This window comes from Polypterus senegalus, chromosome 1 (assembly GCF_016835505.1).
Source record: "Polypterus senegalus isolate Bchr_013 chromosome 1, ASM1683550v1, whole genome shotgun sequence".
In the NCBI taxonomy this organism is placed as follows: Eukaryota; Metazoa; Chordata; class Cladistia; order Polypteriformes; family Polypteridae; genus Polypterus; species Polypterus senegalus.
In genome coordinates this window covers 248,767,103-248,911,281 of record NC_053154.1, presented here as the reverse complement: position 1 = coordinate 248,911,281, position 144,179 = coordinate 248,767,103, and the positions used below count along the sequence as shown (strand labels likewise).

Genomic DNA, 144,179 nt, shown 5'->3' with positions numbered 1-144,179 from the left:
ATTTGTTAAAATGTCTTCTCTTCTCTTAAATGTTGGCCACTGTATTTCAATAAAGATTTGATTTTAAAAAATCTACTTCTGCCACGTCTATGCACATTTGAACATTTTTTTAACATATGCCTTTTTCAAACAAGTTTACGTCTGTATAACCTGTGTTTAAATTCTGAACAAATATCATCTAAATTATAATTATTAAATGACACAATGCTTTTCCACTTTTCCAATACAGCATTTGCTTAATATTTTAGAATCACTGTATCTGCTACTGTATAATCAAGCACAAATACATTTTCCATGTGAAGAGTTCAAGACTTAAAGCACAATGAGTTATTTGTTACCACAAAGTATTTTAACTATTCTCAAATGAAGCACTAATTGATGAACCTGCTGTTTGTCCATGCTCTGGTATTTCTCTGCTCCTTAGTTGTAAGTTCTTAACAAGCTCTTGAGCCAATTGCAAATAGGCATATTCCTATTAAAAGATAAAGGAGGAGATGTTCTTTGTGAAGAACCAAATACTGCTCTTGACTCTCAGCAACTGGCAGTGATCTAATTCTGCAGCTTTTCTTTTTTCTTTTTTTTAAAGAAGAAAAGGATTGAAATGGGACCAATGTACTATACTAATACATATTTAAAATATATTGTATGAAGGACACTGACTAAAATTACGTATTTATAAATTTATAGCACATCATGGGTGCTGACTTCTTATGAAAACCGATGGGGCAAAAATTATATTGTTCAGTTAAAATAATCTATATATATATATAAAAGTCAATATGTGTATGTATGTTTCAGCATCACATCCGAATGGATGGAGCGATTTTCATGAAACTTGGTACACATGTTCCTCATTGGTCGACTAAAAATACTGTAGGGTGAAATCAGCCGTAACCCACACCCTTCTGGGGGCATACTATCTTGTATGCATGTTATCATCCAGTTGACACTTAGAACGACCACCAGAGGGTGAACCGGAGCCGACTGCCAGCATTCTTTATGTTTGAGCGCCAGCACGCCCCTGTTGCTTTTGAAATTAAATAGAGTTCTACGCGTGGAAGTGTGTGTGTCTGTCAAGCCCAGAATTGAGCCGTATAGTCGGGGTGAGGGCTCCAGCTCTGAGGATACACAAGTGAGGCCAGTACACTGGCAAAAGGAAACCTCCTAAGAAAGACAGTTGATTAGCTGCTAATGCACAAACGATGCAAGCACTTCGGCAACATGAATCCTTCTAGCACAGGGATGCCAAGAATAGTTCTGAATATTTAAATACTTCCTACGAGGTTTACACAGTTAGTATATACAAAGCGATTGCCAGCATTCTTTATTTTTGAGCTTCACCGCATCCCTGTTGCTTTTTAAATTAAATAGAGTTGGCCGGTTCTGAGTGTCAACTAGATGATAACATACATACAGGACCTTATGACAAGGACATTAGTGAGTCTTTGTTTCTTAATTTATTTTTATTTTAACATTGGTTTTTTATTTAAGTTTTTCTCAAACAATTAAAAAAAACACGAGGGCGAACTGGAGGTGACTGCCAGCATTCTTTATGTTTGAGCACCACTGTGCCCCTGTTGCTTTTCAAATTAAATACAGTTGGCCGGTTCCGAGCATCAACTGGATGATAACATACACACAACACCACAAGACAAGCACATTAGTAAGTCTTTATCCATCCATTATCCAACCTGCTATATCCTAACTACAGGGTCACTGGGGTCTACTGGAGCCAATCCTAGCCAACACATGGCGCAAGGCAGGAAACAAACCCCAGGCAGGGCACCAGCCCACCACAGAAAACCCATGCAGACACGCGGAGAACATGCAAACTCCACACAGGGAGGACCTGGGAAGTGTACTGGGAAAAGGGAAAGACACAGCAGAGATCTGGGATAAAGAGTTTCTGCCTGAGATGGCATTTCTCTGTGACATCACGAGCCAACTCGATGTGCTGAACCTGTAGCTTCAGGAGTGGGGCCGTGTCATCACAGACATGTACGCTGCAGTGATGGCTTTTAAAACAAAATTGTGCCTGTGGGAGACTCAGATTCTGCAAGGAAACCTGGGCCATTTTCCTTGCTGCCAAACCATAAAAATGCAGATCTCTACCGCCATGTTCCCAAGTACACAGTTTGCTGAAAAACTTGGCTTACTCAGCGCCGAGTTTACCTGCCGATTTGCTGACTTTGTTTGAACTGGTTAGTAATCTGTTTGCAGTTGACATGGAAAGCACACCAACTAACCTCCAAATACAGCTGATTGAACACCAGTGTAGTGACATGCTGAAGTCAAAGTATGACGCTGTGGGCGCTGCACAGTTTCCACGTTACATCCCTGATAAAATGCCCCAGCTCCATACCCAAGCTGCTCAAATGCTCTCTATGTTCTGCAGCACATACCTGTATGAGCAACTATTCTCCTTGATGAAGATGAACAAAACATCACACAGGAGTCATCTCACTGATGAACACCTTTACTCAATCCTGAGGATTTCCTCAGCTCAGAGCCTGACCCCAAACATTAATGAACTAGCATCCAAGAAGAGATGGCAGGTATCTGGCTTGGACCAATCTGCATCAGTGTAGCAAACTGAACTTGAATGAATGTTTTCTTTATGCACTTTTCCTTGCTACTCCAAGGCATGGACTTGAATGGTTGGATTTTCATTGAAGGAAATTATTGTTATTATTGTTAGCCTGTGAAAAAAGGTTACCATTGAAATTTAACTTAGAAGGCTACAAATAGAGACAGGGAAAAAGTTTTTTTTTTTTTTTATTTTATTTAAGAAATGAATGCCACCGTTGTGTCTTTTATTTGACAATTGATTTCACATGTGTTTATAATATTAAGCTTTGCTTGTTCAATGTTTAAGCAAAACATAAGTTTGTTTCCATATGAAACGTTTCATCATTATACCTGATGAGAAGGAAAAACTTCCTCAATTGTAGACATTTTTTCAATAAATATCAAGGTTGGCCCGCGACTTTGTCCAAGTTTTTAATTTTGGCCCACTGTGTATTTGAGTTTGACACCCCTGGCTTAGGGTATTCAAATGCTCCCTGTATTTTTTGTTGTTTTAACAAATGAGCCCAGATAAAGGCAAGATTTGTTTAGTATGTTATAGGGCACGTTGCTATATTACGCACACCCTGCTCCCCCTAAAAATCCAAGTCTTTTGTTTTTTAAACATTCATTTTATTATTTCTGATTAAGCTGGTAGTAAATTCTTGACTAGGCAAGTGCAACACTAAAGCAGTCTGCATATGCATGAAGTTAAAAGAAATGGGTTGACTTAACAGTTGCTGAAGAAAAATCCAGTCTGAAAAGGAAGCATAATTAGCATAATTACATGTCAGTTGCCATTAAATGCTTTCCATCATGTGGATACATTTTAAAGGGCACAAAAGTTTCTTTGCTGCAACCGTGCCACCAAATAGATATGTTAAAAAATTAACTCTAACTGTATAATATAGATGGCATTTTCTGTTTAAAAATGAAACATATATTAATAGTAATAATATAAAAAAATTACAAGGGAAACACTAAATTGAAACACTTTTTAAAAAAATTAAGTTATTAAAGCAATATTAGTAAACTATTATATACAGAAAGTTACATAGCAATATGTATTTTACAATTAACCATAGTCAGCTCCTTTTGATGGGACTAACATTGTTCCCCACAACTGGCAAATGATAAAAAATTGTTCATTTTTATGATAAATATTGCAACATGATGATGTACAGTTGACATTGAGGGTATCAGCATCAGTAAAATAAAATCTTAAAATTATATAGTTTATCTGCCATTCTACAATGCACATCTACACAGGAAACAACTATAAATTGTAAACTTATTATGGTAATAAAATGAATAACATTAGAAATTAAGAAAAATAAGATAATGAGCATTTTATACGATAAAAGCAAAAGTTAAACAGAGGCATAATACCTTACTACCATTTGTTGTTATCTTTAATACTGATATTTGTTCTTTCTTGGTGTCTTGGTAACAGAAATAGACCCAAGCTGTCATTACCTTTTCCATGCCTTTCAGTTTCAGTCAAATCAGTTTAAAATGCCACTTACATATGTGCAGTTCTAAAGACAAAGTGACTGAGAGAAAAACTGTGAACAAAATGCAATGGCAATTAGAAGCAGTGCTTTAGGAAAGTATCAAAGTTAGTTTAAAGCTTTTATTTTCATTAAACGTTTGGATCCTGGTACCCTTAATCTCTATTACAAATACAAGAGCAGGGTAGACGTTTATAAAATATTAAAAAATGCTTCACTTTAGAATGCAATTTCATATGGCAAATTAATATATATTATAATTGTGACAAAATAACTTGAAATATGCCATATTTAATCTTTAAAGATGCGTTTGTTAGGTCAACTGCTGATTATCCGCTATTCCTTGACTACGCCTTACCGTTTCTCCATGTTTAATATTTATTTTCTAGTTTTTCCACGAAAACAAATGCCTAAGTACCTTTTTAAGACAGAATCAATACACTGCCTGTATGCCTTGGCCTTTCATGAGCAAGTGCATGTGTATACTGCAGTGTGTTCTGTGATCGACTGGTACATTGGCCATGGCTATTTTCTACTTTATACTGGCTGATACTCAGAAAAGACCCACCATAATTTGATGAATAATTGTAAAATGAGTGACTGCTTATTATAGAACACACAGATGCAACTTTCTTTTTATATTGTAAATTTATCTGTATAGATAGTCCATGCATAAGGTAATATTTTAGAAATATTAATGTCTTTGTGATACTAAGCCTCATCTAAAGATTGTACAATCATGCCCCATTGATCCATCTTCAGTTTATGAAATGATTCAAGGCCAGATTTTAATCAGTAATCCACAGCTTGTTTTCTCAACAAAGTTGGTCCTCTAGAACAGAATTTATTACTGTTTTATTACTATTCATTTTACTAATTTAGAGAAAAGGCTGTTGTGACAACCTTCAAGTCCAAGAGTAACATATAGTTAATCAAAATGCTGGAGGTTTGTAAGCACATTGACGTCTTTTTTTAGATATTTTAGGCTTTAAGTTTGATACTTTGTTTACGTTTTTCTCTTATAACGTGATACCATTGTGGTTATTCTGTATTTAAGAATGTATTTACCAAAAAAGAGTGTTACTTCTTTAAAAATTATAGTTATTGACATTTTACAGATGAAGTGAGCTTTTAGATCAATCGAGATCTTTCAGGAAATCCAGAGATGTGTGCCCTGTATTTTTGCAGGGCCCTGCTGAAATATAAATAAATTATGTGAAATTTCATGTAACCATGGAAAGCAATGTTAAATAGAATCAATGCAAGTAATCACATTAATATTAATGATCTAAATATTAAATTCTGTTGTGAGGAGGTGTGATTGTCAAGAAAACAAACTACCCTGGCCCATTAGCAAAATCTCATCATAAGAACCAATTTGAGTCAGAAATGGACTAGCAACAAAAATCAAAGTTAGCATTTTTATACAGTTTGGAAATAGCTGGGCAGACAAAATTGGAATGACCTCTATTGACATTTCAAGCAAATCTGTAAAACCACAGGGATAAGTTCCTCTTTTGTGGGTTGTAGGTTAAGTGAACTTTTGAACTAAGCTGTGTCATAACCAGAATTCTCTGATCTGAATTATTTAACTATAAGCTTGAGGTTTTCAGCTGGGTTTCTGTCCAGATTGCCTTAGTCAGACAGCTGGCTCATATATGCAGCAAATATTGCAGATAAAGAAGACAGAAATTTTGGGGTAAAGTAACAAAAGCGCACCTCTCATTGTGTCAGATAGTGACAGCATGTTGCATGTTGATTAGCACATGCAAGTAACAATTTCACTGTACTCTGTACAAGACAATAAGCCTATAAACCTATTGTTTGCAATTTTATTTTTTATTAATATTTAAGTTATAATGGTGTAGCAGAAAAGATCTGATTAACATTTCTTCAGCCTTTAAATCTGTCAAAAATCTAAATTGTTTTTTTTTTCTATAAGCACTAGTAGCAATAGACAGCTAGGACTTATGGCTCCAAGAACACTGGTCACCTTAAGAGCAGTTTTGGGGCACATCTTTATTAATTGTGCAGGCCATCTCAAGTCAAAAAAAAAAACCATTTTCCATTATTAGACTCCACTTACTCAAACTAATGACAGATGTATCCAGTTCCATTGGTGGTCAGGTTTTTACTTTATGTTTTGGCACATACTGCATACTCTTAATGGCCTCTTTTCAGAAATTCTATTCTAAATTTTACATTCCACTAATATAATGGGTTGGATAATGGATGGATGGATAATAACCTCTATTTAAGTTTCCTCTACATTATTGCTATTCATCATTTACTTCTTTTTAAAGACCATTTCTGAAGGCCTGAAATTAGTATTTTGCTGTTGTTCTAGCTGTGTCAGAGCAAATTAATCAGCCCAAATTAATTTAATATTCATTTATCAATTTATCACTTTGTCATAAATTAAGCAACATGCTAGTTTCTATTTCTTTCAGTATGAAATACTGAACAAAAGAACTGCAGTAACCAGACACACAAAATGGCTGTACCCATGAAAACTAATCTTAGAAAATGATGACAAAATACCAACACTGAAATTAAACTAAAAATAATAATTATATCATAAAAATGGCACAGGAGCTTGTGACGCTGATGTTACTCCATTTGAAGCAGCAGCAGCTCAGGCTTTACCCTAGGGTTTGTTTGTTGATTTTAGAACTCAAATTTAATTCCGTTTCTAATTTAACTTTATTTCTCAATTTAATAATGATAAATTTTATTTTAAAGCAACTTTTAGAAAACTCATGGATACTACACAAAAATCAAAGAGGCAACAACAAACCGAGAAATATAAATTATGCATACATATAGAGCAAATAATTTCAGCATATCTTATATATAAACGTCTACGCGTTGAAGTGTGTGTGTCTGTCTGGCCGGCCCGGAAGTGAGAGGTGGAGTTGGGGTAAGGGCTCCACCTCAGAGGAAACAGAAAGCTTGCTTAGCCGTGAATTACACAAACGGGGCCAGCACGTCAGCTAAGCGAAACCACAGAAGAAAGACAAAAAGCTGCTAATATTGGCAAAACGGTATCCGTTTTACTTTTCCTCCTGCTGCTAGAGAAAGGCAAGCACAGTGGCAAAATGAATCCTCCTAGGAGAGATACCCAGAGTAGTTCCTTTTAATTACCTGACAGCTCTACATTTCAGGTTTTTTTTCTGATGATTTCAATAGTTTCTCGGACCCTGGGCTTTTTACAGCATGGGCTTAAACGGCTAGTCAAATATAATTATGTAATGGAAGCATGAAAATGAAATATAAAACTATAACAGAAAAAAGCTACTTCTTTTAAAGGGTATATATAAAGGGAGATAAGTTTGTACCAACATGGTCAGGATTTTATTGAGTGCCCAGACAGGAAAAGGCAAAACATTAGAAAAAACCTTGTATTCACTAATTCAGGGGTAGGCAATGTTGGTCCTAGAGGGTTGTAGTGGCTTCAGGTTTTCATTCCAACCCAATTGCTTATTTTGAATCCAATCCTTGCCAATCTCAGACCGTATTTAATTTATGGTTTGTTAATCTGCAATATTAGGATCTTAAATCATAGATTTTTTCTTTCCAATGATAATATCTAAGTGATTTGAAGCCTAAAACAGATTGTTTTCAGTCTGTCACAATAAAAGTTTTATTAAACCAAACAGTACATGATGGAGCCACTCAGGTGTAAATGGGAAAAGAGTAGATGGAGAACTGCTGGCTCCTTTGTCATTTGCACCTTATTCTAATAAGGAGCTATTAAAAACAGTAAACACAGGTCTTTAAGATTGAAATAAGCAATTAAAGCTGGAGAACCTTAACAAGTGAGACCACTAAAATGATGCGTCAAAATGTCACTTGACTAATTAGTGCATCATCAGCAGTAATTGACCTCTCCTTAAGAAACTGGGCTGGAACAAAAACCTCCACCACTGATATTTGCCTACCCCTGCTCTAATTATTCACACATGAAAATAAAATTTAAATAATGATTTATTAAGACAAATTTGGATGACACTAACACAGGAAAAATGCTATAACATCAGGGTAAAGTGAACAGGATACCCAGAAATGAATTAACCCCCAAAATCTAGTAAAAAATGAAGAAAGGGAGACTGTGAAGCAAACAATAAAAAAGGAAGGGGAGAGCACTAAACTTTAAATAAATAAACTACCCCATAAACCCCAGAACTAGAAAAACAAGAGAGAAAAAAATAATAAAAAAAAATCTTAAGTAACAGAAAAAAATTTAAAAACCTAAACTCAAAATCAAAACAGTAAGAACCAAATCCCAAATGAAAGTTGTAAAACACAAAACTGGAATACAGAGAGCAAATGAAATGAGGCAGCTTGACATGGCACACAAGGTGGTGCCTCTAGAACCAAATGAGGCAGCAATCCTCTCTTTTATTTGCCCCAGGTGGCTGTGCTGGATTAGTACTAGTACCTACAAATTAGTCTGTATTGGAGTTCCTGCTCCCATTGGCTTTAAACTTATATGGATGAAGGGGAACAATTAACTAAAAGGAATGTAATTGTGAAATTAAATGAGGAAAAAAGGAAGAAAAGGTGAAGCCAGAAGAGGAGCTCTAACAAAGCCATGACAGACATACAGTAAAAGGTAATGCATTTTATAGCTAACATTTCATAGATAGGTAGATCAACCTTAATATATCTACTTGTCCACTTAATCATAGGTTGCAATATATAGAACATCAATAAAACAAAACAGTTTACAGTAAAAAAAAAAAAAAATTGAAATTTCTTAACAGTAGTGGGAACTACAGTACAGTAGTTCTGTTTAGTTGTCATCTCATTTATTTTGAGAAAGTTTTTACAGAATCGTTTAATAAAATTGATGCTTTACTGTTAAAATATTCTTAGAAAATGGACATCTGTGCAGTAAAAAAACATGTCAGTCAAAATTTAAACTTATTTATTTATTTATAAACACCAAATGTATAGTTTTGGGGAAATTAAGTCAACAGATTAGGGCTGAGGTTTTATTAAATAGTATTAAATGTTATTGGAGGATATTAAATTTGAAGAAATACTGCAATCAAGGAAGAAATATATACAAAACAAAGATAAAGGAGTGTTTTAAATATTTAGCATTCCAAAAAAGAAACTACATTTTAAATGCTTTTATCAAAAGCAGAACATTAAAAAGTTAAAAATAAATATTCAGAAAAAGTTGTAAAGGAGAGTGATTAGGGAGAAGATTGGAAAAAAAAGATAAGTTACAAAAAGACGAGGACAACTTCTTATAAATAAAAAGAAACAAAGAGTGTTTACTCAAAAGTAAATAAAAAAGATTGGCAAACCATGTAATATTAAATACTCTGGTTAAAGAAAAGTATGACTGAAACTTTAAACTGTTAAGGCAGTGTCACTGAATTCAATTCACAGTTTTACTGAACAAAAATATGTGATGCAAGTTATGAAAAACAGTACTAATAGCCAGAAAAATAAGTACAGATATGTTATTTGTAATAGTAAGTTCAAAGTCATTTGCTATTTTAACTAAACCGGTCTCAGTGCTACAATCAGTTGTATAACTTAACTGGTGCTTTTCGAGAACAGAATTTTCATTTAAATGAACATTTAGCAGTTTATATTAAAAAAAAACAGAAAAAAACACACTTTTTCAGAATGTTACATAAAAAGGTATACATTTAAAATTGATAAAACGGAGCAGTCAGATTATTTTTCTTAAGAAGAGATTGCTTTTGATGGGCTTAAAATGTCTAGTACGCTGTAAATTTAAGAGTCACGTATTTCTTTAAAAAGAGGCTGTTAGGATTGGTTTAAGGATGTGTGCAAATGGTGTGTAATGAATAGCAGAAAGGTGATTTTCTATATCCACAGTATACCAGATCAGATATCATCAATTCTTTGTGTGAAAAACTTTGCAAAGGTTTCATTTTTATGTGAATTGATATTTTTGAATTTCTTGCATTGCAATATATGATTAGGAAGAAATGTATTTATCTTTTAGCTCAAGCTACAGTGTTATATTTAGCTATATGAGGTGTGATAATTTAATTCAATTTAGTATTGCTCATGCTATAAAGTGCCACTGAAACATTGGAGTTGTTGAAAAGGGCATATATGGTGAGGATGTTATTAAAAAGTCAAATGTCTTAGAGACGCATAGGAGGTTCAAGGAGGGGCAAGAAAATGTGAGCAACAATGCCAGTGGATCATCCATTATGACAATGTCCAAAGCCATGATGCTCCTAGTTTTTGCAACTACTGTACCTAAGAGATCAATTACCAAATTGGATCATCCTTCCTATACTCCTGACTTGTGAATAGCCTATTGTAATTTCTGTCTCTTCCCAAAAATAAAAACTGCCATGAAAGGACAAAGATTTTCAGACAATTCTGACATCCAGCATAACATGACAAAGGAACTTAAGGTTATTCCAGAAACCAGAGTTCCTCTAAATGCATAGCTGTGGAAGGAGATTGCTTCAAAGGTGACAGTAGCCACTAGTACAGAGATACACACATTTTTTTTACAGGATCATTCTGGGAAATAAATTATTACACCTTGTATGAGTTCTAAGAATTTCACAGTCTTCTGTAGGCTTGGTTTTAATCCGTTTACCTTTGTGTCAGTTATTTTGAGTTTTCAAAAAGCCTGAGCTTTCTATGGCACAATAGTATTCGACTATATCTTTTTAAGTTTTACTGTTACTACAATATCAGTGTCAGCTTTTAGTGTAACATTAAAATGATCAACATTGTAATAAATATTACAAAAACTATTAATAGGAGTACTGGCTTCTAGCTGTTATAAACGAAAACATAGAACGGTATTCTCCATCACAATACTATTTATTAATAATGTATTCCTCCTCATTTTTTTAATTATATTAAAACACAATTGGTGAATGACAAGTTGACAGAAGAGATTAGACAGGAGTCCCCGTGGACTATTATGTTTGTGGATCATATTTTGATCTGTAACCAGAGTAAGGAGCAGTTTAAGCACACCCTGAATAGGTGGAGATATGCTCTAGAGAGGACAGCAATGAATGTCAGTAGGACCAATACAGAAAACAGGTGTGTGAATGAGAGGAAGGTCAGAGGAATGGTGAGGATCCAAAGAGTAGAGCTGGCAAAGCCAGAAAGGTGAGATTGCGTTGGTTTGGACATGTTCAGAGGAGAGATGGTGGGTATATTGTGAGAAGGATGCTAAAGATGGAGTTGCCAGGCAAGAGGAAAAGAGAAATTCCTATGAGGATGTTTATGGATGTTGTGAGAGAGGACAGAGCAAGATGCTGAGAACATGAAGACATGGAAAAAGATGATCCACTGTGGCGACCCCTAATGGGAGCAGTTGATAGAAGAAGAAGAAGAGGAAAACATAATAGTGATCCTAGACATACAGTATGCACCCATAACCTGTGTTACATCAAAATTAATTCTCCTCAGTATGCCTTGATCTGGCATAGGCTCTAATGTTTCATCAAACCAATGCAATTCTTTTACTTTTGAGTTATAATTCTTTTCTGCAGGAAAAATAAAAATTCCATCCATGATAATTCCATCATAATTAGAAATTACAATTGGAATTGAATTTACAGAGAGTTAAGTTTTTACAACTAAACAATCTTTAGAAAGATAACTGCTAAGACCCCACCTTTGCTTTATTGTCATATGGAATTAAATTATATTTGCAGTGACATTTCAATAAGCACAGCCATTTTTCTATGTAAAGACGGGTATCAATCTGAATTAGAAAACCTGGCATTCCGTCCCTGATAAAATAATTTAAATAAAATGTTTTGCTAATCCACTCATAGTGTCATCCTTATAGTTTTAGAATGGTTGATATTCAGATAGTATTTCACACAACAGAATATGATAATTAAATTATGCATAATTAATTTTTTATGATTTTCATTCTCTACTGTATATCTAGTTACTAGAGATTATCTTTTTTATTTTGTTTTTTTTTTCATTATTTTGAAGCAATATGTTTTTTCATATTCAGGGTAAAACAGACAAACATGTTTTTGTATTTAAGTATGTAGTTCAAAGAAAAATGAAAAACAAAGCAATGGATGGCTTAGATTACATACATCCAGCAAAGCATGACCTATCAGCCCTCAAGACTGGCCTCTATTTATTAAAAATATTGTCTCCCAAAATGGACTTTGTCCTTGGCATTTAAGCACATAATAATTATGCTGACACAGATTTAAGGTCAACAGTTTGCTTTCTCCTCCTGTCCTTGAGAAAGAGCTCAAAATGTTGGAAATGAAAACAGAGTGCATGTTTTAAGGCTACAAACTCATATTAAATTTAACATACACAACAGAAAGCTATAAAGCTATGTGACTTAATAAGCATAAGCACTGCAGATTTTTTAAACTTTGTAATGCCAATCTGCACTATAAGGAACTGAACATGAGAAATGACCTGTAATTAAGTGGTTTTTGGAATTTACTTTGAGCATATAGACAATGACCAGCAGTTTTTTAAATTAAATTTATAGAAGCAGACAACAGACAGTCTAACTCAAATAAGGAAAAAGTCTTCAGAACTCACTACTTGAGTGACCGTAAACAAAGATGCTAGACACGTTGTGGTTGTTAATGTATGCAAAGAGACATAAGCTAGCAAGTCCAGGTACAAGACTACCAGAGATAATAAAGTGTAAATTAAAGCCAGCTATTACTAGAAAAACAAATCTTTAGTGTGTGAACATTTCATGTTTTCATGGTTTATCTACAGCCATTTGTTCCCATCCCTATTAAAGTGCAACACTGAGTTGTCCACAGCAGTAAATATGGAAAGTTTCAGCTCTTTGCTACTTATATAATCTGCAAACTGAGAATCATAATGTTCTATACAATCCATACGCACTATTGGGAACCTGAGCAGTGAACTAAGCACAATAACATGAATTTGACCTCCAGTTACATAAACAGAAAAACATAGCGGGGTTCACAAACCAGTACTCTTGACGTCTGAAGTGAGGAACACAAAAACAAGCATTGCTTGGCTATCAAACCAATTCAACTCATGAGATATTTTTGATGCCTAAAAATATAAGAATTACTTTTCACCTTAAGTTTGATATATCACCATGTGTGTCAATTTGTATAACCAACCTAGCTACATTAAATCTTGAAATGCTTGTTTAAGTCAAGGCATTGGAGAACCAAGCTCAAAAACAAATATCAAGATCAAAAGTCCTGAAATATTTCCTTCCTTTATTTTACCATAAACCCTAAGCTTGATTTCTGACTTCGGTTTCTCTACAACTGACATTCTTTTCTTGTCTAAACACAACATTTTGTCTTTGCTCTTTTTCTCACTTATTACCAAGCCTCACTTTGTTAGTTTCACCAGCAATAACACTAAACTAACTTCCTTAATGTCTTATTAGCCTTTCCCTAAATGAAACAATACATTTTTCCTTCTTCTTTTGATTATTTTGATCTTATAAACGAGGCATCTAATTACTTTTCTTCTGCTGCAGATGAGCATCTGTGCTTGCCATGTGCTTGTACAGCACCACTTGCAGTGCACCTAATTATATCATCTGTGTGCAATGCTGCTAGTGCTTAAAAATAAATCAAGAAATATAAACCAAAACAACACTGACCAGAAAAACAAGTGACGCACTGAAGTACCCCTAGATACTGAGAGGAGTCATCTATGAAATATGTTTATTATTATAAAACAGAACTCAATGTAACACTCACAAAGAATTAGGACAATTTTTTACTCAGCGTGATATCATAATTGTAAATGCATTAACAACAAAGTAAGAAATCACCAACATTTTCTTTTCATCATCTGTATACCAAGATGGCTCTGCTTTCAGTCCCACTTTGTACCAGTAATTCAAAGATAAGCCAAAGTGCAATAGTTTCTTTTGTTAAAACAGTTGGACTTTCAATAACTAACAGAAAATATTATATTTTTGGGTTATAGGTGTTTCTCACATACTGACTTTTAATTCTTTTTTTAAAAGCCTAACATACTATAAGAAGCTTTTTGTCTTGGACCATCTACGGAGATTAAACATAAATATCCTATGTTTAACCATTGACATAAATTTAGGAAGTGGAATGACATCTTGTTTCTCCTCAGAAGTAGTAGTGTTACGCTGTGGGTCGGCTCCTTGCTCCCTCTTCGCTTTTGGGAACCTCTTGAACACAACACCGTCAGTACCGTAACTGAGATGAGTGTGGCAGATTAGGACAAAACACACCAAGCAAGGGGATGGTGAAAAGTGCAAGAGCTTTTATTAAAGACAAATCAAAATCCAAATGTTCCAGTACTCAGAACTGTCAATAGATAAATAAGTGTTCTTGTTCAAGGTTAAAATCAATAAATGGATAAATCTGTTACAATAAGGTTAAAACAATGCAGTGCAGGAAATTCATTAACATCTGCAAGCCCTGGTGCCTTTTTTTAAAACTGACGCCTCTCCGGCTTATCCTATTTGGACCTTGCAGCCCAGTGAGACGTCAAGCAGCAGGTGCAGACTCCCATCTCATCCGGTCGGTGTCCCCCTGTGCCAATCCCACACTGTCCATGGGCAACACTGAACCCTGCTCCGCCCAAACTTCTGCCAATCTAGGCTCCACCCGGCGCGGGCGCTCTGTACTTCCACTGCTGCCGTCTCAAAGGCTCCTCCCAGAACCTCCAGAGCATAATGGTTGCTCCTGCTCCAAAAACTGCCCAACAGGAGCGACCCATAGCCTCCTCCTGAATGATCGCCACATGCTCCTCTTAGGGCTTCACTCCCATCCACCTGCTTCCATTCTGTTCATCAGCTTATGTCCTCTCTTTTTCTCCTGCCTGCTTCTCCAATCCTTTAACCTCCGCTTTAACAGTTTGTTTTTCTTTCTTGACTCTTTTTTCCTTTCTTTTGATCTTGTGGTCCCCTTTATAGGTTGGGGAGCTATTGCAAGTGTGATCTCCTGATTGCTGCCCTGGGCTGATAATAAAGCAATTAGAATGCCCGCACATGCCGGCAAGACAATGCATGGACGGCTGACCACCTCACACTAACCCGGACACAGGGGGATCTTCATGGCAGATTGCTCACACCTGGTTCACTCCCCAGCATGAGTGTGTTAATTATTCATTTATTAAAATGGCCACTTTTTTTGAGCCGCTGACTTGCTATACCGCATACCTCCCGCCTTAAGCTACCAGTTGCATGTGAAGGCTCCATGCCTCTAACCAACCCAGTGCAACCGGTTGCCCAGGTCTACAGCTTAGCCCTGTCACTACACTAAAAGTAAATTAATAAAAGCACAAAAACAACCCCATACTAAAACCAACTCAATCCCCCTTTTTTAAAAAAGACATAAAACTTTCAAATAATCTGTCCATTAAAAAGTTCAGTCCTTAAAATGTTTTCTTCCAGCTTGGGTTCCATGGTCTGTCTCTTGTTCTTCAGTCCCCATTGCCCGCTCATTCACCACTGCCACCATTTGTGATGGCATTGGATTTAACAGGCTCCCAAAAAAGAAGAAAGACCAAGGAGCTTACCTGCATCATCACAAGAAGTTTAAATGGTATGCCATCAGCAATAATATTAGTATTACTGTCACATGTAATGCCTACTTGAATGTCTGAACAACATGCAACATGCTAAAAAAAATGTACAAAAGTCTATGTATATTTGAAAGCGCAGATGATGCACACAGTATAAATTTGGCTCCGGTATCAATAAACCTCTAGCATATATTCAGTTGTATATTAATGCACAGGCTGGCCTAGGCTGCAGCCTAGGGGCCCCACGTGTGCAGGGGCCTGGGATGGCCAAACTATTTTTAATTATTTTTTAAATTTACTAAAAGAAAACCGCCTCACTGATGCCCATTGGCCAATAAGAAATATTTTAAACAGTTGATTGGGTAGATGTGACCCAGTTAAAGTTAATTTTGTTTTGAGTTCATACCACACCACTGTGTTTTTCTGGGTAACTGGACAGTATATCGGCAAAATGCCCGAAAGAAAATATGATAGCGGAGCACAAAAACGAAAAGCACAACGACTGAAAGGACAGTGTAACCAACAACTGCTAAAGAAAATCCCTAAATTTACTGGATATTTCAAGGCTGTCAACAAAATGCTGATCCACAGGATAGAGGCTTTGAAAGGCTTTTCAGACACTAGATGGTCGGCACACATACTAGCAATAAAAGTACTGCATCAGAACTATGGTAGTCACCGCAAAAGTTAGCTGATGACCCGAACCAAACTCTTACTGCTCAGGATGAAGCCAGGACACTCTTGGCCAGCGTTTCTCAACCTTTAAGTATTTGCAACTCGAGTTTTCATAACAGTTTTAATCACGCACCCTAACATTTTTTTGAAAGGAGCCCACTAATACCAATTTGTTCTTTTTTTAATTAATGATATATCATCGATGCATATTTTTTTTATATCTGCTTAACTTTTATTGACATTTATCTAATTCTAAATTTATTTTTCTTGTATCAGAATATAGTTTAAGTTAATTTGTTTTGGTTTCAATAGATGTATTTTTCATATTTTTGATTCTTGTTTTCTTTTTTTCACATCTTCGCACCCCCCTTTTTGTTACTTCACGCCCCCCAGGCATATAAAAGTCACCGTGAAAAGGCAAGTTGTAGCCCACTGTCTGAGTGTCTTACGAAAGCTTATTAAGGTACAGAGGAAAAAAAAAGGCATACAGTGGGAAAAAAGCGTGAAATGTAAACTTTAATCTCTAAATTTCCACTTCAACATGTAGTTTATTTTGTCATTAAAGTAGAACATTATAAACTTCATCTTAAAATCATTTAATTTACTAGTTTCTCAAATCCCATCGTAACTAAAGTAGCACATTAAATCCTTTGTTTTGTATTTGATCTTTTATGTACTCTATGTGTGTGAATCACCTCGTTTTTCTGGTCTTTCTCTTCATTGAAAGGACACAGAATCCATTACATTTGTAATATTACAGCTCTCTGAATAATTATAATACTGAGATGTATATGTGATATCATTTTCATGATGATAGGAGTTAAAGCATGTTATTAAAGATGGGAACACAGTGGCGCAGTGATTGTTCATGTCTCACGCAAGATGCTTGCTGCACCATGCGTGACCTTCGATGAAATACTTTATTGTAGCAGTACTGTCTCTTTCAAACGTACTAACCCCATATTCCTGTCCTTAATTTTCTTTCTCCAAATAATTGCCACACAATCAGCTCTGTAATAGACGTTAAGCCATCTGTAAGGTTAGAACGGCGATTCTTCAAAACTTTTAAGGAACAATGAAATATCTTCAAAGTACATGTTTAATTATTCTATCCAACTATCCTTCCAGTGTCGCGCCAGCAACAGCAAGAATACAGCACGAGGCAGGAACAATCCATCTCGCTAGCACTTCAGCACCATGTCCTTGCATGTTTAATTATTAACAATATAGATTATTTAAATGAAGTTAAAGTTTTATCTGTATAATGTAATCAACATATTTTGCTGCATTTCATCTTAAAAATGATATCGCCATCACATGTAAATACGTGCTTTATAAAGTGGCTCAGGTTGTGCAATATTATAAAAGTATCGCAAGTTTACAGTGAGGTAATTGTACTTATAAGTACAAACAGTTCTACATGGAGCACTGGACGGACTGATTGATTGCATTTATAGTTCTTGGGATAAAACTGTTTCTGAACCGAGAGGTCCGTACAGGAAAGGCTCTGAAGCATTTGCCATGTGAGAGCAGTTCAATAGACAGCATGGCAGAGACAGTGTGTGCTTGATGCTGTATACAGATAATTCTCGCTCTGATCAGCTGCCGTACAACTGTGATTCCCTACTCAGATACAGTGATATAAATGGTGCAGTGAGAGTAATATGGAAAAAGATGACCCTCTGCGGCAACCCCTAATGGGTGCAGCTGAAAGAAGAAGAAGAAGGTGCAGTGACAGTAACAACGCTAAAGCAGCTATTGTATTTAAAATAGTTTGACCATTCTGTGGACAATTATATTGGTACAGGTTAATTACAATCAGACGCATTAAACTAATAAACGATATGCGGTTCATTTCAGTGCATTTATAAAGCTGCATCAGGGATGTGGATCTAAAAGCAGAAAGGGTAACCTAACAGGAACAGTAGCAATGCTTTGACGCTGGGTGCCGCCAGTCTGCAAAACTGAGCGCAGACCTTACGTACGACAGGGTATGGGCTACCGTGGAAATGTGTGTGGCTTTATGCCAAGTTTAGATTTTATACATTGCGATTTGAACGTGGAAATGTTCTTATGCCACATTTTTGTGCGTACGCACCTTTATACATGAGGCCCCAGAAGTTTAAGCTGTGAAAAAAAAATCTCTAAACATATAAGGAGCAGAAAAAAATCATTTGAAAGCTAAGCATTGAACATAATGGCTACTGTTTTTTTGGATGCACAATGGGTCATCCTTGTAGAAGTTATGCTACATGCTGAAACTTTCAACTCAGGTATGTATGTATAGTTGCAGAAGATATTAAGGAGAGATTGACTTCATGGAAAAACTGCATGGCCACAAACAAGTTTTAAAACATTGGATGAAACCGAAAACTCCAGTGGACTGTTCTTCCCCATCCACCCCTACATAACAGATCATACTACTTTAGATTTGAATTTGAATTTTCAAAGTTGCCATCCATTGGAAACGTTTTAAAAGTCATAAGCGAAGTGAGGATTTAGTGCAATAGTCACAGTACTTAAACTGGTACAAGGAGGTGCTCTTGTTTCTTTTTTGGTACAAAGCTGTTGAAGTTGACAGAGATCATTTAGGAAAAATTGTGAAGGTACAATGAATTTGAATTTTGATGTAGTTTCTTTTTCATTTTTTTGACTTTTTCAACTTATTTTTCATGTTCATTGGTTTATCGTTCTTCTGATGATGGCATTTTTTTTCTTGTTTGCTATGAATATTGCCACTTTCTGCTGATATTGTTTATGGTTACCAGTTAAATGATGTGGAAGTCATATGATATGACATAACATATCACCCTGTCCATCCTATATAAAATTGGCAGTGCACAGCTTCTGGCATCCAAGCATTTAAATTCAAAATGAAAACAAATATCTTTATTAGAGTCAGTTAGGGTCAATTAAAGGTTCGTGTTAAAGACCTTTATGTTATGATAATTTTGATTTAGATTTGACAATTGTAACTTTCTTACTGTTTTGGTATTGTTACATTATAGCCAAATTTTCATCCCTGGCTCAATTGTGTTTGCTTTATGGTTACGCCTTTTGTTGTAAATATTTTATTGATTATGTTTGTTTTTACATTTATTTCTTTATTGTGTTAATAAATACTGTTATTATTACTATTATTGTTTTGGTTATTTGCCTTTTACATTGTGTCCAAATCCCAGGAGGATGGGGACCATTGGCATTGGAGATGGGGGATTGTACACAGTGCTATATAAGAGACCAGAAGTCTTACGATAGCTGCTATGGCATTACCTTCAAACTTAAGCTGACTAGCTGTTTGTAAGATTTCAGATTTTCTTATTTTCTGTTTTTTCATATTTTAGTTTCAGACACTAGGATTAAGATTTTTCAGATCATGAACTGGTTTTTGCTTTTGCTTTGGTTAGATATTTAAGAATACACTTTTTGGTTACTTTTTCTGGCTATCTCTCTTAAAAATGAAGGTGTCAGTGTGGTTCTTCAGAGCGATGCCACAGAGGACAGATTTTTGGTTCCCAACAAACCCATCCAACTGAAAGTTTCAGAAATAACCTTTATTTATTTAGATCCCTGAAAGGCTCTATAAAGTGAACAACCATGAATGAATGGATGGTAACAGATTTGTAAAATACCAGTGGGTCATGATTTTAAAATGAGTCATGCCGCATTCATTCAGTAGCACAAGTTAATTCCAGGATTTCTTAATCCTACAGATTGCCTTAAATGAAAAATTTTGGTTTCGTTTCTACATATTAGGAAGTTCTTCAAAGCACAAAGAACCAACTCCATATGCAAAGAACCCATCTGAGAATGAAATGGTACTTTGTGAAGCAATGGAGATACAAGGAACCACACAGCCCAGTAAAGAACCATAAGATGCCATTAAAGAACAATAGTTTTTGAGAGTATACATCTGAAAGTACCTGTATCTTTTTGAACAGTAAAAGACTGTCCGAGCCTTAACAGATATTCTGACCCATGCTTATTTATTAGACTTCAATTTGTTCCGTTTCTGTCTCCTGGGGCCTCATGTGTAAATGGTGCATACACTCAGAAATGTTGCATAAGAACGTTTCCACATTCAAATCGCAATATATAAAACCTACATTTGCCGTAAAGCCACGCACATTTCCACGGTACCTCATACCCTGTCATATGCAAGTTCTGTGCTCGGTTTTGCAGACTGGCGGTACCCAGCATCAAAGCAGTGCTACTGTTCCTGTGTAGTTATCCTTTCTTTTTTAGATCAACATTCCTGACGCGGCTATATAAATACACTGAAATTAACCGCATATTGTTTGTTAGTTTAATGCATCTGATTGTAATTAACCTGTAACATTATAATGGTCCACGGAATGGTCAAACTATTCTAAATACAATAGCTGCTTTAGCGTTGTTACTCTCACGGCACCTTCTTCTTCTATTAGCTGCTTCCATTAGGGGTTGCCACAGAGGATTGTCTTTTTCCATACTGCTCTCACTGCACCACTCAGAGTATTTATATCACTGTATCTGAGTGGGGAATCAAAGATCTACAGAAGCTGAGAAAGAGAATTATTGGTATACAGCATCAAGCAGATGCTGCCTCAGCCATGCTGTCTATTGAACTGCTTTCACACAGCAAACGTTTCAAAGCCTTTCCTGTACTGACCTTGCAGTTCAGAAAGAGTTTCATCCCAAGAACTATAAACACACTCAATCAAGTGCTCCTTGTAGAACTGTTTGTACTTATAAGTAGAATTACCTCACTGTAAACTTGCGATACAGTTATAATATTGCACAACCTGAGGCACTTCATAAAGCGCATATTTATATATGATGACAATATCATTTTTAAGATGAAATGCAGCAAAATATGTTTATTATATTATACAGATAAAACTTTAACTTCATTTAAATAATCTATATTGTCAATAATTAAACATGCCAGGACACGGTGCCGCAGCGCTAGCTATTATCACAAATTGTTCCTGCCTCACGCTGTATTCTTACTGGGACTGGCGTGACACCGGAAGGATAGATAGAATAATTAAACATATCACAAAGATATTTCAAAGTTCCTTAAAGGTTTTGCAGAATCGGCGTTCTAAGCTTACAGATGGCTTAACATCTATTACAGAGCTGATTGTGTGTCGATTGGGTATGTGGAGAAAGAAAAGTAAGGACAGGAATTGGAGGTTAGTATGTTTGAAAGAGACAGTACTTCTGTACTGAAGCATTTCATTGAAGGTCGGGCATGGCGCAGCAAGCATCTGAGACATGAACAATCACTGCACCACCGTGTTCCCATCTTTAATAACATTATTTAACTCATATCATCATGAAAATTATATCACGTACTAGCAAAATACCCGCGCTTCGCAGCGGAGAAGTAGTGTGTTAAAGAAGCAATGAAAAAGAAAAGGAAACATTTTGAAAATAACGTAACATGATTGTCAATGTAATTGTTTTGTCACTGTTGTGAGTGATGAGTGTTGCTGTCATATATATATATATATATATATATATAAATATATATATATATATATATATATATAAATATATATATATATATATATTTACACACACACACACATAAACATATATATATACATATCTATACATATACACATATATACACATATATATATCTACATATATACACATACATATACATACACACATACATACATACACACACATATATACACACACATATATATATATACATACACACACACATATATAAACATATATACATATACATACATATCTACATATATACACACACAGCTATTTCGTATCAGTGCAATACGCTGCTTGTTAAAACGAATAACTTCCGCTCTTAAGTCTGCGTGGATATTATGAACTATCGTATTTGTTCAAGTTCTATTTAAATTTTAAATAGAAGGAATTTTTATTTAGTCGACAGAAATATCTTTGGTAGGAATGGTAAAAACAGACAGGAATATTATTCGTGAATAAATCAACTCAAACCTTAAATAACTTAAAAGAACAAACATTCAAATTTCTTTACTCTTATGTAAATTTATATAAAAAATAAACTTAGATTTTAAATATCCCAAAAGATTTTGCTCTCCATAAAAATATATCCTTTCAAAATTATACAAATTCAAATATGAACATGCTGCATAACAAAACCTGGAAATATAAATAAAATGTGTTCCTTTCAGCAATAACAAATCAAATCATTCAGTTGTCTTTGCTCATATGTCATTTTAGAGCTGGACGCCTGGCATCTTTTTTGGCAACAGGTTCGTTTATGTTTGGTGTGAGGTTCTGTGTTGTGGAGATTCTCAGGATGGATTGCAGGTGCTCATCAGTGAGGCGACTCCTGTGTGCTGTTTTGTTAGTCTTTATCACTGAGAAGAGCTTCTCACACAGATATGTGCTACCAAACATGCACAAGGTTCGAGCCGCATGTAGACGGACTTTTTTTGTTCTTCAAAGTCACCAAAGCGCCGTGCAAACTCAGTGCGCTCGGTTTATCAGCAAAGTGCGTATTTGGGAACACCGTAGTGACGACTTGGTTCAACATTACTTGGCAACAGGGAAAGTTGCACTGGTGCATTTGTGTCTCCCATAAAAGCAACTTCACTTGAAATCACTTTGTGATTGTGCACGGTAAAACGTCCGCTGAAGTGTCAGATTCTTATTTAATTCTTCTGCTTTCTGTATCTTCTGCATTGCATTCAGGTTACCCTGATGTTTTGTCTCATAGTGCCGTCTTAGATTAAATTCTGTAATTACAGCCACATTAGCTCCACAAATGAGACACACGGGTTCAGTAAACATATACTCAGCCTCCCATCGGTTTTTAAAGGCTCTATTTTCAGAATCAACTTTTCTCTTCAGCATCATGTGAGCTAGCTTCGCAATAACTTGCAGCATCATAAGCTAGACTTGATTAACGCGGTAAGTGTTCGGCAAGGCAGCTGAAGCGCTGCATTATGGGATCTGTAGTTTATTGTGTTACCAGCGCTTCATATACCCGGGCTTTAATAACAATAATACAATATATAAAATGATCTCGCCGGATGTGGCCCGCGGCCCTTGAGTTTGACACATATGGACTAAATAGAACTTGAAAAGATATAATTTTTCAAATGTGATCGCGCAATTCAGATAGAGTTGACGCACACTACAGCCTGCATGCCTCAATAAGTCATCCTCCCTCGCTCTTACTTTTTTACCGTTCATCTAATGAGTAATGATTGATGGCGAATAAAGTATCCATTATTCGAGTATGTAGATCGGGATATATATATATACATATATATATATACCCGCGTATTGCAGCGGAGAAGTAGTGTGTTAAAAAGCTAGAAAAAGAAAAGGGAACATTTTAAAAATAACGTAACATGACTGTCAATATACAGTATTTGTTTTGTGAGTGTTACTGAGTGTTGCTGTCATCAAGGATTTGATTATCATTATTTCTTTCAATCAGGTTCGTATTTGTAGGATGTGTTGTGTTCAAGTTACATTCCGTGTTTGTCAATCATTGTAAAGATGACAGGTTTCATTCATCGATTTGTTTCTTACTGCATCAATAAACAGCTCGTCTTCTTCTTTATCTGAGACCTGACACACTGCATGCACGGGTTTTTTACACTGTCTTCCTTTAGCGGGACATTGACTTTTTCCAACGTGTGCTTTGTTTCCGCAGTAGTTGGATTTATGAATATGCTTGTATGTATCAAACGCTTCATATTTTTTGCTGCCTTTTCAATTGTGTAATTCGGTTTTTGTTCAGCGCTCTTTGGAACTGTTGCTTTTTATCTGTGCACTGTGTCAGTTCACGTGAGCCACTCGGTGTACATGCATCAAAGGTTCCCAGCTGTGCTGGTGCCATCTCGTGCTATGTCCATGGCTGTATTTAATGTTACCTTAGTCCTGGCACTTAAAACTTTCTCTCGCAGTTTCGCTGAGTTTGTGTCAAACACCACCCTGACCATCTCATCTTCCTCTCCATAAGCACAGTCCTTCACCCGTGAATATTTACCCGTGGCAGTTTGCTATTGGATTGCCGCTGACGGACGGCCTTATATGGGTGGGCACTAAATTACAAACGCCAGCGGCAGCCTGTCTATGAACTTAATTTAAAGTGTAGGTTTACATCGTGCTTTGTTTCGAGTAGCAGAACTCATGAATATGGTTGTATATGTCACTCGCTCGCTTCTTATTGTTTCGCTGCCTTCTCAATTATATAATGCATGTTTTCTTAAGCGCTTTTTTGAGGTCTTCCTGGTTTTCTATGTACTGCGTGATTACGTGGGAGGCGTGATGATGTCACACGAAACTCCGCCCCCACGGCGTTGAAGCTCATCTCCATTACAGTAAATGGAGAAAAACTGCTTCCAGTTATGACCATTACACGTAGAATTTCGATATAAAACCTGCCCAACTTTTGTAAGGAAGCTGTAAGGAATGAACCTGCCAAATTTCAGCCTTCCACCCACACGGGAAGTTGGAGAATTAGTGATGAGTCAGTGAGTGAGTGAGTGAGTGAGTCAGTGAGTGAGTGAGTGAGGGCTTTGCCTTTTATTAGTATAGATACATCTCAGTATTTTAATTATTCAGAGAGCTGTAATATCATTAATTGATTCTGTGTCATGTCGGAGGAAGAGAACACCGGTTTAAGAAGCATGTGGTGATTCACACACATAAAGCACATAGAAGATCAAATACAAAACAAAGCATTTAACTTGCTACTTTAGTTACAATGGGATTTAAGAAACTAATAAATTAAACAATTTTAAGATGAAGTTTATGATGTTCTACTTTAATGGCAAAATAAACTACGTGATTAAAGTGGAAATTTCGAGATTAAAGTTGACATTTTGTGCTTTTTTCCCACCATGTGCCTATTTTTTTTTATTTACTCTGTACCCTAATAAGCTTTCATATGACACTCAGCCGGTGGGCTACGACTCGCCTTTTCATGGAGACTTTTATATGTGCCAACTTCTTTTTTATATTTCGGGCACTGTGCGACTTTGTGAACTTGAGTTTTGGAGTTTCTCCAATACGTTATGTCACTCGATCAGCTTCCTTTTCTTGTTTATACCACTGTTTAAACCAACAAATAGTACGTTTTTCTTTGCCTTCACTTGGTATTCGCTGGTATTCTTATATTTTCCCCCGTGCTTTTCCCATTGTCTTTTCACAGAAGGCTGAGCGTAAGGGCGATTTATATTGATTTGCATATTCAAAGAGGTGTAATTCTGGGAGGAGTTGGGGCGTTACATAAAGCGCGTGCACGAGAGTTACTTTTCACGCTGACCGGGATTTATGTAGCGGAAGAATGTGGAAGTTGGCAAATGCACAGATTCCTGCATCTGGATTTTTTTGTGCATAAGCACATTTCGCTTTTGTGCTTACGTCATGTTATATTGCGAATTCTATGCACGCCGTTATGCATGAGGCCCCGATCATTTTCTTTCTCTGTCTATCCAGGACATCTTTCTGTTTCACAAGATGATAGAAGGTTGCAAACATATTAAGATAATCTAATGAATGTTTTCAAAAAATTCTATAATCATTTTCTAGCACTCTATTAATTGTGTTCCAAAATGATCTGTTTAAAAGCTACTACTGTTGTCAAGGAAATTCTAGCAATAAAAAAGAGTAAGTTAAAAAATTGATTAAAAGTTTCACTGCATAAATATACCACAGATAGATGAGCTCCAAAACACTCCTTCACAATTAACCTCCTAAACATGAGATAAGACACATTAGTAGCAAGACTCTGAACTATAAAGAACATAATGTTAAGTTGACATAGGTATACAATCCTATCTGAAGCAAGATAGTCGCCCGAGAGAAAGACAGGTCTGAAGAAAATATGTAAATGTTGGGGTCCAAACCTGCCGTCCCCATTTACTTCATCTGAAATTAAAGAAAACAAATGCACAATGAAGTCAAAAGTACAACAAATGATAGCCTCCTGGAAGTTCAGCAGTAAAGTAATCTTTCTCTTTTTAAGTAATAGGGGAGCTGTGTCTTTTCAGTTGTTTGGTCATGAAGTGACACCTCCTTTAAGGAGGTCATGCTTTTATATCCTATGGACCGAAACCGGCAGAGTCAGCTGCTCTCATTGACCACTTTCTCAGCACAGTGGGAGAAAAGGAAGATAATATAGTTAGTGGCAGTGCCCCCTCTCAACCCAGAGTGGCACTACATACCTGGAAGGAACTTGGAGGGTGACATGCATGACACTGTGAAGGATGGCAAATAGGCGATCTTGGAAACGTGGGGATGGAACATGTGACAGTCTGTAGCTGAAGAAGGCTATAGTTTTAAAGTTAAACAGAGTGTACAGTGACAGTAAAAGCCTGGTTTACATGATGAGGCAGTGGTGCTGAATAAGGAATCAGGGAGCCGGAACCTCAGGAGGCTTTGGAAGTTTGGCAGCAGGTAGTAAGTGAGACAATTCTGCTGGGAAAAAAAGAACCAGCTGTTGTGGAAGCTATAGCCAGATGCAACATATGGTATATTTGAATGTCCTCTGTAGGTTTACAAAAACGCAGTCTTTTAGAATATTTCTTTATGAAAGTTAGCTACCACCCTAGAAGAATGCACCTGAAGCATAGTAGGGTAAGGGTATTGAAGTTGAGTAGGATAAGGTTATTTATATACAGCAGATAAAGTTTCCTTGTAGTAGAAACATTTGATTTACTGATCCATAATATGTGCATTTTAATGAATAAAAATTAATCATAGATTTTTATACAGTGAGGGCGTTCTCCTTTTGAAGAAGATGTAGAATATACTGATAAGACTAAATATAACACCTACCAAAAATAATCATTATCTTCCAAAAATCTGCCATTATCCAAATATTATAGGCACATCTTACACGTAAACACAGCATAATATTTTTTGCATCACTTTCTGATGTAAGTTTAGATGTATAATGCATAATTTTCTTTCTCTGGCTTAAATATTTGCAGAAATACAATGCAGGTTATTTTATAATCATTTCGTGTGGTTTTTTGCGAGAACAGTTCACCATATTAAGGTATAAAAAATGCAGAACAATTGCAAATATGAAAGCTTTGACTGGTACTTAAGAGTATACCCTTGTCTATAGGTAACTTTGGTAGCTCAGTATCCCTAGCATCTGACTTAAAATAACCTGCAGGCTATTAAAAGAATAGAAGTTTAATGAAATAAATGTGCTGTTTGCATTTAATGTAGAAATAAATAAAGATATTGCAATTTATATCCACCAGGATTTTCTTTGAAAGTTGTGTCCTTTTTGTCATTGGCATGTGATACACTCAGTGTGTAACATACCATACATGAGGTTGTGTATGCAGTGCGGAGCTGAAGAAATATGATTTATTTTAGAAAATATAAATAAATTATGTCAATATTTTAATGTATAATATTTATAAAATAAATGATGAGGATAAAATTGTTCTTGAGTGTGTTTTACATGTTTCAAAACTTCAGGGCTTGATTTCTGGAATTATTTTTACATTCATGACTAATGGTCAGTATTGCATGGATCCTGTTATTACTTTCATGCATAATTTATCCTCCTTTTATATCTGTAAGGTGTTTTAAAATACGACAGTTACAAAAATTAAAATTGATAATTTTAAATTAAAATGAAAATTAAAATCTACCCCAAGTAATATACCAAGTTTTTCCAGGAAATACCTTAAATACAGTATTACTTTGTGCTCATTTTTCTCCACAGTCAAAAATCTGCCAGTGTTGTCAGTGCCCTTCTGGTCAGAACTGAGGCTTTATCCAAAACCTGATATTCTATTGACAATGTATTTCAGATTTTTTTTAATTAAATAGGACTGATGGCAACGGGCATGTTCAGAAATGTACTGGTTCAGGACAAAAAGTATAAAGTGAATATTAGCACATTTGTTTTTAGTCTTATACAAACAAAATATTTTGTTTTCAGTTTAATTGAGAAGTATATATACAAGCCTCAACATATATTCTTTTTAATACTTCAGTTTGGTTGTGACATACAATCTCAGTGTAGCAGGGTAGTGTAGCATAAAGATTCCCCTGCACAAAGTTGATGAGTAATAAGTGTTGTTACTTGTTTAAGTAAAGGTTAGTGTCATGTTCAGCTTCAAAATATCACAACATAATGTGAACATGTGATGATTATACAATGATAAACAATATTACAGTAAAAAATAGATAGCACCTTTCCAATCACCACCTCTTTGTTACACTAGGTTACAAGTTCAACTGTTTTTTTCAAAGCTTGATCTTAACGATTTAAATAAATCTATATAAAGGAAGGTGATGGGTAGAAAACCACATTTAACCCATGTACAAGACATTATGATTATAGGGCAATCCTATATGGATTAGCTAATACACTAAAAGTTTTATAGATGTGACGTGTGAATCACTGTCTTGCACCCCAAAACACTAGGCTGAGTCTCAGTAGTTTAACAAAACCAACTTTATTCAGCTTGAATCATGGTTATTTATTGTAGTGGGATCTACCACTCTCCTATACACAGAAACAGCAGTCAGGGAGGGTTGTGGCCAGGATAGTGGATACGCAATAATGTTCATTGCATCACCCATTGATGACAAGTGCTTATAGTGATACCACATTCAGCTCGTAATTGCTTCTGTGGTGCTCCGCTGCAGTACTGTGAGCCTGTGGTTGCCCCGGCAATGGATAAGCAGTCTTCCCCCATACACTGCAAAAGCGGGAATCGCTCAAGATGCATTTTAGCATGGGGGTCCCAAAAGAGTTTAGAAACCTCACAAGACATTTATATATCCTTTGTGATGTTTTGGGAGTCTACACAATGTTTTATATATGAAGATAGTATTTTCATTTTTTAAATGCATTAAGTGAGAGACCTGTTGTAGAGACTATCCGAATATGTAATAAATATTGTGGTAAACCAGCCTGGACACGAATGTTCCAAAAGCGCACACGTTTTAATTATAGTTCCAGCACAGTGACAGTGCACCAAACACCCTTAATAAGTCAGTCTCCAGAAGTCTGGACTTCTCCTTATGCTGCCTTTATTCCTTTCCACCCAAGCTTTGTCTTCTTCCTCCCGACTCTGGCTCTCTGGCTGAAGGGAGGCGGCCCCTTTTATAAACACCCAGATGTGCTCCAGGTGCTCTGTGATGATCTTCTGGCGGCACTTCCTGGTGAGACCCAGGAGCACTCAAGGGTTTCCCTGGAATTCCTTCCGACAGCACTTCTGGGTGTGGTGGAAGTGCTGACATCCAGGGGTCCACAATCCTCTGGGCACCCCTCGGAGCTTCCATGCTCGGTTCCCGTGGCCCCCATATAGACCAGGGATGCTGCCTTCTTGTGTGGGATGTATAGTCCCTCTCCCGGTCTTTCCAGGCATCTGCCACCGTATGTTGATGTTGTTTTTTTTTTTTTTTTTTGAGCACACTGATTTAGAAATTAAATACTGGGTCAATGCCAGTTAAATAGCTATGGAAACAAAGGTTCTACAGGTATCTATAGGTCAAAGCCTACACAAAAGTCTTGCCAATAGATTATTTTAATACTATTTTTTTGTAAATTATCTAAAATGAATAGTGGTTAATCACATAATTGTCTAATCGCAGACAATCACAACAATAACAATATGTGCAAAATTCAATAATGAACCCAAAAGTAGTGTATTTGGTTTGCAAACACTTTAAACAGATAAGATGCTTTTTAACAGCAGTATTCCCTTTACATAGTAGCAGTTAAAATATTTATTGTAAATTTCAACTTAAACATTAATGGAATTAAATCAAATATAAAAACAAAGCTATTTGCCACTGCCAGGGCATTAACATTTTATCTAGTTTGTTATAGAAAAACAAGTTACCCTCGGAGTCCAGAGCCATGATCACAACATTATAACAGGCACCTTCTGAGCAACAGCAAGTTAACATTTCTAAATCTGTTTTCTTTTTTATCTGAACAGATACCAGCAGAAACATTTTCTTTTATCAGGGAGCAGAATAAACAGTCTATGTTCAGTAGCAACTCTTTGATGGGTAATATTTTTTCCAAAAAACTCAATTTTCTGAAAAGCACACAAAGCAATAGTTTCACACATAAATCACCGTAAAACGTTCCTGTTTGCAGGGGCGGCTTAATGTACAGCAGGAATGCACGGTGTGCTGGCTGCCTGGCTGTGTTTATGAGACAGGTGCAAAGGGGTGGCAGTTGCAGTGAGACGCAATATGATTTGTACCTCCTGTCATTGTAAGTGTCTGTCTTTCCAGGCGAATGTTGCCATAGGTGCATTAGCTACACGAATGTGTTCAGCACCATAATCATCTGGGGACCGATCAGATGATGCCGGTACCTCACTTTCATTTTCGATCTACAACTCCAGATCACTTGCATCAAAATCGGAGTCTGACAAATCAGAGACTGATTTAGCAATAATACGAAAAAGGTCGCCCACGGATTATTTTGCTTTGGGCTTTCACTTTGGTATCTCTCCACATGCCATTTTAGAAGCTGTTTGCTCTTTGCCACTCATGCAGTTAAAGTCAAATAAATAAAACTAACTTTCCTTCTAGCAAATACGTATCGAAAAGAGCTGTAACAAGAAGTTCACTGATCTCTATCGATGAATAGTGAGACTGAGGCTTTCAAAATAATAATAACAAAAACTGTGTTAACGTGTGATAAAATAATTGTCAGCGTTAATTAATTAATGTGTTAAAACGATAATAACACGTTAACTTACCCAGCCCTAAAATTATCACCTAAATGTGTACTTTATAGAATGCAATAACAAAAGTGGAAACATTTGCTAACCACTATAGTGTGTGATTTTATAACAGTCTCAATGGGTAGCACTGTAGCACAGTAGTTAGTGTTGCTGCCTCATTAATACAGTAGCCTGGGTTCAGATTCCATGTCCAGTTTTTGCCCCACGTCCTACATTAATAAGATATTTCAGAACTGGCAAAGTTTGAGTATGGGTGTTTCATTGAGTAGGACCTACTAAACACAGTTGCCCCATTCAAGCCTGTCCATGTCTAGTGCTCCTGCCTTCTGTGATTCTGAAGAAGATTAAGTTGGTTTGAGAGTTTTATATAAAACTGGGACTGTAGCTTGGATGTATAAGAACATCCTAATAAATTCAGTTGTACCTTGTTTTAAGAATGTATCATAATGTATGGTTAAGAATGCAAATTGCTTGCTGCTTTAAGTTCCATTGGTTGGTTTTATTAAAGCCACTCAACTCTGGGTGCCACAGCAAAGAGCCTTCCATTATAAGGAACAGTAGTTTTAATAGTTTATCTATCACATATGTTGAACATTAGAAGCATTTGGTTATTTTATAAAGAATAAAACTGCAGCAATAGAATAATGTAAATAATTTCATTTTCAACATAGTAATCTTTAAATCGTTCTCAAGCTATATTAAAAATTATTCAAACTAAAAATCATTAGGATTCAAATTCCAATACAGGAACACTTACATGGTGGCTTAATGTCAAAGTGCTATGTAATAATTTTTACTTCATTCTAATGCCTACTTTATACTTGATTCTTTTACAAAGCACTAAAATAAAAGATGCATTTCAGATAGTACTGCAGAAATTATTAAACCAGCATCCACCTGAGTCTCAATAAATTATTCCTGGATTCACTTAGGTGGAAGATTTTATACATATCAGCATTTAAATTCCCAGATTATTTTAGCTTATTTTGCAGTTTTGTCATAAGGTTTAAGAATCAAATACATCAGGCTTGGATTAACAGTAAATCAGCCCTGTAAAAATAATTTTGGAGTTATTCTTCATTCAGAGTGCAAAAATGTATAATGGATGTGCGAATTGCTTTAGCATTACATTTGTCAGCTGAAAGCTCATTGAGCATATTAAATAATTGTTAAAAATGTAGCTCACGGACATCACAGTGCCATTCAGAACGTTAGTTCAGTAACTTAATTGTTGAAATGTGTAACCATGCAGAATGCATTTTGCTATTATCTGTCATTTTCATTTAGGCTTTTAGAACTTAATATTCCGACATATTTTAGTGGAAAAGTGATTTATATTTTCATGCATTATGTGATAATTATTCCAAGGTCAACTATGATTGTTTTTTGCTCTTAATCTAGCACGCTTTGTGGATCTTTCTTCCAGGAAAATTTTTATTAAAAAATACTTCTTTCAGGATGAAGAACATCTACCAAAACATTCTATATGAGTGCCATCAGGTATATTTTATTTTTAATGGTATTTATCTCTTCAAGATATTGGGCAAGGGAGTTGTCCAGTGTGGCATAATGAAGCAGAAGGAAGATTTTAACCCACAAGCTTAGGTTTTATGGCCAGCAAGGCTAATAAGATCTTTTTATGACAATGAACATCCAAAAATATATATATTTGTGTGACTCTGTATACCTCCTTCTGAAAAAAGATTATTGGCCATCTATGTAATACCCAGGATACATGCCCCAACCACTACTGTATTTATGGAAAAGAAGAAATACTGTGGTAGAGAAAAGGAATATTTTTTTAATACATTTTACAGCCGTCAACATGAGTTACTCAAGGTAATATTCTATATCTATCATCAGACATAGTTAGAACAGAATAAAAAGCCATGAAAATACCTTTATATGTGTTCTAAATATTGAAGAAGGCCATGTCCAACATTCCAAAAACATCACTTTATTTACATTACAAACAGTAAGAATTGTTTTAAACAACATTCTGGAAAAGAAGTTCTTTAATACATTTATTATACATTTATTATATTTTTTTATTCTTATTACCTGAAACATTTTTATTTATGTAATATGGCTGCTAAAACATCACATTTTTAGATTTACTTGCAGAAATTATCATTCCGGTTGAAATAAGATACTATATAATAGTTTTAATGTCTCAGTTTAAATTTGAGCATGAGATAAACAGATGAAGCCTTTTAAAAAGTTATTTTGTAGTGGTGATGAATGAGATTGTACTGATTCAGAAATTTTCAGTAGTGTGACTGCACTAGCTTGAAAAATCTCCAGGTGGAGCAGTTAAAGCTTAAAATGGAGTGTAGGACACTCAACAAAAAAACCTGTATTTGAATCTTAATGATGGCTTAGTGGCAATTGTGGAACGGGACCCGGACACAGACAGACGGACATCGTTGTTTCACCACACACACTTTTATTCTGTACAATATTTACAGTTCAAAGTCATTGCACATCCCAGTGCCTTCAGCACCGATCCCCCAAAAGTCCAGGCCTCACAGTCCTTTGTGCCTCTTCTTCTGGCCACCGCCAGTCCTCTCTCCAGCTCCATCCTTCTCCCACCTGACTTCCGCTCTCGAATGTAAGGAGGCGGCCCCTTTTATACCACCCCGGATAGGCTCCAGCTGCTTCCCGGCACTCCTCCTTGGACACGCCCCTGTGTGGCGGAAGTGCCGGCTGCACACCATTCCATGTCCATTCTTCTTCCCCCCAGCACTAACTGGTGTGGCTGAAGTGCTGAGGTCCAAGGTTCTTCAGGCACTGGGGCACTGCCTGGCGGTGGCCACGGGCCCCTACAGGGTTGGGCTACGACTCACTTTGATATGTGACAACTTCTTTTTATTTCAGGCACTGTGTGACTTTGTGAACTTGAGCTTTTGAGTTTCTCTGACACTCTGTCACTCGATCAACTTCCTTTTGTTGATTATACTACTGTTTAAACCAACAAATAGTATGTTTTTCTTTTCCTCCACTTGGTATTCGCTGATATTCTTATATTTTTCCCCGTGCTTTTCTCATTGTCTTTTCACAGAAGGCTGAGCTTAAAGGCTATTTATATTGATTTGCATATTCAAAGAGGCGTAATTCTGGGAGGAGTTGGGATGGGACAGCAGGCGCGTGCACGAGCATTACTTTTCACGCTGATCGGGATTTATGTGGCGGAAGAACGTGGAAGTTTGTGTACGCACAAATTCCTACATCTGTATTTTTCTGTGCATACGCACATTCCCACTTTTGTATTTATGCCATTCTACGCATGGCGTTATACATGAGGCCCCAGGTGATTTTAAGAGTCTTGGATTGAGTATAAGACAAAATTTTATTTATGAAAGGAATTTTAGGCATCTTGTTTTGTGATGTGTTTTATTCTCAGCACTGTAGGCTTGTCATTTATACATATGATAAAAAATATTTACAATCAGGTATGCTCACAAAAAAAATGTAAAGTCTGTGAATAAATATAACAAATACAACTTTGGAAAATTTGCATTGTGTTGTGTAAATTCACATTGTTTTTATAGTTACAATGAATTTATTATTTGGCCATCAGAGATGGATGCATTGAAGCAGAAGGCCAAGGTCCCCATCTCACAGGACTGAAATGTGGCAGACAATCTCGCAAATTTGTTAAACTTACTAGGGTGGACATCTTTTGTAAATTTCAATGGTTCCCTTGGAAAAGGGCCGGTTCTTGGAATCTCAGGGAAAACATTATAAGCACATACATTATATACAGTAACTAAAAAACAAATATGTGATTGGATGCATCAAAGAAAGAGACACTCTTTTTTACAATTTAACATTCTTTTAAATAATTAAGTGATCCGTTTAAAAAAAGAGAATGTGATTTTTTTTTCTTCTCAATTAAAGTAAAAAAAGTCATTTCGTGTTTGCTTGAGTGTCCATCTCTCAATTGGAAAGCAAAATTAGCGTGAAATGATTCAGAGGTCATTTGTGTGTATTAATTTTCTGTTATTATTGAATTGATTTATTCTGGAAATGTTTTGCCATGTTAATTATATCTATGCTGCTGCAAACAACAAAACACTCACGAGTCTGTAATGTACACTGTAGTGCTATAAATCAGTTACATTTAGGGCACGGTACAATACCTTCAGTATCCCAAGATAAATAACACCTGAAAATTCAAAAATCAGGCTCAATGACAACATAGCAATTCCCTTATGTAAAAAATGATGGACACAATTAAAAAAGTGCACCTGTTGCAAAGAAAATGTCTCCCATCTCACACACACAAACAAGTATTTTTACTCCCCATAGAATAACAAAAACAGCAGGTTGCAACTCTCAGCATTTGTGACAACAGTTTAAGTGTTCCAGCTCCAAGAAAATGAGTCTATCTCCGATAGAAAGAGCTACAGAAAACTGCCTATAAGATTTTGGATATGTTTTGCTCAGTTGAAATCACCAAGTTTCTTCTGTGTGTCTACAAGCATTATCATTTGTTTTAATTCATTTTTATTTCTGTGTTGATGACATTTCATTACAGAATTTAATTCATTTCTAAAAGAACACAGTATGCACTAAACTGCATGCAGGTCAAACTAAATGATTTCTGGAAGATGGCATTTTTTGACGCTTCTGTCACCTTTCAAAGAGACAGCACATCATTAAGACAAAAATAACACATAACACACCTGTGGACTAACAATTCAGACTTAATGTTGGAGATATATAGGAGAAACAAATACTGCAAGCAGCTACATGTGCACTTCAAGAACCAGTTTGACTATATTTAGAGTAGTGCATGTGTTAGGGTTTTTATTTCCATGAACACTGTAACTGTGTCCTTGATGCAGTTCCAACAGGATTTTTCAAAGAAATCTAAGATGTGCTAATTGATAGTGTAACTGACATAGTTAACTCATCATTAGACAGGAGGGGTCTTCCCAGATTGTCTGAAGACTTCAGTAGTTCAGCACATACTCAAGAAACTCCTCTGTGCTTGACAACTTTAATGCTACTTCTAAATTGCCTTTTTAAAAGTCAGATTCTAGAAACAGCAGTTGTTCAGCAGTTAGAAGACTATTTATACAAGTACTCAATTCTTGATAAGTTTTAGTCAGGTTTTAGAAAAGATCATAGTGCAGAAGCTGCACTGGTAAAAGTAGCAAATGACTTATGGGGTAATGCTGATAGAGGCTGCATATCTGTTCTTGTTCTACTGGACCTGAGCGCAGCATTTAACACCAAAGACCACAGTGTTCATACTGTATATATCACATTAGCAAATGGGTTATTTAACAGGTATAAAATTCTTTGCTAGAGAAGATATTTACAGTTCAGGGATATATGATATTACATCTGTTCTTGGCCTAATGTTACTTTCAGTGCTCCTGTGCTATGCAGATGACATACAGCTTTATTTACAGAGGGGGTTAGAGCGTACTTTACTGTTATGTTTTCCAAGCCAGTCCCACACAGCTACAGACCACTGGCACTCACGTATGGGAGAGTGTCACACACGCACAAGACAGTGTCCAGGACAGTAATGCGGACCCACAGGCCAGTATCTTGGTCCTATAGGCCAATGCCTTGCCTTGACTTACAGGTTATTGAGAGGCCTTCACACACTCTCTATAGCATGCTTTGCTGAGGAGCAGTATGGACCCCTACTCACACAGGATTCTCATTACAATAGTTAGGAGCCATTATGCAAGTGCAGTTGCCATTGTAACACATATTTTTTCTTCTTCTGAATTTAAACAGCATTACACCACAGTACATAATGTTTGCAATTAAGCAATACCAAGTGTTGCATGTTAGTTCTGAATGACAAATAATTAAATTGTAATTTTTACCCTAAAACTTTCTTTTTTACCTATTTTTGTAACTATTTCTCCCCTTTTAAAAATGTTTCTTCATTTTTTCAGTTTGTGTGCAAGTAAAGGTGAATACACTTAAAGACTGCAGAAAAAATGGGTTTGAAGTTTGAGTATACAGTATTTTACTGTTATGTTTGAATCTCATGGGCCAGTGCCAACCCCCAATCCATCCACTCTTACTGACCAATGGCTCAACATCACACACCAATGACCCACCTTTTGCTGCAGATGACTTGCCTGCCTTCACTGGTCCACCTCTACAGAACAATAGTCCATCCTTCAGGCTTGTGTTGCAACACCGAGCATAACAAAAGAAACTTTAGTAAGTCAACCATGTGATTTTCTTATGCTATCTATTTACTCCATGTTCTAGGACGTTTTTAACCGTTTAATGACTAAAAAGAATTTCAATCAAAGCTATCTTTTGAAAATGTACTAGGTTATACAATTTTTTTATTTTTCAGACAGTTTTTTTCTTCTGTTTTTCAAGTATTTTGAAATGCAAATTTAGTTTTACAGACAGATTAAATGCCTCCATTTTTGGAGTATTTCAGTATTCCAGTATACTGGAGTATAATTCCAGTATTGTCCATGCTGTCGCAACCTGACTGAAGCATCACTGGATCAAAAACATGTTAAACACGCAATTGATTAGAGTGTCAGCAGTACAGGTCTTCTTGTTTATGCATTTCCAATAATGTAAAGAAATCTCACATTTCCATGGTTCAATGGAGTTTGCGTATAATTCCTGAAATGTATATTTGTGGAGGGTGGGTTGTGGGTAGTTAATCTTTTAAAACTCATGCGAATATGGGGAGAACATGCAAATGTAAAAAAAAAACCATTTTTTTAGCTACACATTGAACCTAAGATTCCAGAAGTGTGACCCAGCAGCACTAGCCACCATTAGCCACATTGTAATGGTCAAACAGTTCATGATCTTTTTATTCCTTGCTTACTTTAAACTTGAAAAACCAATGCATTTTGAAACTAATATGCTTGGCCAACAGAAAACATTTTGATTCCTTGCTCCTGCCAAGAGGCCAAAGAGCAGAAAAGAGCTCACTGGCATTGTCCTAAGTTTGGGAAGCTATTGTTAAGAGAATTCAACTTTAAGGCCCATCTGGGAAAACATGGTAATGTACGAGGTGTGATCAAAAAATATGGTGAATGTTTAAATTAAAAAAAAAATTACAGTAAAAGACATATTGTCATGAATCCTCCTCAAAATATTCCCTGTTGCTTTGAACACACTTATCCCATTGTTTTGCCACTTTCTGAAGTAGTTCTAGAAGTCCAAAGGCAGTTCCTGTTGAGGCCACACAGTCTATGCTGGAGCAAGGGCTAATTTCTAGGCCCAGAAAAAGTGAGTGTATTGAGTTAATAATCCAGGGAAGGAGCATGTACAGTGAACCCTGTTTTCTATGAGAAATATGGCTGTTCTGGGAGACATGTTTACTTCTCAGTATTTGCAGGAAAAAGGAAGCCTGGGGTAATTTTGGGCAAACAAAGGTTGTAGTTGACACAAAGACAGAGAAGTGGTAATGTCTTTGTAAATGTTAAAAATTTGTTTTTCAATGTGGTGGCTTTTCCAAGAGAGACAGGATCTTCTTCTAGTGGATAATCAAAATGATAGTGAGGATATTCAGGAGGAAGAGGATGATCTAGAGCAGGGGTCTCCAACCTTTTTTCCCCAGAGTGCTACTTTTACAAAATGAAAATGGCCGAGAGCTACTCATGTTTTCTAACATTTATTCTCATATCTTATTTCAACCCACACAAACCAAATAAGCTTATTTTGCCAGAACATTTACAAAATGTTGGTGTCCATAACTCACATTTTGCAATAAAACATCACAAAAAACATTTAGTTCACCTGCAAGTGTATTTTGTATGTCTGTATGCATTTTCTAGTGTATCTCACACTACTGAATTAAAACATGAATGCTGTCAAAACAAAACAATGCAATTAAAAATATACAGATATTACTTACTCATTTGTCATTTTGTTACATGTCACTGTTTCAATTCACAAGTGTATTCACATGTCCAGTTGCATGTGTGATGTGATTTTTAATTAATCAGATGACTGGCACTGCATGGAGTCAACAAGAGAGGCAGGTGTATGGTGGAGTGTAGCCACTTAGGTTCACTCTTATGGAGTCATTTAAATGTTCATCTGTCAGTCTTGTTCTGAACTTTGATTTCCTGACATTCATGTCAGAAAAGGCAGACTCACAGAGGTATGTAGACCCAAACAAAGCAGCCATTTTCAGAGCTGCTTGTGAAGATTCTTATAGTTATCTGGCTCTACTAAGCTCCAGAAATGCTGAGAATGCTGTTGAGACTTTAACTGCACATTATTTTGAAAGTTTACTAATATATAATATATAAAATCCAATGTCTCTCTGTCTGTATGTCTGTCCGTTTTTCACGAGAGAACTACTTAACAGATTTACATCTGGTGTTTTCTATAATTTGCTTGAACATTCCGGCTGATTTTGTGACTTCTCTCATTTTGCTATGTATCAGAGTTCTCTTGCCTTACCGATTTATTTGAGCAAATCCTGCCTTCCTCACTCACTCGCCGACTTTCTTAACTCTGTTTAGCTAGTGAACGAGAGAACAATTGAATTCAACTTTGTTTGATATTTAAAATAGAAGGCTTAACGCGTGGCTCAAATCTTGGTGCAGGGTAGAAGGGTATAGGTTTATGGGGCATTGGGACTCCTTTTGGAACAGATGGGACCTGTTCCGCCGTGACGGGTTACATCTGAACCGGAGGGGCACCAATGTATTGGGGAGGCGTATGTGTAGGCTAGTCGAGGATTGTTTAAACTAGGGAATGGGGGGGCAGGGAGTTTAGGACAGGCCAGATTTAGATCTATACATGGAAGAACAAACAATGGTGTAGAAATAAAAATGCATAGTAATGTAAATTTTAAGCAAACACGTAAAGATAGAAGGATTAACACATTAAAAATAGCTTGCCTTAATGCTAGAAGTATCAAAAATAAGGTAAGTGAGTTGGAGTTGTATGTAGCAGAGCACAATTATGATATTATAGCAATAACGGAAACCTGGCTAAATAACAAAGATGGGGATGAGTGTAACATAGAGGGATACACATTTTTAGGAAGGATAGACAGAACAGAAAAGGAGGTGGGGTTGCTGTTTATGCCAAACAGGAATTAAATGTAAGTCATCTTCAGTTGGATGATGAGCCCCATCTTAGTGAGGACATGTGGCTTCGCCTGGAAAATATTAGGGAAAAAGGTCTCATTTTAGGAGTGTGTTATAGACCACCCAATTCAGACAGTAATTTCAACACACATCTTTTAGTAATATCAAAAAGGCAAGTTTACAGGGGATATTATAGTCATGGGGACTTTAATTATCCAAATATTAACTGGGATAACCTTACAGATGGAGGAGCACAAGAGCAGGAGTTTTAGAAGTAATCGCGACTGTTTTTAACACAGCATGTTAAAGCACCAACAAGGGGTGAAGCCTATCTGGATTTAGTATTCTGTAATAATCAGGATAGAATTGAGGGTGTAGAGGTGATTGAACCACTAGGGTCAAGTGACCATAATGTAATACAATTCTCAGTATTTTGTAAGAGTACAGATGCAAAGACTAAAATTGTTAAGTTGAACTTTAGTAGGGCTAATTTTGAGCAGATGCGACAAAGTCTAAGTAGGATAGACTGGGATAAGCTTTTAAATGTGGAGACAGTCGAGGAGCAGTGGAACAGGTTTAAAATGTTTTACATGTAATGCAGGACAGATACATACCTAAATTTGGAAGTAATAGGAAACTAAAAAATCTCCACGATGGATTAATAAAGATTTAAAAAGAAGTTGCAAAGGAAAAACTGCTGTATAAGGCATATAAGACTAATGACTGCAAAGAGAACCGTATCGCGTATGAGAAAATGAGGGCAACCATTAAGAAGGATATCAGAGAGGCTAAAAGACAGTTGGAGAGGAATATAGCAGATAAGGCGAAAGAAGACCCCAAGAGATTCTTTCAGTATTTTAGTAGTAAAAGAACAGTTAAGGAGGAGGTCAAGTTCATCAGGAATAGTAAAGGGAATTAAAAGATACAGACAATGAAATAGCAGATGCCCTAAACTTACATTTTTCTGAGGTGTTTACAAGTGAGCAAGTGGATAACCTGCCAGAGGTAAACACAACTACTAAGGAGGTACTGAGGGATTTGGAAATTGTAGAGGGAGAAGTGCTGCTCAGATTAAATAAGATGAAATCAAACAAATCACCAGGCCCAGATAATATTTATCCTCGTGTTCTTAAGGAGGCTAGTGAGTACATATATAAACCCTTGACACATTTTTAGGAAGTCACTGTGCACTGGAGAGATTCCAAAGGACTGGAAAATGGCAAATATCATCCCATTATATAAAAAGGGTGACAGGGCAGATCCAAGCAACTATAGGCCAGTAAGCTTAACAAGCATCACAGGAAAATTAATGGAAGGAATTATTAAGGATAAGATTGAGCAACACATGACAAGGACAGGAGTTATTCTGAACAGTCAGCATGGGTTCAGAAGAGGGAGGTCGTGTTTTACTAACATGTTGGAATTCTATGAGGAGGCAACAAAAGGATACGATCAAAGTGGAGCTTATGATATTATTTATCTGGACTTTCAGAAAGCATTTGATAAGGTGCCACATGAGAGGTTGGGCATCAAGTTAAAAGAAGTGGGAATTCAGGGTGATGTTTTTAGATGGGTGCAGAATTGGCTCAGACACAGGAAGCAGAGGGTGATGGTGCGAGGAACCTCATCAGAACTGGCGATGTTAAGAGTGGTGTTCCACAGGGGTCAGTGCTAGGGCCGCTGCTATTTTTAATATATATAAATGATTTAGATAGGAATATAAGTAACAAGCTGGTTAAGTTTGCAGATGATACCAAGATAGGTGGATTAGCAGATAATTTGGAATCCGTTATATCATTACAGAAGGACTTGGATAGCATACAGGCTTGGGCAGATTTGTGGCAGATGAAATTTAATGTCAGTAAATGTAAAGTATTACACATAGGAAGTAAAAATATTAGGTTTGAATACACAATGGGCGGTCGAAAAATCGAGAGTACACCTTATGAGAAGGATTTAGGAGTCATAGTGGACTCCAAGCTATCAACTTCCAAACAGTGTTCAGAAGCCATTAAGAAGGCTAACAGAATGTTAGGTTATATAGCACGATCTGTGGAGTACAAGTCCAAGGAGGTTATGCTCAACCTTTATAATGCACTGGTGAGGCCTCATCTTGAGTACTGTGTGCAGTTTTGGTCTCCAGGCTACAAAAAGGACATAGCAGCACTAGAAAAGGTCCAGAGAAGAGCGACTAGGCTGATTCCAGGTCTACAGGGGTTGAATTATGAGGAAAGATTAAAAGAGCTGGGCCTTTACAGTTTAAGCAAAAGAAGATTAAGAGGTGACATGATTGAAGTGTTTAAAATTATGAAGGGAATTAGTACAGTGGATCGAGACTTGTATTTTAAAATGAGCTCATCAAGAACACGGGGACACGGTTGGAAACTTGATAAGGGTAAATTTCGCACAAACATTAGGAAGTTTTTCTTTACACAAAGAACGATAGACACTTGGAATAAGTTACCAAGTAGTGTGGTAGACAGTAAGACGTTAGGGACTTTCAAAACTCGACTTGATGTTTTCTTGGAGGAAGCAAGTGGATAGGACTGGCGAGCTTTGTTGGGCTGAATGGCCTGTTCTCGTCTAGATTGTTCTAATTCTAATTCTAATAAAGTGTTACTTAGGTCTTGATGAGTTTGAGTCCAGATATTCTCATAAGTGTATGTCACATTGAAAAAAATAGGTTGCAATTCAGATTTTGGATTGTGATTTTGTGTTAAAAGGATCATGATCTGATTTTTTGGAAAGATCGCCCATCCCTAATTTGACTAATCAAGTTTTCAAATTTGTGTAGGATTCATTAACCCTCTGGCGAGCTACTTGGAAAGGGGTTGTGAGCTACCGGTAGCTCGCGAGCGATGTGTTGGAGACCCCTGATCTATAGGTTTTTTGATGATCAGGAACAAGATGTCTTTTCCTCTGTCCACATTAAAAGGATGACCACATATCTTTTTGAACACAAAAAAATTCTGGAGGTTTTAATTCCCCATCATTAAACACAAATGAAGATTGTACCACCCAAACTTGTGCCGGATGAGAAAGTTTGTCATTATCATACCAGGACTAACACCACCTGATCTTTCCGAGGGTAATGTGTGACCCAAAATATCACTGTTTATGACCTGTTCTTGATGATCAAAGGTTTGTGAAATGCTCATAATTCCATATTTTATTGCATATAAACTATATCCATCAAACTTTCAATACAACTCGGAGTCCTGCCATGTGCAAAAGTTCACTGACGACACTGCTATCGTGTGCTGCATCAGGAGTGGGCAGGAGGAGTATAGGAAGTTAATCAAGGACTTTGTTAAATGGTGCGACTCAAACCACTTACCCCTGAACACCAGCAAGACCAAGGAACTGGTGGTGGATTTTAGGAGGCCCAGGCCCCTCATGGACCCTGTGATCATCAGAGGAGACTGTGTGCAGAGGGTACAGACCTATAAATACCTGGGAGTACAGCTGGATGATAAATTGGACTGGACTGCCAATACTGACGCTCTGTGTAAGAAAGGTCAGAGCCGACTATTCTTCCTTAAAAGGCTGGCACCCTTCAACATCTGCAATAAGATGCTGCAAATGTTCTACCAGACGATTGTGGCGAGTGCCCTCTTCTATGCGGTGGTGTGCTGGGGAGGCAGCATAAAGAAGAAGGACGCCTCACACATGGACAAACTTGTGAGGAAGGCAGGCTCAATTGTAGGCACGGAGCTGGACAGTTTGACATCTGTGGCAGAGCGACGAGCGCTGAGCAGGCTCCTGTCAATCATGGAAAATCCACCTGATCCACTGAACAGTGTCATCTCCAGGCAGAGGAGCAACTTCAGTGACAGACTGCTGTCACTGTCCTGCTCCACTGACAGACTGAGGAGATCGTTCCTCCCCCACACTATGTGACTATTCAATTCCACCCGGGAGGGTAAACGTTAACATTATTCAAAGTTATTGTCTATTTTTACCTGCATTTTTATTACTCTTTAATTTAATATTGTTTTTTGTATCAGTATGCTGCTGCGGGATTATGTGAATTTATCTATCTATCTATCTATCTATCTATCTATCTATCTATCTATCTATCTATCTATCTATCTATCATATATGTGACCTTTAACCTATATATTAATTATTTATTCCTAAACATTTTATATATATTTTATTAAATAGTCATCCATGTGTCAGTGAAGACTTGCTTAGGCTGTAATACTCAGGTGTGGATCCAGAAAAACACTTCTGGCTTCCACAACTTCCCACTATGTTCTATGCTGACAACAGCAGTAAAGCAAGTATGCCAGTTTAGGAACAGGACTTTTTGTTCTATATGTATGCACTTATGACATTACGAATAGCATTTGTTATTTTTATCTTTTTAACAGAACACTGCAATTGGTCAGTTCCTATCAATGATGGAGGACCATCTTGATATCATTCTTTCCCACAATACAATACAATACAATATACTGTATTTTTGTGTAGCCCAAAATCACACAAGAAGTGCTGCAATGGGCTTTAACAGTCCCTGCCTCTTGACAGTCTCCCAGCCTTGACATTCTAAGAAGACAAGGAAAAACTCCCAAAAAACCATTGTAGGGAAAAAATGGAATCCTTGGGAAAGGCAGTTCAAAAATAGACCCCTTTCCAGGTAGATGGGGCATGCAGTGGGTGTCAAAAAGAAGGGGGTCAATACAATACAATACACAGAACAGAACAAATCCTCAATACAGTATAAAAATTTTGCAAATATGGAGCAGAATTTAACAGTAGATGATATCACATAATATGAGTTGGATTTGTTTAGAGTCCTGGAGACCTCAGCCATCAAGCTGCCTCCCCCATTTGGCCATTCCACAGCTGAAACAGTGCTGGGCCAGCCAATCCGATGAAAGGACCCCTCTACCCCATGATTCCTGCAATCCTCCATCAGGGATGACTTTACCTTAGGCAGGCAAAACAACTTGGCAGGTGGGCCGTGGCATTGTTAAAACAGAAACATTTTCATATTTTAGTAATAAATGTTACAAAATGTATGCAGAAACTATAAAATGTGTGACGCCTGAAGTCCAAAGATCAAATAAACACATTCACAAAAGGTTCAAAGATGATACATCAGCTTCTGTGGCGTAGCAGTAAGATTTGCCAACTTATAATCAAGTGTCCCCGGTTCGATCCTGACTGTCTCCTGTATTTGCTGTTTTCAGTAGTGAGCTGCTCTTATTGTTAATATTATAAGGTACACACATACATTTGGTTTGCGTCTGTAACAGACCGTGTACATTTATAGTATTGTACTTGTAAAAGTTACCTTTTTTTCACTTTTATTCTCTCAGTCACGATCACCATACATACACCGCCCTAGGGATCTGACGCTGTTAGTTTTTATTTGAAACTGGGAATAACTGTAGATGCAAGTAGTATTTTGAGGCAGTGGAACTGGACATTCTCTGATCTGATAAAAGTTTTGTTACACCCCCTCTTTATTTGAAAACCGTGTCAGATCTTGTGCGCGAACGAGACTGGGAAAACTGTGGACGTATGTGTTGTGCGTGACTGAGAATGACTGTTGATGTCAATTTTTTTTCAGTTTTATCTTGAGTGTTCCTGCTCACGCTGAATTAGTATGCACCTTCTGATCCATGATGTCAAAGCCGCACTAACAAAAAAAAGAGAGACTTAGGTGTATATATAACATTTGGAATAGTTCATTTTATGACGTGTATTGTACATTTCGAAAAATGTTGTTGCACTAATGCAACATTATATTCATTTGCATACCTTCATGCAGTTGTAATCATGACGTGACTGTATAATGTGTGAAGCCTGAAGTCTAAATATCAAATAAACCCTTTCACAAAATCTACAAGTATAACAAAACAAGTGCACTTTTATTCAAGAATATAAACACAGAAAAAAGAAAGCAGGTTACAGTAGGCGGTTGATACGACAGCTTGCATGGTGCAATGCTAAGAACTGCTGATTCCCAATCAAGAGCTTCTGGGATGGATGCCGGCAGCTTCTCAAGTTTACCGTTTTTAGTAGACAGCTGCTCTTATTGTTAATATTATACAATAAAAACATACATTTTATTTGCGTCTGTAACAGCCGCTGTAAATGTATAGTACTTGTCAAAGTTAGCCTCTTTTTTTTTAGTTTTATTCTGAATAATGTTCAAGCTCCCACAACACCTCCCTGCCCCCCCAACCCCTGATCTGACACTGTTTTACAGGGAATTCTCAAATTTCATACATACCTAAGTCTCTCTTTTTTTGTCAGTACAGCTTTGATATCATGGATCAGAAGGCACATACTAATTCAGCGTGAGCGGGAATACTCAAGAATAAAACTGAATAAAAAAAATTCACATCCACAGTCATTCTCAGTCATGCATAACACTCACATCCACGTCCACAGTTTTCCCAGTCTCGTTCGCGCACAAGATCTGACACGGTTTCCAAATAAAGAGGGGGTGTAACAAAAGTTTGTATCACGTCTTTATCTGAAAACGGCATCGGATCTGAAGGGGGGTGTGTGTGTCTGGAAGCTTGAATGTGAGTCAGACAATAAAACTGGGGGGCTACACTGAATAAGCTCCAGTTTTATTGTCTTAATCATGATCACGCTCTAACACCCTGCCCCGTCTCTCCTGATCTGACTCTAAGTAACAGCACCAGCGTAAACTCACACCCGATCTGACGCTGTTTGTTTTCAAATAATATTGCATTAGTGCAATGATGTTTTCTGATTCATTTTATACCCAATGTCCCATATATTTGTCTCTTTCTTTTTTTCTCTGTGCTGTGTCAACATCAGGCACCAGAAGGCGTGAGCTTATTCAGTGCAGCAGGAACTCTCAATAAAACTGAATAAAAAAAAAAGTGATGGTGAGATACGAAGAAGGCAGATTCACCAGCGTTTGTATGTCAGCTTTTATCCCTCCAGATCAGAGAATGTCCAGTTCCATTGCCTCAAAACACCACTCGCATCTACAGTTATTCCCAGTTTCAAATAAAAACTAACAGTGTCAGATCTCTAGGGCGGTGTATGTATGGTGATCGTGACTGAGAGAATAAAAGTGAAAAAAAAAGATAACTTTTACAAGTACAGTACTATAAATGTACACGGTCTGTTACAGACGCAAACCAAATGTATGTGTGTACTGTATAATATTAACAATAACAGCAGCTCACTACTGAAAACAGCAAATACAGGAGACAGTCAGGATCGAACCAGGGACTCTTGATTACAAGTGGACAAATCTTACCGCTATGCCACAGAAACTGTTGTATTGTCCTTGAACCTTTTGTGAAAGTTTTTATTTGATCTTTGGACTTCAGGCTCCACACATTCTATAGTGTATGCCTACATTTTGTAACATTTATTACTAAAACATGAAAAAGTTTCTGTTTTAACAATGTGTTACACAGATTACTGTAGAAATGGAACACACATGAAATGCATGTGTTCCAAATAACAATCTATTATTTCCACTCTAAAACTCCAGCAGTTCACTCACTCCCAGATAATCAAACAAGGCATGAGCTGGGAGAATTTTGTGAACTTTCTGCGACGGTGGGGGGATGGAATAGCAGGCTGTTTATACTAATCGGCACATTTACAGGACAAAAGACGCTGATGGAGAGATGCGAACGGATTTAAGGTGATTTACGGGTTTTCTTGTAGGCTCTGGTAATTCTAGTGTTAAAAGCTGAGACCGAAGGGGCATCTCTTATAGTAGCAGTCAGACCATTTCACAGTTTAGGGTCTCTGTAACTAAAAGCTTGACCGCCCTCTGTTATTTTATTAATTCTTGGAATCATAAGCAGACCGGCATCCTGTGGTCTTAATGTGCACTCTGGATTGTAATTCATGATAAGTTCAGACAAGTAAGCCGGACCTTGGCCATTTAATGCTTTATATGTTAAAAGGAGGATTTTGAAATATGCGCTAAACTTAACTGAGAGGCAGCGTAAGGATTTAAGAACTGGAGTGATGTGTTTGCATTTTCTTGTTCTTGTAATAATTCTTGCAGCAGCATTTTGGATTAACTGGAGGTTGTATAAAGAACAGTTTGAACATCCAGTGAACACAGAATTGCAGTAGTCAATCCTACTAGAAATAAATGCATGAATTAATTTCTTAGAATACCACTTATTTTGAAAATGCCTTAATTTCCAAACATTTTTAAGATGGAAGAAACATGATTTGGACAACTTTGTAATATGTGCTTTAAATGACATGCTAGAGTCAAAGATAACTCCTAGATTGCAGGCTGATTCAGTAAATTAGTTTTTCCATTGTTCTGCCATGACCAAGTGCAGTTATGAGTTTGTCAGTAATTGCTTTGGCAAGCAGCCACCAGTGTTTATTGCTAATGTGAACTGGAAAGTAACTTTTCATTTACCAGGTTAGTGTTTTGCAAAACATATCACAAATGAATGTATTCTTCTTAGCAGTTCCCATTTTTACATGGGGTCACTATAAAAAATATATATTTTTTTAATTCTAAAAATCTTCCTTTTCTCTTAAAACACAAAGTGAATCCCCTGAAAAGACCACATGCTGAAGATATTCAGCCAAGTGATTTGTCAGTAAACATTGAAAACAGATGGACACATCTAGAAAAATAACTAATTGCTTTTGGCTTCCGTGTTGGTATTGTTTTTGTCAGAATATTACATGCCATTTTAATAATTCACTATGTTCTGTAAACAATTTGTATTTTTTTTGACCTCCAATACAATTTCAAAAGCAAGAAGAGAAAAGTGTGACTTGATATTACATTGCTAAATTCAGAATGGCTGCCTTTCAACACAGTGGTTAGGCACCATATGTAATAGGATGAAAATGAGGTGCATTTTTGCCCTAATTTAAAAAGAAACAAGCATCTACATATAAAATTAGAGTAAAATCAGAAAAGCTTTGGCACTCTTGTCTTTTCTTAAGAATTCATAACCCCACATTTGCATTTGTTTCTGGGGTTCTCAACCTGTATTAATTTAAATATGTCTATATGAAAGGAGAGTTGCTCCCTTTTAAATTTATTTTTTATTTTATTTGACCAGTGCTAAAATCCTTAGAGCAGCATTTTTTCATATTCTGCAGTTGCTCTTTGGATTAGATCATTGACCAGAATTGGATGAGCTGTTACAAAAACTGAAGTCGCCAAAGACCATCAGACAGTGAGTTAATTAAACTATAAACACTTAAAACATATAATTCTAGCGCTGTTGTCCTAGTTTTTTTGCTGTCTTTTATTTTAGAGTAACATTCTTCCTAGTATGTATTTGTTTGTTTTGGGCGGAGATTGAATGGCAGTTGTGCTAATGTTGTCACAAAGACCCGACTACCTGGATAAGAAGATAAAGATGTTTATTTGTTTATTTTTTAATATAATCACTAACCTGTTTTTTAATTTCAATTCTTTACAGTAAATGTCAGGAATCAATGAAAACAACAGTGCATGACGGCTGATTGAAATGTGTGCATTTTTCAGAAATTTAGACAGAACAGGTAACAACATCTTAGAAAATTTTAAAAACTGAAAATATATATTGTATTGTTTCTTTCTTTATGATCATTATTTTTCACTATCAGCTCTCTCTATCCAGTCTTCACCAAACTCAATTGGCCAGTGTGACAATTGTAAAGGAGAATGTCCTCACAGGCCATAGATTTAGTTGTCCATTTACATTTGACAGGTATGCCGTTAGTGACAGGTATATACTCAAACTCTCTCTAGTCATGTTGATATACAGATCTAAATAATAATTTAAAATAATGGGGTCTACTTTATTCATTAATAGGACCAGGGCAGTCCTTTAGCACAGTGCAGTGGAAAGACTTATTGATGAACAAGATATTATGGTAAGCTAGTCATATAAGATAATGACATTTTTGTGTCAATCATTGAAAATGGGTCAATGTATAATCTGCAGTTTGTCAGCTTAGGGTCTGTATGAAGACTTGTTGTTTGGAGCGCAAAAGTCAAGTAGGATGTATATCTGGCAGCATGCACAAACTTCACCAAAGCCTTAACAGCTTCTGAAGGCAAAAAGAAGTCATTTCAGTGAACAGCATGTAAGCTTTATTATTATAGTCTCACTTCCACTTGTATGTGATCTTGTCTTGCCATAAGACATATCTTGATGCCATTCAGTGTCTGTTTTTGTCATATTTTATTCAACTAGACAGTTTAACTAATTGAAAAACTAGAGAAGAGTTGGACTTCATATTTGATGTCATGATCCCATAGGTAAAACATTGCAAGCCTATCTTACCTTAACTTTAACTTTTAAAAATATAGCTTGAAAATGTAAACTGTACTTTGCTGTATTGTCACTGTCTTCTATTGGATGTCTGTTTTTATAGTATATTTTTATAAATCACAATTTACATCTGGGGCTTTGCCGATGTGCAGTGGAACTTGCAATAACTCTAGGGATGTTATAATGTAAAAAGCATTTGAACATTGCAGAAGTTTATTCTCAAAATCTCTTTTTTGTATTGTTTTATATTGTTTTGTTTGTTTGTTGTGGGAGTGGTATTTACTTTATCATTCTTAACGTGGGTGTGTGTATATGGGGCGTGAGAAGGGGCAGATAATAGAATTTTGAACTTAATAATCTTGTGGTAACCCTGATTACAAAATCAGCAAATTACATTTATAAATGTTTAGCACATTCTTAATAGTTTTAGCTCTGTAATGACATTAACAGCTATCACTTTTATAAAAAGTGTAGTTTTCAGTTAAGTTGTTTCAGTATTAGGTATACATGGGTCGATGAATCATTTTATAAATGTCAGACAGCTGGACCTTGTTTTAAGAAATCTATGACACCAAAACATTAGATTTTAACATGGTTTGCTTTAATATTAAGTTGCAGAGTTTTAAAGCTAGATATCAGTTAAAAAAATATTCATGTTCATGGTACATATCCTTTAAATTTGTTTTAGCATAAAATGTAAAAGATCAAAAATCAAAATATAGACCAATTCAGCAGATTTTGAAAGAAGCAGAAATGGCAGACTCACATCAGATAAAATAATTTATTCCAGCCAAACGATGCAGCTTTTAATATACACTGCTATTAAAATGTGTTGTATTGATATAGTGGTAATCCTGTAATTTAGATAACAAAAAACATTGTAATGCTTATTCACCAAGGAAGTAACAGTCCTCACAACGAAAGCATTCTTCATTTTTACAGATAAAGAGTCTCATTACAAACGCTAAAAAGATTCTGATGGGAGCCCAACAAAGCTTGAAAGTTATTTCCACCTGAATTCTCTGATGTAACTTTTAGTTGAGTTTGGAAGGCCCCAGAAGTCCTACTCTCAACCATCTAGTTGGTCTGTTATTCTATGTGTCTATTATTATTTATGTGAAGTAAAACTTTAAGATATTGGTGCACAATCTACCCTTAATGGTTTTTCTTATGACTATTTATTGATGAATCTGCTGTACTAATTCCCTTCATAATTTAAAAAGGGGATGTCTAAAAGTAAAAGAAAGTGCTAAAGTTCAATACCTGATAAAGTGTGGTAAGTGTATGGGATTTGAGGCATTCTATTAAATTCTACACAATTAAAGAGTACAAAAGGGGAAAGCAAAGTCACATAGCACTCTATCAAAACAAAACGAGTACTTTCGAATTAACACCTCAAAAAAGGACTGGAACTCAGCCACACATAGAATATTATCTTTATATGCACAAAGCACTCATTAATTCAACTTATAATCTGTCAACGGTCACATTTATCTTGTTTAGAACTGCCCAAAATTTGTCCAGGGCAAGATCTAATCTGTGAGCTTTACCTAGCTTCAGCATCATCAGTAATATTTGGATGACTCCCAGATGGACTTATAGTGGATGGGACATATGGATTGTACCAGGGAATACCACACGACTAGCATTTAAAATTATCTTGTTTAACTGGAAGACTCCCAACTCACCTTGTATTACTGAGAAAAAATCAAAAAGTCTAACTTAGAGGATCTGTCCAAATCTTTAAAACACAACAAGACTTAATTTATTATTAATTCTTAGAACAAGCATATATATATGGAAAAATATGTTTTCTATCATCTGCTCTAGGCTATCCTTTCTTTCTCTTGGTGTTGGGGGATGAATTTTTGTTTTTGTTTTGTTAGGTTTTGTTTTTATCTCTGCCTTCTTTTATATTTAAAAATTTCAGTTCATTTTTCAAAATTAATTTTGAAATTGTTCATTTTTCAAGATTAATTTTGAAATTATTTGGTGTATAAATTCTATGTGTTTGACTGTAAACTATGTTTTTTGAAATTTATAAAATCAATTAATAAAATAAAAAAATATATTATTCATACACTACCATACCTTCTCAATAAGGAAACATGCCTTTTATTATTAGTCCTCAGGAGAAAGTTTTTGTTTCTTGCTGTCCCAAACACTCTTCCATGTGTCCGACACATTGCAAAATTTGAATCCAATACCTTTTTCAGGATAAAGGTGTAAAAAAAATGCATTGGTCCTGACAAAGGAAACAACACAAAAGGCTACAGCAACCCTCTTAATTTTCTTTGGTATTGTCTCGCATCTAGTTTAATTATGTAGATTACATTATGTATTGTAGTGTAATGCTGTTTACATTCAGAAGAAGAACAAGAAAAAAGGTTAGGTGTTACAAAGTCAACAGCACTTGTGTAATGGCTCCTAACTACTGTAATGAGCTTTCCGAGCCAGTAGAGGGTCCATACTGCTTTTCAACCCGATGTGTTACAGAGCGTGCATAGGCACCTCAGTAACCTGTAATTTAAAGCAAGGCATTGTTTTGTGTCTGTGTGCCACTCTTCCGTGACACTCTTAGTGCATATGTGCCACTTTCCTGTACGTCTGAGACCCTGGTTCAGGCATAACATGCCAGTGGCAACTGTTCTGTGGCACTGTCTTGTGTATGCATCCTACGATCCTGTGACACAGTTAGTCTGAGACACTGGCTCAGCACAATGTAACTGTACGGTACACCCTGCTGCTGTTTATTCATCTAGAACACCACATGACCCTAGCACTCTGGAATCTCTGATCCTATGCATGTCTTGTATTTCTAAATGAGTAAGAAGTCTTTAATAAAAATGAAAATAGTGAGGCTATTAGAAATAAACAACATCTTAGCAGTAAATGTCAAGGCAGAAGTAAAGAATTTAGGTATAATCTTGGACTCTGACCTAAACTTTAAATTATATACTAACCATATTACTAGGACATGATTTTCCCATTTAAAGACATGGCAAAAGTTAGACTCTTATAATACTTAAAGATGCTGAGAAATGAACTTACGCTTTTGATTTTAGTTGGCTAGGTTTCTGTAATACACTTCTAACAGTACAAAGTAAGAACGACACCACATGGTTAGTTCAGAATGTAGCAGCAGGAATTTTAACCAGAAAAAGAAAATCTGAGCAAACCTCAACAGTTTTAGCTTTGTTAAATTGGTTATCCATGTCCTTTTGAATTGACTTTAAAATACTATCAATAGTGTATAAAACCTTAAATAATCTTGCTCCTTCTTATATCTTGGAGTGACTGTCCACCTACACTTCCAAGAACCAAGCTTAAAAGAAATGGTGAGGAGGCATTTTGAAATTATGCACCAAAAATGTGGTTAACACTCAAGATGCGCTCCTCAAAAACAAAGTGATAAACAAAACAGCTTTAAATAGGGTAATTTTAACAAATAGTAATTAGGAATACAGAAGTTTAATGTTTTCTGTGGCATCCATGATATTACAGTTCTTCCAAAATTACTTAACTGATTGTTTATTTTCAGCCTCTGTTTTTTCAATAAGTTGCTGAAATGTGCAATGAAGATAATATGCCTTAAAATTTGATATGGCTCCCTGATCCAAGGGCTAGATTAACAAAGTAGTATTGGGTGGTAGATAAATTACTTCAAACGGAATGCAAAATTTTACTTGGATAAATCATTGGGATGACTTTGTGTATTATCAATCAGTAGCAACACTTTCTGCTCCATTTTTTTAAACTCAAAGTAACACTTTACAGATGAACAAAAATTTATGATAAACCAACTTTGGAAAATGTTCATCGTGATCCAAGATTTCCTACTAACTTCCGAAATTACAGGTAAACTAGATTTTAAAATTCCTTTTATTGCTCTTGGAGCTTTGGAGTGATCAAGCACCAGCTTTAATTTGAAGTCTCCTGTAGTGCTTCCACCCAAAAGAAGGGTTAAGAGGTCATTTGCAGCTTTGAATCCTGGTGCTTGCTTTTCTTTGCGTGATATAAAAGTCCGGTGTGGCATTCTCTTCCAAAATAAACCTGTTTTATCAACATTAAACACCAATTCAGGATGATAATTCCCTTGCTAAATTATAGTTTTTAAAATTGTTGGAAATGCCTTAGAAGCTTCTATATCCGCACTTCCCACTTCTCCAGTATTTCGTATGTTGTGGAGGTTGCTACGTTTTTAAATCTTTTAAACCAGCCTCTGCTAGCTGCAAAATTTTCACTCATGGGAGGGGTGAGATATTCTATGTTTTGTTGGCGAGGGTAGAATCTGTGGTTTCACTCCGTTCAAAAATCAGTGCTTTTCACGGATTCATTTGGGTTTTGTTCGAACGTAATAGCATTATAACAAATCATCATAAATTTAAAGCCTTTTTTAGGGTTTGGACAAACTATGTTATACCAAATCAGTGTTAATTTAGTGCAGCATTAAGCAGGATCTTTTTGTACTTTACCAAAAGACATACTTCAGGCTAATACTGTGGAACATTTTAAGAAATTCCTAAAATTCCACTTTTTTAATTTAGCTTTTTTGTTGCTTCAGCTTACTTCTACTCTTAATATCCTAAATATTCATAGAATTATTATTCTCTTTAGCGAATCTGCGATCATTATTGATCTTTATTTTTCTATTTTCTTTTTCAGTTCTTCTGTGGCATTCTATTCTACCACTATCTGATCAAAGTTCTGTGCAGTCGTCTGTGATATCTGAATGAAAGTGGATACTCCCAACTTGTCACAAAACCCACTGCTTGAAATCCTCCAAGATGATGCCTAAAATGAACCAATTAAGAACTACATTTATGTTAGGTAAAATGCCCAGTGGGGACCAGGTAGTCTTTTGGCCTGGAACCCCTACAGAATGTGTTGTTTCTCCTGCTTAAATGAAGTTTTTTATTTTTCTGTCCAATCTGGCCATCTGACCTAAAAATTGGACAGCTGTTTAGAAACTTTGTATACTATATTTTGTATACTATTTTTTCATTATTATTCTTGACTAAATTTAGTTTGCTTTTCTTTGTATGTAAATACTTCCATGATGTGTTGTAAATCCCTTTGAGCTGCATTCATCCATTATCCAACCCGCTACATCCGAACTACAGGGTCATGGGGGTCTGCTGGAGCCAATCCCAGCCAACACAGGGGCGCAAGGCAGGAAACAAACCCCGGGCAGGGCGCCAGCCCACCACAGGGCACACACACCAAGCACGCATAGGGACAATTTAGAATCACCAATGCACCTAACCTTCATGTCTTTGGACTGTGGGAGGAAACCGGAGTACCCGGAGGAAACCCACGCAGACACGGAGAGAGCATGCAAACTCCACGCAGGGAGGACCTGGGAAGTGAACCCGGGTCTCCTAACTGTGAGGCGGTAATGTGCTATAGAAATAAATGTTGTTGTGTACCACTGGATCATCAAGATTCTGGCTTCCAGGAACACATTAGTTGGGAAGGTTTGGGGCAAGATGTGAACTGTAATTGATCCTGAGGTGAAGAATTCTTGTTGAACAATTGAATTAGTTGTCATAGATTTTAGGGAAATAGTATTCATATGGATTGGTTGGGTTAATTTGAGAGCATGCGCTGATAACACATTGCCGAACCCAACACACAACGAACCACCCTCATTGTCACCTCAGTGCAGCAGATGATATAGGTTAGAACTTAATTCCACTGTGACAAAGAATGCTGTGAAGACTTTGTCTATTGTCATTATGGTCATGATAGGTACTTCTTTTTAATTTATTTTTTTCTACTTGAATTCTGGTTGCTGCCTTATATTTATGTGGTGTTTCCATATGGAAACAGAACCTCAAACTGCTTTGCCGTACATTGAAAACTTGAGAGTTTTGTCTTTATCTTTATAAGATGAACTTGACTAGGTATAGTGGACTCTTACTTTGGGTAAGCTCTTCATAATTGCGTGTCTGTTTTTGAACATACTGTATCATGGTGTTGCTTTTGTTTATAATTGTGTCTATTTCATCCAAACCTTTGGTAGATGTTGCATGTTACTTAGCTGTGAAATTCATTTGGCAGTCCACTGTGAAATAAAGGCTCTATAATATAGAATACTGCTATTGTAACAGTGAACATGAATTTAAGTAAATCATTCTTAAATATCCATCCATTTTCTAACCCGCTGAATCCGAACACAGGGTCACGGGGGTCTGCTGGAGCCAATCCCAGCCAACACAGGGCACAAGGCAGAAACCAATCCTGGGCAGGGAGCCAACCCACCACAGGACACACACAAACACACACCAAGCACACTCTAGGGCCAATTTAGAATCGCCAATCCACCTAACCTGCATGTCTTTGGATTGTGGGAGGAAACCCTCGCAGACACGGGGAGAACATGCAAACTCCACGCAGGGAGGACCCGGGAAGCGAACCCGGGTCTCCTAACTGCGAGGCAGCAGCGCTACTAATGCGCCACCGTGCCGCCCTCATTCTTAAATATTCCCACTGTAATATACCTTTCAGAAGTCCACATCAGTCTGTTGTGTTAAACCTCTTCAATCTCAAGATAAAAATGCTGTGATGTTATTTTTCAAGGACGCTGCATATATAGTTATAATGCTGTATAGTTATAATGGAAATATGCACACTACATTTTATTGGATATTCACATAGTGATTGTTTGCAATGAAAATCGCTGTATGCTGTTAATCTTTTGACTTATCATGACAAAAAAATATTTGGCAAGATAAGATATAAAAAAGCTTAGTGCCTTTTATGTTTTTTTTTGATTAATTCAGCAGATGCTGAATTCAGAATGTCATTTTTAAACAAAACTGATGACAAAATAGCTGAGCTGCAAAAAAATAACATTCTTGCTATAATATTCTTTCAATTATTAGCCAAGGTGAACTGAAAGCTAATACTTAAAAATTATTTATCCTTCCATATACCAAGTTTATTATATTTATTGCAAGACTGTCATTGCCACAGTCATGTCAATAATTTTAGCATTCATGAATCGTTACTTTAAAAATTACACTTAACACTTCAGAAGAAACTACTTTATCAAGTGAATTTGAAGAGTGAATTTAATTAAAACTAACTAAAACTTGGTGGTAAATATATGTTTGATTATAGACTGTTTGTTCCATTTAATCATTTAGGTAATGCATTTTGGATGCTGATTTAGATTTTGATTTTAGCTGAAACAATTTCAGCTGTCAATCTGACTTATGAATCAATATTTATTGTGGCTTCCAGCAAAGGAAACATATTTGGGAATTATGCTTACAATATGGAGAAATGTTATATTCTTTCCAATTTCCCAGTGTATGTCAGTATGAAGCACCTCCAGGATTTCCCAGCCCTTCTATTTTCCTTTTCCCACCTTTCGTTTTTTTCTTGCTCTTACTCTTTAAATGTAAAAGACATCTGAGCAAATGGCTGACACCCCCAAAGGTTTTTAGTGTGCAATTTAATAGTCTTATACAGCTGTAGAAAAAAGCGATTTAAATGTAAATTTATGACAATAAAGAACTGCAATATAAAGACTACTGCAAAGATTAGCCCATGGAGAGCTTGTAATTGCTGCAGTGCCTCTGTTTAAATGTTGCAACAATTCTGTAACATTTAAATGATGTTTAAAAATTTTTAAAAATACAATATATTGTTCAAACCTGTAAATTATTTATTGCAATAAGTCCAGTTGTTGATGAAGGATAAACAACAGAGGGAAAAGAATAACACATTAAAATGCTTGCAGGCAACTAAAATTTATTATAATTTTTACTTATTTTTGTAATAACTTTTCATTTTTTCCATAGCAGAGTATGTGAAAAGACATGGCTCTCAATGATACCTAAACTTTATGAAGTAATTATGCATTAGAAAACATTAAGTGCAGTTTCTGCTGAAGACTATATCTGGCATTTCTGCAGGAAGCAGAGACCAATGTCCCACTGCTCAGTCTATTCAAAGCACCCTATAGAAGACTGTGAGGACAGTCACATTTTGTTTTTTAGAACTCCAACAGCAGGCATATATCGTCTGCAGTATACAGATGATTAGTTACTTTGCTGCAGATTATTCATTTAGGAAAGGGTTCACATTGGAATGTAGTTTTTGTGGTATTCCAAAAGGGGGTATGACACCCACTGCTGTATACCATGTTATTGTTATCCCAGTAGCTGTTTACAACAGCAGTGAAGAATGGGGCAAACATTGGTAAAGATTAATTATTTGCCTTCAGACCAGACCATTGTACTTGCATAATGTAAAAAGTCATTTTTGACAACCATGCCATTCTGGAAGTGGCATTAGCTCTCTTTCTGTCTGTGCTCCCTTATGTCCCTGTGTTCCCTCTGCATAAAAGCACATAAAAGAAATATCTTTTTCATCAAATGAGCCATTACTGTTTTGATCCAGTTTTCAAGTAAAGAGTGGTTTATTTCTCTTTCTTCTTGGAAGAACTAATAAAGAGACTTTATAATTTTGCCTGGCCCATTTTAAAAAAGTTTACACAACAATGCATTGCTCTGTTCTCTTTTATTGAAATCACATTGCCAGGCTTGGTTAAGGATGTGCCATTTCCTAAGTATGTGCAAATTCAGTCCTTTGTCACATGCAGGACTAGAGCTATTGAGAGATATCAATCACATTTGGCAATCATTTTAAAAACTATAATCACTTGTGAGAACTATTTTAAAGAAAACTATGTTTGAGAGCTTATGTTAGCATTAATGCAAATACCACAGGATAACTCTGACTCACTTGCTGAGACTTCTCAGTAGTTTTGAAGTATTAAAAACAATTGGATTTATATTTAGGGCCAGGCTTCTTTGATTAATGACTGCTTTAAAAGACAAGTTGAAGAACCTCAGCATCTGCCTCCTTTACACAGATTAAAGTAAGAATTGTTTTGAAAATATGTTAAATATGTTCTTATATGGAATTAGTGTGAACTGTTTACATTTGCTGTAGTTTTTGCATAACATTATTTTCATAACAAGAAAGATTTTTGATCGTTTCTTATTTTATGTTCTTCTGCAAAGCTATTTTATCTTTGCCACGGTCAATGTCATTTTTGCTCTGTTCTTTAATGTTGCACCGATTTAGTCATTACCATGCTGGTATTAATGCCAGAGTTGGACTGACAGTTACTGTCCAATATTATGGATATGCAATCAATGTACTTCATGTTGATTTTGTGGTGTTCTGGTTAATTAGGGTTTAGACTTTACCCTTGGCATTTTAGAATATGATTTTTGGAAAACATTTCTATCTTAGGTTTTTTGTTTCTTTTCTTTCTTTTTTTACTCCAACACTGACGTTTGGTGGTCCCATATACTGATCTTTTCCTTATATTTTACTTTCTGCCTACTCGGGCTGTACACAGCCAGAGGCAACATATGTCATCTGATGTGCATGGTTTTTCATCATTGTCTCCACATATTGGTGTTGGAGGTACTTAAGCAAAAAGTTTGAGAAGTGTTGATATAATAGTTGCTACTCTATATAACAGAAGCTTCTCCTAGGATTGTAGTTGTACAAGAAGAATTTATTCGGTTAATTCCCAACATCCTACAAAACAACATGCGGCATCATTAATCAAAATCAGAAACTGATCATTTACAGAATCTCAGACTTCTTAATTAATCAAAACTCTTTGACTGCTGGCTATTAATCAAAGAAGCACTGTAGTAGCTTTGTAATGATTTGATCTTAAAAGTGTTAGAGATTATCTTGCCTCTGATCACAAAAAGCATAAATGTCTTAGTGTTGGGCTCTGAATGGGTAAATATATATGAGAGGAATTCTAAAAATCCATTAGCTTTAATAGAAATAAAACAGATAACCACCAAAATTTTAGGGAAGAGCCAGAAATCACAAATGGCCAGGGGCCTCATGCACAACTCCGTGCGTCAAATTCACACTAAAACATGGCATACGGACAAAAGCGGAAATGTGCATACACACAAAAAAATCCAGGTGCATAAATCAGTGCATATGCCAACTTCCACGTTCTTCCGCTACATAAATCCCAGTCAGCATGAAAAGTAACACACGTTACGCACCTGCCGCCACTCCCCAACTCCTCCCAGAATTACACCTTTTTGAATATGCAAATCAATATAAATAACCCTTAAGCTCAGCGTTCTGTGAAAAGGCAATGGCAACAGCACGGGGGAAAATGAATTTCAGAGACTACCAAATGGACACAAGGAAAAACGTACTATTTGTTGGTTTAAACAGTGGTATAAACAACAAAAGGAAGTTGATTGAGTGAAATAGAGTGTCGGAGAAACTCGAAAATTCAAGTTCACAAAGTTCCACAGTGCCCAAAATAAAAAAGAAGTTGCCAGATATCAAAGTTGCTGTGAAAAGGTGAGTCATAGCCCACCGTCTGAGAGTCATATGGAAGGTTATTAGGGTACAGAGAAAAGTAAAAAAAATAGGCACACAGGAGGAAAAAAGCACTGAACTTTAATCTCGAAATTTCCACTTTAGTCACGTAGTTTATTTTGTCATTAAAGTAGAACATCATAAACTTCATCTTAAAATCTTTAATTTACAGTTTCTCAAATTCCATCGTAACTAAAGTAGCACGTTGAATGCTTTGTATTGTGTGTGTTCTTATATGTGCTCTATGTTTATGAATCACTATGTGATTCTTAAATGGGCTTTCTCTTCCTCCAACAGGACACAGAATCCATTATATTCATGATATTACAGCTCTCTGAATAATTTAAGTACTGAGATATACACTTGATATCATTTTCATGATGATAAGAATTAAAGCATGTTATTAAACATTGGAACAGGGTGGTGCAGTGATAGTGACAATCTGGCGGCCCGTCCAGTGATTGTTACTGCCTCCTAAAAGATGCTTGCTGCACAGTGCGCGGCCTTTGATGAATTAATTTATTGCAGCAGTACTGTCTCTTTCAAACGTACTAGCACCCAATTCCTGTCCTTCCTTTTCTTTCTCCAAGTACCCAATCGCCACACAATCAGTTCTGTAACAGATGTCAAGCCATCTGTAAACTCAGAATGCCGATTCTTCATAACTTTTAAGGAACACTGAAATTTCTTCATAGTACATGGTTAATTATTCTATCCATCTATCCATCCAGGGTCGTTCCAGTCCCAGCAAGAATACAGCGAGAGTCAAGAACAATCCCTGAATGGGGCGCCAGCTTGTCACTAGCCCTACGATACTGTGTCTTCGCATGTTTAATTATTAACAATATAGATTATTTAAATGATGTTAACATTTTATCTGTATAATGTAATAAACATATTTTGCTGCATTTCATCTTAAAAATGATATCAAACATCGTATGTAAATATGTGCTTTATAAAATGGCTCAGGTTGTGCAATATTATAACTGTATCACAATTTTACAGTGAGGTAATTCTACTTATAAGTACAAACAGTTCTACATGGAGCACTTGATGGACTGATTGAGTGCGTTTATAGTTCTGGGGGTGAAACTGTTTTTAAACCGCGATGTCCCTACAGGAAAGGTTCTGAAGTGTTTGCCTTATGAGAGCAGTTCAATAGACTGTGCGCATGGTTGAGGCAGCGTGTGCTTGATTCTGTATACCAATAATTCTCTTTCCGATCAGCTGCTTTAGAGCTGTGATTCCACACTCAGATACAGTGGGATAAATGCTTGAGAGTAACAATGCTAAAGCAGCTGTGGTATTTGGAATAGTTTGGCCATTCAGTGAACCATTATATTGTTACAGGTTAATTACAATCAGATGCCTTAAACTTATAATAAACATGGGGTTAATTTCAGTGTATTTGATAAAGCCATGTCAGGTATGTGGATCTAAAAAAGAAAGGAAAATCACACAGGAACAAAAGAATTACTTTGATGCTGGGTGCCGCAAAACTGAGAGGAGAACTTGCATACGGCAGGGACTGAGCTAATATGAAAATGTGCATGGCTTTATGTCAAGTTTAGTTTTTATACATGGCTATGAGAGCGTAGAAATGGGCATACGCAACATTTTTGTGTGTACACACCGTTTATACATGAGGCCCCAGGCTACGCAAGTAATGTGTGATATCCAAATGGTTGATCCCAGATGCACCAATAAAGAGGATGGTCATGGTAGTTCAATGTAAAGGTATGTATCTATAGTGAAGGACGCAGTTGATCAACTTGCACTTGGGGCAGCCTCTCTTAAGATATTGCAAAACTTCAGCCAAACATTTCTTTGTGTATATGTTTAAAACTGAGCAAAACACCTCTGGGCAGTTCTCTGAGCATGTGCTTGGTGTCAATGGTGGGTTCCCGCCTTCTTGAAGCTTTCTGCCACCAATACACTACAATGAAAATGTGGTAGAGCATCAGCACCTATTTGTTTTCATCAGAGAAAGTCACTTGCAGGCATGTACCACATTCAGTTCTACCTTCATTTCTTGTCTCAGTGATGACCTACAAACCTAAAAATATCAGGATGTTTTTGTGAATAGTTAAATGAGACTTCCTGTAACAATTCATCAAGTCTGTGTGAATGAACTTTTGGAACTCCCCTTTGTAATGTTAAAAGAAATGTGAATAGGTCCTTGATACTAAAAGAGCTGTTAAATGTTATTCATACACATAGTGTAAGAACTATAACTATAACTAAAATATTTGGTTTTTGAGGATTTTAATATTTTTTGCAAATAGCTGTTTATTTTTTATTAGCTACTAGCTGTCCCCTGTGGCTACACCCATGTAGTACTGAAACAGGACAGACTTTAAAAATCAATAAACAAACAGGTATCGCTGGCTAAGCAGAGGCAAGGTCCGCTCTAAAATGCAGATGTACACCAACTCGAAGGGAGGCTGGTGTGTGAGTGAGGAGGGCCCTGCCTGGCTCTCCACTCTAGACGTCATGTTTCCCCTTCCCCTCGGCCCATAGCCTCTGTCCCGGATTAGCGTGAATATATTGCTCCTGCAAATGATGAGAGAAGTCACAAAATCAACCAGAATGTTCAAACAAGTTATAGAAAAAAACCCGATCTAATTTCATTAAGTAGTTCTCTCATGAAAAGCAGACAGACATACAATACAGACAGACAGACATTGAATTTTATATATATACTAGCAAAATACCCGCACTTCGCAGCGATGTCATGTGTTAAAGAATTTATGAAAAAGAAAAGGAAACATTTTAAAAATAATGTAACATGATTGTCAAAGTAATTGTTTTGTGTATTTGGCGGCAGCGTCACGAAGTTGTTTTCGGTAGCTGCATCAGAAAATGTACAACGACCTCTGACACGCCTCCTTTTTACTGTTTTCTCACAGCTTGGATTGCTGCTGTCATATATATATATATATACACACGCACACACACACACACACATACATACATACATACATACATACATACATATATATATATATATATATATATATATACACATACATATCTTCATATCTACATATCTATATACATATCTACATATACACATATATATATATACATACCTATCTACATCATATATACACACACATACATACACACACACAAATTATATATATGTATGTATGTGTGTGTGTGTGTGTGTATATATATATATACACATACATACATATATATACACATACCTATACTTGTGTGTATGTTTGTATGTGTCTATATGTGTGTGTATAGCTTTGGTCACTGAATGCAAGGGAAAAATAATAAAATATAGTCTATAAGTTATTAAACACTAAAACATTAACGTTTCAAGAAGTACAGGTACATTGAGCACTACTGGAGTGGTTATGGTAAACTACATTTTAAAGACTGTGTAACACAACAGGTAAGTAACTAACAGCAGCTAAAATGTATATGGATCAACTCTCGGTAGTAGATCCCTTTTGAAAGGCGCTACACGACGGCTGTGGTATAGAAATTACATTTTCTATGTGAACGTTCAAATTTGTGCCTCTGGTAATGTACCTTACCGGCAATTAAAGAAAATTAGTTTTGTGTCCTCTGCAGTGTTAAGAGAGAAAGGCGTTGGTTTGGCATAAGAGGAAAAAAGGTGTAAAGAAAGGGAAGTTGCCTTTTTCTTTTATATAGTATAGAGAGATGTGTTCGCTGACGTTATAATCGCCTTTTGGGGACAGTCGCGGTGGGTCTTGTGTAGACTGGTGAGACGTCCCTGCCATTAATCGGCTGTGATGGCACTGTCAGTCCTCCACTCCTGTGTGTGTCTTCATAATCCAAGCTGAGGACCTCATAATCGTATACGTGCAAAAGAAAGTGTGAATCGCCTTAATATTATTTTGCCGTGGTGTAGAAAAGGGTCCCGTGTTTGCACTTGTCTGGGCTATAGCGCAGGGGGAGGATGAAAAAAATTAAAAGTGCTCACTTTGACTTAAAGGAGAAGCGCAGTCAGCGTCTCAAAGGCCGGCACAGCTATGCACGCGCGCTGGCTGCTCGACTTTTGCTGGGCAGGAGACCCCTTTTGTACACACGTTCATGATATCAAAAGTCTCAGTGCTCTTTGGAGGTAATTCATATATTATATATATAGCAAAATACCCGCGCCTTGAAGCGGAGAAGTAGTGTGTTAAAGAAGTAATGAAAAAGAAAAGGAAACATTTTAATAATAACGTAACATGATTGACATTGTCATGAGTGTTGCTGTCATATATATGCCTGCCTAAATAAGTCACCCTCGCTTTGCTCTTACTTTTTACCGTTCATTTAATCATGGCTAGTGGCGGAAAAATTATAAAATGGAAGGAGGATGGCTTTACCAAAACAATTATTGATGGCGAATCGATTATTCATAAAGCTTGAATTGGTGATCTGTTTTTCTGTGTTAACCTCATATTTTTCATACTTCTTCTCAAACTAAGGTGGTGCGAGGGTAAAATGAATCGGGATGCTGATCAATGTAATCGGTGTACCAGGAAATCATGCATTGACAAAAGCTCCCTTTGCTTGTAATGCAAAGTGTGATTAAATGCATTATTTTTTAACGCGTTATGGAGCACATGCATCGAAGCTTCTCAGCTGTGCTTGTGCTAAGAAAAGGAAAGATTTTAAAAATAACGTAACACGATTGTCAATGTGACCTTTTGTAAGTAGTGCCTGGAGGATTCAGTGTGTAGAAACTCTAGAGACAGTGTGTGTATTAACTTGTGGATTTTTCTGTGAGTATTTGGTGGCAGTCTGACGAAGTTGCTTTGGAAGACGGTGTTAGCCGCGGAGCTCAGCTCAGAGCAAAATTAGATGAATGGGAGGGGAGATGATGACGTGACTCCCCACCGCCTTTAACTGTCAATCCCCACAAACACAGTCTCGGAATTTGCATAAGCACACCCTTCACCTACAATTTTAACTTAGTTACAAAGTGATCAAAACTCTCGTTTATATCCTGCGTCCTCTCATTAAACTTGTATCCCGCATTACCTGTGGGCATGTGAATCGCCAGCGGTAGCCTGTCTATGAACTTAATTTAAAGTTTAGGTTTCCACCTTGCTTTCTTTCCGAGGTAGCAGCACTCATGAATATGGTATTATATGTCACTCGCTCGCTTCTTATTGTTTCGCTGCCTTCTCAATTATATAATGCATGTTTTCTTAAGCGCTTTTTGGAGGTCTTCCTGGTTTTCTACGCACTGCGTTGACAGTCAGTTCACGTGATTACGTGGGAGGCGTGATGATGTCACACGAAACTCCGCCCCCACGTCATTGCAGCTCAACTCCATTACAGTTAATGGAGAAAAATACCTTCCAGTTATGACCATTAGGCATAGAATTTCGAAATGAAACCTGCTTAACTTTTGTAAGTAAGCTGTAAGGAATGAGCCTGCCAAATTTCAGCCTTCTACCTACACGGGAAGTTGGAGAATTAGTGATGAGTGAGTGAGTGAGTGAGTGAGTGAGTGAGGGCTTTGCCTTTTATTAGTATAGATATATATATATAGCTAGATATTTATTTACAATGTTGAAGAAATTAATGCAAATTATATGAACAAAGTTTGTGTGGTTACTTGGTAGACTGGCATTTTCAAAGTACTGAACAAACCACTCTTCAGCATATGCATTGATTTTTTATGTTTTACCATAATTCTAAACATACTCAACTATATGTGTATTAATAATTACATTTTGAATCTAATAAATACTTACAGGCCTTTCATAAAAAGAGATATAATTGTGACGATCATCAGAACGACCTAACACAATTGTTAACAAGACATTTGCTTAGCAGCTTTTTAATAACTGAATCAGTACATCTTGTGCTTATCTGTAATGCCCTCACATATCATCATTATGTGATTTGTTAATTATTGTTTTATGATTGTAATTCAATTTCTTATTCATTTCATTCCAGTATTGCTATTTTGTTATACTTTTATATTTTGTTATACAGGTGGAGTGGTGGCTCTGAGGCTAGGGATCTGCATTGGCAATCGGAAGGTTGCCGGTTTAAATCCTATAAATGCCAAAAGGGACTCTGTTCTGTTGGGCCCTTGAGCAAGGCCCTTAACCTGCAATTGCTGAGCACTTTGAGTAGTGATAAAAGCGCTATATAAATGCAAAGAATTATTATTATTATTTTTTGTGTTTAAACAGGAAATATGTTTATTAAATTCCTACATCTTTACGTACCATGAATGCACTGCAAAAACAATCAAGTTGAAATTATCTTGACAGTTTTACAGTCAGGACTCCCAGAAACCAATAACACTTAATTACTCAGAGCACTTCAACAAAGAATTGCTAAAGAATGTAAGACACTTTATGCCTAATATTGTATATAACAAACTTTTCAAGTATGTACTGTACAAGTGAGAGAGCATGAGCAGGCTACTGTAAACTATCTTTAAACCCTTAATGCAGTATAGTCTCCCGCTGCATTTTTTCCGGCTATTGCTTCACATATAAACCTTTCAAAAGGATGGATATTTTTTCTTTTCAGCACAATAGATTCCATTAGTTTTCATTTCAACAGTGATGCATCTTGTCAGCACTCTGTTAAAACCTAGAAGTCGCAAATGATATATTACTCTAAGCAAGTGACAAGACATTGCTTGGACTAGCTGGACAAGAAGCCAATATATTTTAAAGGAGATGGGGTGGGGGGCACAGAACATAGTAATCTAAAAGCATTTTCTGTTGCCACCATTAGCCAAAAGGTCAATACGGCGCAAGGGTGGGTTAACAAACACTCAAAGTTCTCTTCTGAAGTATTTCTGTTATATGCTCTGAACCTTCCCACAATGTACAATAAGCAAGTAATTACAGAGTTTCTATTAAAGCCAAAAGCATACATTTATGAAATAGAAAAAAAAAAACTTTTGATCAGACTAAGCTATTCATAATCGTGTAAAATATGTAAATATCTATCTATCTATCTATCTATCTATCTATCTATCTATCTATCTATCTATCTATCTATCTATCTATCTATCTAATTTAGTCAGTATTTCAGTGTCCTTTATTTCAACTACATTACATGGAAACTGTTTCTTTGTAACTATTGCTCTTTGTGGGAAAAATATTTTCAAACACCTGTTAAGTTTTGTCATTAATAGCTGCCAACATCTCTAAAAAAACACTTTTCTTTAGGAAAAGACTTGTCTTCATCATTATTTATTTTGTTCATAACTTCACTTTTGTATATCAAGGCTGGTTTAAACATTTGTTTGCATAGACTAAAATAATTCAATTTTCTCTCTTTCTTGTTAGGTCATTTGTTTATTAATTGTTCTCTGTGCCTTGTTCCAAACAATCATAAAAAACATTGTATTAAAATATAAAATGCTCATAATTTTATGAAACAAAAATTTTAAAAACGTTTTACACGTTTTAATTATATACTAGCAATCTATTGATGATCACCCTAATTTGTTAAATACTCATTCCATTATTTTATAAAACAATTCTCAATACATTTAAAGTGGCTTAGAGTGTCTATGTTTTAATAAACTATGACTTCCTTTTAAGTTCAATTCAGTTTTGTTATTTACAGAATATATGGTGCAGAATGGTATTTCCAAATTTCATTATTAGAGAGACAGGCGCTAAATACTTTTATTTAGATATTTCCTATTACTCCCGTAGCTTCTGAAACAATGTAAACATGATTTAATTGTAAGCATTTTGCAGTAAGAAAATATGAAATAATGATGACTAGAAATAATGTTTATACACCCTAATAAATCATAATAACAAAAATCCTAATGCAGAAACATTAGTAGTGTTAATAAAACATGCTATACTTTTGATAACTACAGTAAAAGAATAATAAAATGCTATCATGACACAATATAGCAACTGAAAACACATACAATTTAAACTCTAATTACTCTAATTGTCATTATGTAGTTTCACTTCAACCACTACTCTCTGCTGTTTATTTATTTTATTCTTCTATTAATATCTTATTGCATCTGCTGGTACTTATGGTATGCTACTAGTTTTGGTTGTTTTTTTCCATTTGTAGTCAGAGCAGAAAAGAGACGGAACTGCCACCAATACAAAAAGCCACATTATGGAAGATAGAAATGTATTTATGCTAGAGTGGACAGATGTCAAACTGGTTTTCAACCTTCTGCTCTGAAGTGATGCAATTATGGGACCTAAATTCAGAGAATGTGCCTTTTATTTCCTTTTCTTCCTTGAAATTGCAGAACTGGATTTAGGAGATACCATATAGAGGAAATATCAAAAATATTTTTATATTCTACTTACCCCTTGTGCTGTGTAGTGATAACTGAGAAAAAAATATTCTATTTTTTTGGAGAATGGAGATAAAAAAAATATAGTATAACAAATGCCAATAGCAAACAATGCTCTACTATGGCAAACAATGTGAAAAATGTCCTTAAGAAAAAATTCTCATGTTACTTGTGTCTCATAATTTTTGAATTTGCAAACTTTTGAATTGATGACAGGACACTTAACTAACAAATAAGAGTTAGAAAGCTAAATCCCACATTAATTGCATTTCCTTTTGATGAGTTTCCAAATGCATATATTTAATAGTATTGTAGCAAAAAAAAGTATGTGTTTTGTATGTTGTGAGCATACTACAAGTGGATAACTGACATATAGATTATGCAACACAAGTAAAGTGAGTCCCCCACACATTGATTGTTTTTCAAATTGTCATTGTACAACATTGTTCACCATTAGCTTATACTATATCAAACTTTTTAATCTTCATTTTTGTTTTGTCTTAGTAGAGTGGCATATTACTCTACTTTCCTCTTTTGTATTATTAATGTGTAGCCCTTCAGGAATTGCCCCTGTCTCGCGCTGTATGCTTGCTGGGATTGGTGCGAACCTGGATGGATAAATGGATGGAGTAATTAAACATGTACTATGAAGGTATTTCAATGTTTCATAAAAGTTTTGAAGAATCGGTGGTCTAAGCTTACATCTATTACTATCTATTCTATTACAGAGCTGATCATGTGGCGATTGGTTACTTGGAGAAAGAAAAGGAAGGACAGAAATTCTATGTTAGTACGTTTGAAAGAGACACTACTGCTGCAGTAAGTTATGTCATCAAAGGTCGTGCACAGCGCAGCAAGCATCTTGTATATTATTATTAACACTAGAATTACCAAAGCTTATGAGAAAACTCAAAAAACTGTGAAAAAATTCCAGCCCACCTTAAATCCACTTGCACGTCTCCATTCAGCGTCTTTTGTCTTGTAAATGTGACGATAATCCCAAGCAGCAAGCTGCCTGCTATACCATCCCCCCCACCGCTGGAGAAACTGCAAAAACCTCTCCCAAATGAAGCCTTGTTTATCAGTGAGTCAGGTACCTAGGCTAAAAAATATATCGTTATTCGGAACACATGCATTTCACGTGTGTTCCGTGTCCACAAAGATCTGTGTAAGTGTAGGATGACAGAAATGTTGAACACATACGTAAAAGACAAACTTTTTCCATGTTTTAGTATTAACTACAAAATGTAGTGTCACAGACGGCTGGGGTTCTTACCCGGCCGGGACGCCTAGAAGGTCCGGAAGGTGGCAGTAAAAGCTTCCGGGTCAGGAGGACACAACCATCCTGGAGCAGGAGAGGAACACGGGAGAGGAGGAGAGACTTTCCAACTCGTTGGGACCCGTGGCCACCGCCAGGGGGCATCTTAAGCCTCCTAGAACCTGAGGGAACATTACTTCCGCCACACTTGTAAAGATGGCGGAGGAACCTGCCAGGGACGCCTGGAGTGCTTCCGGGGCAAAGGGCAGCACTTCCGCCACACCAGGAAGTGCTGCCGGAAGATCGTCATCAGCCACCTGGAGCACATCCGGGCAGGAATAAAAGGCGCCGCCTCCCAGCAATCGGAGAGCTAGAGTCGGGAGAGGGAGCAGGACGAAGCTCCCAGGAGGAGATTGGCGGCCAAGGACTGAGAGAAAGAAAGTTCATTTTGGGTGATTATTGCTTTGTGCATTGTGTGGTGTTTGGGACTGTGTTTATTAATGGAAAATAAACGTGTGATTTTTATAAAGATGTGGTCTCCAACTGGTGGTGTCCAGGCAAGTCTCACAATGGCGCCCGAACAGGGACCTTCTGCCTGTTCCAAGTCAGGGGACCCCAAAAATAAATTTTTTGTGAGCTGCCCGGTACCCCAGTCAACCACACACACGTCCTGCAGGGAGACGGTCCGCACACGCACTGCGGACGTCCCGCGAATCGCCCAGTGGTCGTCGGAGATTCTCCAGAGGGCTGTCTTCCACCCGAGGGGACTGAGGAATGCCAGCCAAGGCAAAGGAGAAGGGGATTCCCCAGCATTTGTCGTTACCGGAGGAACTGCAGTAGCAACACCCACTGACGGGTCCAGAGGAGATTGCCTGGAATCGCGTCACTGGTTGGGGTGTGCATATCTGGTCCGCGAAGCCGGGACGGCATCGTTAGAGGAAGGGGAGGATCCGCCACGTCTCCAGCAGCCGAGGCAGAGGGACGGTAGTGAGAGTTGCAGTTCCTTTGGGAGAGGCAAGATGGCTGAAGACCGGAAGTTCCGCCCCGTGACAGGCGAGGGATTGGACGGTGTGTGCCGTGTTCCCGTCAGTGATTGGTTAAAGATGGGACCGGCGAACATCCATCCTGAGCAAGGGAGGTCGGTGGAACCCGGAAGAAAGCTCCAGTGTGTACAGCCGGTGAGTAGGACCGATTTAAAGGTAAGTCCTCCACTGGCTGATACTGTATTTTTACCTGCAGCTCCAAACGAATCGGAGAGGATGCTTCGGTTAAGGCAGATGGTGCAGCAGGTGGAACACGACCTCCGTGTCTGTATAGACAAGCTGGAGGGGAAGGTGGTCGCGTCACATCAGACCTTACGTCATGAGGAAGAGAGGCGCGACACTGGAATCTTTGGCCGGAGGATCGTGGCGGTAGAGGCAAGTAAAATCGCTACCGTAAAGGAAAAGGGAGGCGCGAGCGAACCCGTCCCAGGATCGCGTGGTTCCGGGGACTTAGTAGCTGCATCTCCAACAGTGGAAACGAAGCAAGGTGCTGATCGCTTGGAAGGGGTGGAGCCAAGATGCCGGCTGACAAGTGCCGTGGGTCTTAGTGCTCAACCGCCAGAGCCAGCATCAGTCTCGCTTCTTTCTACAAGGCGCAGGCGGCAAGGGTCTTTTCCTTTTCAGTAGGAAGACCCAGGCTGTCAGAATGCCCCAGAGAAGCAGGAAGAATCGAAAGGGGAAAGCCGTTTCTTCCTACAAAGGGAGACATGAGCCCGTGAGCTCACAGAGCGTGATACGTCATCCTCTGCGCGTGCAGAAGGAAGCTCCAAAGTCGGCAAGGGCGAATCCAGTATGTACCCCGATGAAGGGGAGTGGATTACACTGGAGCGGGTGCCGAGGTTTCGGCGACCAGGGTGCTGGTAAAAGGGGGGAGTGTTGGCCCTCTGTCAGAGATAAAAACGCCAGACAGTGGCATAAGGGCAACGACTCCGCCCCTGTATTTATTCTTATTTTTATAGGACCAGGACCTGGGAGACGACAACTTATGCCCGCCGCTACAGTGTACACTCGGGAATGGCCGCTCTGAAGGACTGTTCTTCGCTGGCGGTGGGGCAGTGTCACAGACGGCTGGGGTTCTTACCCGGCCGGGACGCCTAGAAGGTCCGGAAGGTGGCAGTAAAAGCTTCCGGGTCAGGAGGACACAACCATCCTGGAGCAGGAGAGGAACACGGGAGAGGAGGAGAGACTTTCCAACTCGTTGGGACCCGTGGCCACCGCCAGGGGGCATCTTAAGCCTCCTAGAACCTGAGGGAACATTACTTCCGCCACACTTGTCAAGATGGCGGAGGAACCTGCCAGGGACGCCTGGAGTGCTTCCGGGGCAAAGGGCAGCACTTCCGCCACACCAGGAAGTGCTGCCGGAAGATTGTCATCAGCCACCTGGAGCACATCCGGGCAGGAATAAAAGGCGCCGCCTCCCAGCAATCGGAGAGCTAGAGTCGGGAGAGGGAGCAGGACAAAGCTCCCAGGAGGAGATTGGCGGCCAAGGACTGAGAGAAAGAAAGTTCATTTTGGGTGATTATTGCTTTGTGCATTGTGTGGTGTTTGGGACTGTGTTTATTAATGGAAAATAAACGTGTGATTTTTATAAAGATGTGGTCTCCAACTGGTGGTGTCCGGGCAAGTCTCACAGTAGACATGAAGTGTATAATGTGCGAAGGCTGAAGTCCAATATCAAATAAGCACTTTCACAAATGATACAAGTATAACAGAACAAATGCGCTTTTTTCAAAGACTGTAACCAAAGAAAAAGAAATCAGGTTAGTGTTGCTTGTTGTCCTGACTTCTCGGGTAGTATACTGGTTAGAGCTGCTGACTCCAATTCAGAAGGTTCTGGGTTTGAGTCTTAACGTCTCCCAAAGTAAACGTTTTGAGTAGTGAGCTGTTCTTTTTGTTACTATTATACAATAAAAGCATACATTTGATTTGAGTCTGTAACAGACGGTGTAAATGTATGGTACTTGTAAAGGTTAGCGTTTTTTTTTTTTCAGTTTTATTCTCTCAGTCGCATTCACGCTTGCCCCGATCTGACACTGCTATTTTCAAATAAAGACAGACTATAACAGAGGTGAACTCACATCGGAGAAAGAGAACAGAAGCCCTCCCCGCAAGAAACTTCCACTCACGTATAAGAACAACGCAGCTGCACCAGGCATAAAGGCGAAAGATGGCACCGTTTGGATACAGGACAAAGTCCGCCGTCATTCTGCCAATCACCTGTCCTTCAAAGAAACAGTACGGCTAACAAAGCTTACCAACGTATCGTGCAAACTCATGTTTGTGATTATGTTTTGTGATGGTCTTTACGTAATGGCATTGATATGTTACTTATATAAAAGCCAGATTACTTACTGTTACTTATCTTGATTTATTTACTTTATTGATTTATTTACTTATCTTTCTACAGTATAAAGTCACAAGTATACTCCAGAGCTTCCTCTGTTTGATCGTCAAGGGCATGCTCACAAATTACACATGTAATGCCAAGAAAAATACCTGCTGACACTTTAGTATGCAAGCAATGGTACGAGAATGCAGTTAGACTTTTTTTGGGCACATACACCACACTAGTGTTTAGATCTGGACAGTGCAGCGTTGGCATGCTCTGTAAGCGGTGCTGTTTCTTTGAAGGACAGGTGATTGGCAGGATGACGCTGGACTTTCACCTTTACGCCTGGTGCAGCTGTGTTGTTTTTATATGTGAGTGGACATTTATCCACTATGAGATATTGAAGGTTAAAATAACAGAAAACAATAACACAGTCCGTCTTGAGAGGCGCTGCTATTTCTCTAAGATTATAAATAACAATGCTAGTAATCCCAGAGTCTTATTTTCTACGATTGATTGTCTACTAAACCTAGGTAAAACAAAGGAATGCCTCCAAAATACTTCCAGTGAAACCTGTGAGGCTATTGCTGTATTTTTAATCAAAAAATTAATGATATTAGAAATAACATAGTAAATCTCCCCAACACTGCGGATCCTCCTAAGCCCCAGTACACTGTTATAAACAAATTAAATTCTTACACCAGGATCGATTTGCCTGATTTACGTAGAATAATCTCTCAACTGAAACCCTCCACCTGTGTCCTTGACCCAATACGAACAAGTATCAGGTGTGCTAATTGATAATATTCTTGACATAGTAAATTCGTCATTAGATACGAGGGTCTTCCCAGACTGTCTTAAGACTGCTGTAGTTAAACCCCTACTCAAGAAAAATATTCATGACCCCTCTGCTTTTGAAAATTTTAGACCCATTTCTAACTTGCCCTTCTTAAGTAAAATTCTAGAGAAGGCAGTCATTATGCAGTTAAATGACCACCTCAATAAACATGCTATTCTTGATAAATTTCAGTCAGGTTTTAGAAAAAATCACAGGACAGAAACTGCACTTGTTAAAGTAGTAAATGACTTGTGGGTAAATGCAGCATTTGACACCATTGATCACAATATTCTTAGAAATCGCCTTAGTCAATGAGTGGGCCTCTCTGGCTGGGTCCTAAATTGGTTTGAATCCTACCTGGCAGGGAGAAAATTCTTTGTTAGTTGTGGTAATTATAAGTCAAAGACGCATGATATTCTATATGGTGCTCCACAAGGCTCTATCCTGGGTCCACTGCTCTTCTAAATCTATATGCTTCCGTTAGGTCAGATTATCTCAGGGCACAACGTGAGCTACCACAGCTATGCTGATGACACACAGCTGTACTTATCAATAGCACATGATGACACCAGCTCTCTTGATTCACTAACACAATGTCTTACTTGTACTGTATTTCTGAATGGATGAATAGTAATTTTCTCAAGCTAAATAAAGAGAAAACTGAAAATTTTGTGATTGGCAATAATGGATTCAATGAGGTTATCAGAAATAAACTTGATGCATTAGGAGTAAAAGTCAAGATGGAAGTAAAAAACTTAGGGGTAACTGTTGACTGTAACCTGAATTTTAAATCGCATATTCATCAGACCACTAGGACAGCATTTTTTCACTTAAGAAACATAGCAAAAGTTAGACCTCTTATATCATTGAAAGATGCTGAGAAATTAATTCACGCTTTTGTTTTCAGTCGACTAGATTACTGTAACGCACTCCTCCTCAGGACTACCCAAAAAAGACATAAATCGTTTGCAACAAGTGCAGAATGCAGCTGCTAGAATCCTAACTAGGAAAAGAAAATCCGAGCACATTTCTCCAGTTTTGATGTCACTACAATGGTTACCTGTGTCATTCAGGATTGACTTTAAAATTCTGCTTATGGTTTATAAAGCCTTAAATAATCTTGCTCAATCTTATATATTAGAATGTCTGATACCCTATATTCCAAATCGTAACCTTAGATCCTCAAATGAGTGTCTCCTTAGAATTCCAAAAGCAAAACTTAAAAGAAGTGGTGAGGCAGCCTTCTGCTGTTATGCACCTAAAATCTGGAATAGCCTGCCAATAGAAATTCGCCAGGCTAATACAGTGGAGCACTTTAAAAAACTGCTGAAAACACATTACTTTAACATGGCCTGCTCATAACTTCACTTTAATTTAATCCTGATACTCTGTATGTTCAATTCATTATAATAACTAGTCATGGTGGCTCTAACATCCGTACTAACCCCTACTCTCTGTTCTGTTTCTTTTTCCGGGTTCTTTGTGGTTGCGGCCTGCTCCACCACCACCTACTCAAAGCATCATGATGCTCCAATATTGATGGACTAACAGCCAGAAGTCTACATGACCATCATCATCAAGTCCTTCCATGAGAACCCTAAATACAAAGAGGACTGTTTCATTTATGTGAGGTAGAATGCGGAGCACTCAAGAATAAAACTGAATAAAAACAAATTGACATCCACTGTCATTCTCAGTCATGCACACCAATCACATCCACGTCCACAGTTTTCCTAGTCCCTGTCTCGTTCGCGCACAAGATCTGACACGGTTTTCAAACAAAGAGGGGGTTATAACAAAATAAGTTTGTATGTTATACCATGTCTTTATCTGAAAACGGCGTCAGATCCGGGGGGTGTGTGGGAACTTGAACGTGACTGAGAAAATAAAACTTAAAAAAAAAACAAAACTTTAACTAACTGTATGCTTTTATTGTATGATATTAACAATAAAAGCAGCTCACTACTGAAAATGGCAAATTTGGGAAGCAGCTGATATTGATTGGAAGGCAGCGGTTCTTAGCATTGCACCACGCAAGCTGTCATATCAACTGCCTACCGTAACCTGCTTTCTTTTTTCTTCAGTTAAATTCTTGAATAAAAGTGCACTTGTTTTGTTATACTTGTACATTTTGTGAAAGTGTTTATTTCATATTTGTATTTCAGGCTTCACACATTATACATTTCATGTCTACATTTTTTCAATTATTACTAAAACATGAAAAACGTTTCTGTATTAACTACGTTTTACATAGATTGTTGTTGACATGGAACACACATGAAATGTATGTATTCCAAATGATGATGTACTATTTTACCCTATAAAGCTCCAACACTTCACTTGAAGATAAACAATGAGCACTGAGAAACTTCTTTGCAAAATTAACTGCATCGGGATACCAGGCTGCTTGCTGTTAATCGACACATTTACAGGACAAAAGACACTGACGGAGAGGTGAGAATGGATTTAAGGTGGGCCGGATTTACGAGCTTTCCCGTAGGCTCTGGTAATTCTAGTGTTAATACAGTGTAACTTTTTAAGCTGTTTAATCATTTCTGTTTTAAAATACCTCTACCCTCATTTATTTTGTTTCTACTAATACTGTAAATTATTATACATTTTTTTGAAAGGGTAAAGGATTTTATGAGTATTTTTTATTCGATGGAATGCAAAAATCATGCATTACATACTGTATTTAAAATGAAAACATAAGCAATAACTATTCCATTATTTTGTTAGTCTTTCTTGAGGTACTTTTTATTATTTCGCTCTTATTTCAGTGAAAGAAATTACAGCATTCAAGAAATAAACATGTAAATAACTGTTATCTCTGAAACCTCCTGTAAATACCTTTCATGATTCAAATTAATATGTATTTATGATAAATGAGATGCTTGTTACAAGAAAAATGTACATTGCTAATAAAAGAAATCCATTAATTGAACATCTTTTTCCAGCCACTGCCCTAAAATCACTTTAGGATTGTAGCTTTGAAAAGGATTGCAAGACAGATAAAATATCAGAAACAAAATGTTAGAAACAACATTTACATGATTGCCATAAACATAACAGTAATACAAAGTTTTCCATTAAGTTGGAAACAATCCTGTCAGTTATTAAATGGGTGCAAATGTGACATTAAGACTGAGTCTTTCCACAGTTTAATAAAAAAAAAATAATTATCTGATTTCTGATCACCTTCCTTTACATAACACACTGTGCACTTAGACGTTTTCATGAAATTAACATAAAATCTCACTTTATACAGCAAAAACACCCCCTATGCATTCCAACAATAAAGGAACATGGCTGAGCAAAAAAGACAATAAAAAGAAATTAAATGAGTAAGATACACAAGTCTGCAGTCTAAGGCACTTTAATGTGTACCGTTAATAGTGATACGTAACAGAAAGCAAAAGATGCTTCTTCCAAAACATAGACTAAGTTTATATAGTTTTATAACTGTGTTTGTCAAGGGTTTCTAGTTCATTTAAAATATTTCAAATGCACTGGTATGACTTGTTGTACAAAAAAAACCTGCAGTCCAAGTGTCTTCATTTTAAAGATTTTAGTGAAATACAAAGCAAACAGTTTGCAAAAAATAAGGAAAAAGGTTGATAATACATGCAAAAAGGAAATATAATAAGTATCTAAGTTATGTTTCTTGAGGTTTCTGTTATCTTATTGACTGCACAGTCGAACATACATTCAGAAAACTATATGCCTTCAATGCCTATCTGTTCCACAGTTCTTATTTCTTTGTAGCATTCTTGCTCCCAGTTAAGGGCTATTCTATTATGGCACAAAGCTAACATTAAGAACATTCCATTTACCTTTACCTTTTAGGGGGATAAACTGAAACTTCCATTAATTGTGTTAAGGCTACATTACTGTATATTCAAGTTCAAAACTAAGCACACTAAGGTAAACTAACCATTAACATTAACTTACATTTTAATAAAAATATTTTTGTGTATATTTATAAAGCTGTTTTATTAATATATAACCATTCGTGTAAGTTTTAATAAAATAGAAGGTTGTATTATACAAATCAACGAATTGACTGCATTGGCAAATTTTTGAGCCAGTATTTATAGCAACATTAAATAACATGCACCTTATGATACTTCACATCTTCCTTATTTAAAAAATGTATATCTCTTATCAAGGATGTTTGTTATCCTGCATTCTGATCAATGATACACTTATTTCCTAGTTTTCTATCTATAGCCTTTTACAACTGAAATAAAAAGGCTCATTTGGATCCAAGCCAGAGTAAATGAAAACTGAAATGTATGGATGTGACTTTTCTTTTTAAATACTGTGCGTAACCAGTAAATTTGTTTGCAAAAGTTTATATTGTTAAATTAAAAAAATAATAATAATTGAATCCATGGTGTCATGATTGTGTTTGTTCCAGAGTCATTGAAAAACAGAAATTGTCAATAATGAAAGAGGCTTTTCAGAAAACACTTGCACCATTGCACTGAATACAGTCATTCTTATCAAACTGAGAAGCCCATGGAAATCTGCTTTGCTGCTTCTCCCAGAAGCTAATCAGGTTGTTGCAGTCAGTTTCATTTATGATGAATTGGATGTCAAAGTAGTCTTAATCTTGTTATTCCATCATATGTTTCACTTAGGTGTTTAAGGCGAGTGATGCATATAATACTTGAACTGGAGACTAGGGTTTGGCCTTGGTGATTTAGTGCAAATAGTGAGGCAAATAGTGAGGCTGTTTTTATTCCATTTAGTTCTTGTGCTGTTGGCAACAATTCAGAGAAAGAAGTGCTTGGTATCTTGATGATCAGATAAAAGAAGACATAGTCCAGTAGACATAGGCTGGTAGCCTGATATCAGGGCGAGTTTAAAGCGAGTGATGCATATAACACTTGAACTTCAACTGCAGTAGCTAGTAAATAGCTTCCTGTGAAAAATTAAAAATTTTTTTTTTATCTTATAAAATGTCTATTATTAAAATATATTTCTGTTTGGTTTTCAATCAGTCTTGCTTCAAAACAGAGTAATGATATGTTTTATTTGCAATTTTAGAATTGGCCTGGTAAGAGTGAGTGTGATTTCCTGTGGAGAGTGACATGCTCCAAACTGGTAACCCGATTAGTGATAGTCCCTGTCTTTCACCTAAATGATGCTAGGACAAGCTATGGATCCTTATACTAGACAAATTTAGTACAGTTAATGGATTGTTGGATAATATTAAAATCTGCATTAAATTAGATTGCATGCAACAAACATTTTTCTTTGTATGCAAACTAGTAGTTTGTACCAACAAAGACATTAAAATAAAATTATTATTCTATATTATAATATAAAAATCCAAGAAGTTTGGAATCTTTACTAACAACTTTTGAGAACCTTCAGATGCAAATCTTTGCAAGTTTCCAGCTTTTGATGCAGAAATGCCAGAAATGTTTATTTGTTCATTCTCAGCAATTTATAATGAAAACACCACACTGTGAAGTACAATGATGCATTCCTAAAGATGATTCTGAAGAAATAAAATTCTCAATGGTTTTATAAAGAATTCAGAAACTGCTAAGCTTCTTGATTATTAGATCACAGGGCATTGTTTGTTAAGCTGCACATCTCAGCTGACAATGTTTTAGCTTCTGCCAATATAGTTTTCCTCACAGTGTTATTGATTTATAGTATAACCATTCTTCAATTTCTAAACTTTTCTTTTCTGAGTTAGGATTGTAAGGTGTAAGACATATTGCTGAATTCTAGGGACTGCATTGCACAAGTAATCTGAAGAGTGTCTTTTCAAACAGACTTCATTCTAGGCTTGTAAAACTGGAATTTCCAAAAAACTTAAAAATATAACAGAGAGCTTGGGAATTCTTCTTGAAGAGTGCAGTTACTCTTGTTGTGTCAGATGTAGTAAAATTCAAAGACACTTTCATAACAGCTGCTATCCTACAGTGGAGAGGGTACACTGCGCTCAACAAGGATAAAAAAAAGACAGAAGAACCCCATATCGAGAAAGACTTCTAATACAGAAATGGACACTTTCATTAACATGGACTTCTTAAAACTTCCTAATCCAGCATTACTCTGATTTAAATTTATGACACAGTTGCTTTCCTACAATATTTATGAGAATATTGTGTTTTCTTGCAGCACTATGAAATTAAAAACTCTGCCTCCCCATCAACATATATATTTAATATTTTTTGCAATAAAGGAAGAGATCAAACTTGCTGAAAGTCATTGTAGAAATTCATCTTAAAGGTTTATTGCATATACATAACAGCAGTAATCGTAATTGTAGCCTGTGATGCAACATCTTTGGTCATATCACCAGGGATGTGACTAGGTTCACCATTTATTAGGGGCCTAGCCCCCATTCCCTATTAATCCTGTCACTATAATATTGTGTTATGTAGTAGATAGAAGTGCAGGGAGAAAGGAGTATCTTGTTGGTGAGTGGAGACTAGGGTTTGGCCTTGGCGATTTAGTGCAAATAGTGAGGCTGTTTTTATTCCATTTAGTTCTTGTGCTGTTGGCAACAATTCAGAGAAAGAAGGGCTTGGTCTCTCGATGATCAGATAAAAGAACACATAGTCCAGTAGACACAGGCTGGTAGTATGATATCAGGGACTAAAGCCCTAGAAGTCCCCCCCTTAACAACACCAATACATACATCTAGCTTCAGCCACAACCTACTTAGTGATGAAACACATTGCAATATATATAAAAAATATACATAAATAAAAGTAAAAAAAAAATGAGTTCCAAATTACAACTGCCTATGGCCACATACTTTCTGAATAGGTTTATTCACTACATAAATGATGTCAGTTTCCTTTGGTTAGAAGACAGTTAGATACAGGATTTTAGCCCTGCAATGACCCAGCCTAGGAATGTAACAATTTCCATAATAAAAATAACTTTACATTGTCAGGGATGCCAGGGTCGACGACCCGGCCGGGACACCTTGAAGGACCAGAAGAGGGTCTACGCCCGCCCTGGATCACGTGGGAGCCACCACCCTGGTTGCTTTGGGGGCCATGGGTAGAGGGCTTGGAAGCCCAACCCTGTAGGGGCCCATGGTCAGCGCCAGGGGGCACCCCAATGCCTTGGGAACCCTGGACCTCAGCACTTCCACCACACCAGGAAGTGCTGGGGGGAAGAGAAGCAGGGACACCCGGAGAGCTTCCGGGAGAGCAGCCGCCATTTCCGGCACACTGGGGCGTGTCAGTGGGAGATTGCTGGGGAGCACCTGGAGCACATCCGGGTGCGGATAAAAGGGGCCGCCTCCCTTCATTCGAGCGGAAGTCGGGTGGAAGAAGGACAGAGCTGGAGAGAGGACTGGAGGCGGCCAAAAGGAAGGCATTGAAAGACTGTGAAAGGTCAGTCCTTTGGCAGCCTCAGTTGTGCTGTGCTGTGCAGGCATGCAGCTGCGAGCGTGCTCTCGTCGGGAGCATGCCCCACGCTGCAGTCCAAAGGGCGCTCTCAGCGCTGTACTCAAATAGAGCACACTCTCTGCCTCAGGAGTGCGCTCGGTGCTGCGGTGCTGTGTGCGCTCTCCGCGCTGAGCTATACGTGCCTCTGGGTGCTGTGCTGGGCCGTTACACGAATTTTTATGCAGGTCCCGGTCCAAATGGACGGGCCGGAATCCTGCCGACTACGCCAGTGTAACAAAGGCGCTATATAGGCGCCTGACCCAACACAGAAAGACATGGAGGCACGTATAAAAACACAAAGATTTTATTTTTCTCTTCAACTGTGGGACACGTCTTCCCCATGCCACACAGCCCAAACACATGGGAGATGGAGTCCTCCACAGCCTGATTGGGGGCTCTGATGGCCGCTAGGGGGAGCTGCATGGGCTTAGCAGCCTGGCTGGACGAATCTTCAGCCCCACCCGGAGGTGCAATTAGGACCAGGTGGTCAAGCACCTGGAACACTTCTGGCTGGGTTATAAAAAGGGCCAGCCACCACCACTCGAGGAGCCAGGGTCAGGAGGAGGAGGACTACGCTTGTGGAAGAGTGGTGGTAAAGGAAGAGAAGTGTGTTGTGCTTTGGAACTGTGTTTGGGCTGTGTGGCACAGGGAAGACGTGCCCCACAGTTGAAGAGAAAAATAAAATCTTTCTGTTTTATACGTGCCTCCGTGTCTTTCTGTGTCGGGTCAGGCGCCTATATAGCGCTTTTGTTACAACATATGAATTTGAATACATTTCTTATGTAACAGGTTTATCTCAAGCATCATGAAAAATGATCTTTGATGACCCAAAGCAAGCCCTGGAAGCTATTGATTGGCAAATTTCAGGCCACTGGAACTTAATAATAATGATCAATTCTGTGGTCTTTCCATAATGCTTTGTATCCCCTGTGTATGTGCCTCTACTAGTCTTATATTCCAATTGCCTAGAGCAGATATTTTAAAAGGCAATGTAACCTTACAGCTCCATCCACTTACACTGTTTGATTACTTTATTTTTGATCTTATATTGAACATTGCACTTACCCCTATTTTGGATTTAAATGTACTTGGTCACCACATTCATTACAACTGCTGGTAAACATAATGAACTCCTTTTTTCACCTGCATCATCTACATCTTCTATTTTTAGTGGTTTATGGTGTTTGTTTAGCTTTGGTGGGCCGTGGGTAGACCCTGTTGTTCCACACAGATGGTTTACCTTTTAGGAAATACATGCTTTGCAGTTGTCACTAGTGTTCATCTGCAAAATTAGTCAAATCGTTTTTTGCAGCGAATATGACCTTGTTTGCTGAATCTTTCCTGGAAATTCACCCTGCTTATACACCTAAAGTTTAGGTTCTTTACTATCTGGGAAGATATACTTCAAACTGTAGAAGTATTCAGTGTTACCTCCTGGAATTATCAGCTATAGTGGACCCACAAGGCAGTTGGGGCTTAAGCCACTAAGGAACAACCATTTCCTGTACTGCTGTTTCACACTAGACTACACTATGCACAGATTTTTATTAGACCTGTATTTCATTATTAGACTTAAGGATTGTCAGCCATAGTGTGCCTGATGTCATGATTTTTGCTGTAAATTAATGATTTGTCTTTAAGAGAAGCCATATTGTGTACTGTTGTCAGGGTCATGACCCTCTTTTCTAGGTGTGGAGTCTACAGTGTTGTAAACTTGACTTAATCAGCAATTGGGATAAAAGGATAGCCTTGGCCATGAATCTTATCCGATAAATCCTTGCTTCCTTTAGGTTTATTGTTTTTTTAATTTTCTAGTTTTGCCTGGTTTTTGACTCATTACCTATTTTTTTTTTTTACTTCAATTTTGCTTCTTGTCTGGGTTACTGTTGCTATAGTTTATTTTTATTTTCTTTTGTTTTGCCTTTTGCCTGCTTCTTCTGGTTTACTCAAAAATGTGTTATCCTTGTTTCCAGGACACCTACTAGGCAGTTGGTTCTTCACCCACTAAGGTAAACTCTTGCTCATGTAGTGCCATTTCACTCAAGACTACATTATGTGTAGACTATATTGAGAATGTTTTCTCCCACCTGAATGTTTTCTTCTACTGACCTGAAATTAATAGTAAGCTCTTAACTCCCAGGAGAGAAACCACAAACAAAATAGTTGTGAAGGCAAACTGTTCTTCTATTCAATATAATCTAAGTGTAAAATCATAAGCCGAAGCAAATGCTACATAATACAAATACTACATAAAGTATACAACCTGAACTCTTGTAGCTACAGCAGTTTTAAATGGTCTTCATTCTCTTTTCAAGCAGCACATTTCTTAGTTACACAAACGTTTTAGAGGCAGACTCACAATAACTTATGTCATTCTCTCAGTGCAGTGGTAAGTGGTATTTTCAGTCCTTATTGTTGAGAAAGGCCCTGAAGCTTAGGTCTTTGTTGTTTTTATGCCATTATCTTGCTGTAATGAATCCCCTGTGCATTAATAAATCCCTTTTCATTTGCTACACTGTACTCCTGTGTTGTTTGTTAAGTTTTGGTGTCTTCTCTGGAGTGCCCCCTATGGCCAAAATTTGCTATATTTATTTAATTGTTTTAGGAAACTTCTTGTATATGGTCATAACATTTGTTATATAATATAAATGAGATGTATGTGCAACAAACCTTTTGTTAAGAAAGGGATCAAATACATTTTATAGTCTACTAGCAAACCTGTTGGGCTCAATGGTACAAAGGTAAGGCCATTTGTTTTGATCGTGTCCTGCATTTTTGAACCTCTGTTCACCGGATATGCGCATCCTTACATTCCTTTTTTCTTTGTGCTTCTCATTGCCTTTCTTGTTCAGACAAAGCACATGGGTTAAGTAACATAAAAATATGTTTGGGTGGAGTATTCAGTTTTGGCATAGTTTTTTTATTTTTTTTTATTTTTGGGGGTCGATCAGTTAATTCTTTACATTTCCAGTACTGGCTTTAGTTTTCTAAAACAGAACCGTCAATGGCAAATAACTGACTGAAAATAATCGCTTTGAAAGATCATTTGGTGAGGCAAATGGGCATTGAAAAGAACAGGCAGCACAAACTTGTTTAAATGAGTACTTCTTTGGGAAAATAACCACATAGCAGCACTGCCATTTATTCGATTCAGTGAATTGTTCATTGCATATTTGATTCAGAAATCCTTACATTCTGTCCTCCATGGTCATGTTTCACAGTTCAATTCAATTTATTTTTAATGTTGTACCTTTTGCAAATAAGATGCCATAGAGAGCTTTTCAGTGTAACATAAAAAGGAACATCAAACACACTACAGATTATAATTACTGTAGCTTTACAAGAAACTAAAGAGGCTTTTATAAAAAGTCAAATAAATTTCTGTGTATTCCCTTCCCTCTAAGGTCACTAATTACAAGAAAGGATTTAAACCTTAAAAGAAACAGCGGGACCAAAACAACAGTGGAATAACACGTGATCTACATTTTACATTGTAAAACTAGGTTCTGTTATAAAGTGAACTTGATGATTATTTTTAAATCAATTTAGATAGAATGATAGATCAGTTTTGTAGTATTAAAATATTTATTGTAGCTCTATTAATCTAGTTTTTTTTATATCAACACTAGTTAATAGCATTCAGGTACTGGAAAGCAGTATTAAATTTCAGTGTGGTTACTTTCTTTGATTTTTTTATAACGTTTTTAGCCTTTCAAAGCATGTGTTGGGATTAACCAATATTTTTTCAGAAATTAATCATGAATGCAATTTAAACTGGCTAATGTCAAAGAAAAATAAATAATGGTCAAAATTTCTAGAAGATTGAGACAAATTAATTTATTAATATCACAAGTGGTAGCTGTAGATTTTTTATGCATGTAAGATTTGTATTTTTTTGCTTTGATTATAGTACTACTCAGTGCTTGAAGTGGGGTTACATAAAGGCCTGTACTTGATTTCTTAATAGAGTGTTGGGGGTTAAATTGACTAACAATACACCGCAGAGCCCTTGGGGGTGGGGATGTTTGGCATCTTAGAGTTTAGAGAGTCTAGGTATACTTGCATTAGAATGGAGAGTGTAGGAGGTGTGTTTCAGGTCATATACATACAATTGTTCGGAGATCAGGGGCAAGGAGGTAGTCGTAATGCATTATGTGTGTTTCTTTGTTAACAAAAACTGGCAGTATACAGCTGTGAAAAACTGAGAAGTACTGGTGCATACCAGGCCACTTCATGACCTGCATTTTTTGATATATTTGATTAATTTATGTTAGTTCTTATACATAAAGGGCAAGGAGTCACAGGTATCAGAAACAAATTGAGTAAGCCATACATGTAGTACCGGAAGATGAACAACCATTTAAAGTGGAATCTTATAATGATGAAGCATGCTGGGACAGACGATATGAAGTCAACTAAGAAGACTTTCACATCTGTAACTAAAGGCGTGGAGGTGTAGCAACAGGACAGTTACGGCAACACTCTGGCACCGCAAACTGCCCTCGAAACCCAATTTTTCCAATGTTGTGAAAAGATAGTTCCATTCAAACATATCAAATGCTTTTTCTGTGTCCAATGTTAATAATATTATGTTAGACTTTTTAGTTGAATATATTACTTTAAACGGACAACAAAGATTAGAAGCTAAGTGTCTGTCTTTAATAAATCCAGTTTGGTCATGTGATTTTATCAAAGGAAGAACTTTCTCAGTCCTACTGGCAAGGACTTTGGAGAGTACCTTAACATCATTATTAAGAAGTGAGATTGGTCTGTATGATGCACATTTTAATATGTTCTTATTTTGCTTAGGAAACGCCGTAATTAATGCTTAGCGAAAATTTTTAGGTAAAATTTTATTGTCTCTACCTTCTGTAAATGTTGCTAATAAAAGGGGAGCTAATTTAATTGAGAATTTTTTTATACAGTTCGACAGGTTAACCATCAGGGCCTGCTGCTTTGCTGCTCTGAAGTGAATTCATAGCATCTAGTAATTCTGAGCCAGAGGTTTGTCAAATTCTTCTGCACTGGGAGTATCTAGTTGTGGTATCTGTAATGCATCCAAAATATGTTAGGTTGTGTCTTGTCTTCTTTAGTTTGAGTAGAATATAAGGCCTCATAGTTGTCTCTAATTATGTGCATTGTATTTTTATGGTCAATGATTTTGTCTCTGTCTGTGTTGGATTGCATTGCGAACTTTCTGTTTGTGGATTTGGTGAGCTAAGATCTTCTTAGCTTTCTCTCCGTGTTCATAGTAAAGATGTCATGATTTAAAAATTAGTTCTGTTTCTTTTGTTGTCAAGTGGTTGAGTTCTGAATGCAAGGCCTGTCTTTTCCTATAAAATGCCTCATTCGGACAACTGCCATGTTCTTTATCTATTCTGTTAATTTCACTGATTAGCTCTGATACCTTCTTGGTTTACAATTTATTTTTGTTGGACAGATAAGAAATAATCTGTCCTCTTAAGAAAGCCTTCAGAGTAACCAAGAAAATTCCTGCAGAGATCTCTAATGATGTATTTGTGTCTGAAAAAAAAATCAATTTGCTTGGATATAAACTCTATACATATAGTTTTCATCTGCTAATAACAGTGGGTTAAGGTGCCATCTGCAAGATGAATATATTTAAGCTCCATTATCAAAAAAGCATGATCAGAGATAACAATAGTGTTATACTTACAAGATTTAATTGCGGGCAAGAAATTGTTATCAATGATGAAATAGTCAATTCTTGAGTAACAGTGATACACAGGTGAGTAGAAGTAATATGCTCTTGAATTTGGGTTTAGGAATTTCCTGCGATCTGATAACTTATGTTTTTGCAATGTTAAATGGCATTACCCCTGTGGCAGGAGACCTATCGAGGTTTGGATTTAAAACACAATTAAAGTCACCAGCCATTATAATTTTATGAGTGTTTACATTGGGAATGGATGGAAATCCATTTGGATTAAGTCCCTTTCATCCACATTGGGTGCATAGATATTTATCAAAATTACTGTCTGAGAAGTAACATTGTATTTCATACAATGAAATTCCTAGGCTTTGAGGGATTTGATCCATAAATGCGGTAAACTGCTGCTATCTAAGTGTCTGATTTTCAGGGAGACCTTCAATTCTGATATTATTCCTTCTGCATCCATGTTCCTGTCCAGCTAGTCTGTCTCCAAGCACTTTGTATTCGGTATTTGCAGCTGTTGTTTTTTTGTCAGCGGTAGATGCCAGTTCTGCTATTTAAATACAAGTCTTCATCAAACTATGCACCAAGTGCTCTAAGCTTATTCTCAAATAGACCCATTTTATTTTTTTCCTCAATCATTTTTAGCATACCTTTAAAGGCTGCCTGAAAGCAATTACTTAACACTAGAATTACCAGAGTCTCCAAAAAAAACTCGTAGATCCAGCCCACCTTAAAACCATTCGTATCTCTCCGCCAGTGTCTTTTGTCCTCTAAATGTGCTGATAAAGACAACTGCAAGCAGCCGGCTATTCCATCCCCCCACCGACTTAGAACGTTCACGAACTTCTCCCAGCTCATGCCTTGATTGATTATCTGGGAGTGAAGTGGAGTTTTAGAATGTACTATTTGTTGGTTTAAACAGTGGTATAAACAACAAAAGGAAGTTGGTTGAGTGACATAGAGTGTCGGAGAAACTCGAAAGCCAAAGTTCACAAAGTCACACAGTGTCCAAAATAAAAAAGAAGTTGTCAGATATCAAAGTCAGCATGAAAAGGCGAGTCGTAGCCCACCGTCTGAGTGTCATATGAAAGCCTATTAGGGTACAGAGAAAAAAAATAGGCACACAGTGGGAAAAAAAGCATGAAATGTCAACTTTAATTTCAAAATTTCCATTTTAATCACTTAGTTTATTTTATCATTAAAGTAGAACATCAGAAACTTCATCTTTTAATCATTTAATTTACTAGTTTCTCAAATCCCATCGTAACTAAAGTAGCACGTTAAATACTTTGTTTTATATTTGATGTTCGATGTGCATCAGTACGTGCTTCTGGGCTTTCTCTTCCTCCAACAGGACACAGAATCCATTACATTTGTGATATTACAGCTCTCTGAATAATTAAACTACTGAAATATATACTTAATATCATTTTCATGATGATAAGAGTTAAAGCATGTTATTAAACATGGGAACACAGTGGCGCAGTGATTGTTCATGCCTCATACAAGATGCTTGCTGCGCTGTGTGTGACCTTCGATGGAATAATTTATTGCAGCAGTATTGTCTCTTTCAAATGTACTAACTAGTGGAGTGGGGGTAATGCCAATCGAAGATAATCTATTGAGAAGAGTGTGACAAATAGTGTCAAAGGCTTCACTCAGATCAAGGAGGATATAAATAGTAATTAAACCAGAATCAGTTGCCATACGGAGGTCATTAGTAAATTTTATAAGTGTCGTTTCTGTACTGTTGGGGGGACGAAAACCAGACTGGAACTGTTCATACAGATTATTTTGAGATAAATGAGAATGAAGTTGAATAACCACTATTTTTTCAAGAATTTTGGAAATGAAGGATAGATTAGAAATAGGACGAAAATTACTAAAATTAGTCGGATCGGCACCAGGTTTTTTCAGTATTGGGGTTATTGCAACAGTTTTAAAAGACGAAGAAACTACCAGTAGTGAGAGAAGAGTAGATTATAGCAGAAATAAGGGGGACCAGAGGCAAGATTTTACTAGAACTGTAGGGAGGGGGTCCAGTTGACAGGTGGATGGCTTAGACTTACAGACAAGATCTGAGATTTCTGAGAAAGTAGGAAGCTGAAAAAAGGAAAATGAGTGAGTTGGTGGGTGAAATTCAAATGAAGTACTGGAGGAATCCATACAGAGAGACTGATGAATTGTCTGGATTTTTTCATTAAAAAAGGACATGATGCAAGATGCAAGATTAACATTGAATGAAATAAGAAAGTGATCAGTTATGGGGAGTGCAATCAAGTGGGGTAAATCCAGAACAGCTAATCAAGTCCAAAAAAATGTCCTTTGGAATGAGTGGGAACATCAGTATGCTGCTGGAATCCAAAACTCTCAAGGCAGGATGTAAAGTGTCTAGTTATAGGGACATTGATATTATCCATATGTATATTGAATTCCCCCAGAAGTATTATGTTTGATGAAACAGTAGATAAGTGTGTAAGGAAAACAGGAAAGATGTTCAGAAAGTCATTATTTGGTTTAGGGGGCCGGTAAACAGTTGCAATAATAGTAGGAATAGGTCCATTTAATTGACATACAAGAGTTTCAAAAGAGCTGAAGGCAAGAACATACAATGGCAAGGCATAGACAGAAAAAGTCAAACTTACGATCAGTGAGGAATTCATGGATGAGGGGCCCCTTGCTCTTGAGTGAACGCATGTTCAGCAGACCTAAGTTAACATCGGCATTATCACATTTAGCAACGTTGTTAGCTGACCGGGCTAGACTGGCTAGCACACTGTGGTCAGCAACTATGCCTAAATTACGTCGAGGACGTCGAGAACTGGACCAAATGGAGTTTATTATTTTCGAACTGTCAGCTTGGATTCTCTGAAGGGACCTACGGTGGATGTATCTCTGACGGGGGACGAATATGATGTCTGGGTGGAGATATAGGCCAGTCAGCGAACAGGTTAAAGTAGAGTCGGAGTAGCTCGGCAGCTGAGTACTGGAGCAGGCACATCGCAGGTTGGATTGCGAGCGACAGGAGGGGCCAAACAAACACGAACCAAATAAATATCCTACCGGTCCACAGATTAAGCAAAGACATAGACAACTCGGATATCCGGAGAACAAAGCCAGGTAAGTCTCAAGGGAGAGATAGGCCGGAAAATAGGCCCCTGGTGTTTAATATCCTGAAACAGCTTCTCGTTTGTCTTGTGTATGTCCTTTATTTCTTTCCTTATATTATCTATGTCCTTCTTTATATTATCCTTGAGCTCCTTTATGTCTTGAGTGGTGTGGCGATCATTGCCTTCAGCTCGGACAGATCGTTTCGGTCTTCCCCGAACTCCAAGGGTGAATTAGCATACCCAGTTGCAGCCGATGTTATTGGCTTTTAAGGAGTAGATGACAACGTGGAAGGTAAGGCCATTTTCAGTTTCACTGAGCCTTCTGGAATCGGCGAATTATCCCGCAGCGTCAACAAATCTCGGGAAAGCTGTGCTTTCGCCTATCTGTTCCAGGTCAGTCTCTGGCAGGCCGTACCTTGAGCTTGAACCGGACGTCTGTTTAGATTTGGAGTAAGCTTTAGCTGTCTTTTCTGTTTCTTTCTGAGTCTTTTTTCTGCCACTCATGCTTATATATGCTTGTATATACTGTAATTGAACCCACCGGATTGAGCAAATACAGGATACCTTGGAATTCCAAAAAAAAAAATCAAAAAAATAACACCGCTGCTAACGCAGTTCTGCCTCAGACGTCCATCTCCCGTAGTGGACAAGACCAACTCCCAATTAAAACAAGCCTGGGTGCATTATTTGGAGCCTACATGTCTGAAAAACAGGATCTCTCACATAGTGGTTCTGAGAGTGAAATGAGAAACTTTTTCCAGTGAAATGGATCAGATGATGTACCCGTGGCCCATTGTAACCTTGTTTTACACAAACATCAATAGCTCCAGTATATTATATTTTAGGATCTGTGTTACTATAAACGTAAGCTCATTTAATCTTCAAGACCAGGGGTGGCCAACTCTAATCCTGGAGAGCCACAGTTACATGTTTTCATTCTGACCATTTTCTTAATTAGTGACTAGTTTTTGCTACTAATTAAATTCATTTAATTTATTTGCTATTTTAGACTAAATCAGGGCTGAGCAATGTTGGTCATTGACGGCCACACTAGTTTCAGGTTTTTATTTCAACTCAATTGCTTCATGAGAAATCATTCATTGATGAAGCAATTATTGCTCAAGTGACATTTTTCTGGTTCATTTTAGTTGTCTCGCTTGTTAAGATTGCTTATTTCAGTCTTAAACAGCTGTATTCATTGTTTTAACCTTATTAGCAATAAGATGCAAATTACAAAGGAACCAGCAGTTCTACATCTAGCTTGTCTCTGTTTCCACCCGTGTGTATTTATCATTCATTATTTGGTTTAATCAAGTACTCAGAAGGAAACTGAAGGGAAAATGAAGAACTGAAAATTACTCATCCAATTTAATCTTCAAATCACATGTATGATATATGTATCATTAGAAAGGCAAAGCATCTATGATTTAAGAATGAACTGAGATGATAGAGTTAAAAACTAACAAGCCGTTAAATTAAATATGATATATTATTGGCGAGAATTGGCTTCTAATTAAGCAACTGGGTTGGAACAAAAAGATGTAGCCACTGTGGCCCTCCAGGATCGGAGTTGGTCACCCCTGTTATAGACACACATTTATACAATTAATAATAACTCCATTTAATTAAGATGTGTTTATTATTAGACTCAGATGAGGCATACTACACAGAGTAACAGGAATGACTCCTTCACGACACCCATTGGTAAGGTTAACCTAAATATACTGAATGTTCTGTGCATATACTGTAATATCTTATTACTCCATATGAGCTAGGATATCCTTGTTTTATTACAGCCAGGATTTGCTCCCTGGTCTATGTATGTTGTCTTTTTGTCATTTCTGTTCATTTTGAAGTATTATCTTTTCATGTGTCCTTTGCTTTTATGTAATTTCTCTTAATACTGTTTTATATACATATTGTTTAATCATCACATATAATATGTATGTGACTCAAAGTTGAATTTCATGTATTTTGCTGATGGAACCCCAAGAGATTGGCTACCATGACATCACTGTTGAGTAACCACCCTCAGACGTTATGTTTTGGCTGAGGACATTTGGTCTCTCAGGGTGTAGGTGTAGGGGAATTGCAAATTACAGTCTTTGTGAATGCATTTAATTATTTTCTTGTTTTGGTGAATTTTGTTGGTTTGTTTTTAGATTCAGAGTACTGACTTTCAAATTGTACTTGATAGCCTTGGTTTGCTGTTTTAAGGCAACCCCCTTTTGCCTTTTTTCTTTTTTTCTTCATTTTGTTCTTTGTTCTCTTTTCCCCATTTTTTATATTAAAAAATCTTTATTTTTTGTTTGTCTTTGTTTTTTTCAAGCCAGAGGTTTACAGCCATCCCATTCCTTGAAGATAATTTTTGTGTTTTTTGTGCATTTAAAGTGGTTTTAAACTGTGCCCAATTTTTGGTCAGTACAGGTCTTAAAACCTGTCTTTTTGAGTTTGGGTCATAACTCCTAGGGTGAGAGCTGTTTCTGATACTCAGTCTACAAATTCCTGGTCAGGCCTGTGTTATTTGGAGTCTTGTTCATCCTTCTGGTACTGCAGTTCCATTACAAACCGACTCTTATTGATTCTTAAGTAGTGACTAGACTCATATGTACCATTATGTTTTTCAATCGGTACAAAATTACAAGGACAGATGTGACATTATAGCTATAGCTATCTTCTGTTCTGTAATCCAAAAAAGAACATGGTTAATAATATGAGAAAATGCATTTCACTTTCTTTACTGTATTGGAAAGCCACCAAATGAAGCACTCAGCTCAACAGATAGTGAATCAGTGAGTGACTCAAACAGGACTCTCAATGGATCAACTTGGAGCTGTGAATTCAGACCTATTATATAACACACCAACATTCTGGATGGGCACTTGAAAAATGCTTCAAGAAATAAGTATTTGTTAGAGGTGAAAGTCATTTTTGAGATTTTCAATCAACAGCATGACCAAGCAGAGAGATACCAATAAACTATACAATCCGATTCCATACTTATCACTCAAGTAGTTCAGTACTTTGAAGTTTAGAATGGCATACCAGTTTTTCTAAGTAATGGCTGGTTTCAGACAGAAACCAAGTATGAACAATTACAAGCTGTTATGAGGATGTAGCTTCTATCAGTCAGTGCCCAAATATACAGTACCTTCTGCAATCAAGCAACTCTGTCTGCTTCTGCACCCTTCTCTGTCTACACTGATTCTAATTTGTAATTCATCACATATCTACACATAGATTAAGCTATTAATCATCAAAATGCAGACTAGACATGTTTGTTCCACTTTTGATAAGTACTTTTTTAGTTCAAATTTTGTTTAGAGTATGAACATTTGTCTATTTTGAGTTAAAACATTTTCTTTTCATTTTCTGTTCCCTGCACTGAAAATAAAAATAAGATTTTTTTTTTCTAGTGGTCTTTCAAATAAGCTGGATATACTGAATGTTTTCACTTGATGCAGCTGCATTATGTAATGACAAGAGAAAGTACTTTTGAGTTAAAATTATTTTTTATTGGTCAAGTATGTTTTTATTTTCATTCAACAAATGAAACTGTAACAATAATTTCAAGTAACAGACTTGAAAATTACTTCTGTATTGCTCCAAAAAGCCTAAACGATGAAAAGAGTTTTTCATTTTTAAATTTAAGTGGCCACTCAAATAGGAATACACGTGCTTTACATACAAAATGTGTTCACAACAATTAGTTTGAAAAGTACTCCTACATTGTTGATGAAACAAAATACATGGAAAAACCTGTTAGGTTTTACCTGCACCCTTTAACTGTAACTTTAAGTGTCTTTATTAGTCAAACATTTTAAATCATAAAGAGTGTTGATTCCAGGATTGTTTGCCCTATGAACTTTTTAAATGACAGCTTTAGATGTAAGTGAGGAATTTTTGCCTATGTTAGCAATGAATTGCACCAGAGCACCCCTGATTATCACAACCTCTACATTACAGTATGTCAGTCTTCGTATCATAAGTGAGGAGGCTGTGGGTTATTCTAGCCCTCTTTGCCCAGGTCCAGGTGATGTAAACTATTGAATCAACATATAACATAGATCGCAGAGTACAAAATAAGCTGCAACAACAGTGGGCACAAATGACTACTGAATACCCAAACATTCCATAGTAAGGATGTACCACTTAGCTTTGAGTCGTCTAAATGTGTGCTCTACCACTACTCATGTACTGTACAAGATTGCATGCTTCCTGTTCTTCTGGAACTTTTTTTAATCCATGGAAAAAGGGGTATGCTGGATCTTCAACCACTAGCAGGCACATACTGTTAACTCCTTCCATGTCAGCAGTAGCCTGAAGGGTCTGTGAGGGTGCTTGAGTATTTAAACTGCAGTAAACAAAACATATAGAATATATGTAGAAAATAGATTGTGTCATACATGAGTGCCTGAGAGACAGTTTACAGGCTCAGGTAGTGTTATTCATCAGCCAGACTGGGGGTTGGCACTCTCACTTGATCCTCTCTCCTCTTGTTCCTCTGCACCCGAACAAAGACTCTGCATCTTAATGACATCACCATTGGTCCACCCACTGTTGACATCACTTCTGGCCAGTCCTGATGACATCACTTCTGGTACCCAGAATTCCCCTTCCTGCTACATCAGTTCCTATCCTGGCTGCCTTGACTCCTCAATTTCCTTCTACCCGCCATATTTACAGAGCAGTCTCAACTTGTTAGTCAGTTCAGTTGTGAACTCCGTTTCTGTAAACACGTGTTTCTTTTCTTTGCTCATTTTCAGTGTATGTGATGGCCATCCCCAAACCTTTTTTTAGTCTGCTGCCTAATTTCCTATCACAATTAACATACATTTGGGTACAAATTAAGCTTTTCCTTTGCTCAGAAATTGGTATAAACATTTCATAAAGCATGAACGCACCCGTTTACAGAATTTTTTATCCTATAGCTTTGAACATTCAAAACCATTTTGAAAGAAACTTTAAACAAATTCCAAAACCTGATTTGATGCTTAGTCAAGCTTGGAAGTTTAATATAACCTGATGAAATATGCTTTTGCTTCAGACTATATATTAAGCTGATATACAGCCTGTCAAAATCATATTACCAGGTGCTTTCCATAATGTGCAGCATCACTTTCAAAATAACCACATTTCCTCTTAGGCATTCAGAAAAAGACACTGATAAGTTAATTTTGAAATAGCTCAACATTACATTACGTGCTTTACATGAATGAAGAAAGAGAAAAAAAGACAAAATAAATCATTAAAATTAGGGAACACTAAAAATTAGAATAAAAGTAAGGTCCGATGGCCAGGGAGGACAGAAAAAAAAACACCAGATGGCTGAAGAAGAAAAAAAAATCTGCAGGGGTTCCAGGTCACGAGACCGCCCAGCCCCCTCTAGGCATTCTACCTAACATAAATGACCTCAATCAGTCCTCATGGTATTCAGGCTTCACATGGAAGAACTTGATGATGATGTTCATGTGGACTTCTGGCCTTTAATCCATTCATGTAAACAATGTAAACAAAGAGTGTGGACAGTGGTCTTACTGACCCTAGACATCTCTTCCACATCTCTATACTTGACACAAGTGGCTGATTTCACAAAGCTGTAGCAAGGAACTTTTGTGTTGCAATTTGAGGTCATTACCTTTCAAACATTAACCTTGATGTTCTAAAATGTTGTAACCAGAGGCTTTCACTTAAATGGCTCCCAACTACAATCATGCACAATTGTCTGAAGAGGTCTTACATTTGGTTCACAGCAAACTAAAAGGGCAACTTCTTGTAGGCCTATTATGTAAGTATTTGTTTTTTTGGATATGATTAGCTTAGGCATAAAAATTATTACAAAGTGATGAACGTTGATTAATTGTCTGTGTATCTTGTCCATTTTGCTTTTACTGCACTTATCAGTAGGAACAGTTGTGGAAATGTCAGGCAAGCCAAAAGTAAAAACTTGCAATAAACATGAAATTCTAGATGGAAACAGACTGAATATCCCAATAAAGAAAAAGTTGTGTGACAGCACATTTTTTGTAAGAAATGGTGTTGTTATATAAAACATTTTTATCGGAAAATGTAAATATGATGGAAACAATCTGGCAATAGTTATTTAACACATTTTCATTTTATCACTTAAAAATGTGCATCTAGTAGATGGAAAAGTGATAAAAGGAGAACCGTAAATATTTTTGTTTCATGTTTAGCAGTGACTATTTTTTTATGAGTTTAATTACATTTTGGTACAGAAGACCTTAAATCTCTATTTTTATCTATGATTTCTAATATCACTTATTGTCTGCTTTTACATGCATTTTTATTACTCTTTAATTCAATATTTTTTTTGTATCAGTATATTGCTGTTGGATTAATCCCCTTGGTATTAATAAAGTATCTATCTATCTATCTATCTATCTATCTATCTATCTATCTATCTATCTATCTATCTTTTTTGCAGGGGAGTGTATACTGTATTCCTGTTCCGGTATATGGTTTAGAAGAGCATCCCCTCACCTGTATAGCTGATGCTTTTATACTTGATTGTGAAATGGCATTTAGAAAGGTAATATTATCTAACTGGAGCCTTTACAACTTAATGTTTTTAAAAGAATATGACCTAAATGTGCTATTTATTAATTTCTCTTTAGATCTTCTTTCATTTCTTCCCCATTTCACCTCATTACTCTAGAATAAAACACATCCTCCTTGATCTCTACAAATTCTTGATATTTTGATATTTATAAATGAGCTACAATTATAGACAAGGTATTGTCAACCAAAAAGGTATAATATTTAAAATATTTAACTCAAAACCATGAAAATCATTCATATATAAAATCAGAACGAGCACTCTCAATAATATTAAACCTCAATTAAGCTGACAGCAAATATATGACTAATATCAATTTTAAGTCATTCAGATTGAATAAAAAATAATTTTTTCAATGGGACATGTAGAATTTTAAACATTATAGCTAATCACCTGTATGACCTGTGTCAGAAAACGGTTCCATTTCTTGTAGTGTTCAGTATATCCCCTTTTAAATTCTCTAAAATATATTCTTCTTTTTGCTTAAGCTCATCAATCACAGTGCATATATAAACATTTTCAAACAAGAAAAAAAAATGTAAAAGAAACAAACTTTTTAACATAACTTATAATGGTGTGGTCCATAGTCTTTTCCAAAAAAAAAAAACTATTGGAAGAGCTTCTCTACCTTTTCTAACATCTCAGCTACTTGACATCAGTCACATGTGAATTGCAGTCTTACGCATATTTCTATAATGGAGCACAGGAACAGTGAGACTTTCTATGTGGAAAGTCTTTTTTTTTTTGGAATTATATAAGATGATTTTATCACAGATATTCTCTAGTACCTGCGTTGCTTTTTTTCTTATTTATTTTAGTTCATTACTTGTATAGATTGAGTAATTATTTATTAATTAAGACTCGCTAAAAATTACAGCTTCAACTACTCCTGCACACCTCTGAGATGACCGCGAAGCCACATGGCTCCTTTGTTTACAGCCGGGAGCAGCTGCTGGGGCTCCGGCAATACAGCCGCGCTGGTATTTGGCACGACATCCCCACGGAGATCAAGAGGAACTACCGTGGCTGCAGAGCCAGGAAAGCACAACGGCTAAAGAAGAAAAGATTTCGTCCTGCTCTCCCGTCAGTAGTGACTGGTAATGTTAGATCTCTGCCGAATAAGATGGACGAGCTGGCAACACTAACAAGGACAGAGAAAGTTTTCCGGGAGTGCAGTGTTATGTGTTTTACGGAGACATGGCTGCACAAAAACATCCCCGACTCTGTTGTAAATTTAAACGGGTTTCAGTGTGTGAGAGCGGACAGGGACACCGGTAGGAGCAAGAAGAAGAGGGGAGGAGGACTCACTCTTTATGTAACCAACCGCTGGTGTTCCCCCAGTCACGTTGAGGTGAGGATGGCTGTGTGTATTAAACACATTGAACTGTTAGCAGTCGGTCTCCGGCCATATTATCTGCCCAGAGAGTTTTCCATCATTATTATCATCATTGTTTACATCGCCCCCGATGCTAATGCAGCGCAGGCATATGATGTCATCAGCTCGGTAACCGCGGACCTCCTGACTCGAAGTCCTGCTGCGTTTATGGCCGTAATGGGAGACTTTAATCGCACAAACCTCTCCACTGTTCTACTGACATTCAAGCAATATGTCGATTGCAAAACCAGAGACAATAAAACACTGAACCTGTTCTATGCCAATGCTACTGAGGCATACACCTCCATCTCTCTCCCTCCCTTGGGCAGGGCTGACCATAACCTTGTCCATCTCCGGCCCCTTATAAACCTGCCGTCCAGAGACAACCTGCATTCAAGAAGACTTTGCAAGGATGCTTTGAGGCAACGGACTGGAATGTTCTCTGCAGTTCCCATGGGGACAATATAGACAATCTGACAGACTGCATCACAGAATACATTAACTTCTATGTGGACACTGTTGTTCCCAAAAAAACTGTTCGTTGCTTCCCCAACAATAAACCCTGGGTAACTAAAGATATCAAAGACACACTCAATAAAAAGAAGAGAGCTAGACTGGTACAGAGGGAGCTGAAATCTAAGATTGCAGAGGGGAAAGACTGCTACAGGGGGAAGCTGGAAAGCAAACTCCAAGAAAACAATCCCAGGGAGGTGTGGAATGGAATGAGGGCCATTACTGGTTTGAAACAAAAGAGAGGTGTTGGGATGGATGGAGACGTGGAATATGCAAACAATCTAAATTGGCACTTTAAAAGCTTTGACTCCCCTACTTCTCCTCCCCCCTCACTCAGCTCTTCTCACTTTCTCCATTCTCCTCCCTCCTCTCCTACCCGCACAGCTTGTCTCTCTCCGTCTCTCTCAGCTGATGACATTAGAAGGTAACTGTGTAGACTTTATCCCAGTAAAGCTGCAGGTCCTGATGGCATCAGTCCCAGGATGCTCAGCTGCCCAGCTGTGTGGAGTTCTACATCTGATCTTCTGAAACTGCAGAGGTTCCCGTCACTCTGGAAAACATCCTGCCTGGTTCCAGTCTCCAATAAGAACCACCCGTTGACCCCCAGCAACTACAGGCCAGTGGCTCTGACTTCACAAGTCATGAAAGTGCTCGAGAGACTTCTCCTGAAACATATGTGTCTGCTGGTAGAACCTTGGCTGGACCCCCTACAGTTTGCTTATCGGCCCCGTATTGGCGTGGAGGACGCCATCATCTGTCTGCTGAACCAGGCTTATTCTCATTTGGACATTGCTGGGAACACTGTGAGGGTCATGTTTTTTGACTTCTCCAGTGCTTTTAACACAATCAGACCATCACTGCTGGGAAATAAGCTTATGGAAATGCAGGTGGACGCCCCATTGGTAGCCTGGATTACGGACTATTTAACCAATCGACCACAGCATGTCCGGCTGAAGAGCTGCGGCTCTGATAGCATCCTGAGCAGCACGGGGGCGCCGCAGGGAACTGTCCTATCACCCTTCCTCTTCATCCTCTATACGTCTGACTTCAGGTACAGGTCTCAGTCATGTCATCTGCAGAAATTCTCTGATGACTCTGCCATTGTGGCCTGTATCAGGGAAGGACATTAGGATGAATACAGGAGGGTGGTGGACATCTTTGTGGAGTGGTGTGAGCTAAATTTTTTACAGATAAACATCACAAAGACAAAGGAACTGGTTGTGGACTTTAGAAAACAGGCTCCTTTTCCCACCCCTGTCACCATCAGAGGAACTGATGTTGAGGTGGTTGAGGACTACAGGTACCTGGGGGTACACATTGACAGTAAACTGGACTGGTCCAAGAACACCAACACGGTTTTCAAGAAAGGGCAGAGACAACTTTACCTATTGAGGAGGCTCAGGTCTTTCAATGTCTGTAGGAAGATGCTGACTATGTTCTATCACTCTGTGGTAGAGAGTGTGGTGTTTTTTGCAGCTGTGTGTTGGGGCAGTGGGCTGAAGACAGCTGAGGCCAACAGGCTGAACAAACTGATTAAAAAGGCTGGTTCTGTCCTGGGTGTAAGACTGGAGAACCTGGCGGAGGTCTGAGAGGAGAATGCTGAAAAAGCTTCTCGGTATCATGGACAACCCCTCTCACCCCATGCATGCCTCCTTGATGGGTCATCGAAGTACACACAGCAAAAGACTTATTGCCTCCAAGTGTAGAACCGAACGCCACAGGAAATCTTTTCTACCTGTGGCAATAAGACTGCATAATTCTTCCTCATTCTGTAGGTGATCCTACTCATCAGCACATGCTGCTATCTCATTTTTTTATAGCATAAACACTAGCCATTTTCATTACCACTTGCACTAATAATCTGTAATTTTATTATATTTGTTATAGTTTTTGTTATAGTTGTTTGTTGCTTTGCACAAATTAGTTAAATAGTTATAATACAAACTATTAGTTATAGTTCTTTGATATTTTGTTTAGAGTTATTTTGTTATTCTGTTTATTTAGTTATTCTGTTTGCACTATTATTACTGATCTTTTTAACTCTTTATTACCTTATCTTTATTCCTCTTGTTGCACTGAAAATTTCCCTCGGGATAAATAAAGTTCTTATCTAATCTAATCTAATCTAATCTAAAATCACAAGGGAAAATTAAAGAGAGAAAAAAGAAAATGTCCCACAGTCATCCAAACCACACAGTTTATAATATAGTGAACACAAACCTAAGTGACAAAAATTAATTGTGAGTGCAAGGAAAAGGAAACATTATTCTTAACTAAACTTAACTAAACTAATACATAACTCGAGCTCAATTAATGACCACAGTACTGAGTTTTAAAAAAACAGATACTCAGTTTCATGTCTTCTGGCATTTTCTTACAATTGTTACTTATTGCCAATTGGTTTATCAAACTGTAATCAATAGTATATAAAACAGATTCAGCAAAAGACCCTATAACTGCAGTGTTGAGGGTGAAACCATGGTTATCCATACAATGAAGCGGGTTTACTTGCTGCAAACTTTGCTAGTTGCTATGAAGAGGCAATTACACTAACCTAGCTTAAAAGTAATCCTTCATCACGGGGCAATGACTACCAGTCATTAATTAAATCTACTTAATGGAAAAGATAACTTTGTTATTGAGAGTACAGATGGAAAATTTCACTGAAAATTTGGAAGTCACTTATAGAGATGGTGAAGGGCCATGGGATGAATTGGCATAAACTAAAGCATAAAATACCAATATTGAAATAGTTAAATGAAATATGAAAGTGATTAAGGAAAATAAGACTCCAGTAGATTGCCTTCATATTATCATGCCTATGCTTATCATGGTTGTATTATTCTTTTACCGTGTGAAAAAAAGAAAAACGTTTAAAAATTAAAGACTAATATAGGGAAAAAAACTTTTAAGAACATCTACACTTTGAATTTTAGAATGGTTGAATTTCCATAGGTTTTATTGTGGACTGCTCACTCTAGAGCTATTTTTACACCATCACTTTGGCCAATATGTATTGAAATTTAAGAAGGAATTCTTTACAGAATGTTTGCAAAAACAAGTGAATTTTGATTTTATTGCTAAATAAATTTAGAAAACAATATTTTAGGCAGTAGGCCATTTGTAAAGATAAATGAGCAGTTGAAAAGGTTTGTTGGTCTTTCATTCCCAGCATCAGAATTTGTGTCTATTTAAGCAAATATGCCTGCTGGATTTGCTGTCTTTTACTGCTTTTTTCATTTGTAATGTTATTTGTTTTGAGTGCTTTTTGTTTATAATCTTGTTGACATTTTTGAATATTGTTTGTAATCATGTGACATCACATGTGTCATTTTATATAAAGCAAATATCAAGTAGAGGTCCTTCTTCAGATCTTTGCCATTTGCAGGGTGATATCAAGTATTAGCATAGGGGAAAAGAAACAGGATTAAAGTGTGCTTCAAAAAATACATTTTTTATGTGTTTTGCAGAAATAAAAAATGGAAAAGCATTTTCTGTTTTAATATTCTAAACCTAACATTCCTATGTTTATACAGTTTTGAGCTAGTATGATTTAGATGTCTTAATTATGTGCCCAAGGCAGGAATAGACTAATTATCTTTGGAATGATTTTTTTAACATCTGTCATTCAAAAAAAAGATATATATGTATGTGTGTGTGTGTATGCTTCATTAAATCTGGAAAAATTGTGAACTAAATCCAAAATAACTTTTTTAAGGTTTTAATGTTTTATGAAAGGGCCCTTGACATATATTTTGTAGATTGTCTTTACTTGTCATATGTAAACTACAGGACACTTTCTTCAAGGAATACAATAAATAAGGTTTATAGACAATGAAGAGCATAACAGTCAAATTAAGACAATGACATGTTTGTATATTTTCTTAGAAATAATTAAATTTAATTAAATGGTATGGTTATCTGATTAAGAATAATTAAGCTCAAGTTTGTACATCGAACAGTGGAATTCCCGCTTGCATTTCTCCTCAGAACTGTGACAATAATACAATAACTTTTAAGTGAGTACGGGTGCCATATGCTGATAATATTTTGACTTGTTATTTCATTATCAGCAAAATCCAGAATGGTGCTTTAGTAATCAGTGTACAATTAAAATGAATAAAAAATATACATCATGTAAGTCAGAAGTCAACAAGACTCATTGGTGTTTGAATTCAGGGGACCCTTCTAGCCAAATTATTTAACTTTCAAACAAATGGTCCATTCCTGTAATGTAAAAGTTGTTTGTTACATATTAAAAGGCTTGCCATGAACAAACCAGAAATAATCAATTAACACTTCAGTTTTAGTTTAATCGACACTTAATCCACAGTTTTCTAAATCAGCAAGGTTTGCTATGTGTTTGAATTGAAGATTTGCCTCTCCCTCTCATTCACTGGTGAAGAAACCTGACTTTCAAACAAAGGCGCAAGCATTGTGGGAATTATGTCATCCATGTTTACATTCAATGTGTCCATTTTCAGAAAGTAACGATTACTATTTTAGCAAACAATGCACACATTTTGGCCATACGAATGGATATCAGACATGAAGTACGCAACACGAGTTACATGAGAATTTTTCTTCTTTTTTCCATGAACATTTTTCACATACTTTGACACTGTCCAGCACTGTCCATCACTTATTGACTCTGTTTAGTTTGAATATTCAATGTTTAATTTTCCATGAAAACACAAGATTAAATGCTTTTCTCAGTTACCACTATAGACTACATTTAGTAAGTAGTATTTAAAAAAAAAATGCAGTTTTTGGGTGGAGTGTCATTGACAACTGTCTCCCAAAGCTTTTCTTATTTTTCAAATTCTGCGCAATGGTTAGTTCTTTGATGGGAAAACAAGTTACTTGTCAAGATGTGTCTAATGACAACTGATTTGCAGCATTGCAAATTGCTGCTTTTTGAGCAACATCCACCTTTTCAAAGCCAAACTACCACCATGCAAATGAGGACGATCCATGTCTAGCAATTAAATCTAATGACATAGATTGTGAGGCTGGTGGTGTCTGTATATTATATTTTTTTTCTCCTGACTCTTTCTGTTCATACTCTTCATTCATTTTTAATTAGCTATTCTAATTTAACTTGAGGAGTAGTGATCGTGTACACCTATACTAGCACACTACATGCACTCTCATATACAGTATATATGATCAGTAGATATATACATACAGTCCTTATAACAAAATCAAGTGAAAATATTTGATAGACTAATTTGGAAAGGATATTCGTGCTTACACCCAAGCTCTCTCACTTCACATCACAGGCAGATTCTAGAAGTATGAAAGGTTAGAAACATTTTATATGAGGCCAAATTATCAAATAAAAGAGTCTGTTACCTAGTGGTTATAAAGCAAAGAATACTTGTGTATGGTGCGTTGATTTGTTTTGCAGAGTAAGCTAACTCTGAGGGCACCAGGCCTGGTTCTGCTGGTCGTGCAAAGGGTGCATGCACGATGGCAGCCAAACATAAAACATAGGCTCGGCGCAGGGCTCGTCTTTTCCCGTCGAATGTCAGTAACTTGCTTCAAAAAAAAACGGGTAAGTCACAACACTTGAATTGTGGTAGCTCAAGTATGCAGCACATCAATCAAAAGTTTTTGTAGTGTTAATCTAAATTTTACTGATGAATTAATTAAACTTGTCGCTGATCGTTAAATGCGTAAGTCAAGTTTTCTTCTACCTATGTAGAAATGTTCTTTAATTTTTTTTTTGACATTAAGAAATTGTGAAAATTTTTAATTTTAAATATACTGCTTTAGAAAACGAGTGAGGGTATTATAGGGGGGGCAGCTGAAATTAAATGCCATGATGGCGGCTTCGCCTCTAGAACTGGGCCTGGAGGGCACTACACTATCCTTTGCAAGGAGAATCATATCTGAGTTTACAAAGCAAATAAATTTATATTGCAAAGTACAGCTAAACCTAGCAACAATGAAATGCAATTAGAATAAAGTTGCATTTTGTCTATTTGGTCAATAAAAAATACTTTTAAGATTTAAAAAAAAAAATTTTTAATCTTTGCTAGGCACAGATACTACTGCATAGAAAAAGCAATTTATGAAAATGAATATCTGTGTACTAAAGACATAATTGCTTTTTTTCTAAGCCTAAAGTATTTTCCAAAAGTTGCCATTTTATATTGAACAGCTGGTTTTCAACCAGTGATAGACATGCAGGAATATAAATAATAACAAAGCACACATTCCGAAGGTGTGAGTGTTTCCATAACACATCTTTGCTTTTTTCACCCATGCCAAATACTGCTGAGATTGACTTCGAGTATGACAGTATAGCATTTAACTGGGAGGATTGGAGGAGATCACAACATTAATGTATATGTGGAGAATGAACAGAAATACTCAGTCACTGCAAAGTATAAGGGACTATTGATTTTCATGGGGCCATTTTAAAAAAAGCTGTCAGTTTGCTGGATTTACATCCAATCATGGGTTAGTTCTAATGCTACATAAATAAGCCCTGCCTCCCACAATCCTAATTCAAAGTAATTTTTTCATGTCAATGTCAAAGTAATTGATTTTCAAAATCCATAAATGTTGTGGGGGTGCATGCACAGAAAATCCTCTACAGAAAACTGCAATCTTCCATTCATGGCTTGTGGACCACACTCAGGAATGCTCTGTAAACAGTATAAGTGGGGTCAATCATACCTGGGAGAATCCTCATCTTCACTTTAATTAAACTTTAATTCCAGTTGTCATTAATCTGGGTACTCTTTACTGCCTGTGTTGTTTGTGTCAAGGTATTTTATTCTAATTGACTTATCAGACCAGTTATTAATTGTTCTATGTAAACACTGCCTCCATTTCACCATCCAGATTTTTCGAATACCTAAACTATAGATCAAAACATCAAACATGTTGCCATTCAATAACTAATTATCTTTCTATTTTGTAATCATTTTTTATCTACGTCCTAGCTACTTCTAAGCAACTCCTATAGTAGTGCAGGTCCAATTCTACAGTGTGTAGTGTCTGTGGAGCTGTAATACTCAATTTAAATCTTCATGCTTACTTCTTGAAATTATGCAGTTTCATTCATGCATATTTATGGAATGTTAAATACAAAAAAATGTGTGCATCTTGTTGACTCTACCTGTGGATGCTTGTCTTCTGCCAAGCCCTGATATATTTTATTCAGCTTTCAACACTCTACAAGTTGTTTCTTATTTGTTTGCTGCTTGTTTGATATTGACATATCGGAAATTCTGAAAAATAAGCACTTTTAAGTGAATACGACTGAAAGACGCAAAAAAAAAAAATCTGACAGTGACACCAGAGGGAGAGATACAGAACAGGGATGCACGTGTAGTTTTTCCGTCATTCTATGTATGTTTGTGATTCCATCATTTCACTTACTGAACACACCTAGAACCCTTAATTGCCAAATTTACTTTTAAACAGTTGCATTAAGGTTTTAATTATTGGCTCTTTTCTTAACCCTCCATCAGTTACTGAGGTGCAGTTAACAACAAAACAACCACCTTGCCAGCTAATGTGTTTCTCTTTAAGCCTGAGTACATGCATCATGAAGTATCTGTGTTAATGATAGATAGATAGATAGATAGATAAATAGATAGATAGATAGATAGATAGATAGATACTTTATTAATCCCAAGGGGAAATTCACATAATCCAGCAGCAGTATACTGATACAAAGAAACAATATTAAACTAAATAGTAAAAAAAAAAAATGATGTTAGCATTTACTCCCCCGGGTGGAATTGAAGAGTCTGTAAAACTGTTTTGAAATAAATGAGGGAGAAGGGAAGGGCCAAGAGATACAAATCTGTTCCAGGCCACAAAAATATGGATAATGTTCTCAGAAAATGAAAAATCTACAATGTGATAAAGATTTGTCTTAGAAGAAAGAAAGCACTAACAAGCCAAATAATTAAATACCAAGTGACTTTACCTGCTAAGCCTGGCTTCTAATTACAAACCTGTTTGGAATAAAAACTAGTAGCCACTGCAGACGTCCAGGACCATATATTAAATGTCTGGATAATCTTTACATACAGGTGTGGACGAAGACTTCAGACCAGACAGCAGGTGGAATTATAAAGCAGGTTTATTTTTCAGTGTCACAGTGAGAAATGTTTCAGAAAAGCAGACAATCAATATACATGACAGCGTCAGGGCTCTTCTGAACCCCGTCTGTTGGGTGGGGTCCAGTTTTATACCCCAAGAATGCGTGATTTAATATCATTATAAAATGCAACAGTCAACACATTTATTATACACAATCCTTGAGCCCCTTCAACGCCCCTTGTAAAACTTGATTTCTTGGCCCCTTTTGTTGTGGCGTTCAGATGTAAGCTAAGGGACAACGTGATAAGGCAGACTCATGTGTGGAATGCATAGACCTTGAGTCCTTTGCACAAATATTTTTTCTGTTTGCTAAAACAAAGCATGCTTTTACATGGTTTTGTAAAACTTCTCAGACATGAATTAGTACAAGAGAACGAAGACAACATTCGTCTTCCACACAGGATATGGAAGTACAAATTTATCTTTAATCTCTATATTTCTCATATTTACATCTTTCACTGCTACAGCTCAGATTTTCAGCTTCATGGTATTTTTTTTTCCAAGCCAGTTTTGCTCATGGTAGTGTTGTGATATTTTTACACAAGGGACTATAATCATGACCAAACACATGGGGTGTAGGAATTAAGGCTTTGGACCTAGGAGTTCAGACCCTAAGGTTGTGGGTTCAAATCCTGCTTCTCATACTGTAATAATGAATCAGTGATTTCACTTGCCTATACTCCAATTGGAAAAACAAAAGAAATGTAAGCAATTGTATCTCAAATGTTGCCTTAGATTAAGAGATTGGTCAAATAATTAGTCAAATAATAAAATGCTTGTGCTAATATAAAAATACATGAATGATGGTGCTGTTTCCTACTCCTGTTTCCAGGCTTTGTATACATTTTTGGCAGAATCTTTATTTCAGTACAACCTGTCTACCAATGTCTGTTTTCTCCCTCTAGATTAGGTAAAAATGTATGGTATACTCTATAATATTGAAGACCTCGGCCACTTTTCACACTTGTCCTTTCTGGCAAAGGGTATATTACTCTCTGTACACATATGACTACATACCAATCCACAACACCAATGCCATAATTAAATTTGAAGACAATACAACAATAGTAGGGCTGATCACTGATGGAGATTTGTCTGCCTACAAGGATGAGGTACAAAGACTGACATATTGGTGCATAGTGAATAATCTGATACTTAATACCAAAAACACTAAAGAACTGATCAATGATTTCGGGAAGAAGCAGGACGACCATCGGCCACTGTATATAAACAGTGATAGAGTGGAGAGAGTCTCTAGTTTCAGATTCTTGGGTACCAACATCTCAGAAGATCTCACATGGACAAAAAACACAAACTCGCTGGTTAAAAAAGCACAAGAGTGACTTTACTTCCTGAGAAATCTCAGGAAGGTTTATCTGTCACAAAAGCTTCTGCTGTCTTTCTATCTTTGTTCCATTGAGAGTGTCCTGACTCATGGGATACTTGTGTGATATGGCAACAGCTCAGCAGCTGAAAAAAAGGCTCTGCAGAGAATCATTAAAACAGCAAAGAAAATGACCAACAGAACTTTGCCAAACTTGGAAGACATCTACACCTCTCGGTGTCTGCGGAAGAAATCCAACATCATAAAGGACTTGTATCACCCAGCACACAAACTGTTTGAACTTCTCCCCTTAGGGAAGAAATATAGGTCCATTAAAGCACAGGCTACTAGACTGAAGAACAGTTTCTACCCCCAAGTGATTACTACACTAAATTCTGCACTGAAAACACACACCTTATAGACAAAATTGTGAAACATCATATTCATCAGCTTTCTTTTTCTTTGTTTGTTTGTTTCTTTTTTCTTAACTTGTGCAATATTTAAAAAAAAAGTTTTGTTGCTTATGCTGACAATTGTGTGAGATATTAGATGTGTGCTTTTTTAAAAGTATAGTTTTGAGCATTGTTACTGGTAATGTACCGAAATCTCATTGTATGTGTTGTGCAATGACAATAAAGGAATCTTATCTTATCTTATAAGACAATTGGCATTTGAACAAGTAGATATGGGTATAGTTACTACTCATAAGTTATATGGTTACAGAAGAGTTGATCATAAGAACAAATACTGTAACATCACAAACTCTGTGAGTGTTTGAGTGAGTAACATGCAAGACAGGTGCTGTTGGTAACACCGTGTCCTCTTTTACCACTAGGACAGACAGATTGCAGGAGTTCTGATGTCATTTCCTCTACAACCAACCTAGAAGTCCTGCCCCTTCCATCTGGGAGTCTGCATTTATTTCTGGAACATGCATCTGAGTGTGCGTGTCAACTCTTTAAGGGCATTTATTTACAGATCTGTTATGCTACTTGCATGGTTATTGATTGCTATTTTGCCAATTATCTATTGTTGTTTTTCATCGTTGTTATATAGAGCATATCCTTGTGATCCCACAACTCTTCCTCTTGTTTCCATCATTTTTCTACAATGTATATATACAGTATAACCAAAAATTAAATATCATATATACCTGTATATATATATATATATATATATATATATATATATATATATATATATATATATATATATATATAGTAAAATAAAGAGAGCATCAGATCATTAAGGGCTGGGGTCCTGAGAGATGCCCCATTTACTAAAAAATTAAAAAAAAGGAAAAAAAAAAAGAAGTACAAAATCTGAATATGACTTTTCAGCTGCAGTCAGCTACCATGTAGTGGTCCAACATTGTTCGTAGCTGCTCCTAAAATGAAAGCAACTTCTGGTCAGTGATGCAGATGGAAAGGGTGGGGCTGCATTTGATTTCTCAGAAGTGATGTCAGAGCTTTTTCTGTAAGTGCTCATACATTCTAGGATAGGAAACAGATCAGAGGTTAGAGCTTGTGTCACCTCAATAATCTTCCACCTTTGTGACTGATATATATATATATATATATATATATATATATATATATATATATATATATATATATATATATATATATATATATCTTGGTATCAGAATCAAATGTATTGGCCAAGTATGAGACCAAGGAATTGGACTCTCCAAGTATAATTACATAATCAACATACACACGACTGTTAATCACACAGTTGAGATAAAAAAACAAGACGGACAATGTAAATATACTGCATGTTGTAAATATACTGTATATATGCATACAAAGTGTAGAGTGCAATGCTAAAATAAACACTGAGGTGGGGTGCCCTGCCTGATTAAGCTGAATTAACCATTTGTGAGGTTGATGGCCTGAACAAAAAAACTGTTCTTATATAAGATTTTTTTGGTGCATATTAATCTATAATGACTACCAAATGAAAGAAGATCAAAAAGGTTATGGCCTGGATGTGAGGGGTCTGTGATGATTTTCCCTGTGTGTGAATCAACATTTGTATACAACAAACTTGACAGGAATATATAGTAAATGCACACTGAATTACAGCAGAAAAGTCATTAATAGAAATAAAAATGTGAATATGAACAAAAACAAAGTAAGACATAAAAAGCAATGTGTACTCTAAATCTGTAATAAAATTATATGCAAAATTCATAGACAGATATTAAATATCTCCTTTAAAACTGAAGAACTGTAAATTCAAAAGAACAGGAACTGACAATTTTTTTAGCGAGGGAAAATAGCTACCATAGCTAATGTCACAAGTTCATGCTCTTCATATTGAAGATTGTTTACATATGACACTGTCATCACAATCATTATGAAAAATGGACTACAGTCAGCCAGATTAAACAATACAAAATAGAGAGGAAAGCAAACAATAAAATCCACAAAACAGTGCAAAACACACTCAATTGGTACTTGTTAATTCTAGTTTTCTTTACAACAACCACCTGAAAAAAATATTTCTTGCTATTCTTTGATTATCTCTAAGTTGTCCTCTGTGAATGGGAGCACATAAGAATAAATTAAACTTGAAATGTAATATTCATTTATTTTATTCTTACTGAAACATTCCATAGAAATTAATGTTGCTGCATATTGTGTTTTCTGATGTACGTGTATTAGAAAAAAACACAATAATAATTATGCAGAGTTTATAAGTGATTTTCATTTTCCCTTCATGCTTGCATCTGTTTCATCCACAAAATGCAGATGCATCCCATAGTCCTAAGACCTGCAGCTAAACTGACTATCAGCACATTAGCAGAAGTTATAAAATGTGGAAATTGATGCAAATTTTCACCCCCGTTATGTGGGTTTTCTTCCTATTTTATTTCTCTTCAAACAGATGCACATCCTTTCCACTCCCTGTAGAAGGAAGGATGTTAATAGACCTTGCTGTTTAAATGTTTGATATATTGAAAAAGCAGCAGATTCTAAACAATACTGTAGAACTGAGTTTTCTTATTTAGACAAAGAAAATAACTATAATATTGCAATATGTACAAAATTAAATTATTCTAAGCAATGTATATCATATGAGCCTGGTAAGAAAAACCTAATCATTAAGTCCAGGAGGAGAAATTATGTTTTTTTTTAACCGTGTAATGAGCCAAGGAGAAATTATTCCTTAGTGATCACCCATTTCCCAACCCTGTGTTTGAGCTCCCTAGACAACACTTGTCCTTGCTTGAATTATTTACCTTTCACTGTGCAAGATAAATCAGTATGATGATAAAAAGTAATCATTTTCTTTCAGATGGTAATTCAATCTGATCATATATTCCCAAAATGTACATTTTAAAATAAAATGCAGCTTTGATTAAGTAGCTGTGGTATCACATTTCTCCTCACCTTCATCACTAGTGTAGAAATCTTACTCACACTCAAGCGAAAAGGAATAAAGTTTGACGCCTTTCTGTGTGGATGTTTTTCTGCTTTCTCCACACAATGTCAGCAATGACTGCAGACTAAATGTATATGGTTTAAGTAGGCAAATGAGAGAACAGTGTAACAAGTAGTTGATAAAGTTCACTTATGTTTTTCACACTAGCATAACATCCAGAACACACATGAAATAAATGTTTGCCCAAAGCATTATACAAAGCTATAGTGTTGTCCGGAGTGCTTTTGTACAGCAGCAACTGATTAAATATGCACAAAAACTTTTGATTTGAATGAAGTAGCCAAGCAGTCCAGATTTTGGACTTCTGAAGGATGCAACTACCTGTTTTCTGGAACCAGGATGCAAAATTCATTAAAAGCTATTTATTCTGTTATTTACACTCATTTTGTCTTTATTCCAAAAAAGTTTCAACATAAAATATCATATTAAAGTATATTGATAATGTCTTTACATTTTATTCTAACTGCTATTTTCCACTATTGATAGAACCAAGAAGAACAGAGGAAACGAAACCATATTCACTTGAGGAAATAGTAGTTATTAACAAACCTTCTGTTGATTAATGAGGTAGAAATATTTTTTCCTCTGGTATTTGCAGACCATTCCTTTTATCCTGTCATTTTTATCAGGTTTTGATTAGTTTGTAATATGATTTTGGTTTATATGTAATCTCATTTACCAAAAAACCCAGTCTGGTGGAGAATTAGCTATATAGATAAAACTGTGATATACACTATTGCTTTCAAAGGTTGTGCATCTTAAGTGGTTGTGTAAGTTTGAGTAATTTTCAATAATCAGAATTTTTCATTATTGTCTTGACGTTTTTTCTTTCAATCATAGTCTGTTATCTTTGTGGAGAATTGACAAGGCTGTACCTCCAGAACTAACATGCTATCTTTGTTTCAATCTACGTCACTAAAGTGTTTATTTTACTTATTCTTCATGGCGCCCAATGATCACATACATGCACATACCACCAAAACTTACAGAATTTATTTTTGGCTAGAAAAAATGTATTAAAGGATTAAATATTTCATCTTGATTTGTCATACCTGAAAATAGGCTTTCATTCTGTTTGACTAAAAGATAAGTTATTTGATTGTTATTTTGTTTTGTAATAGTAGAAGGGCAAACAAAATGGTTCTTTAAAAAAATCTTTAAACAATTCAATAACATCGATTACTTAATACAAAAAATTGAATCAATGTCTGCAATAACAATAAAACAGTACAAAGTTTAAATGTGCAATTAAAATCTGTAAAAGAAATCCATATGCTTACAAGTGATCTGCATGTAGAAAAGAAGCTTTCTCTGCTCACACCCAAGCAGGAAAGTGAATAGATGGGTGAATGGAGGTGGGTGAATTACTCAGCCACATGCTGGCAAATGATTTCTAAAGAGTCAGTAGTAGTGCTTTGTATAATAAAAATTGGAAAAGAAATCTGAAAGCTATGGAGTTAAGCCTCCACACCTTTGTCTTATACCCTGCATGGCTGAAAAACCTCTCTTAATTGTCTGTCCTACTATAAGATTGTCCAGCTGCTACTCTAAAATCTTCACTATTCATTTACTTCACTACTTCCTATATTCTCCTAGTATTACAACATCATTAGTGCTCATTCAATACTGAATTGGGGATTTTTTGATTGATAGATGCTCTTTAGGCGAGTCTGATAGCATATCATACCCAATCTGTTTACTCAGCACGGGCAGTCACACAGCATTACCTTTGGCAGGAGGTTGTGCATATGTCCAAAGCCACCAATATGGGCCGTAAATAATTACAAAGCAGACTGCATCCATTTAAAAAAAAATTACATTATAGATATTGGTAGATGCTGGACACTGCCCCTGCTCCTTAATTGCATCTCTATAAAGCTGATATTTCACCAGAAGATCCTCACATTGGCTAGAGAGTTTAGTTATCAAACAATACAAGCGTAGTTTGTGTGATGAAGGTGCAGAACAGAGTCTCACTGAATAACGTGCCAAGTTTGACCAATGGAAATGACCTGGGCACAGAAAATCCTAACCAAGTTGTACCTGAATAAATACCGAGGGAGCTCCATATGGGGCAATTTTTTTTTTTACTTTGATCTGTTTCTGTGTTTTGCTGTATATGTGAGCACATGTCCTGCAGCTACTGCACTGTCTCTTTCCCTTTATACATATTTGCTGTCTGGCTTGGCGATATACTATTTTCATGTCAATTGTGTAGTCCGTAGCATTTGATTGATATTCAAAAGCCTGCAATGCGTTTATTGGCTGGTTTAATTATTATCTTGGTGGTCCTGGCTTAATGCTGTTCTTCAGGTAACTCTATTAAGTGGCATCTGAGCGAAAGATCTGCTCTGTTGATGTGAGCTTGTCTATTGCTGAAAGTGGTAGCAACCTCTTCTTACAAATTATCTCTTCAAACTAGCACTTGATTTATTAGAGCATCAGTATGTCAGTTGTTTTGAATTCAATACTTACAATAGTGCAGTAGGATTTATATATATTAACTATTGTCCACACACAGAAGTACAAAGGCCAAACTTAAGATTTGGTTTGGGCGATGTTGTGTATACTGTTTATTAGTAGGATTTGGGTGTTGGGATCAGGGAAGATGTTGTGTGGACTGGGTCCAATTCTTCTTCTCCCTCCTCTTCATCTTTTCCCACTTCTATGCGAGGTTAATGTGCTTAATCAACCTTCTCAAAACAGTTTGGTTCTGCACCTCCTTGCCCCTTTTCTTGAGATCTTTTTTTACTTCATCACAAGTCCATACCAGTTCAACCTACTTTCCTGTATTTTCTTAGATATCTCTCCCGCTTTTGTTGTACCTCTAAGTGTCTCATTTCCAATTCTGTCCTTGTTTTCTAACTCCACACATCCATCTCAAAATTCTCGTTTCTGCCACATTTAGCGTCTTCCCCTGTGCTCCCTTTATTGCCCATGTCTAAGCTCAATACATCATTGCTGGTCTTACTGCTATGTTAAAAACGTTACTGAGATGTAAATACAGTTTTTAAAAGAGTACGGTAAGGGTTTTGCAATGGCTTCTTGCAATGTTCTTTTCTCTATGCCCATTAGAATCTAGTTTTCCAGTGTTATCATCTTTTACTTATGCTCCCTTTTTTGTTATGGCTAGCTTAAATGTTATCACTTATAATGTACAAAGTCTAATAATATCTCAGAGGACTACCCTTTGACCCAGTACCTGTAGCCTTCTAGTAGGAAATAGAGTAGGAAACTCTGGGCTTGGTGAGGTGTACAAATAAACATTAGTGCTTGTTAGCTTTCTCCTTAGCTTACATTATAACATTTGGGAATGTTATTATTAGAATTGTAAACTGCATTTCAGAGTACTCAATTCAGGGGAGAATGTTGTTGGCCAATGTTATTACATTATAGGGGAGGTTTGAGCATATTAAATTAAATTATTTTAGTGCAATTTATGCTCCCACTCTCTTTCCTCTATTGTTTAATTCTGAACTCACTAGCCTTGACACTGATTCTCAATTCAATTTTCTTTTTAGGCCCCCTCAAATACTTGACATTTATTTTTTAGGAGATCTGCAACATGAGCTTTACAAAAAATTCTACTTGTAGCATTCTTTATCAGTATTTGTTTTGGACTATTAATTCCTGTGCCAAACAATTTCCCATTATTTCATCCTCTCCATTGACTTTCATCATAAAGGTGCATGGGGTGAGGCAATGAGGTGATCGACTCAGGTAGCGCATTGGTAAGAGTGAAATTTTTTTTTTGGTTTTTTAAACATTATTAAAAAATGAAGTCAAAAAGTTGATCCTTAAGAATTACACACCTCATGCCTTATTTATATGCTACCTTTAAAAATATGAGAAACATTTTTATTTTCAAATTTTACATAATGCACTTTGCAATGCCTCATCAAAATGCAAGTGACCAAGAATCAAAATGGTGCATTCACATTTTGAAGCCACATTCCAGAATGTGGTATTGCCATCCATTTTCCTGATTTTTACATATCACCATCCTAAAGCAATATTAGTGAAAAATTTTGATTAGTTGAAAAATCCATTCTAGCTGCATTTGAATCTACAAACTACTGAGGCAACACTCAGAATTTAGTTAAATGTTTCTTAATTCTGTTTTGCAAGTGATTCAGATCAGATCTGACCATGTACTGATATCTATTGGAATTATGCAAAATTACTGAAAATTATTTCATTAGTCAGTGTGGAACGTGGCCCGGACACAAACAGACGGACAACGGTTTGTCACCAAGCACACATATTTTATTTACAATATTTACAATTTAAGTCCATGCATAACCCAGTGCCTCCAGCATCGATCCCCCAAAGTCTAGGCCTCTCTTTCCAGTGCCTTCCTTCTGGCCGCCTCCACTCCTCTCTCTCCAGACTCCCATCCACTTCCACCCGACTCCAGCCATCGAATGAAGGGAGGCGTCCCCTTTTATACCAGCTCGGATGGGCTCCAGCTGCTCCCTGACACTCCTCCGCGGACACTCCCCTGTGTGACGGAAGTGCCGGCTGCGCACCCGGAAGCCCTCTGGGAGTCTCCAATCTTCTTCCCCCCAGCACTACCTGGTGTGGCGGAAGTGCTGAGGTCCAGGGCTCTTCAGGCACCGGGGCGCCCCCTGGCGGTGACCACGGGCCCCTACAGGGTTGAGCTTCCAAGCTCTACACCCATGGTCCCCAGTGCAACCAGGGTGGTCACCCTCTTGTGGTCTGGAGGAGGCGCAAGCCCTCCTCTGGTTCTCCTGGGCTTCCTGGCTGGGTACCACCCCCAGCTGTCCGCCACTTCAGATACAACTCAATAAACAAACATGAATATCAGCTACTTGCTGGTTTCAAATTCTTTACAGTGCTGAATGTCTGCAAATTGGTGAGTTCACAATGAGGCTTAATATGGCTTACAGCTGCTTTGAGTAAATCATCACTGCCAAATGTGACTGCAAGACTTGCTCCAAAAAGTAAGTATTTGGGTTGTAACATTGTACAAAACAAGTAGCAACTGAGCTGCATTGATATGCTTTCTTCCTTTTTTAATTGCAGTTCACATTTCTGCAAAATGATCAAACCTGTCTCACATGAATAAAGCATACAGTATATTGTATTTGAATGGCTGTATAAATGAAAAAGTACAGTAACCAACCAGCCTTCTAGGTAGCATACATTGACGGTAACAACAGCATAATAATATTTATTATGCAGCACCATAAAATGTAACCATATAAATTGTATTTAGACCATTAAATTAAACTACATAGCATACATATCACAATATTTAATGAAACCAAATTATAATGATTATATCTAAATATTTTCCCAAGATTCCTGTTTAACGTATCCTCGCTAATATATGCAAATAACACAACATCACAATTCAATTAATGCATGCATTAGTCTTTCCAGATATGAATGGCTTTTTTAGCGTGCCAGGACCAGGAGCAAATGTGAAGAGTGTAATGATCACGTCAGTGACGGTGATGTACAACAAAGGACGGGAATCTTCCAGTTTTAATACAAGTTTCAATGTAAACCTGTTTGAGAGATGCTTATACGTTGAATTAAATCAGCCTTTACCAATTAATTGAAAGTCTACACTTGTAGATGATTATATTATTTTACTTTGCCATGACTGTGTCTCCTATGTTATGCCAGTTTGAAGATTATAGTATTAATGTTATTGTTGTTGTTGCTGGATTATTATATGTTGTAACCTATTCTATTGTTCCTCCCTTCTCTCAATGTTTATAGCAGATTGGCTCCCATGCATATTACATTATATATATATATTGTAAAGGACCGAGAGAGACAGTAGCAAGGGTTGGGGTTTTCCGGCCCCGTATATTGTAAATCTGAACAAAAAAAGCAGGTCAAAATTATAAACAAACAGTTCATATCGCGACGCCGACTCCTGGCGTCGCGCCATTTTATTGGGGAGGAGCCGGAAGTGGAGGAATGTCGGGAAGGACCGCAAGGGAGGATGGGAAGGATGACGTCAGGGCAAGATGGCGGAGGAAGGGCGGAAGTATCGCACTGCGGTCATCCATGCCTATGGTGCAGGAGGTCTTTTTCCTATGAGGAAGCAGAGGGAGAAAGTTAATACCCCACCATTCCCTGGCGGCGAGTGGTTTCCCAGGTGCTGTCGAATCAATCCGCGGCCTCCTACTCGCGCGTGCGTGACACGATCCCCCCCTTAGCCCAGGACCGTCAGGTCGGGCGGACCTAACCGAGAGGTCGTGAATACGAGAGGGCATCGGCATTGGCCTGAAGGGTGCCCGCCGATAAGTGACAGTGAACTTATACGGCTGTAAGTCCAGGAACCACCTGGTGACCCGCGGATTCGACTCTTTGTGCAGGGACATCCACTGAAGTGCAGCGTGATCAGTCACCAGAGCGAACTCGCGACCCAGCAGGTAGTACCGGAGGTGGGTCACTGCCCACTTAATGGCCAAGGCCTCCCTCTCCACTGCCGCGTACCGGGTCTCCCGGTCCATCAGTTTCCGGCTAAGGTACATCACAGGGTGCTCGACACCATCGACGCTTTGGCTCAGCACGGCACCCAGGCCTGTGTCCGAAGCGTCGGTCTGGAGAATAAACGGGAGCCCAAAATCGGGCGTCCGTAACACAGGTGCCGACGTTAGGGCCTTCTTTAGGTCACTGAACGCGTGTTCTGCTTTGTCGGTCCACACCACGTATAGGGGAGCGCCCTTTTTTGTCAGGTCAGTCAAGGGTGCTGCTCTTTCGGAGAAACGGGAACAAACCGGCGGTAGTAACCGCAAGCCCCAAGAAAGCCTGCACCTGTTTCTTGGTACTCGGACGGGCCATTCTAAGATGTCTTTAACTTTGGAGCTCTGTGGCGCACCTGTCCTTGTCCCACGAGGTAGCCTAAATATTTGGCCTCCTTTAATCCAAAAAAACACTTCCGGGGGTTTATGCGGAGGCCGGCTTTAGCCAGTGTTCGGAGGACAGCTGCGACCTGCAGTAGATGCTCCTCCCAGGTGACGGAATAGATGACAACGTCATCCAGGTAGGCGGCACTATAGGACTGGTGGGCTTCAGCACTCTATCTACCAGGCGTTGGAAGGTCGCGGGCCCGTGCAGCCCAAATGGGAGGACCTTGTACTGCCAGTGCCCGCTAGGGGTGCTAAAGGCCGTTTTCTCCTTTGCGGATGCCGTTAAAGGAATTTGCCAATACCCTTTTGTCATGTCAAGGGTAGTCAGATATCGAGCCGCACTCCAGCCGCTCAAGGAGGTCGTCAATGCGGGGCATGGGGTAGGCATCGAACTTGGAGATCTGATTCAGACGTCTAAAGTCATTACAGAACCTCCAGGAGCCGTCTGGCTTGGAGACGAGGACAATAGGGCTGGACCAGGGACTATGGCTCTCTTCAATTATGTCCATGTCCAACATACGTTTCACCTCCAGTTCGACCTCTGCGCGTTTTGCCTCCGGAGTCGGTAGGGCCTCCCGGACGATTACCCGGGCTCCGTGACTATATCGTGCTCAATCAGCGCGGTCCGGCCGGGTGACTCGCTCACTACCTCGGGGATGGCTCGGAGTGTTTGGGCTAACTCCTGCCGCTGCTTGGGGGTCAGCTCTTCACCGAGGTTAAGGGCAGTTGTGCTTGCGAAAAGGGAGAGTGACCTACGGGAGCTGGGAAGCTCCTCTCTATCTCTCCAGGGCTTTAACAGGTTGACATGATAGATCCTCTCACTTTCGACGCGGTTGGTCTGTTTTACCAAATAGTCGACGAGTCCTTTTCTCTCCTTAACCTCGTAAGGCCCTTGCCAGTGAGCGAGCAGCTTCGAGTGGGAGGTCGGGACGAGCACCATAACTCGGTCCCCCGGGCGGAACTCCCTGAGGACGGAGTTGCGGTTGTAACACCGGGCCTGCGCTGCTTGCGCACGAGTCACGTGCTCTTTTAGGAGGGGCCTGATCTTTGTGAGTCGGTCGCGCAGTTGCGCTACGTACTCCAAAATATTAGAGGAGGGAAGAGCCTCGGCCTCCCAGCCTTCTTTTAGGATGTCGAGGATTCCCCGGGGTTGTCGCCCGTATAGTAATTCAAAAGGGGAGAAGCCCGTAGAGGCCTGGGGTACCTCCCGGTAGGCAAAAGCACGGCGGGAGGAGCTGGTCCCAGTTCCTGCCGTCCCGCTGACTACCTTGCGGAGCATCTGCTTAAGCGTCTGATTAAATCGCTCGACCAACCCGTCAGTTTGCGGGTGATAGACTGACGCTTTCAGGTGCTTTATCTGCAGTAATTTGGCCACCTCCTTGAACGTATCCGAAGTGAAGGGCGTACCCTGGTCCGTGAGGACCTCCTTGGGTATGCCCACGCGTGAAAACAAGTTAACCAGTTCCCGTGCGATGCTTTTAGTATTAGCGGAGCGCAGGGGAACCGCCTCTGGGTACCGGGTGGCATAGTCCACCATGACCAGGATATACTTGTGGCCACGGGTTGAGGGCTCCAGGGTCCCACCAAATCGACCCCTATCCTTTCAAAGGGGATGTCCACGAGGGGAATAGGGACTAGAGGAGCACGGTCCCTCCTAGGAATCTGGCGGGTCTGGCACTCCGACAGGATTGACAGAACCGCCGGACCTCCTCATTGATCCCAGGCCAGTAAAAGCGGAGCTTAATCCTCTCCAGTGTTTTTTCGGCCCCGAGGTGGGCGCCTAGGAGGTGAGCATGCGCCAACTCGCATATCTCCCGCCGGAAGGTCAGCGGAATTAGCAACAACTTCCGCACCTCGCCCTCATGGGTAGCCACTCGGTACAACAGATCATTTTCAAGGACAAAGAAGGGTTCCCGCGGTGTGGATCCGTCCGCTGTCGAGCTGTTAGGCAGAACAATCGCGTTCCGGGCAAAGCGCAGGGAGTCATCATTCCACTGCTCCCTCTTAAAGGAGGCCGGCGTGGACCGAAATTGATGGTCCAGGCCGCCGAGAGGGTCTTGGGGCCTGGGCCCGGGAGAGTTCCTGGCTAGTCCCTTCTCCGCGGAATCTTCCGGGTCAGGGTCCGTAGCCACGGAAAGGTCCCCCGAGACACCAGCGCCCATAGGGCCTGCCCTTGTGCACGGCGTGGAGGCCGCGGGAGGGTTGCCTTTTCCCCTCATGACAAGATCCAACGAGGCCCCGGGAGCGGCGAACGGCTTACCGCTGATTCTTTTAGACCAGTCTTGTCCCAGGATCACTGGGAAGGGGGGGTCAGGTAACACAGCGACCGTCATTTGGATTGGTTCCCCCTTCCAGGTAAGATAGCAGTGGCGGAACGATATGACCTAGTCCCCCATGTACACAGGTAACCAACAAATGTTGCTTTAACCACTGTTGCGGTAAGACAAACGGCGAGCAACAATGGTAATGTTGCTGCGGAATCAAACAAAGCCACCACGGCGTGCCCATTTAGCAACACCACTCCCGTATTCGACTCGCCAAGGGATGCGGCGGGTACAATACCTCTCCGCTGATGTCCAGCTGCAGTCCATAGGCTCCGGGCGATGTGATGGGGCAGTTTGGCAGCAGGTGGCGGTCTCGCCACACTTGAAACAGCGGCGGACCCGCCTCTCTTGGCTCTGGCTGGCGCTTCTGCAGCGCGTCGAGGGGGCTCGGGGTGGGCCGCCCGTCCCTGCCGGTTCCCGCGAGCAGGCTTTTTTGACCCCCAAGTCGGAGGACCGCCAACTGACGCTCCAGGGCGTCGAGGAGGCCCGACATGTTTGATAGGCGTGCCCCGGACCTGCTGGGCGAGGGAACTGGGCATTGCATTGACCAGGCCTTCACAGGCCACCCGCCGACGACTTTCCGCCCGTCGGGGCTCTCTGGCCGTAGCCAGCGCCCATCTTGCCCCAGAACTCGAGCGCCTGGGCGCGGCGGCTTTTCGGGTCAAAGACCCAGTTCCGCCATTCGCCGCCTGCTGGCCCGGCTAATGCCGTAGCGGGCCAATATTTCGGGCTTGAGGAGGTCGTAATTAGCGCCTCCTCCTCAGGGAGGTCATAATAGGCCCAGCGCGCGTCCCTTTAGGTATGGCGCCAAGATGGGCGCCCACTGGACCGCTGCCACTCGTTCCGGTGGCCGCCCTCTCAAACATGCCCAGGTAGGCATCGGCGTCCTCGAAGGGCCCATCGGTACCATAGGAGAGGCGGCTGCCTGGGCGGGTCTGGTCTCGCCCGTTGGGCTTCCACTAACCTGGCCTCGTGGCCTCCAGCTCCCGGTTGGTAGCGGCTTGCGCTTGCTGCAGGGCCTGGAGCTGGGCGTTCATTCCCTGCAGCACGGTGTTCAGGTCCTGTCCCTCCGTCATTCCGGGATCTCTTATCCTGCCGCTCGCCAGATGTAAAGGACCGAGAGAGACAGTAGCAAGGGTTGGGGTTTTCCGGCCCGTATATTGTAAATCAACAAAAACAGGTCAAAATTATAAACAAACAGTTCATATCGCGACGCCGACTCCTGGCGTCGCGCCATTTTATTGGGGAGGAGCCGAAGTGGAGGAATGTCGGGAAGGACCGCAAGGGAGGATGGGAAGGATGACGTCAGGGCAAGATGGCGGAGGAAGGGCGGAAGTATCGCACTGCGGTCATCCATGCCTATGGTGCAGGACGGTCTTTTTCCTATGAGGAAGCAGAGGGAGAAAGTTAATACCCCACCATTCCCTGGCGAGTGGTTTCCCAGGTGCTGTCGAATCAATCCATGCTGCCTCCTACTCAGCGTGCGTGACAATATATATATATATATATATATATATATATATATATACTGATTATGTAATTTTGTAAAATTTGATTAATTTCTGCCATCATTTTATTGTGTCAGTCATAATGTCTGTTAAAAGTTTCTTAATCCAACACCATGCATATTTAGTTAGAAAGGGTAGGTATCTCTTGGCTTGCAGGACAGAGTTTGAAACAGTCAAGTTATTTACAAAAGTATGAAGGTGAAGCAATACAGCTGATGTTTCTTAAGAATTTAGTTTCATATTATATGTTTGTATTTTTTTATTCTCTATTTTCTGTTTTATTGTTTTATAACTGATCTTTTTCAATGTTGCACAATGTATATATTTATTTTATCCAATATTCTGAGAATGCACTGTATTGTAAAGCCTGCATAGCAATGCGTACTGCATGTGTATTAAGTGCAGTCTTATACATATTAAGGCTATATTGGTGGCAGTGTTGGGGCAGGGAGTGAAATGGGCAGCAAAAATAGACCTTGCATCAGGCAGCATTATATAACATGCCAGTTCTAGTTTTATAAGCCGGAATTGGACTAAGGGGATTCAGAAAATGGGAGGAGGGCATTCTTCCATTTTCTAAAGCTGATAATTCAGTTTCATGGCTCAGGAAAGCCTGAAAGTATACAGTAATGGCAATTATGGAAGAAAGGTAGGAACTAGCACTGAATTTTATATAAATTAATTACAAGACACAATCATGAACACACCAATACTTACTAATTTCAAATCAATTTAGAAAACAGTTTTCATTTTCACATATCTGGATCTGGAAAAAAAACTTTACTACCCCCCCCAGAAAACCCATACAAACATAGGAAGAATATTGTACCCCCAATGCAGGATTTGAAGTCCGGTTTGTGAAATTGTGAGGCAGCAGAACTGCTCACTGTGCCCTCCTGAAAAACAGGTTTACCCCTTATGTGGAGAAATAACTTAATTGTAGCTTTGTTTCAGACTCCTCCATTTCGATAGATAGATAGATAGATAGATAGATAGATAGATAGATAGATAGATAGATAGATACTTTATTAATCCCAAGGGGAAATTCACATAATCCAGCAGCAGTATACTGATACAAAGAAACAATATTAAATTAAATAGTAATAAAAATGAAAAGAATTAAAATAAAATTAATGTTCGCATTTACTCCCCCGGGTGGAATTGAAGAGTCGCATAGTGTGGGGGAGAAACGATCTCCTCAGTCTGTCAGTGGAACAGGACAGTGACAAAAGTCTGTCACTGAAGCTACTCCTCTGCCTGGAGATGATCCTGTTAAGTGGATTTCATGAGAGAATATTAGAGATAACTTGATTGCATTGAATCAGATGCTGAAAAAAGAGAAAGCCTAGGATTATAAGTTGGTTGGAAGCAGAGCTCCACATTATTATAAAATATATGCCCACAAATGTTTAAATTGCAGCACATATCACAGATCTCAGAGACTTAAGCTGATCTGAGCTGCACTGCTTAACTGATGTGTTGAATTTTGTATACACAAGGTTCATGCACATTAGCTCCAGACGGCTACTTCTAGCCAATGGCTTGCGTGGCAGCTACAAGTTGTAAGAATGAAGTATTTCTTTCTATTCCAGAGACTGACATAGAAACACACAAATGGTGTGTTTGAAATATGATGCATGATTACTAATATAGATTAGTGCATTTTCAGTTCTATACTCTTTGTTTTCAGTAGAAGTATTGTACCTGTCTGTTTTATGTGTATCTATCCAGCTTTAAAAAACAGGTAGCAGATTCACTTAAAATGGTCATTACTACTGATGAGTTACTGGATTTTCTGAAAAATGGGAAATGCTCTGTGCCTCATGGGAAATATGGTGATTAATTGTTTGAGTCAACACTTTGTCACACACGTGCGAGTAGGGGGGCGTTGTGTGGACCAAGTAAAGGTAATTCCACACCAGGCCAGGGGAGGGTGGGGTGCATTAAACCTTCTCCTATTATCTCTACAGACCAGCCGCGGGAAAACCTATATGAACCAAGAACGTCATTTCCTGTTCTGGCGCCCAGGAAAAAAATCACTTCCGATTCTGGTGCCCAGAAGGATATTACTTCCGGTTCCGGTGCCCAGAAGAATGCCACTTCTGGTTCCGGTGCCCAGAAGAATGTCACTTCCTGTTCCGGCGCCCAGGCTGATGCCAGAAAAACATCAGTTCCGGTCACCCTACATCACTTCCTGTGACCCTACATCACTTCCTGTCTGACCACTTAAAACTGCCATCTTTTCCAAACTTCATCAGTTCTGTCTTGCAGCTAGGAATACTATACGGGTGGCTGCACCAAACCTTTATTTACATGTGTTGAGTCTGTTCCTTTTACAACTTACAATGACAAACCCTATGAATGCAACTATTATTTTAAAAAGTCCTGTGTATGTGGGTCTCGTTTTGTTCTGTTACCCAACTCTAGAAAGATGTGTGTGTTTCAGTTAACCTAGTAGTTACGTTCTGTGATTAATGCGATAAACATGGACCTCCTGCTTGTCCGCAAGGTTATTGAACATGGCTATTGTATTCTGTTTTTAAATGCTGTGGTACCCAGGACAACAAATCCCACAAAAGCATGCAGCTTTTGGCAATGGTTTAACAACCATTTCCCTCAAATCTGTTCACTTAAACTCATTTTTTACTTATGTCTTGCATTCAACAATATGCATGGAGTTATACACATGATCAATGGCCTTAATTTCGCAGCTCCCTTTGAACTGGGCATACTTGTGGATGATTTTTAAAAATACATGTCCATTTGATGATAGGCTTACCAAAGTTTTTGTCAGCTAACGTCTAAGTCTTTGATGTATGCATCTTTTGATTATTGGGTATTTTTTGTGAAGCCCGCAGCTCTGTTCATGTGCTTGTGTTGTAGATTATTTAAATTATACCTTTTCTTGTTCTGGTTAGTTGAAAAACAGTACAAAAATACTGGCTTCCTTTAAAAAGGACCAGGAGATTGTGAGGCCAAAAATTATACTGAAATGAATAGCTGAGGGTAAAATCCTAAATCATAATAAAACCAAAAGTGAACTAAGTCCAAAATGTAAATCTAAAATTAAAGCAGAAAAGACCATTGAAAAAATATTTTACCCTCAATACCCTTTGTGTCAGATAGGGGGCACTGTTGTCCCCTTGAACCCTCATATCAGACACCAGATAAAAATCCAAATAATGGATTTATTACAATAATAATGTGCACAAAGCATCCTCCACTCCACAATACTCATACACAATAATAATCAATAATCCTCCACACCTCCCAGCAGCTCAGTGACCCTTCCTCCCATCTCGGCTCAACCTGCTGGGATCTCCCACAGTCTTTTTAAAGTCCTTGACCCGGAAGTGTTTTTCTCTCTCTCTGCCCATGTGACTGGCAACACTTCTGGGTCGGATGAAAACTCCTTTTTCCTCAACCCGGAAGTACGTCATTTCCTCTGTCCCCGTGACTGGGACATACTTCCAAGATATATGGAAAATAATCCTTGAGCCTCCCTGCAGCGTCCTCATGGTACCCAGCAGGGCTGTGAAGGAAAACTCCAAGATCCATGATGCCCTGCTGGAATTCAGGGCATCTCCACCTCGCAGGAAAGGCTCCATCTGGCGGCATGGGGGTATTGGCCAGAATGAATGGCCAGCCATATACCACACCTTTTAGAAAACATTTTTGAAAGTCCCAACACCACACACATTTGTTTAATTTGGAAATGGCAATTCTAAGATACTAGATGCAGCAGACAATGTCCTTAATATACAACATTGTACTTCTTGAAAGTGACATCACAGCTAGCAACTTCCTGGGATCACACGGTGGCAACTAGGATGCTTTGCTATCCATAAAATGGTCACCGAGACCAAAAACAATCTATCAGATGGCGACTGCCACAATAAACAAAATGGCAATCATAAAAGTAAAATGATACAATATAACAAAAAAGTAATACATCCCCAAATACACAAAATTAAGAAATAAATACAAAAACTCCTTACAAATTATAGCATCCCTGTGTTACACACTGCTTCCTAATGTTTAGTCTTAAGAAGCAAATAAGCAGAGAAAAACAAAACAAGGAGAGGAAAGAAGAAAAAAAGAAAGTCTAAGGCTGAACTAACAAAAAAAAAAACAACAACAAAGGAGAAACCCTAAGATGTGATTAAACTAGAACTACCCAAATATCACATTTCAATAATCTTCCTGAAGGTGATCAAGAAGTAATTAAATCAGTGAAAGTATGTCGAACTACTTTAATTAATAGCATACACAAAAGAGAGAGCCAGACACAAAGAAAAGTCTTAACATTAAGGGGAAAAGCCACCATAAATACTTACGCGCCCAGGAAAAGGCTAAGAGTGCAGCAGCTTCTTTTATATATTCTCAGGTGACTGCCATAATGAACAGAGCACCCAAGGACTTTACCATTATGAGAGGGCAAGTTTTAAGAAAGGTTAAGTGAGGGCAACAAACCAAAAAAAAAGGGGAAGGTGAGGAAAGCTAGCGAACATAAGGAAATGGAAGAGTCTCTCCTGAAATCACCCTGCTTTGTTTCTTACATTGATTCTGTCGAGCACTTACTGTAGGTACATAAACTTTGTGCTCAAAAAATATCAACATTCCTGTGGGATCAAAGAAAAAATATATACATTGTTTTTATTTATTGGTTTTCCTTGATTTGACTGAATTGTGCCCATCTTATTTGTCATGTAGCTCAGGTCACTGGGATCTAGGTCACTTCATATGTTATTTCCTCTTTTCTTTACTTAATTTTCACCATTTTATTAATCTTCATAGAGATGACAACCTTTTACTTTAAATAAAGCCTCAGTTAACCTTCCCAAGTGCATCACCTATTCAATATATCTGATCTTAACCAGTTCTTTCTGTCTCCTGAAATTTGCAGTCCAAATTTCTTTGTTTTTTTCAGCTATTCAACTTTAATTATGATATTACCTCTCCTTAAACTCAAATTTCAACCCACAGCTGGAAGTATATGTTGTGAGATGAAGACTGGACGTGGTTTTAATTGATTGATTTATTTAATGATATTAGTGCAAACCAATTTTTTGCTTGTGGACAGCATGGTAATGAGCCGGCACCAGCTGCAAGCTGGTTGAAAGAAAAGGGAGCGGGTTAGCATAGGGAGGAGAGAAACGTTTCTGTTAAGAAAAGGTTGTGTTAGAAAGAGAACTGGTTTTGAGAGAAACATTTCATGGTGAAGTGTCAGAGAGTGAGATAATGAAAAGATAAATGAAAACATGATGAACTAAAGAGCGGGCAAGACCAAGGGCTGCACAGAGGCTTCAGGTTGTGGCTGTGATTCTGTCTGTTAAGCAGTGGAGAAGTTATAGCGACGTCTGTGAAAGGGCACTGCGCACTTGGATCTGAGTGACTGGAACAGGAGGCAGCTCTCTTAGACTTGGATGATCAAATCTGCAGTGACTGACTGAGAGAGCGAAACAGCAGGATGTGGCGGACTCCCAGTGTCATGATGAGGACAGAGAGATAGAAAATAAAAGAAAGCAAAGGGTTTTACTTCCCCGCCTTTTGGAATTTAACCTCATTTCTTTGGAATCTCTTTTAATTGTAAACCTAAAGACACTGATTAGTTTTAAGACACAATTTCATGGAATCATTTATCTATTGGAATATTTATTGATTCTTTTAAATATGTACAGTTTTGCACAGCTTTTGCACTGGATGTCTATGCTCTGATTTTTAAGTCTTGCATGTCTGCCTCATTTGCCCTGGTCCATCCTCATCGACTATTGATATTGTGGAAATGAAGGGTCCGGAGCAATAATATAAAATCACAATAATGATAATTCCAAACATTAAATAAAACAAAACATTCTTTAGTAATTGAAGCACAACTTTCAAAAATTTTTCTTTCATTTATCCCACTGCTTAGCTAATCTATTGAACTTCTGTCAGTTGTTATCACATGCAAAAGCTGTAGAAATTTCCATAATAAAGTCATTCATAGCTTCCCACAGAATAGCTGATCAGAAACAGAGCCATAAGTGAACTCTGGCAACTTGTCTAGACCAACAGAAACTGCAAAACAATTTTTTTTTTTAGTAGAGTTACGTTAAACTTCAACCTTAGGATGCAGAAAGGAAGCAACAGGAAATTGAACTTGATAAGACTGCCTTTATGATTACAAATGAACTGCGATACCAAATCAATTCCACAAAGCTATGCCAAATGGGGCAAAGAAATTATTATATAATCCATCCAGGGTGTGGATTTCTGAGAAAAATGAAGTATGCCACTATTACTGACTGTTCAGTGACCAAATTTACTCTTGCACTGTTCCTTCCTTATTTTGTGAGAGGTCAGGATTAGAATGAATGTAATTAGATGTATGTGATGTATCTATGCAATCTATATATTTGTATAAGTCATCTGCAATATATTTTTACACTTTTATTGTCTCTCTGAATTGTAATAAAAGCAAGATAGTATCCACGTTTTAAACAAAAGTACACCAAGTTTCTTATCTTTACAGATGCTAATTACCCTATAGAATGGATTAATAGAAAAGTTTTTAGGACTTTCAAAAATTTGGTTTTGGGTCACTTGCCAGAGTAGGTATTAAGTTTAAGAGTAATGAAGGATTTTCAGGTTCTCATACAATAAATAGCTAACCCTAATTTAATTTGAAGTGTAATGAAACATAGCCGATGTCTGTAATTCAGTCAGCAACAGATCCCTGCAAATCCTTTTCATTCTACTTTGCTAATGCAAATGTCAGAAAGGAACAGTATAACCTTGTTTTGGACACACGGCAGAAAGTGAAAAAATCAAACTTTACTCATAACTATTTAAATTTATCATCCACTCTTTACTTTTGATTTGACCTACAACTATGAATCCATGATTTAATTTGTCTTGGCAAAAACTTTGAATATTTTATTAAAAGAAATGTTTTAAGGTTTCTTTGTTATGGACATTTTATCTATATATGTACACTGGCTTTGTTAATAAAACAGATACATCGGATGTAATGTTCTTAAAACCTGCTATTAGGATTAATGTCTGGAAACCTTAGTCATATCTGCAACAAGCAGGTAAAGAATATTCCTTCTACTCTATAACAAACACGTGTTTTGATAATTGTATGATATATCGTTTTCTTTACTTGTGTGTCTATTCTTTATTTAAATCCTTGTAAAAAGAGTGCTGTTACCAGTAAATGTTTCAATAAATGATTAAAGGATGTAGCCTGATGATTTTTAAATTATATCGAACAAAATAAAACTATTGTTTAAAAAAATAAAAGTGTCTAGTTCAATTCATTTGTAGGGCTTTTGGAAATAAAGATTAAGATCATGAAGATGACTTTTATCATGTACAAAAAAAGGTTTACAGTTTTCATTCTTGACTCTGTATTTCTTTATTTTAAACATACCATAGGTACAGTGAAAGAGTGACTATTTGCACATACCATTGCTTATTCCAACTCTTACCAACCTCTAGATACAGGACTGTTTTTTTTTTTTTAATTTACCTTATTCCTGCTTACCAAAGGAAAACAAAACTCTCCTATGTCATTTCAAGAGGCAATTTCAGGGTTATTAGAGATGTTATAAAAAGCAATTCTGTACTTTTGCAGAAACATTTTTCATCCATCACCTGATCCTCCACAGTACTAAGGGGTTGTTTTGTGACCTTTAATAATTCTTCATTATTTTATCCAACTGTGTCATCAGTCTCCTTATCATTTTTTTAAACAATGTCAGGTATCTGCAAGGGCAACATGTTAATTTTTATCTGTTCCACATTGGTTAAATCACAGGCGTTAAGAAAACATTTGACCTATTTTGGAAGCTCACACATTTAAGAATTAATTTAAAAAATAGGTCTTTTGTTGCAATGGTACAATCTGCATTTAGTCCATGTTTTAATCTCTGGATACTATCAAATTTATAATTAATAACAAAAGGGAAGAAGGGTCCCAAAGAAACCCACACTCTGGTTTCAGATTTCAAGTGTAAAAGTTTTAATGTATATGTGTTAACTACATCTAGTCTCTTCTTTAATTTCAACAGAAACAGAATACTCCCTTTTTAAAATATGAAAAGTCCATTCCAGTTAGCATTCAATTAAACTATCCAAAACTATCTCTCACTGTTTTACTAAGATGATAAGAGTAAAATCTTTTTATTCTTACAGACATGCCGACTGTTCATTAAATTTGTTTTAAATTCTGTCAAAGCCACATTTTTACATTTTTATCTCTGGAACCATAGGCCAATCAGAAGGTCAAAATCATGAATGACACATTTTATTCTAAAGCTATGAAAAAGAGAAATGATGCAGAATGGAACTTTTTATATTAGAAAGGGCACCTTTGTAAAAGCTGACAGATTAAAACAGTCACATATTATTACTTTAAACTACTGTGAAACAAACATTGAACTACTGTCAATTTAGATTTATGCAACTTCAATATATCATTTTTGTGGAATGCCAACAAGCAACAACTTTGATCTACTAAATCATTTTAAATGCTACCCTTATGTAAGCCGCAATAAAGAACAGCATCAATTAAACTTTCTTCTTAATGAATGTGTAAATTGAAGTCTCCAGATCTTACAATTTTTGTGAGAATTGTGATAGTACTTTGTGGGAAAAACTGGCACTGTTTTTTTAAACAAAGGCCTGTATTTCTGCTTGAACACTTTATTTTAGGTTAAATGGGGTAAATTTATAGTAACTTGGAAAGCCAGAGTCAGCATACTGCTCACAGTTTTAAATACCACCTGGAATCAACTTCTGGAGTTTCATCCACAATGATATCTGGGATCAGAAATGGCTTTCTAAAGAAATTAGACCATCAGGTTGTGCAAATTACTTTCAGACACTCTTATCTATGATCCTTAAAATTCCATGGAACAGCCAAGGAACAGGGTCTGCTCCTGGGTTGTCTTCTGTAAACACCTGGATAGCTCAGACACACCAGCTTCCTCATATAAATCCATATTGACAAATTTTGGTTTAAAAGCATTAATATAGCTGAGAATACCAATAATTTTGTTCTGACCTATAGATTCCAAGCTCTGGACTACTGATTGTAAACTGCTGGTCTACCAATCCCTGGCAGAAGCCTCATCTAGCCTTTCATCTCCATTCCATGGCCCAAAGTACATTGACAAAAAAATATACCTCCCTATGGCATCCTGCTAGTTGCTGGGTATCTCCCTTATCTGACTTGATATTTATGCCAGGTGTGTCTCCAGCACTTTGGGTACTGGGCCACACTTTCTGGGTGGACATTGTCAGTGTGCAATATATGGGTGTGTGTCCAAACTTTTGACCTATAAATCAGTAGAATCCTGCAGAGTTTGGATGGCATCATGCTATCATGTCAAATCTACTCAGATGACAAAGTTCTGATATAGAAAACAGAGAAGGTGAAAATGTACAAACTAAACAGACAATATCTGGGGCCTCTTGCATAACGGCGTGAGTAGAATTCACACTAAAACATGCCATACGGACAAAAGCGGAAATGTTCGTACACACAAATAAACCAGATGCATAAATGGAGCAGTTCAAATAGGAAGCATGGTTGAGGCAGCGTGATGCTGTATACCAATAATTCACTTTCTGATCAGCTGCTGTAAAGTTATGATTCCTCACTCAGATACAGTGATATACTGTAAATACTCCAAGTGGTGCAGTGAGAGTAATATGGAAAAAGATGATCCGCTGTGGCAACTCCTAACGGCTAACAGCTGAAAGAAGAAGAAGAATAAGGTGCAGTCAGAGTAACAATGCTAAAGCAGATATGGTATTTGGAATAGTTTGGCCATTCCTTGGACCATTATATTGTTACAGGTTAATTACAATCAGATGCCTTAAACTAATAAATAATATGCGGTTAATTTCAGTGAATATGATAAAGCCGCGTCAGGGATTTGGATCTAAATAAGAAAGGGAAACCACACAGGAACAAAAGCACTGCTTTGACGCTGTGCTTGGCTTTACGTTTTATACATCGCGATTTGAGTGTGGAAATGGGAGTATGCAACATTTTTGTGCGTATGCACTGTTTATACATGAGGCCCCTGGTTGCAGCACTCAAATTCAAGATGCTGGATCCATATGGTGGTGATCTCCGTCTGTCTATTCTGTGGTGACTGAAGTGCTGAATATTGTTTATTTGTTGTGCAGACAAGCTTTCAAACTCAAAATGAATTCACAGCCAGTGAGGAATATTCTTCTTCTTTAGCAAGTTAACCAGTCAGCTGCTTACAAATACAAATACAAAGGCAAACCAAGAGTCTAGAAAAATCAGAAAATCATCATTGTAGCTATGAGTGTGTAACACAGGATCAAGCATGGGTAAAACGCGTGCCAAAAGAAATCTCTCAGTCCAAAAGTTTGTTCTCAAAGATTTAGTGAAAATTCTAAGTAAATAGTTCACACAAGAATAAAGAAAAAAAGGCTGTCACACATAGAATAAAAAGCAAAAAAAACGATCGGAAAAGGTGTCTCTTCTATATACTTATCTTTTCTAGTCAAACCTCAGTTGTTTCTATACTTAAATGATGCTTTATTTCGTCGTTATTACATTCTAACGTACAGCACTGCACATTTAATAGAGCATGGTTTAAAACTGTGTGCCCTCCATGCCTTACACACAGCAAGGCAGGTCACTAACTGAGACTATGCTATAGTCAGAGAACCAAACAGTAGTTAGAATATACCAATTCAATTCAATTTATGGGGATTATAAGAACCTCACATAGACTATGCTTTAGGCAAGCATTTAATATAGCATAAATAACTAACAAATGGCTCTTTCAATAATGTTTCGTGCATGCTTGTATGTCATATTGGATTAAATAATATGGTATTATTCTTAATATCATAAATTGTTAAAAATGATATGTACTATATTTTGCCACATCAGTCCTCCCTTCCTCCCCATCACTCTCATTTAGGCATGATTCTCTAATTTGTACAATATCACAGTCACAGGCCAATGCTATTGCCTCTAGGTAATGCATTTTGTTTGTTCTTCATGTAAACAATTAAATGTTTTAAAAATGGGATGCTATATATTGTATTTTTAACTACATTTTCATTTACTCGGTTAGATGAGCTCTGCACTGTATGTCTTCATCAGGTTTTCCCCATACACAATCTAGTTTGAATATTTGTACATTTTCTCACCCCTGGAGTATGTGTCCCTTCCTCTTGCAAATGCAATCTGTGTTTTCTAGTGATGGTTTTCTAGTAGTTAAGAAAAGTGAAATTTTGCTCATACCATGCCTTCATCCATGTATTATGAATGTATATTAGGTTTTGATACTACAGCTTTTTTTCCCTGCTGCTGGAAAAATCTCAGACAAATACTGGTTTGATGTTGACTTGTTTCCAAGTTTTTAGATACACTTTGTTTTTCCTGCATCATTTGTTTCAACTTGAAATATAATCGGAGGGTCTTCACCAACCCACAGTGGCAGCTGGCCTGCTCTTTAAGTAATATGCAAAACACTTGCTCATTGTAGGTAGCATATTGGTGTTGATTTGTCATCTCTGCTATTGTGGAAAAATAATAAAAAGTTGATCAGTATTGATCAATCTGGTGTACGTGACAAAAGCCACACAGGTCCTGTCTTGTCTATAAGTGCACATGACAAGTGCAACTTCCTGTTTTTCCTAACAGACAAAAAACCACAAGTGACCAACTGATGAACTTTAAAAATGTTGTAAATGCTGATCCAAGCAAATTGCTGTAAAGATGTAATGTTTTGAAATTCTTGTGCAACTAAACTCATAAGACAAAGCTTTGCCCTATAAAAGATTTGGGACAATGACCCCTCGGGGCAGATGAAGGGCAGGTGTCCTAGGACTGTGCTTCTCTGTCATTTTACCCTTGCCTGGTGTGTATTAATAAAAGATTTTTTACTAACTTTAATTATTATTATTATTTATTATTTATTATTTAATTCTGTCTTCAGTCACAAGAAACGACACTATAGAAAAAGTGTCCACACTATACATTAAGTAGGTCATGTTCAAAAGGAGGGAATCTCCGCCATTTAATCACTTAATAAGACTTATTGTATTTAACACTTAAACTATTAATCCATCCTCATGCCTATTTAATCCTAGTGATTTCGATATGGTCCCGAGACTACCATGGCAGTTTCGGTATAAGTCAGAAAATAACCTTGTACAGTTGCTATTCAATCACAAAGAACAAAAAAATCCCATCACACTTATACAGGGCCATACAAGTCTTTGTCATGTTGGATGAAAACTGGAGTATCAAAAGATCTGACACAGGGAGACTAAACAGACTCCTCACAGACAGGATTCAAAACCTAAAACTTTATGTAGGGTGTTCGCCATTTGGGGGATTTCAGATTTATATATGAAAATGTTTTTTACTTTGTGATTGACTTCTGATTTTTTAAATTCAAATAAAAAATTGATAAAAAAATAAATAAATAAAACAACTTTGTAGCTCTGAGGGAACAATGCTAAGTACTACGCCACTGTGCCACCCCATTAAATTTTTTCCTTTTCATAATGAGAATATATTAATGACTTTGAGAAGAGAATTTTATTTTAAAGAAATTATCATGTTTCCCACATTGAAGAATTGTAGAATTTTCCAGGGGCATTTGCAATAGTATTTATTCTGTGGTAATTTTGATTAATTGAAGTAATAATCAAAGAATAATCAAATTAGACTGCACTGCACTTTTGCAAGTGAACAATAAAGATACTTACTTGGCCATGAAGGTAGCAGTAATTTTTATACAGAAGACAGGACCCCTTTGACACAGCCAAGGGAAAGTATGCTTAGTGCTTCTCATCTACACATGAACAGTCACTTCAAACTTAATTAAAGGGTAATTATCTTAATGTGGTAACAACATAACATCAAAAAAACACTATACTACACTGTATTTCAGAAACTGGGTGAATGAGGACTTATATTTAATTACTCATACTCCTTTTTGTGCACTCTTTTTAAACAACATACAGTGCCTCATGCATAACGGCGTGAGTAGAATTCGCACTAAAACATGGCATACGGACAAAAGCGGAAATGTTCGTACACACAAAAAAACCAGATGCATAAATGGAGCAGTTCAAAAAGGAAGCATGGCTGAGGTAGCGTGTGCTTGATGCTGTACACCAATAATTCTCTTTCTGATCAGCTGCTGTAGAGCTGTGATTCCACACTCAGATACGGTTCATGAACGTCTCGGTTGACGTACAACTTGGTTCAAGACCAAAAAGTTTGCCAACATTTTGCATTTTGCCTCGGTTCACGACCACACACTCGGTATACGAACAAGCCAGTTTCCCTTTTGCGCCAATGATTTCCGCAAGTGTTGCATTGTTCTCGGTCAGACTGCCTGCCTGCTGCTGAGAGAGAGGGGGAGGGGGAGGGTGCGTGCCTGCCTGGCTGGTTCATACGCGCTGATTACTGTGTTTAAGCAGAGCTGCTCCCTGTTCATTGTTCTCAGTCAGACATGCGTGCTTTACCTGCGCTCTCTTTGTGCTCTACAGTATTTTGTGTGCTTTTGCAGTTAACTACAGTATGGCTTCTAAGCAAGTGAAGAGTGGTGAGAAGAAAGTTTTGAAGAAAATTGAAACTGAAGTAAAGAAAGAAATTATTGAAAAGTCTGAGCGTGGCGTTCGTGTTACTGATCTTGCCGCTGAGTACAAGAATACAAAATCTACGATTTTGACTATTCTAAAGCAGAAAGAATTTGTTAGAGCAGCTGATGTTGCAAAATGAGTTACAACGTTAACTAGGCAGAGGCTTCAAGTGCTGGAAGAGGCGGAAAAACTGTTTACCAGTTTACTCATTTACTAATTACTCGTGCTTTCAAGCAGCAAAATGTAAACAAAGCCAGACTGCCAGTAATGTGGAGGGCAAACACGAAGGGTTGGGTCACAAGGACTTTGTTTTTGGAATGGCTGCATGAGGCTTTCGCTCCCACCAGCTAAACAGCTAAAAACTCCAGAAACCCAAGAAATTTCAAGAGAGAAAACACCTGAAGGAAAACATGCTCCTCTCCACCCAGTTTCTCCTCACTTCATGCCAGAACTCGACTCATTCAAGGTTAGTTTTCTTGGTGGTTTTTGTATTACGGATTTATCAAAAGTTAATTTTTCAGTTTATAGCGTGATTTGTTGCAATGTTACTTTTCTCTTTTTTCAAATGTTCCTTTTTTCCGCTGTGCTTAAAACTCATTTTAAAAAAAGTGTTTACAGCGATCGGTTTACGACCAGAGTTTTGGAACGAATTATGGTCGTGAACCGAGGTTCCACTGTATATTGGTTTTGCTCATCGTTTAAAATGGATTAAAGTAGTAAAGAAAGTTTGGTAAAGCCAATTGCCCTATCATTGAAACTACCTGTGGTTTTTGAATATTTAAAACTGTAGAATGTTTCATTTGTAAGAGATTATTTTTTACATACTAAATACAAAAAAGATAAAGATAGAAATGCATTAAAATCTTTAAAAGGCTTAATTGTACCTGGAAAACAGGAAAGATACAGATTTATCAAGTATTTGTTTAGTACACACTTGTGTACTTGTATGCACTTCACAAGGAATCCATGATTATTTTGATCTTTTATTTATATCAAATTCTTAATTCAGAGATAGTACAGACAGCAATTGTTGTACTAGGTTTCATAAAAAATGCATTGTAAACATAAAGGTGAATGTGAGTCTAACTAACAAATAAACTGAATACCTTTCGGCCCTTATTACTGCATGCACAACAGAATGGATATTTTTTCATTTATTTATTTATATTGGTGTCATACTTGATGTGTATACGCCACCATCCGTGCACTTAACATGCAAAAACTAGGAGGATCATAACTCAAGCTGCAGCACATTGTGACAGCTGAGAAACAACTTCTGAATTATACATAGAGGAACAAGGGGCACCTGAAGCACAGGTAATATGCCAGCACATTCTGTACAAATACTCCACTTTTACTTTTAGTAATTTCAAATTTTTTTAACTATAATAAATTTCATTAAAATTAAAACCACAGCGGGGAATCTAATCTTTTAGTGGAAGTTATGGAAGAGTGTTGGAAATTGAGCTCCTACTGTTATGTGTTTGTGTTGTTTTTTATTCATATTTTTAACACTGTTTTAATTTAATTGTGGTAATCCGAATCTAAATATGATACTATATTGCATTTTTGTTTTTCTTGTAAGTGCATGGTGATGGTGCTTACTGTACATTAAATGGAGGCGGTTTGATACATTTCAGCAGTTTCCAGACTTAGAAATATGTAGCTTGGGCCCTGACTTCATTTCTTTTTAATTAGAGACCACTCCCTGTCACAATATGATACTTACAGTTATTTTGAAAGACTTATCCTATGTTATATTTTCAGAAATAACAATCTTGCCTGAAGAAGGGGCCTGAGTTGCCTCGAAAGCTTGCATATTGTAACCTTTTTAGTTAGCCAATAAAAGGTGTCATTTTGCTTGGCTTTTCTCTAAATGTGCATTGAAAAGACATTGAATTCACCAAAAGCAACTACAAAAGTGTTCCATACCTAAATGTTACAGTTTTATAAAAAAAAATTGTGATCCTCTTGTCACTATCACCTACCTTCTCTTACCTTTAGAGAGACTGTCACCAGGGGTCCAAATGTGATACTAAAAAAATTCAGAAACTGACATAACAATGTAATTATACTCATGGTTAGGCTTCATTAGGTGAATATTCATTTATTTGCTTAGCAGATGCTTTTATCCAAAGCAATTTACAAAAGAGGTGAACATAATCGGGTAACAATCAACACAGATTGTGTGATGTACAGATTAAATACAAATAACAATGGCAGAATTTCCTGAAAACAGAAAATTTGTTAAAATCAAGTAATTTTTGCTGCATATTCCAAAAACATTGAAATGCTAAGAACATTGTAAAGTCCATCTTAAGGTGAATCATTCTTTTAAGAGTGTTTCTTAAAACCCTTCATAAATAGAGAGGCACATAAAATGCTATGATCTACATGCTCCCTGACCTGCTCAGTAATCGCCAAGTGCTTAAACAGGCTTTCACTTTCATTGATCTTAACCACAGCCAGCTTTTGCCACACAACATATATCAAATTCAACTCTCAGAACATTTAATATACTAAGATTTATGCTTGAGAATATATCATTTTTAATGCTAAAATGCTATAAAGCATTTAAAGTATTACATTTATAGGTAAACTGTTTAGTTAATTTAAATAATTTATAAGGTTATTGAGAACACTTTTATAAGTTAGATATTTTTATGGTCTTCAAAAGTTTTAAAGACTCAGAGTTTGTAAGGTTGCACCTAGATTTGCCTTTACCGGAGACAGATTCTGTGTTGCAATTGATTATGTGGAGAAGTGGAAGAAAGAAGAAGGAACGAAAGGAATGGATGTTCATATGCTTGAAAAAGAGATAGTACATCTACAACAAAGGAAGTCAACTACGAAGAATATCTGTTTCTGTGTTTCCAGCCGTCACTTCACAAACTCATCACTTACACAAAATATAAATTAAATTATTGGGCTGTAGATTATTTCCATTCATACCATCTGCCTCTTGGAGGCTCGTTGCATATGCCACATTGAGCATAAAGCTGATTTTGCAATCACTAAGGACTTTTTACAAATACTGTGGGATTATCCACAATATCTTCATTTAAGCGAATTCAACAGTGTGTCAAAAGGTAAGAGAGTAAGAGAATGTTGGGTGGCTTGTGGATGTTAGTAGGTATCAGGCATATAACTATAGGTGGTGGACAAAGATAAATACAATACAGCACAGCACATTAGCAAACCCACAGTGTGGTGGAATGCAAGGTATAGGCATAGCTACTAAATTTGGAAAGTGCGCTGCCATCGTCTTCACAAGTAGCATTGAGAGTTTTTTTGGCATTACATAATGACTTAAGTTATTACCAATATATTTGAGAAATAAAGAAACCATGCACTGTCAGAAGGAGTGTGGGATTTTTTTAATACCTAATTGGATGTGTTTAGTTCATTTAATGATTGTGGAAACAAAAAAACAAATCATATACATTAAAAATATACATAATGATTTTACAAATTGCCACCAGGATGTCCAAGTAGTGTCTGTGAGTCTGAAAGAGAGTAAACCTCTTATTCTCTTCATTGTATCATCCCACTTTTGTTTTTCTCAGTGTTGAAAATGCTAGCCCATGGCTTAGTTAATAATGACACTGTGTTGTCATCTAAAACAACAAATTCTTCTTTTAAAAGGTGTTTTCTTTTATTACATATGCCAGTTATTTCTTCTGTGTTCACCTTAGATTATATAAGGATATAAGGATGACATAAGGAATATTTTTAAACAAGTCAATGTCCATAAAGCATCAAGTCCAAAGTCACAAGATACACTACCTACCTTTTTCAAAATGACAGCATCTACCCCATGTGCTAAGGAAAGCAATAATGGGCTGCCTCAACAGCATTTGAAAAAACGGTGCTAGAAAACATTAAACATAGTATTCCACATAGTTTTGATCACCTCTAGTTTGCATATTATAATCATCATGGGTCACCTGCATAATAAAATATATGCCAGAGTACCATAGTTTATAGAATAAAGGTGTGTCTCGCAATGTAAGGGCACAATAACTAAGAGCTGAAATGGAACAATAGGTACTATTGGGGCTCATATGTCTAACAAGTCAGAATAGTATTGTGGTTTGGCTGTACCATGAACTTTCATGCGTGAAAGTTTTGAATGCATTGAATAATTTGAGGTATATTTCTTTCATAAAAATGCATTGGTAATAACAAATGTATTCTGAGATTTTTCAGGTAGGGTAGGGGGAAGTTTTAAGGTAAGGTAAGGTAAGGTAGGGTGCTCATTAATCATGTGCTATATATTGAAAAATCTTGACAAGAACAGGCCATTCAGTCCAACAAAACATACCAGTCCTTTCAATCTAATTCCTCCAAAATAACATTGTGTCAAATTTTGAATGTTGCTAAAGTCTCACTATTTACCACTTGGTAACTTCTTCCAAGTATCTATGGTTCACTGTGTAAAGAAAAACCTTCTAGCGTTTGTGTGAAACTTATCCCTAAACAGGTTCCAGCTATGCCCTCATGTTCTTGTTGAACTAATTTTAAACTGACGGTTTCAATCCATTGTACTAATTTCTTTCATAATGTCAACCAATTAAATCAAATTATCTATTTATCTCTGGTTACTCAAACTTAAAAGATTAAACTCCTTTAATCTTTCCCATATCTCATAACCTGCACTCATGGAATGAGCTCAGTCTCTCTTCTCTGAACTTTTTTAAGTACTGATATGTCTTTTTTTAATCTAGAGATCAAAACCATTTGCAATAGTGCAATACAAAACTTAAGCATGAACCCGTTGGAGTTGTACTCTCTACATTGCTTTATATAACCTAACATACTGTTAGCTTTCTTAATAGCATTTAAACAATGTAAGGAAGTTGATAGTGGCATTAGTCCACTACGACTTCTGAGTCTTTCTCATATACAGTAGTTTCAAGTTTCTGACCTTCCATTGTGTATTCAAGTCTAAAATATTTACTACCTACATGTAGTATCTAAAATTTGCTTTCATTAAATTTCATCTACCACAAACATATCTAAGCCTGTATACAATCAAAGTTTCTTTTGGAATGATTCAACAAATTCTACATTATCTGCAAGTCCACCTAGCTTGGTATCATCTGTAAATTTAACTAGCTTGTTCTTTATATTCCTATCCAGATCACTATATGTTCTTGTCCAGATCATATCCCCAGTTTCTACAGACTAATACTCAACAGAATCCTTTAGAGTAATGTGCAGAGCCCCAAGATATACAGGCAGTCCCCAGGTTACGTATGAGATAGGAACTGTAGGTTTGTACTTAAGTTTAATTTGTATGTAAGTCGGAACAGGCACATTATTTTAATAAATGGTATTGTTGACCGACTGTAACCAAGTGCTCTGCCAATGAATGATGAGGTTTCACCCCTCTCTGACCTTTTTATTATTTCTACTTTATTATTAATGGTGATGAATTTTCTCTTCTTTGCTGTATCACCAACACTTGCATCAGATTTGTGTTTCAGAGACATTCTTGAAGGGTGAAGACAAAAGGTTAAGATGAGCTCTTCTACACAACATTGTACAGCTATCACAGCAGGAAGGCACCCATCCTCAGCACGTCTGATGTATAGGGTGGGCCAGATATAATTATGCAATTTTCATTACGTTATAACTTATTCAGTTTATTGCATAGAAAATCACCCGAAAAATCCTGGACCATCGAGAAGTGTGCGAACAGAATCGTCTTTGCGCCAAACTGGAATCGTCCCTGCATAAATCAAAGTCATCCAGACGATCTGGATCTGCATAATTAGAACTGGGCCACCCTGTACTGACAAGAGACAACTTCCTGCTATGTGCATAACAGTACAAGCAGGCTTGCTATTGAGAATGAATGGGGGCAGCGACGGGCAGTTCATCACCAGCCCACCTCACAGTCACCTCCACTACAGCATGCTACCTGCGTCTGCAACACCACCACCCCCATTCAGCACGCAGCCATCCGAGGCACACTACAATGCTACCCCCTGCCGTCCCATTCACCCTCAATGGCCTCCGTTCAGCCACAACTGAGTCACCACTTGCAGCATTGCCAGCCACCCACTTAGAACGAATGGGGCAGCCGTGTGTGGTGGGCAGGCAGTGAAACCACTTGCCACCAGGAGCCGGCCGAGGGACACAACACTGCGCGAGCAGTGAAATCGCCCCCCTCCAGCCTCCGTCCAGCCACCGCTTGCAGCATCCCCAGACCGAAGATGATGGAGTGACAGTTACTGAGGCGCATGCGTCGCAGCTGGGGCCCCGTTCGTATGTCGTAGGTCGAATGTCTGTAACCTGGGGACTACCTGTACTCCTTTTCAATCACACCAATTTGTTCACACTTAACACATTGTCCTAATCACCAACAACAATTAGAGAGAACATATTTGCCTTAAGACAAAATGGTGCCAGGACAGCAATCTCTTCCTTAATGTCAGCAAAACCGAGGAACTGTTTATATATTTCAGGAAGTAGACAACAGAACTAGATGTACTCAAAACACCATGCACTACAAAGAGTGGTAAAATCTGCACAGAATATTGCTAGTACACAACTAAATTTTCTCCTGAACATGTACAGTATATCACATACTGTCTTAGAGACAAATAGTACAATAGAAGGAAAGCGTAGGGGCAGCCAGTGAGATTAAGGCAAGAACTCTTTGCAGGGATTCTGTAAATCTATTGTTTTCCTAGTGTCTCCTGCAGCAGTTAAATCAAGAGAAGGAAAGATCACAGCAGTAGCTGAAGGAAAAGAACAAAACAACTTGCTTTTAGGCTTACATGCCAAAATCCAATGTGTCGCGGCATGCAATTTCAATTTATTCTGTAACTTCAAATTTCTCCCAAAAAACAGACTACTGTTTAATCATTTACCAATTTACTAAAACTGTTTTATAAATTAATGTCTTATGCATTACATAACATTTCAAAATAATTACATGCTAGGTGTGTACAAGCAGTGAAATACTTTTGAAGTCAAGCATAATATGAAGCTCTAAATTTAAAAGAAAGTCACAATTGTCATTTTTAAAATATATTCATTCTTTAATGAAGTCACAAAAAATAACTTTCAACCTTTAAATGGTTCTTTTATATAAATTGCCAGTAGTTTTAAATCACCTTGGAATTAGTTTTAATTACCTTTGAAACATTACCAATCACAAACATCTGAAGCTGTGTCCTCTAAAAGAGGGTGCTGCAACACCTCTAGCATTATCAGACTATCATACTGACACTTAAAACTAAAAAAATGTAACATCTTAGTCTGAATATCATTGCTTGCCACATGTCAACGATAGAGCTCCAAAAGCAGTCTGAAGCTCTACCAGAGTATAGTTTGTATCTTCTCCCACTTTCAACATGGGTTTTTCTTCTGGTGCTCAGTTTTTCTCCCTATCTGTCCAAATACTAGTGAAGGTTTCATTGATTGGCAACTCTGCATTAACCTGGTGTGAGAGACTATAAAGGGTGTGACTTGACTTGAGACTACAGATGTGCTTCCTGCTTTGCACCAATTGCTTTCATGATAGGGCTGTATTACACTGATTTGGAATAAGCAAATATGCAAAACTAATTATGGAATAATTAAAATTCTAAAAGTTACTACACAAACTAACAAAAAAAGAAATTGGTGTAATGGAGAAATGTTCTGTACACAAGGATTATTTGAAAAGGAAATCACAATCTTTAATCAGGGACTAGCCAGAGTCAAAAAAAGGAACTCTTTAAAACTAAGTAAACTAAATAGCCATAATAAACTCAAATAGGTT

The 144,179-nt window shown here is 37.4% G+C and overlaps 1 long non-coding RNA gene across 1 annotated transcript; it reads left to right on the top strand.

Moving 5' to 3' along the window:
- Positions 1–54,995: 54,995 nt before the first annotated feature.
- LOC120519023 lies at positions 54,996–109,478 on the top strand. Its single transcript, XR_005631365.1, has 3 exons — positions 54,996–55,136; positions 97,116–97,220; positions 109,422–109,478. It is a non-coding gene; the product is annotated as an uncharacterized LOC120519023 (long non-coding RNA).
- Positions 109,479–144,179: the final 34,701 nt, after the last annotated feature.